Genomic DNA, 139,525 nt, shown 5'->3' on the forward strand with positions numbered 1-139,525 from the left:
ACACTGTCAGAAGAGAGCACTGGGTCCCTGGAGCTGGAGGTATGGGTGGATTTCACTTTGCAGCCCTGGAGTTCACTCTGTAGACCAGGCTGGCCTCGAACTCAGCGATCCCCCTGCCTCTGCCTCCTGAGTGCTGGGATTAAAGGCGTGAGTCACCACTGCCTGGCAAAACAGAGTTTATTTATGTAGCTTTGGCTGTCCTAGAACTATGGCTATCCTAGAACTACCTCTTGTAGACCAGGCTGGCCTCGAATTCACAGAGATTTCCCCGGCCTTTGCTTCCTGAGGGTTGGGATTAAAGGTGTGCACCACCACCGCCTGGCCCACTGCTAGACTCTCAATGGCAAAGACTTTTGCCTCACTGGCGCCCTCGTTTCCTAGGGTCTCTAAGGGCTGCTAAGGCGTTGTACTTGATCCACTAGTGTTTCAGTTTGATACTGACACCTGCTGGTCACATATGGCTCAGCAGCCTTAACCCTGGCACCTGCTTCCTGCCTGTACTGGAGGCCAGGACAGGCTGTGCCAATCTTACCTGCCCGAGCCTGAAGATACTAGTGATAACGCTGTTCTCCCGCACCACTCGATGACCACATTAAAAATCCGGACTCTGCATCGTTCTCAGTACCACAAGAATATTAGGCAGCAAGAAAGAAGCAGTTGAGGCGGAGGGTGTGCAATCGGCCCTTTCCACCTCAGAGTCCGTGCTTCCTACAGAATTCCATTCCTTCTGACCTTTGTCTTATTTCTAGGTTGCTCTCGGGACACGGGCCTTCTTGATGACAGTGATGATGAACCGGAGGTTGAGAGTAGGTGGGCGGGGCTTGGGGTGGGGCTAGACCAAAGGGCCTCTTAGGAGCTTCTCCATTCTGTTAGCTCTCAGCAACAGCGGAGGCGAGACTGGCACCCAGCACCCAGCAGGTGAGAGGGTGGCTGTGAGAGAAGGGCAGGTTTGGGGGTGGCAGTGTGAGATACTTCTACCCATTTACCCTGACCTTCCTTTCTGTATTGGGGAATCCTCGAGTCCCCACGAGAACCACTGTAGCGGATGGGGCAAGGCATATCTGGAAGAGAGACCTGGCTTGGGATGAGGGCTGAGTGCAGGCTGAGGGAATGGAGGTGCACAGTGGGGCAAGACGGAGGTTTAGAGACGTAAAGTCTCTTTGGGCATGGAAGGTCAGTGGCACAAAGCGAAAGCTTAGCTAGGCTCGAGGGTCACGGGGATGACACAGAGGCTAGAAAGAGAAGGCCAGAGACGAGAGACCTTGAGGGGACGGGGGATCTAACTGAAGATGGCATAGGGGCAATGGGGGGCCAGGAAGGCAGGAAGGCTCATATGGAGCAATCACCCCCACTGTGGAGGGCAGCCCTACCAAGCCCAGGGCAAGCCAGGAACAAATCAAGGCTCCAGGTTCCCGGTGGAGTGGTTCAGCTGGGGGAGAAAGCCCCCTGGCTAGTCTCCCTCTGCCTCTTCAGACTCCCATTTTCATTTGGGGGAGAGGGTGAGGTTGCTCCTCATTGCGGTCACAGCCACATCCTGCAGAGCAGGGGAGGGGGAAGTAAGAAGCAAAACAAGCAGAAGCACAGTGGAGGACCATGGCCTCGCCTTAGGCACCGGCTCCACCACCAGGAGGGCCTCAGCTCCAACCCCACCGCTGCCGCCCAGCCTTCCTCAGTGGGCTGACACCTCATTGGTACCACTCCTTGACAGAAGGGGCTTTGGGGGGATTATTTAACTTGTAGCCTATTTTTTTTACAATTTTTTTATTTTAAATTATGTATATGAGTTTGGCTGTGGAGGTCAAAGGTGTTGGATCCCCCTGAGGCTGGAGTTATGGGCAATGGTGAGTCGCCTCTGAGTGTGTGGGTCAAGGCACCTCTCCCACTCCTTGAAGCCGGTTTCATCATTCACTAGGACAAGTAGCTTAGTTCTTGTAGCCTTGCCAGGTGGTGGTGGCGGTGCATGCCTCTAATCCCAGCACTTGGGAGGCAGAGGCAGGCCTGCTCTACAGAGCAAGTTCAAGTTCCAGGACAGGCTGGACTGACTATACAGAGAAACCCTGTCTCAAACAAACAAACAAACAAGAAGTTCTCTTAGCCTGGAGACTGGAAAACCGAGACAGTTCATATTAAGCACTTGCACACAGTAGGCCTCTGAAAATGCCAAGTGCTTCCCGCCCCCTCCCGACAGGATTTCTCTGTTTAACAGATCTGGTTGTCCCGGAACTCACTCTGTAGACCAGCCTGGGCTTGAACTCACAGAGATCTGCCTGCCTCTGCTTCCCAGGCGCTGGGACTAAAAGTGTGCGCCGCCACCACCTGGCACCAAGAGTTCTTATTAGGATTCTAGAGGCCCGTATATTCCCACTTCTTTTAAGGTTCTATGGTACCCTACCGACATGGGCTTTTTTGATTTGAAGCCTGGAGACACGAGGGTAGTGCCTGTGTTTCTTGATGCAGGATACACACAGTTAGCATCCGAAACTGGTATCTGTTCAAATTCCCTGCCAAATGGGCACTAGGCTCTCTCTCCATCGTGGCAGTAGTTTCCTGCTCTACGAACCCAGTTATCCCCACGCCCCTCCAGCCGAGGCTCTCCCTGCTCCTCTGTGCTGTTTTGGAGAGGCACAAGTCTAAGTTTACAGAAATAAAGGAAAAAGCAGAAGCAAGGCTAACAGGATGGAGGGGCCCCAGGGGAGAAGGAGGACAAAGCAGCCAAAACAAAGAAAATGGGGAAAAGCCATTTCTTTCTCTTTCTCTAAGGACGCCTGTGGCCTCTGCTACTGACTGACCACATACCCACCCTGGTACCATGGAGTCCTTCAGCTCAAAGAGTCTGGCACTACAAGCAGAGAAGAAGCTGCTGAGTAAAATGGCTGGTCGGTCCGTGGCTCATCTCTTTATCGACGAGACCAGCAGCGAGGTGTTAGATGAGCTTTACCGCGTGTCCAAAGAGTACACGCACAGCCGGCCCAAGGCACAGCGGGTGCTCAAAGACCTCATCAAGGTGGCTGTCAAGGTGGCCGTGCTGCACCGCAGTGGCTGCTTTGGCCCTGGGGAGCTGGCTCTGGCTACACGCTTTCGCCAGAAGCTGCGGCAGGGCGCCATGACCGCGCTCAGCTTTGGTGAGGTGGACTTCACCTTCGAGGCCGCTGTGCTAGCGGGCCTGCTCAGCGAGTGCCGGGACATTCTGTTGGAGCTGGTGGAGCACCACCTCACCCCCAAGTCACATGACCGCATCAGGCACGTGTTTGATCACTACTCTGACCCTGACCTGCTGGCAGCCCTCTACGGGCCTGACTTCACTCAGCACCTGGGCAAGATCTGTGACGGGCTCCGGAAGCTGCTGGATGAGGGGAAGCTCTGAGGCCCCAGAGCCCAGCACACTGGACTTTGGCAAAAAATGACTGACCGGGCTTTCTAACCCCGCTCAAGTGCTTTTCAATCCCCTGGCTTCATTCTCCCCCAAGGCTGTTGTTGACGCCCCGGCCGCTCCCACCCCCCAACTGCTGGCAGAGCACAGCAATGGGCCAACTGGGGCGGCTCTCCCATCCCGTGCCAGCAAAGGAAACAGCTGATTGAGGAAGATGAAGTGAAACTCGGGTCTGCTTCTCCCAGGAGAACTGCCCAAAACGGGATCCTCCTCTTCCACGAACCCAAGGAAGGGGGCACGGAAGGCCAGAAGCAGGAAGGTGGCTGTCAGAGGCCTCTAGACCTCCTAGAGCTGGAGGAGCCCTTGGACACATACCAGAGGCTGGGTTCCAAAGTCTCTAGAAGGAGTTGGGGGAGGGGAGGCACAGGGGAAATAAAACCACTAAAACACGCGCAGGAGTCACTGTTTAATCTCTCTAGCTCCATACTCAGGCTGGACAGAGGCGAGGACTAGAAACGCCACTCATCTCGCCGGTTCCCACTTGCGAACAGAAGCCAGGCAGGTACTACTGAGCTGCCATGCCTATTCTTCAGCTTAAGGGACAAAAGACACACTGTACTGCAGATCGGGGCTACCGATTACAAATAGATACGAAGTGAGGAACACAGGCAGGTTGGGGTGCGCTCTGCAACTGCCTCCTGAACCCCAAGGCCTCCTCTTCCACCCCTTAGCCAAGCAGAAGAGGGGAGAAGGTGAAGGGGCAGACTGGGAGGCTGTCAGTACCCCACTCCACTGCTTCCTCTCAGAGCCAAGAACTGTCAGGAGTTAGAGGGAACTGCTCACTTAGGACTCAGCCCAGCCAGTCCACCAGTCTCTGTGGTGAGTGTCACTGACTCTCCTCAGTAGCATGCTCGCTAGGAAGGCAGGAGGCTGGAGGCCGGAGGCCGAAGGCGGGAAAGGTAAGCAGCCAACTGCCCCCTCCCACTCTGGCTTTCCCTCTCTTCAGTGATACAGAAATCACATTATTTCAGTTAAGAGGAGGAAGGAGTTAGATATAGCAAATAAATATTACTTCAATGTAGCACCAAATAAATTAGGTAACGTCATTAAAGATGGGGGTGGGGATCCTCTGCTTCCCTGCTCTAATCCGGGAAACGGTGGAAGGGACTGTAAGGCTGTAAAGGAGCCTTTGAATCTAAAGCACAACGATAGATTCAGCCCAAGAACTGGGAAGAGTTCAGTTTCCATTCCCAACTCTTGGCAAAAAGTGTCCCCAGCTGAGGAAATCTTGACAAACAGCTGGGCAAGATGGCCGGAGAGGAATGAGGCAGGCTGGGAAGCTGGGCTTTTGAGCCTCACCTCAGACTCCTGCCCCTCAGCTTCTCGCAGCAGTCCGGGGACATCAGAGTTTGAAGATCTCATCTTCCCGATTCCGCAGTGTTTGGGTCCGGGAGGTCCGGGTCAGCGGTACCGTCAGAGTTTGAAGATCTCATCCTCCTGATCCCGCAGTGTTTGGGTCCGAGAGGTCCGGGTCAGCGGTACCGGACCGAGCACTGCTCGCTGCTGCGTCCTAGGGGAGCGGAGGTGGAGCCCTGCGCCCTCCTCGGGGACCCTGCAAGTGAGGAAAGAGCAACAGAGTGAGGGAGAACCTGAGAATGGAGCCAGTGCAAGGTGTGTTGGGGGGGGGCTGCCTTCCTTTGCTTCATGAGGTGGACGGAGTCTCAATGTCACCTGGAAAACCGCTTGTCCTCACACTGCTGCACAGTTCTTACCTTAGGGAGAACTGTGAGAACACAGACGCCACAGAACCTATTTCCCACTGCCTCATCCCCTTCCAGTTGCCACCAGCTTTGTTCACGGCCTTGGAACCATATGGGGAAAGGATATCCTGATCCAGGTCATTCTGCTACTAGTTTGTGGTTCGCTAAAAGAGAGGGGTTTGTGCAGGGTCTTCGAGGGGCCAGCTGGAGACTCACCCACTTTCCCCTTTCCTCAGCTTCTGGGCAGCAGCCTTCTTTGATAGACTGATCTGTGAATCGAGCTTCTTAAGGAAATCAGAGGCAGAAAGGTCATGGATGGGTGTGGAGGTTTCCTGGTGCTGTGGGAGGGCTTCGCCATTGGCCGGGCCTGAACCTGACTCTTGATTCTTCCTCTTCCCTGAATGTGAACCAGGGCCATCCTTCTTGGGTCGTACCTCCTCCTCTCCATCATTTTCCTCCTCAGAATCTAAACCATTAAATAGGTCTCTGGGCTCTGTCAGGATGGGGATGTAGAGAGTTTTCTTCAGGAAGATGGAGTCATTAGTATAAAGGCGGTTTGTACGCTTAATCTGTTCCATCTTTAAAAAAAAAAAAAACAAACACCCAAAATGAATGACTGACAGTAAAATCTACCAATCTTATATAGCATCTCAAACTTTTTGTCTTCTTTGTTACTATGTAGGCCAAGCTAATCTCAAAACAAGCCTGGCTCAGGATCTCAGACTTTTATCCTTGGTATGTGTAGTGGGAAGGCTGCTGCACTGTTTCATGACTGTTCACCAACTGGGCCATCTTCCCAAGCCACCAACGCAAACATTTTAAGTCATTGTACAAGTCTTTGACTCCGTAACACACCAGTTCAAAGCCTGCGATCCCAGCTCTCTAGAGGCAGCCAAGAAGACCTTGACATTTCGGTTATGGGAGTCTGAAGCTAGCTTGAGTTCCCAGGAACTTTGTCTCAAAAGAAACAGAACAAGTTACTAGTATTTAAAGCTAACAATTAAATAATTAATAACAATAAATTAATTATTAATAATTAAAGCTGAGGGGTTGGAGAGATGGTTTTAATAGTTAAAAGCACTGGCTGCTCTTGCAGAGGGGGATCAATTCCCAACACTCACACAGTGGTTCACAACCATTCGTAACTCTAGTTCTTGGTGATCCAATACCCTTTTCTGACTTTGGTGGGCACCAGGCACCCCCATGGCACACAGATACACATACGAGCAAAACACTAAAAATAAACTTAAAATAAAATAATAAAGCTGAGCTAGGTATGGTAGAGTACCTTTCTTTTTCCTGGTTTTTTTTGAGACAGGGTTTCTCTGTGTAGCCCTGGCTGTTCTAGAACTTGCTATATAGACCAGACTGGCCTCAAACTCAGAGATCCCCCTGCCTCTGCCTTCTGAATGCTGGGCTCAAAGGTGTGTGCCATCACCGCTTGGTGACAGTACACATCTTTAATCTCAATACTAGGAAAGCAGAGGCAGGGGGATTTCTGAGTGTGAAGACAATCAAGCTACATAATGAAACCTGGTTAGCAATAAAATAAATAAATCTGGATGGGGCTATGTGGCTCCATGGTACAGTGTTGCCTAGCATGTGCAGAGCCCTAGGCTGGACCCCTAGCAGACCTCCAACAATTAATAAATAAACAAAACTCTCACACACGTTCTCATAGTCCGGCCCACCAGCACCACACTTACTATCTCTCATCTGGGCTAACTGTTCAGTTTAATTGCTCTTCCGCTTTCCTGTCCACATATTTTTTCCTTGCCATCTAGAAAAATGATCTGATTAACCCTCTAGCTGGCTCAGCAACTTCTATGGCTCCTCATGGGCGAAACAACAAAATCCTAGAGGGGATGCAAGGCCTTTCTCTAGCTAGCCCCACAGGACGTGTCTAGCTTTGGCTCTCATCTGCATCCTACCACTCAGCTACACCTTCAAATCACCAGTTCCCTTGGTCTTGTTATATGTGGACCTGGCCTGGAACTCTGAGTCCGTCTGCCTAGGCATCCTGACGGCTGTCAGGCTGTGTCACCAAGCCTGGCTTTCAGGCAGCTTTTCTTTTTCCTTCCAGACAGGGTTTCTCAGTGTAGTCTTGGCTGTTCCAAAACTCACTCTGTAGACCAGGCTGGCCTCAAACCCACAGAGATCCGCCTGCCTCTGCCTCCTGAGTGCTGGGACTGAAGGCGTGCGCCACCATGCGAGGCAGCTTCCAGACAGCTGTTAAACTTCCATGTAATTGAGACTAGGCCAGAATTTAGAGACGCAAGGTTGAAAGGAAACTATTTCTGCTCTTAAAGAGCTTGTGGAAGACAAAGACATAAATATCTGGGTTAAACAGACCTGTAGAAGGGAACACAGAGGGCAAGGTTTCTAAGTCTTCAAGGCCCATAGTGAGGGTACTCAGAAAACCTACGCCACAGTGTTTATCGCTCACACCCACCTCAGCCCTCACGACACAGGAACACTGTGAGTTCCAGGCCAGCTTAGGCTACACAGTGACATAATGACTAGAAAATCCACTCTCCCCGCCAAACCTAATTCCACGTCAACTGATATCCACTCCTACTTCCACACAAAAACGAATAGTTCCTGGTTTCCCACTCCTCGTGACTATTCCTTATATAACCATTGCTTCGTCTCCGTTTCTCACAGAATTTACACACGAACGCATCAGTACACATTTATGTTTTATCTCCAGGAAGGGTTACTATAATGCTTTAAGTACAGCAGGCATGGGAATTTGTCTAAATTCAACATTTGTTTGTATGTGGTAAAACAGGATACAGAGGGGAAGGCTACAACTTTAACGTTTATGCCTATCAAACTCCTCCTAGGTGTGACCAGAAATACTCGATGAATGTAGCGGGTACTTGTTTTGTGCCTCATTGGAAAGAAAGCACAGCCTGGCGCGGAAAGAACTAGAACAGGCACTTCGGGAATTCTAACTCTTCCTGACTTGCTGTAAAGGTCTAGCCACCCCCAGTGTTTCTGCGTGACTAATGGTAAGGGCCTTAAGTCAGACAGACAGACCTATCTCAAACCTTCCTCTGACACTCAAGTTATTTGACCTTCATCAAACTGGTTACCAGGGCTGCAGAGATGGCTCAGAGGTTGAGAGCATTGGCTGCTCTTCCATAGGACTTGGCTTCAATTCCCAGCACCTACATGGCAGCTCACAGCTGTCTAACACCGGTTCCAGGGGACCTGAAACCCTCATACAACAGACATACTTGCAGGCTAACTGGTTATCAGTCTTAAGTCTCAAGTTGACAGGTCCACCCCCAACTTCACCCCCGAGGCCAACCCAATCCACAGGAGCCGCTCCTCCCACTGGGAGAGTAGGGCGGATGTGATGTGTCCCAACTAGACAGTACTACACTGAGATGTGAAAACAAGTAACAAAGGCAAAGCAGACCACAATATAATTAATATAACGTCAGGGCAGACTGCTTAGCGGGCCACAACTCTTTCCTAAATGCTCATCACACCCCCAATCATTGGAAGACTCACCGTCACCCCATATTTGAGAGCTAGTCCAGCCAGGGTGTCTCCAGGCTCCAACTGATGCTCCAGACGTCTTTCCCTCACTGGGGAGCAGGACGATTGTACCAGGCTTCCATAAGAACGAGTACGGCTCCCTTGCAGCAGCCCTGATCCCCCGAGTGGGGGCTGTCTAGAGGGAGAAGCCATCTCCTCAGGATGCCAAGACCTACGGTCACAACTGAGGAAAGCCTGGCTGAGTGGCCAACAGTGAGAGTCGAACCCAAGGAATAGATATTCAGGGAATTCCTTTTCCGTTCTCTCGTCTCTCTTCAGTCTCCTCGCTCTCGAGAGACTACATCGGTCCTCCTCCTCGTTCTGCTGCTTACCGAGCGAGCTTGGGGTCACAGCCCGTATCCGAAGAAGGCTGCCAGACCGGTTACATCTCTCCTTCCTCAAGCCCCCTTACTCATAAACATCTTCCCTGAGTTGTCAGCCGCTGGCCCCCTCGACTTTCGACGCCCCCCTCTAACTCCTCGCAAGCCTGATCTCTGACCTCTGAACCCTAGACTCCCTCATCAACACTCTTCCCTCAGTGTGTCCCCACCTCCTGCAGCCAGGCCGCAGAGAGCGCCTCCATCCTCACGGCTCCAAATCAGGCCCACCCCAGGTGGGTTGTGGCTGCGGGCGACGAGCCTGAGGGCTGCGAGAGTGCGCCGTGCACAGTCCACTGAGACTGCCGAAGCCTCACTCCACATCGGGGTGTCCCACCCCGAAACACCGGCTCCGCATTCAGGCTCCTGGTCTCCAAACACCTGGATCCTTAGAGATGTGCGGGCCTGTATTCAGGTGAACGGTAAGCTCTTCGAAAAATAGAAAAAAATAATAACTAAAAGACTTCATTTCCCAAGAGGCAAAGCGTCCTCAGGGCGTCAGAGGAAATGCAGGCCCCCTCAGGGCGCTGGAGGCGGGTCTTCCGGCTCGCGCGGTGCATGCGTGGAAATGCATCCTCGGAAGTACAGGCTCAACCTGAAAAAGACAGGAAGCAGAGAAAGCGATAACCTACTCTTCCTACGGTGGCCTGAAGGAGAAGCGAAGTCGGCGTAGAAGAATTTGTTATTTCTGGGACTCACAGTTGCGATGTCTTTCAAGAGAGAAGGGGACGACTGGAGTCAGCTCAATGTGCTAAAAGTAAGAAGCCCTAGTGTGAGTCAGACCACGGTCAATGGTGGCGCACGCCTTTAATCCCAGCATTTGGGAAGCAAAAGCAGAGTTTGAGGTTCGAGGCAAGCCTATTCTACACAACTAGTTCTACGACAGCCAAGGCCCTATTCCACACAACTAGTTCTACGACAGCCAAGGCTACCCAAAGAAATCCTGTCGCGAAAAACCAAAAAGAGAGGGAGGGAGAAAGAAAGAGAGACTGAAAGACTGCTCAGTTTAAGCTGCATTGTTAGGGGACCAGAACTGAGTGATGCCTTCTTCTTACCCTATGGTCTGCATGGCCCCGTTCCATTTGACTCTTTATCCATTTTCTTTCCCTTTCACCCGTCCCACTTCCTCATTTCTCCTGTCCTGCTCTCTGCAGAAACGACGAGTTGGAGACTTATTGGCCAGTTACATCCCAGAGGATGAGGCGCTGATGCTGCGGGATGGACGGTGAGCGTGAAGAGTGGATCAAGCCTGGGGTTTTGCGATCAGAGGCTCAACAAACTTTTGTTACTGAGTAGTTCAGGAGTATGGTAGGATTCTTTGGTGGGAAGTGACGATTGGAAGAGGTGGCGAGCAGGAGACCTGGGTGTTGGTGGAGTGCTTTGACAGGCGTAGCCTCTGCCCCAGCAGGAACAGCCCCACCACCTGCTCTGGAACTCACACGGGTTTATCATTCACTTCGCTTCTCCTTTCTGTAGCTTTGCGTGTGCCATCTGCCCCCATCGCCCAGTACTGGACACCCTGGCCATGCTGACTGCCCACCGTGCAGGCAAGAAGCATCTGTCCAGTAAGTATAGGGGAAGGAGGGGAGGGAAGACTGGTGGAGAATAAACTCTTGATGTTTAGCAAACCCCCTGCTGTTGTGCTTTGCATCCCCTTTGCTTTTCAGGTCTGAAACTCTTCTATGGCAAAAAGCAGGCAGGCAAGGAAACAGGGCAAAATCCAAGACAGCAGAATGACCTGAAGACAGAAAACAAAGCTGAGGTATGAGAGCGGGTCAGGTCAGGTGTTCAGGCAGGACTACTGCATGCAGCAGGTCTGAAGGGACCTTTGCTCTCGCAGTTCTGATCTGTCCCTTTCCTCCATAAACAGGCGCCTTTGCTAACCCAGACTCGACTGATCACGCAGAGTGCTCTGCACAGAGCTCCCCACTATAACAGCTGCTGCCGGAGGAAACACAGGTCTGGACTTGGAAACCCGAGTGGGAAAAGGTAGAAGGAAGTAGATGGCTCTAAAGTTATTGCTCTCCAAAGTGTATTCTGAGCAATGCTAATATTGTATTGTGGAGCTGTTTAAAGAAAAATGATAGTTTATGACTTTTAAGATAAATTTTAGAAAGTGGAGACTATTAACATTGAGCTGGGCAGTGGTGGCACACACCTTTAATCCCAGCACTCGGGAGGCAGAGGCAAGTGGATCTCTGTGAGTTCAAGGCCAGCCTGGTCTACAGAGTGAATTCCATGTCAGCCCTGGGTGCATAGTGAGACCCTGTCCCGTCTCAGTCCAGGAGCTCAGCTCAGGAAGCACTGCTGAGGGCTTGGGAGGCATGGCGAGCTGCTGCTTTCCTTCAGTGCTTTGCAAGGCTTGGGTTCTTCTCTACACAGACCGGAAGCCCCTGCTCCCTCTGTCTCCAGTTCTCCTTTGCCAGCCCCAGAGGTTGGACTCCAGAGTGCAAAGATCAGTAGGGAACCCGAGCCTAAGGCAGGATCACATGCCAAAGAGTCATCTGCTCCCATGAGCCCCACAAAACGACGAATCCTGAACCATTACCTTACCCTCCGAAGGTTAGTCTACCAATCACGATCTTCGGGTTTCCTTCATTTTTCCCTGACACGCCCTTTTCAAACCAATCCAGCTGCTTTTTTTTTTAATCACCAGTAACTTTTTATTTAAATTACATTTATTTATTTATGTTGGGGTACACTTGTGTAAGTCAGAGGGCAACTTATAGGGGTTGGTCCTTTCATTCTACCCTGTGGGTCCTGGGGTTAGAAATCAGCACCATGAACCTTATTCATAAAACTCTTCCCTGCTGGGCAGTGGTGACACACACCTTTAATCCCAGCACTTGGGAGGCAGAATGATGTAGGATTCTCCTCTGTATGCTGTGAATATGTTTGATTACCATTGGTTAATGAATAAAGCTGTTTCGGTCAGTGGCTTAGCAGAGCAAAGCCAGGTGCGAAATCTGAACAGAGAGAGTGAGAGAGAGAGTATGCAGAGTCAGGAAGACACCATGTAACTGCTGAAGGAGAAAGATGCCTACCGCCTACCAGTAGTCCACAGCCTTGTGATATATAGATTGATAGAAATGGGTCAATTTAAGATGTAAGAGCTAGCTAGAAATACACCTGAGACATTGGCTACACAGTGCTGTAATTAATATAGTTTCTTTGTGATTATTCGGGTCTGGGTGGCCAAGAAACGAATGAGCAGTCTCTGCCTACAGAGGCAGGTGAATCTCTGAGTTCGAGGCCAGCCTGGCCTACAGAAGCGAGTGAGTGCCAGGACAGACTCCAAAGCTACACTGAGAAACCCTGTCTTGAAAAACAAACAAACAAAAAGACCTCTTTTTTGACCCATTGTCTTTTCTCTGATGTTTCCAGCTCGGGATGGGTCCCAGATGGACAAGGCCGATGGATAAAAGATGAGAATGTTGAATTTGACTCGGATGAGGAAGAGCCCCCTGATCTCCCTGTGGACTAACAACCCCGCTCCCCATTTGTTCCACGATAAACTGTAGTGGGTCCTGGGAGCCCAATGGTCCTCGAGTCGGGTTCCTTGTTCGACCTTAGGATTTCAGATCTCCTGCAGTGTCCATGGCTCGCCACACTCTGACCCCTCCCCCACTCTCTACCAAAGCCTTGCCAAGCGTCAGCTGCATTCAGCCCGGTGCCCTATTAATAAGTCTGTCAGGAGGAGGTCCCTGCCCTTCGTGTAGTCTGACTCCCTCCCCACCTCCACCCTCAGTCCCTTTCCTTCAGCTCACATGTGGACGGCCAATGGGCACAGGGGCTCTGGCCACCTCTGTCTGCAGAGAGCACTGTGGCCAAGTGCCCTGTGAAGAGACTGAAGCCTTTGGCAGATTTATGGGGAACACAAGGGACAGAGCTCCCCCTCTTCCTAGTAACCTGAACCTCCCTGCCTGCTGATCCCCAGAGTATAAATAATCCCTTGATGAACTGGCAGTAACCCTTGAGGGGTAGCGCCAAGATTCCCACCCCAACCCAAGGAAGAAGACAGGCGGCGTGAACAAAAGGGATTTTATTTACAGGAAAGGGAAGAGAGATGAGGATTTATGTGTCCAGGGCTCTCATCTCTTGTTAGCAAAAGGAAGGGTGACGCTATCTCTTCTTTTGCTGGCGACCTGTAAAGGGAGAATGGTGAGCACAGCTTCATCTCTTGTTTTGGCAAGGGCGTGTTTCTCTTTCCCTTTCCTTAGACTTATAAACTGCTGCCCCAGGCCACCTGAGGGGCCTGTCCCATGTTAACAGCAAATCAAGAACACACACTGAGAAATAAAAGGACGTGTTTCTGGGCGGTACTGTCATGCCGAGCTCCCACCCACTTCTCTCCAGATGTGTGCTGGGGGAAGACGGACTTTGTATCTGTTTCCCGCTCATTCCTCTCCGCGTGTGTGCCAGCTACCCAAGCCTTCGTCACTAAGTCTGTTTTCGGGACCGCCCATCTCGGCACTTGCCCTCGTCTCTACACGGGGGCTCCACAGCTACTCACGCAGCTCATTGTTCCGGGTCATGGCCTGGGCCGCCCGAGCTCGTGGTCCTTGTTGTGTAAAGTGGTACCCGAAGCGCACAATAGAGGGACACTGCTCTAACACAGTGGCCATTTCCATCTCCACGGCATCACCAGGCCATTGGCGCTGAGGAGAGAGAGGCAAAAGCTATCAGATACCTATGGTTGTTCATCCCAGCCCACGGGCCTCCAGGAAGTTAAGAGTCTTGTTTCTCTGGAGGAGGTGAAGGGAGTGCTGGCCCCCTTGCTACCCAATAAGCTGCCCAGGGAGGAACTCAATGAATGACCCTGGGGAAAGGAATGCCGACCTGGTTATCTACACGGAGCTCGGTAAGAGTGGCATTCTCCCGAACAGCCTTCAGCACAGCCATGAGCCCTGTGCTGCTGATGAAGTTGGATTCAATGTTCAGGCTCTGGAGACTACGGTTCTCACGCAACATGTCAGCTACCGCCTAGGTGGTAGGGGCTTGTGTTAGGGTTGGGGACAGTTTCATAGGTGACTGAGGAGAGGCAGAAGGGGAGCAGGAGGGACACAGCCCTGAGGAGCCTGGGTTGGGAAGTTGGTGAAAGCATGAAGATTAAGATCACTGGCGGGATCGAGGCTACTAGAGGAGGTTGGAACTTCAGAGTTGTGAGCCAGAGAGGTAAGGGTACAGGATCTCTGAGGGCTGCCCTATAACTCATGATGGGAACAGCACCCCCTAGTGTGACCCAGAAAGACAGCCCTTGCCAGGAGTGCATGACAGGGTATGGGAAGAGGACCGGGGACAGCAGCCAGCCTTACATTGGCGATGGGGTCACCACTCTTTGTGGCCACCAGACTGAAGCTCCGGACATAGGTGTTCGTCTTCATTGCTTCGCATAACTCACTGAGCACGGGTATCGGGATGTCCTAAGGGACACAGGATGGGGACTAAAGATCCTCACGCCTCAACAGTATTCCTGCTACGATTTGGGGATGGGAGTCAAATACCTGTATGTTATTAAGGTTCACTTCCTCCAGCTCTTTGTCATTACTTCGTACTCTCTTTAGCATTTCCTCAATGTTTGTGGGATTTGGCGGTTCATCTGGTACTGGCTTATACTTGTCAGGCTGTACCACACCTGGTGGGGATAAGAGCAGAAAGGGAACCCCAACATATCCCTCACCACATCTCCCCATTGGCCCTCTAAACCTTCGTGCACCATGTCTCACACTGGAGCCTCCTCAGCCCCCGGAGCTCAAGGGGTCGGGATGGCATGCTCCCCCAGCACACTCACTGCTAATGCCTTCGGTGTTACAGATCTCCCCACTGCAGATGGCATCGTAGTATTGCTTGTTGCTCATCAGTGTGTACATGCCCAGGATGGCTGGTGAAGGTAAGCAGAGAGACATGGCAGTTAAGGTACCTGCCACAGGCCTGCCTCCTGCCTCTCTCCTAAAGCAGTTCTACAGCCTGACCGTCCACTCTTGGCGGAGTTTCTCACCCTCCCTCAGCTCCAGGAGTCTCTTCCATGCACCTGCCTTGGAGTGATTTCTAGAACCTGAGAGGGCCCAGGGAGTCCCTTGAGGAGCTGCTAGAGGGTGAGACCCATCTGCAGAGAAGATCCTCTGCTGCTTTCAGCCAGAAGAGTTCCACCCTCATCTGCCTTCACAACCTCTGGAAGGTTGCTCTTGGGATGTTAACTTATTAAATTAAAAAAAAAAAGAATGAACCAGTGTACAAGCAAACAAATAAAAGCTAAAAACCATTGCCTTAGGCTTTCTCGGATGTCCATGTTCTGGCTTGGGCCTTTCCCTCTAGTTCTATATCAAGATAAAGATGCCACAAGCCCTATCCTCCACCTTCCTCAACTTCCCAGCTGCCCACCTGCAATGTCACACATTTCAGCATCTGTAGCATGGGACAGTGCCTCCTCCAGCTCGGGCTCCAGCGTAATCTGTTCCTCTGCTGGGATTTCTCTCTTGGGCTGAATATAGGGTTTCCCTGATAGAAGGATGAAGGACAGTTCAGAAAGAGGTAATTTCTTCCAAGATGACAGCATCCACCTTCCTTTCCTTCTCCAGGTAGGGTCAGACTGAAGCCTGAATTCTCTACAAGCACAGGACCCTTGAGTCCTGTCCTCTCCACTCTCAGAAAAACTGAAGAGTATGTGCCAGTGAGGCAGTGTGTGTCCATAATCCCAGCATTTGGTAAGCTGGCTAGCAGGACTGGTAGCTTAGGGCCAACCTGTGCTACACAGTGAGATCCTACCTCAAAAAAAATATTGAAAATAATAACAAAAATAGAAGAGAACAAACTAACATGCAGGTGTCCAGCACCGGAGTCCCTGACAGATGGCTGCCAGAAGGGGGAGGGGAGCGAACGGAAAGGTGCGAGGGACAACCGTTTGCTTTCTGTAGGGCATAGATGTTAGGGTGCCCATACCCTTCTTCTCGCCAGTGAAGGGCACCAAGTCATCACGCTCCTTGACTTCTAGTGCCTGTTGCTCCAGGTACTGCAATAGGGCATCTCGGTCTAGTGGCCCTGTTGGACTCTTCTTTGTCTGGTCACGTTGTCTCAGTCCAGCTGGCAGGAGCATATTCTTAGGGATGAGTTTTGGGGAACAAATCAGGAGCTCTCCAGACATCTTTTCCCTGGCCCTTCTAGGATTCCAGGTCCTATTGGTAGCCCTGGTCTCAGCCACCACCCAGCATCCACTATCCTTCCCGCATGTGCGGGTGTCCTGACCCCTGTGCTGGTTCCCTGGTCTCACCCACCCAGCACCCACTATCCTTCTGCATGTGCGGGTGCCCTGACCCCTGTGCTGGTGCCCTTACCTCGGGGTCCATTTCTTGTAGCTCACAGTCCAGCTGTTCCAGCTCCTCGGGGCTCAGGGTCCTTAGGATCTCATCTTCATCTATGTCTCTGTATTTCTCCAACTCCTTCTGATATGATGACATGGTGGCCCCTACCCCCTCCCCACCGTGTGACACTCACAGCCTGGAGGGATATGGGAAAAGGTGTTGAACATGGACACTGAGGACACAGAAGTCCAGCCATGGTTAGAACACTGAACTAGACACCTTGGAGAGCAGGGTCTACTGGGGATGGAAAGATTAGACCGTCATTGTTACCGTTTCCTTCTGCACTTTGCAGCCATTCTGTCTGGGGAGTCTAAGCTCCAGGCCGGGTCTGTGCACCCACTGTGTGATGGGGAAATACTGGCAGCACCTTCCCCTACTTTACCCGACAGTGTCTCCTGCCCTGACACAGCTGCTGGAGGCCCTGCCAGCACAGCTGGCTGCATGCCCAGTTCCTACTGAAAGGTGGGAGGGGGTGACTGAGCTCCAGGGAAATTCCTCCTCTCTTCCCCAATACCCAGGCCTTTTTCAAGACTGGGTGAGTGAGGAAGAATGGCTGGGTTGGACTGGCGGCCTCGTATGCCATCCTCATTTCCTCCTTTATTGTAAAGGACCAAGATCTTACTTTTTATATTTGCTAAAATTCTAAATCGTGAGGGAAAGTAAGGCTTAGAAGCTGGGGCACTTCCAGATTGGGAGAAGGGCAAAATGGCCTCAGAAGGCATTCGGTTCCCATAATCTGTCACCAGAAAGGTGACACCAGAACTCTGGACAAAAAAAAAAAAAAAAAAAAAAAAAAAAAAAAAAAAAGCCTTCTAAATGGGGTGGTGGGATGAGGAAGCTTGCAGTCTTTTACAGTGTGAAAAACGCTCCCGAGCTCTACATACACATCATGCTTAACATGGAAGATGATCCTGAAAGGGAGACATTAACAACATAAGCCGTACAGAGTCAAGACAGGGAAGTGGCAGAAACACAGAGTGACAGAGGCAAGGACACACAGCTCACTTCTCCTAGGCACTCCTCCTATCACCCACCAGGCCCTCACCCACAAGACCCCTCTTTCCCACCCACCAGTTCTAATTGCCACCTCTCACCTCCCCTTGTCAGTTGGTCCGTCTGTTCTACTATGGCACCGTCCCGGTCAGCAGGAGGAGCCTGGTGCCGGGGGAGAGAGTGGGGGAACAGTGAGCTCAGCATTTTATTATTTTAGCTCTGGCCAGGTGGGGAGTGGTGGGAGATCACATATACACAGACCCCATACCTTGCCCAGCCCTGAGAGCCTCTAGTGGCCAGTACCAGCCATGACACCTTTCCCTACAAGCAGAGTCCTCCAGGGGAGAACCAGATGACTCCCACTGCGCTGAGCCTGCTCCGTTCAAAGCACTGAACATGAGGTGGTATGTCAGTGAAGCCAGACAGGGCCTCACACCCATATTCCCGCCACAGGGGAGGCCGAGGCAGGGCTGCTACAAGATGGAGAACAGCATGAACTATAGCAAAACTTTTTGTTTTGTTTTTTATTTTTTGAGACAGGGTTTCTCTGTGTTGCCCTGGCTGTCCTGGAACTTGTTCTGTAGACTAGGCTGGCCTCGAACTCACAGAGAGCCACTTGCCACTGCCTTCCAAATGCTGGAATTAAAGGCATTCGCTACTACTGCCTGACTAAAAAACATTTTTTTAAAGGGGTGTGGGAGCTAGAGATGGCCCAAGTGGTTATTTGCTGTGCAATTGTGAGGACTGGAGTTGACATTCCTGCACCCACGTAACAAGCTGGTCATTTCACACATGCTTGTAACCCACGTCCCTCTGTGGACGGCAGAGACAGAGGATCACTGGAGGCTGCTGGCTTCTGATAGCCTAGAAAGCATGACCCCAGGCTCAGGAGACCCTGCTCAAAGGAATAGAAAGAATTACAGAAGACACTGGTGGCCTCTGCAAGTGCACATGCACCCACAAACATACACACTCTCAACATAAGGATTTTGATTTGGTATCTAACTTTAATTGAAAGAACAAATACTTTAGAATTAATTATGGACAACCCATGTAATGATATGTAGTGTGAGATGGGATCGTGGATCACATGGCAGGGGACAAACATGCCATCAAACAGAGCTTAAATGGGAAGGAAGTTTACTGGGAAAGGGGAGAGAGAGAAAGAGAGAGGAAGAGAAAGAAAGGGACAGAGACCTGCCTTCTCAGAGACACAGCAGAAAGAGAGCGGGAGTGGGTGGAGCCTGTCTCTTAAAGGAACCTTTACATCTAAGTAGAGTTGGTACTGCGCGCCTCTGTCAGGTCCCCAAGGGACGGGATCAAGTTTACATTTGCCTGGATAACAACCCAGGTAAGTATAATAAAAATATGTGAGAGGATCGAACAAAAGTATCTTTATGAAGCCAATTACTTTGTATAATAAATATGTACTAATAAAGGACAAAGCAGGGACCGCGATTTTGCCTCTAGGCCTAGCACTTGGAAGGCTGAGGCTGAAGGACTGCTTGAGCCCAGGAGTCTGAAACTAACCAGGACAATTTAGTAAGAACTTCTGTTTTAAAAATAAGAAAACAAGGCCGGGTGGTGGTGGCACAGGTCTTTAATCCCAATACGCAGGAGGCAGAGGCAGGTGGATCTCTATGAGTTCGAGACCAGCCTGGTCTACAGAGCAAGTTCCAGGACAGCCAGGGCTACACAGAGAAACCCTGTGTGGAGGTTTGAAAAAAAAGATGATTTGAAAGTTCATAACAAGTGCTATAAAACAATAAAAAAGATATAGGGACGTGTGTGACAGCCAAGACAATTCTAGCACTTGGAGATCTTACCTGAGGCCAGCTTAGACTAGGTAGAGACCCCTGTCTTAAAAAAGAGAGAAAAAGAAGAGGAAAGGAAAGAAGGAGAAAACATACAAGGCTGAGGGGGTATCTCAGTGGCAAACCATTTGTCCAGCATGAACAAGGCTGTTCAATGCTAGCACAAACAAAACTAAACAACCCAAATATACCAATACACTAACACATTCATATCTTGCCTCCAACCCTACACACCACACAAAAGGGATTTCACCATTTTATTAGAATTAAAAAAACAACAAAACAAAACCAGAATGAACTAGGGAAGGAAATGATTTAAAACAAAACAAAACCCAGAGCAAAGGTGCCCGAGGACAAAGGGAACGACGGACCTGTGAGCCCAGGTCAGCAGAAGAAAGACGTTTCTAAGGAGCAAGCGTCTATTTGATGACAATTTTCTGCCGCAAGGCCCGGGGCCCAGAGCCAGGAAGTGGCTCAGGGGGCGGGGGACCGGGGCCAAGGGCCGAGGCAGTGGGTGGCAGTCCGTGGGCAGTGATGTACTTCTTGTAGGCCTCCCGAATGATCTTGAAGGCTCGAGCAGTGGCATAGGGTATGTCTGTTACAGGGTCGCGGTACAAAGCCGGACGGTGGGTTACTGGGCAGACCTCCCGCACAGGGACCTTCGGGGGTCGCCCTTGGGGGAACCACTCTTCAAATGTTGCATCATCACTAAATGTGATGAAGGTGCGTGAGCAGTGAGCAGGAGTGCCAGCAGCTCCAGTCCCAGTGTGCGGGGTCAATGCAGAAGCTGCAGGAGCAGGATCAAGTCTGAGGGCAAAAGACAGAAAATACAAAATGCTGAGAAGACAAGAGGCAGAGAGAGGAAGAAGTCAGGCTGGGTGTGGTGGTTCATGCCTGTAACATCAGTATTCAAGAGACAGAGGGAAGATGATTCCCTGAGTTTCAAGTCACTGCAGAGACAACAAACAAAAACAACAAAAAAACTGGGCACGGGGCTGGAAAGATGATTCAGTATTTAAGAGCACTGGCTACTGGGCTAGAGAGATGGCTCAGAGGTTAAGAGCACTAACTGCTCTTCCAGAGGTCCTGAGTTCAATTCCCAGCAACTACATCTGATGCCCTCTTCTGGCGTGCAGGCAGGACACTGTATACATAATAAATAAATTAAAAAAAAAAAGAGCATTGGCTACTCTCCCGAGGACATGGGAGCCCAAAGAGTGGCTCACACAATTTTCCACTCCAGCTACAAGGTTATCTGTCCCCTTCTTCTGGCCTCAGTGGGCACATACTTGCAAGCAAAACACTGACACACATTTAACATGAAATAAGTAAAATAAAAATGCTGGGTGGGGAGCACACCTCTAACCCCACAGGCGGATCTCTGTGAGTTTGAGGCCAGCTCTGGTCTACAGAGCAAGTTCAAGGACAGCCAGGGCTGCAGACAGAAACCTTGTTTCAGGAAACAAACAAACAAATAAAAACTGGGCATGGGATTCACATTTGTGATCCCAGTACTAAGTACTAAGGTAGATCATGAGTTTGGGACTAGCCTGGGCTACATAGTGAGTTCAGGCCAGCCAGAGCTACAGGCAAGGGATGAGCAGCGTGAAAGATGAGATCCGAGATGTGCGGTGAGGAGTGTGATGGGGGAGAAGCCAGGGACACGGGAGCCACTCACCCTTCCACGTCCACATTCTCCTCCTTGGGACCGGGCTCCCCAACAAGCGGCACTGTCATTGAATGGTAGGTGATGATTGGCCCAGGGCACTTCCGCTTCTTGTGAACCTGCTTCTTTTTGTCAGCCTCAAGCCTTTCATAGGTCTCTTCCGGAGCAAAGGAGAAATGAGGAAATGATCAGTTTTCCTTTTCCCCACATTCTTGCTCTGGCCCATGGTCTATTTAAATTACATTTATGTATTTATGAATGTTTGTGTATGTGTGTACACACACATACAGAGGTCAGAGGGAACTTTATGGAGTCAGTTCCCTGCGTATATCACGCGGATTCCAAGGATCAAACGCAGGTCAATGGGGCTGCTGGCAAGTGCCTTTACTGGCTGAGCCATCATAGATCTCATGGGCCCTGTCCTACGATCTGAATTATCAATCTAACCACTGCCACTCTGGCAGAAGTCCTTCCTTTCTCGAATACACAGGGTCCTTACTCACTCACTATGGGAAGAATCTCAGGTAGGCAGAGGCTTGGTGATAGGAACCCCTTCATTTCTCATATTCCTTCCAACCCCACAGCCCGGCAACCTGCTCCTCACCCTGACATCACGACCAGACAGAGTTTGTCCAGTTCCCAGCTAAGATACAATTCCTGAGGACAGTTCCCCTTGTTTGTCTGTGAGGGAGGCATGCTCTCATTAAGTGGCTCTTGCTGGCCTTGAATTCACAGAGATGACTGTCTTCGCCTCCCAAGTGCTGGATTAAAGGCGTGCACCGCCACCACCCGGCAAGCTGGGACTATTAAATGTGAACTTTCTAATTATTGTGCCTCAAATCTCCATTCCTCTGGTCCTGCAGGTGTCAGCTTTTCTCCTGTGGCCTCAGTGTCTCCACCTCCTCTCCTAAAACCACAACTGACCTAGTGATCGTAAGTTCAGCTCCTCTGTGATCTTGGCCTCCCTGAGCAGCTCCTCCTGGGTGAGTGGTCGATCACAGTGGGGACCCTTCCGCCTCCGCGACTGTCCCTGCCTCTCTTGAACCCGAAGGAAAGTCTGCCGTGTGTGCTCGGCTGTAGACTGCCGCATAGACTTCCGACCTGCAGGAAGTGAGATGGGAAGAAATCTTTTAATTCATTTCTGTAGTCTCTCTCTTTTTTCTTTTTCCTTTCTTTCTTTCCTTTTTTTTTTTTTTCCTTCTTGTTAGACAGGCTTCCAACAATGTAGCCCTGACTGTCCTGGAACTCACTACACAGGCGAGTTTGACCTTGAATTCAGAGTTGTCCCGCCTCTGCCTCTGGAGCACTGGGAGGAAACACATGTGCCATCATGCCCAGCTAAAAATTAAACAAAACCAAAAACCAAACAAACAAACTCAACAATTTAAATTTACAAAAAATATGTAGGTAAAAATTTAAAAAATAATTTAAGCTTATAAAAATGTTAGCAAGCGTAATAAAAATAATGTCTACAGCCTTTAGTCACATCATCTATTGTAAACATCATACCCTGTTTCATTCTGTGGATTACTATTTTTTTAATGACTTAAGAATTAAGTTGTATACAGATTTTCTTAAATATTTTAGTCTTTTTATTTTTTGTGGTATTGGGGATTAAGTATGCTATCACTGGTTACATCTCCACACCTTTTCATAGTTATATTAGTACCTTAACCTTTTTTATTACATTCATCTATGGGGGGCAGCTCATGTGGAAATCAGAGAATTTTCAGGGCTTGGTTCTCTCTTTCCACCATGTGGTCCTAGGGTCAGAACTCAGGTATTAGGCTTGGCAACAAACACCTTTACCTATCGAGACATATTTTTTATTTTGAGACATTCTCACTCAACTGTTGGGTGGCCTTGAACTTGCGATTCTCCTGCTGCAGTCTCTTGAGAGTTCTGATTACAGGCCTGCACCATCAGACCCCGGTCCACTTCTATGAATAAGGATTTCCTGAGCAGAAGAGCCGGCTCAGTCGCTAAAGTGCTTGCTGAGCAATCATGCTCACTGCAGCTCAGACACTGGCACACATATAACAACCTCCCCGCAGATAATGGTAACTCTAGCTCATCTGTTTCTGCATGCAGCATCTGTGCACACAAGCAGGCACATGTATACACATCGACAGGATTCTCCTTACATACAATAGTTATTACCTTAGTAAACATTAACACAGAACATTTTAACTCACTGTCAGAGCCGTCATCCTGTACCTCCAGGGGCAGCAGTGCCTTCTCCTCTCTGGCCTTCTGAGAGCTACTTGCTGGGGTGCTGACCTTTCGAGGTCTCAAGCTTTTTAGAGGCTCCTGGGGACAAATTAGAATCAGACACAAGAAAACATAAGAGATAAGGGTAAAGGTGAGGACTTTATCAGAGAAAACCAGTAAGAGGAGAATACAATTAAGGTAGTCCAAAGAGCACAACACACCTTTAACCCCAGCACATGGAGGCAGAGGCAGGCAAACATCCTTGAGTCTGAGGCCAGACAGGGTTACACAGCAATAAACAAAAAACAAAACAAACCCCACCCGAATCCTACACCCCCCTACCCTGTACACACAAAGGTTCACCTTTGTGTTCACCCTGTACACCAAGGTTCCTTTGTACCTTATAGGCTTTGGTGACAACTCTGCGCTTCCTTCTTGGCTCTTCTGCTTCTCCGTCACTGGATGGTTCATCTCCTTCATCAATGTCAAAGTCAGAGTCTACCTCATCCTCCGTATCAGACTGGTCTCCCTGATACTCATCATCTCCAGATTCCTGAGGACAAAGGGAGATGAGAACTGGCAGGCACCGTTAACGTTCTTGGGGAGGAAGTGGATTAATTCACTCCCCTGACAGGGACTCTTAGAGTCTTTCCTACTTAGCTTTTCACCCCCAGAGACAAAGCCTTTCCAGACGATGGCTCCTAGCTGAGAACCACTGCCTCCCAGAGTTACAGACAACTGGTCTTATCAACTGTAATACCTTATTAGTTGCTGGGGATCTAAAAGATGTGCTTTGGCCTCATTTACTGAAGGACAGGACACAGCTGTGAAAAGCTGAAGCTGAGCCATGAGTCATGGCGGTTCATGACTATAACCCCACACTCAGGAAGCCTAGGCAAGAAGACTGCTGTGGGTTTGAAGGGAACCTGTTTACACAGTGAAGTTTGGACAGCATAAGCTACAGAGTGAGACTTGGAACAAAAACACAAATAAATAAGTACGTTCTAACACAAGGAAACATAAAATTCCTTGGCTAATTAGTGGCTCAGATCAAGCCTAGACTAGAAGAGATGATATTCTCAAAACAGCTAAATGGGGGCTGAGGACATAGTTCGGTTAGTAGAATGCTTGTCTAGCATGAATGAGCCTTGGATTCAATCCCCAACACTGCATTGTCTGGGTGTAGGGTTGCGCAACTGCAATCCCAGGCTAAGTAGGTGGATGCAGGAGGATTACAAGTTCAAAATCACTGTGGGTTGGAGAGATGGCTCAGCGGTTAAGGGCACTGGCTGCTCTACCAGAGGACCCAAGTTCAATTCCCAGCACCCACACGGCAGCTACAACTGTCTGTAGCCTTAGTTCAGGGGCTCTGACACCCTCATACAGGCACAAATGAAGGCAAAACACCAATGTACATAAAAATAAAAACTTAAAAACAACAATAACAAAAACAAATTCAAAGCCATCTTTGGCCATGTTGCTAGTCTGAGGCCAGCCTGAGGAACATGAAACCTTGTCTCGAAAACACAGACAGCGGGGCTAGAGAGACAGCACTAATGCACTCTTGGAAGACCTGAGTTCAGGTCTAGGCACCCACACAGCAGCTGACTACCACCTGTAACTCCAGTTCCAAGGGATCCTATCTCTTCTAACATCACGAGCAGTACATACATTGTGTAAAAATAATCACATAAGCAAAACATCCACCACATACAGAAAATAAAAATAAATTGGCATACACTTTTAATAAATAAATAAAAATAAAATAAAATGGCATACACTTTTAATCCCAGCACTCAGGAGGCAGAGGTAGGAGGATTTCTGTGAGTTTGAGACCAGCCTGGTCTACAAAGTTCCAGGATAAGCAGTGTTTTTATATAGAAAAGTTCTGTCTCAAAAAACCAAAAATAAACAAAAATTTAAAAAAATAATACATGAAATAAAAATAAGAACCCCTACACAAATAAGAACAAAAACAGCCAAATGTGGTGACACATACCAGGAAGGATCATGAGTTTGAGGACAGTCTGGGCTTCGCTTTTGGCTGGAACTACAGCTCAATGGTAGAGTGCTTTCTTAGTATGTGATAGACCCTGGGTTCAATCCCTACTGGTGGTTTTTTTTTGTTTTGTTTTTTTAAAAAAACAAAACAAAACTGCAAACTGGGCATTAGTGGCACAGGCCTTTAATCCCAGCACTCGGGAGGCAGAGGCAGGCGGATCTCTGTGAAACCATCCTGTTCCACACAGTGAGTTCTAGAACAGCTAGACCTACTTAGAGAATCCCTGACTCAAAACAACAGTAACCTTTTGTGGCTATTGCTGATTACAGCCGCCAAAATGAAATTCAATCCTTTTGAATTCAGTCAGACTTCTGACTGAAGAACCTCAAATGGCATTTCGGTGCACCTTCTCACATTCGGAGAAGGATCATGTCTTCCCCTCTTCTTTTTGATTTTTCAAGACAAGGTTTCTGTGTGTAGCTTTGGCTGTCCTGGAGTTCACTCTATAGACCAGGTTGGCCTCGAACTCACAGAGATCTGCCTGCTTCTGCCTCCCGAGTGCTGGGATTAAGTGTGTGCTACTACAGCCCGGCTTCGTCTTCCCCTCTTTATAAGAGCTGAGGCAGAGGTACAATGTTCAATCTCTTCCCATTCAATAGGAAGATGAAGTTCAGGTTGTCCAAATACAAAGGCCAGCAGGTTGGCAAAGTGGTCCAAGAGTACAGTGAAAAATACGCCATCTACACTGAGTGAGTGCAGTGAGGAAAAGCTAATGGCATACCTGTCCACGTGGGCATCCACCCCAGCAAGGTGGTTAGCACCAAGCTAAAGCTGGACAAAGACCACAAAAGATCATGAAAGGGAAGCCACGTCTCGACAGTAGGAAAGGAGAAGGACAAACACAGGAAGAAACGATTGAGAAGAGGCAGGAGTAGAAGTGTCTCATATACAACTTCCATTAAAGATGCTTAAGCTAAAAAAAAAGTTGCAAGTCAGAACAGCTTGGCGGTCCAAGAGCCTAAACTTTAGACTTTACTCCTTTACAAAAAGCCAGAGGCTGTGAAAGTTTTCATCTCTTTCTTCAGGATTTTATTTATGTGTGGGTCTGCTGGGTGAGCAAAGGCCCCTACAGAGTTCAGAAGACAGCGCACTGAGCACTGAGCGCAGGAAAAGTGTCAGTGCATTCTCTTCAGCACTGAGCCATCTCTCCAGGACCTGGCTTTGTTTTTCTAAAGACAGTCTCACGGTAGTGAGCCAGATGTGAGCTAACTGAAGCTTGCTGAACCTGTACTACCCTGAAGGACAAAAAGGACATGAGTCTTGATTTAATACATGGTAGTGTTTAAAACAGCCAAGAGGGAAGAATGAATCACAGGTAGGTGGGAAGGCAGACACACACAGCTCTTTATGGGATAAGGATTTAGACCCAAGCACAGAGTTTTCCCCTGCCACAAAACTGTATTAAAGCCAGTGAGATGGCTCAGCAGGTAAAGAAGCTTGCCACCAAGCCCAAAGACCTGATCCCAGGACCCACCTGGTAGACAGAACCAACGCCTAGCCAAGTTGTCCTTTGGCTTTCACGAATAGGGGTGGCACATGACCCTCCCCCACAAATAAATGGCAAAAATGAAAAGGAAAAGAGGAGCATGTTAGCTGACTGCTCTAGTTCCAACAATGACTGTTCTCTAGGTTCAAAAGAAGCCTACCATTTTCCCAGTGGAGAAACATATTTATTGTACGTGGATACATATTTTGCTTGCATGTGTGTATGTGCATGTGTGGGTGTGTACCTAGTGCTCAAGGAGGCCAGAAGGGGAATCAGGTCCTTTAAAATTAAGAGTTATGAATGAGCCGGGCGGTGGCAGCGCACGCCTTTACTACCAGCATTTGGGAGGCAGAGGCAGGCAGATCTCTGTGATCTTAAGGCCATCCTGGTCTACAGAGCGAGTTCCAGGAAGGCAGAGCTACACAGAGAAACCCTGTTTCAAAATATCAAAGAAAATAAAAAAGTTATGATGGCCGTGAACCATCATGAAGGTGCTGGGAACCAAATCCAGGTCCTCTGCAAAAGCAGCAACTGCTCTTATCTCAACTCCAGCCCCTTGGGAAAATTTAAATGTCAAAGTAATAAACTTATAACTTAATCTGATGGCCGGTAGCTCTCAACCCCCTCATCTCCTGACCTATCCCATTGCTGATCATCAGTGCTGAGGTAGTTACTGAGTGAAATGTGTTCTTCATCTGTGTTGGGACAGAAAACCATTTGAATACTACTATAGATAATGGAAGCTGCTGAGGATTTGGGGTACGTACATGGAATATCTGAGAGCTGTGGGTGTGAGAAGGACTAGAGTACAGAACCTGAGGTAGTACAGGTTAAGATTTGAATGGCAGCTACACTGGAAAGGGGGGAAGTCAGCTGTACCGGGTACCTCAAGCAGTGCTCTCTCTTCAATCAGTGATTCAACTAGCGGATTAACTGTGGTACACATGTTGCCAAAGCAAGCAAATAACAAATGGTTGAAACCCCAAGCCAGCCAGAGTTCAGTCCAGCACAAATGACCACCATTTTTCCGGGCTGCTGTGTGAAAGACTCAGAACACATTAACTCCCTCAGCCCTACTCTGCTTTAAGCCACAGCACCAGAGTGGTGGATCAAGTCCCGAGTGCACCCAATCTGAATGTCTCTACTACACTATGGATTTATTGTCGCAGCACTGGGCTCCTTTCCAGAATGCTCTCCATCCACCAAATCCATGATTACTTTAGTTGAACCTCATGTAAGGAAATAATAAGAAATTCTCCCAAGAATTTAATGCTAAATAAGTTTGTCTTTCTTAATACACTGTACACTTCAGTGTTACAAAAGGGCAAATTCAGTCTGGCTGCTAGGAAGCTCACAGCGATCAAATGCCATTTCCATCTTAGCATAGATTCTTGGCACAATTACTTCTGATTTTTGAAAAAAAATTAATATTTTTACTTAGTCTGAAAATTTCATACATTAATACAACGTATTTCGTTTTGCTCATTTTCTATTTTTATTGCTCTTAATTTTCTACTTTAACCTTTCTTAAATCCTTCTTGGAAGCATGAAGTGTACCTATTAAGTAACATCTCATAAAATGACAGGAAGAGGAAAACGAGTATTGGAGGACAGATGAAGAGAGATCTATTTTAAACTAGTTTACTAAAGCTGTATACACAGAAGCTCCTAGTTAGTCATAAAGTCTTGTCTACTCTTTTTTTCAAAGAACTTCCTTCAACCCTACAACACTGTCCCATACCCTCCCTTCTTCCCATAGTGCTGGGAATGGAACCCAGGTCTTCAGGCACGCTAAGCAAATTAGCCCTGAACAACAGTGACATCCTCAGCTAGCCCTTGTCCATGTTTCTTTTCTGTCCCTGCCCTCTTTACGCTTATCTCATTAGTTTTACACACACACGAGTCAGGTCGGGACTGGTAACACAGTCCAGGTGGCCTGGAACTGGAGATGACCCGGCTGTCCACCTCCCTGAGATTACCAGCTCTAGAGTAATCTTTTTTCCGTTTTATTTTTAATGATGGAACTTTGATGCCTCATCTCAGACCTCGAGATGAGAAGTCAACCTGCTTAATGCTGCCTCCCTGTCCCATGGTATCTGATGGGAGATGGGAGGGGGACACCGAGGGCAGTAACAAGTGCCTGCAATTCCAGGACTCAGGAGTCTGAGGCAAAAGGCAGCCACAACTTTGAGGTTGGCTAAGTAAACCCATTAAAAAAAAAAAACGACATAAGGCCAGGCATAGTGGCGCACGCCTTGAACCCCAGCACTCAGAGTGAAACGCAGGTGAATTTCTGACTTCCAGGACAGTCTGGTGTACAAAGCGAGCTCCAGGGCTACATGGAAGGTGGTATTCCTGGGAGGGGGCACCTAAGCTGGGCATGGAAGCATGGAAGGGGGGAGAATGCCTGTGAGGCCAGGGTGGTCTACATAGTGAGCTCCAAGACAGGGCCATGTAGAAAGTGAGTTCCAGGACAGCCAGGACTGTTACAAAGAGAAACCCTGTCTCTAAGAAACAAAACAAAACAAAACAAAACAAAAACCAAAACAAATTCAGCTGAGGTCTACACCCTCTAGCCATACCAATCTTTGTTCTCCCAGAGAACAAAAGCAGCCACCTTGGTCTCAGGCCAGGACTCCAGTGCCTCCACACACTCTATTTCATCTTCTTCTCCCCCACTCTTCCTCCAACCAAGGTCTGCTTTTTATAACGTCCTCTGTTTAAATTTCCCCGTGAGTGCTTATCCTTACCCACTCTGGGGCCTTCATATGGCTCAGTGGGTGAAGCAATCTGCTGTACAACCCTGACCACCCCGGTTGATGCCTGGGGCTCTTAGGATGGACTGAGAGACCGAATTCCTGCTGCCCTCGGATCTTCATTTGCATGCACACAAATAAAATGTAATTAAAAAAAAAAAAACAAAATGCAAACCTCTCACCTGTTACCATAGCATCTCACATTTCCCTGACTTTAAGTCTTTATCATAAAGTATTAAGATACTTGAGTCAAAAAAAAAAAAAAACCTACAAAAAAAAAGTATTAATTGACTGAGAATCCAGACAATTCCCCTGCAAGATGGAGCTGGTAACACAGGATTTAGGGCTTACTAGGCAAGTGGTCTATCACTAACCCACAAACTATAGTTCCAACTCCGGGGCAGTTTTTAATGTTTCCAAGGGGCCATCACAACCTATCACATATGGTACGCTGACCTGGGTGCTCAACATATATTCAATCAATGAATAGTTTCTGTTAATAAAAATTTAGCCAAGAGTCAGCCCCGGACGTAAAAAAACTGAACTCTAATGTTACAGACCTTACAAACCAACCAGATAATGAAAAGAAGCCAAATTTAACTAGACCAAAATTTTGTTTCTATGATGAAAATAAATAGGGATTCTGTTAGAACAGCCAATAAAAGGGTCATCTAAGAATACTGTACAGGGGTTTGAAAGCTGCAAACGGAGTATGCTAATTAAGCTTCTGTTTCTGAAGTGGTTTCTTCTTGTAAATAACCCGACAGCAGAACAAGAAAACTGCAAAGCCGACACACAGACACAAAGACAGAGAGACACACAGTGTTCCTCCCGACTCCGCCGTGCAGTCAGGAGCATTAGCTCTCAGAACACCTCTCTACTCCCCGCCCCCTTCTTCTTTGTCCAGGGTTTTTCCCTTCGAGCCTCCGCTTCCTCCCCTCCCTCTTCCTGGGCCCGGCTCTTGCCTCTGTGAAACCCCCGTAAGTCGTCTGGTAGAACTCATCTTCCTCCTCGGCTTCCAGGAGCCCGGAAAGCCGGTTCCCAGCGGTCTTCCGAGGGGCCCGGCCCCCCGCCAAACTCATGCTGCCCACGGAGAGAGGGCTGCCATCCGCAGCCCCTAGCTCAGCGCCGGTTCGCGGAGATCGGCGCTCCACACTAGTTCCTATGCGCGGCAGCCAATGGCGGAAGTCCGGCGTCTACAGGCAAAAGCAGCCGAGTGTCGAGCGGTTCTAAATCCAGCCTCTAAATCCTCTCCTCAAGGCTGTCCTGGCCACTCTTAGGCAGAGCCTAGGAATAATATCAGGAATTCCCCTCTACGCCACCCACTTTTTTGTTTGTTTGTTTGTTTCAGACAGGGTCTCACTGTATAGTCCTGACCGGCCTGGAACTGTATGCAGAGCAGGCTGGCCTCCAACTCATACAGAGTCTGCTACCTCTGCCTCCTGAGTGCTGGAATTAAAGGCTCCTCACCAAGCTCCTTTCCCCCATCAGATTTTAATACCAGGAGCCTTTCTAAAAATTCTGGCTTTTTCACTTCCTCTAAAACTGCAATGACAGTTACTCCTATACTCTCCGCAACTATAGGGTAGAAGAATCACAAATTCAACGCATGCCTAGTTAGCACAGTAGAATTGTTTCAAAATTTAAAAATATGAAAAGAAGGCTGGGTGGAAGTGTGCTTGTTTAGCATATATGCTCCCTGGATTTTATCGCTAGCATGTTCAAAACCAATGTTATTGTCATTAAGAACAGAACTTGAAGCCTGCTGGTGGTGGAACACACCTTTAATTCCAGCACTAGCGAAGCAGAGGCAGGTGGATCTCTGAGTCCCAGGCCAGTCAGGGCTACAGAAGGAATTCTGGGACAGACAAAGCTACACAAAGAGGTCCTTATCTTGAAGCAAACAAACAAACAAACAGAACAGAACCTTAAAAACAGAGGTGGTGGCGGGCATCTGTAACCTCTAGGATTTGAATGTCTGAGGCAGGAAGATCACAATTTGTGGCCAGCCTAGACAACCATAGGAGGTTCCAGGCCAGCCTCAGTCACATAGGAAGCTTTTGTTGCCAGGTGGTGGTGGCGCAGGCCTTTAATCCCAGCACTGGGGAGGCAGAGTCAGATGGATCTTTGTGAATTCAAGGCCAGCCTGGTCTATAGAGCTAGTTCCAGGACAGCCAGGACTGTCACACAGAGAAACCCTGTCTTGAAAAACCAAAAAGCAAAAGCAAGCTTTTGTCTAAAGAAAGAAAAACAGCATCAACCCACAAGCAACTAAGTCCCTGGCCTGCACACCTTTTTAATTCCAACACACAGGAAGCAGAAGCTAGGGATCTCTATGAGTTGGAGATCTATGCTTGTTCTACAAAACAAGTTCTAGGTCAGCCAGGGCTACAAAATGTGACTCTGCCTCAAAACAACAATAAGAAAAACAAACAGCGGCAGCACCAACAAAAGCCCAGTGTGGTATTTGAGACTTGTAATCTCAGCGCTTGGCAGGAAGACTGAATTGGGAGATCTGGACGAAACAAAATAAATCCATAGACTTAGCGTGACTCACACTACTCTCCGGAAAGGCGGCTGTCCATTTCTGAACGTCACATTTTTCACCTGTAAAGTGAGGCGTGACTGTTAAGGTGAAAGGCTACAACTCTTGGGAGCTGTTCAGCACAGCTTTAGTAAGTTTATAGTAAACCTTAGCAGGAAGCTACCCTTAGCATAAATGTCTAGGTCAGTGATTCTCAACCTGTGGGTCGCGACCCTCTCTCAGAGGTTGCCTGAGGCCATTAGAAAACATAGATGCTTACATTACAACTCATAACAGTTATGAAGTAGCAATGGAAATAATTTTAGGGTGGGCTATCAGCACATGGGGAACTGTATCAAGGGTCACAGCATTAGGAAGGCTGAGAGCCACTGATCTAGGTCCCTCACATTTGTCTTCTTATCTCTGCAGATCTAACTCTGGCTCCGTTGTCCGGTTTTGGTGTCACTCTCCTACCACGCAGCTCTCTGTCACTCCAGGGTTCCCTTTGCTTTAGCATTTCTTCCCTCTCTATCATAGGACGGTGAGGAGTTCCCAAACACCCATTCTTCTCTTTCTAGACACAGCTTCCACAATCATGGAAAGGGTGTTTCCTAGAGTCTCGGAAATAGTTCCAAATTCAAATAGTCTGTGTTGTCAAGACTGTGTCAACTTTTGTTTTCATGGTTTGTTCTGAAAATACAGTTAAGAAATACACTACTCAATGGGCTGGGGAGATGGCTTAGTGGTTAAGAGCACTGGCTGCTCTTCCAGAGGACCTGGGTTCAATACCCAACACCCACATGGCAGCTCACAAATGTCTGTAACTCTAATTCCAGGGGCTCTAACACCCTCACACAGACATACGTGCAGGCAAGACACCAATGCACATGAAATAAAAATAAATAAAAAATTAAAACAAAAGAAATATAGCACTCAGACAATTCCATGCTAATACTTATTAATTTTATTCCAGTGATTTATGGTCCTGTCCCTATTTGTTTGTAAACTTTTATTTTCTTTGTTTGTTTGCTTTGTTGTTGTCTTTGAAACAGGGTATCACTATGTAGTTCTGGCTGTCTTAGAACTCTCTCTCTTGATCAGGCTGGCTTTGAACTCATAGAGGTCTGCCTGCCTCGGCCTCCCAAGTGCTAGAGTTAAAAGCATACACCACTATAACTGGCATTTTTTTTTTTTTTGGTTTTTCAAGACAGGGTCTCTCTCTGTAGCTTTGGAGCCTGTCCTGTAGACCAGGCTGGCCTTGAACTCACAGAGATCCACCTACCTCTGCCTCCCAAGTGCTGGGATTAAAGGCAAGAACCACCACTGTCAGGCCCATTTTAAAGAATATATTTAAAAATTTTATTACATTTTTAAACTGTGTGTCTGTGTTCACATGTCAGGTCAAAAGGCAACTTCAGGAATTGGCTCTCCCTTCTTACTATGTGGACCCTGGGACACAAAGTCAAGTCAACAGGCTGGATGGCAAATACCTCTACCCACAGAGTTTTGTTTTATGAGATAGGGTCTTATTGTGTAACCCAAGCTACCTTGGAACGCAGTAGTAACAAGGCCAGTCTTGAACTGGTCTGCCTTGGTATTTTGACTGTTTCATGGTACTAGGTTGAAGGAAAATTTTTTTTTTCCATTTGGGTGTTTTTTTTTTTTTTCTTCATTGCTGGGAATTGAACCCAAGGTTCCAGGAATGCTAGGGCTCAACTACTGAGGTACATCCCACGTGAGGAGAGAGGTTGAATCTGTCTGTATTAGGAATTCTGAGTACCTGGGATAAAGCTGGGGCTAGGTAATTAATGAAAGACTAACTAAATGAAATAAGGTACTCATTCTTTTACTGTTTCTTTCATTGTTGTTTGTTTTTTTTTTCAGGGCCAGGAATTAAATCGAGGACCTTGTACAAAGCAGGGAAGAGGTGCTTTGATAAAACCTACTCACAGGAACTCGAGAGGGAACGGGTGGCCCCACTTTGAGCTCACCAAATGCCTGCTTCCCGAAAGTATGTACCAATGAACACCCTTTTCCATTTCCTCAGGAGAACCAAGCCCACGCATTCTGCTCTGCCCCGTTCCACACCTTGCCACATCACCCCAGTCCTGCTATGCCAGGAATGTTGCTGGGGAAGAGAAGAGCCCTGACTCAGAGGACACCTCGAGCACTGGGGAGTTTGGGCAGAGAGACTTACGATAAAATGCTTCTTCAACATTCCTATCTTTCCTTTTTGTTGTATTTATCCTTGAGACAAAGATATGCTATTTTGCCTAATGCTTAGGCTGTTCTGGAAATGAAAAAATTTCCCTAACCTTCTGAGTAACTGGGACCTCAGGCATGTACCACCACCACACCTAAATCTTTAAACAATAATTTTATTATTGTTATTATTATTTTAAGACAAGGTTTCACCATGTAACTCTGGCTGTTCTGGAACTGGCTATGTTATCCAGGCTAGCTTTGGACTCACAGACATCAGCCTGATTTTTGCCTTCAAAGTGCTGGGATTGAATGCATGTGCTATCATGCCTGGCTCCACTATATCGTAATTCCAATTCTTAATTCCACTTTTTGAATTTCACCTTCCCCCATTTATATATTTAGAAAATATATTTTGGGAACTTAGTGAGTGCCAGGCATAGTCTACATTCTTCAGCTGTAAAAACGAAAAGCATCACTTTGCTCTAAAAAGTTCACACTTTTTAATCCCAGCACTCAGGAAGCAGAAGCAGGTGGATCTCTGTGAGTTTGAGGCCAGCCTGGTCTACAGAGTGAGTTCCAAGACAGGTTCCAAAGCTACAGAGAAACCCTGTCTCGAAAAACCAAAAAAAAAAAAAAAAAAAAAAAAGAATAATCTTATGAGGGAGACACACTTGAAGGAAGAGCACAAGGTAGGCGGGTTACAGCAGCATTAGGTGGGCAGGTTACAGTGACATTAGGTGGGCAGGTTGCAGCAGCCATTTTGTGGTACTCAAGGTAGAAACAAAGTTGACTAGGAAGCTGTAAAATGGATTTTTTTCCTTCAGGCCTGAAACAAGGATTATAGGAAGAAAATTCTGTTCCTAACTGTCTTAGTCATTCAGGTTTTAATGGTCTATTTGCAATTTCAAAATCAGAAATAGCTTTAATGTCTCCCTCAGCTGATTTTTAGAGCAATTTGGGAAATGTTATCAATTAAGTGAATTTACACTTAATTAATTTAGTGTGTGCACTCATGTATGTGGAGGTCAGAGGAAAACTTGAGTGGATCAATTCTCTCCTGTACCACCTCTTTTCTTGAATTTTTTTGGTTTTCCCGAGACAAGGTTTCTCTACATACTAGTCCTAGCTGTCCTGGAACTAGCTCTTGTAGACCAGGTTGGTCTCAAACTCACAGAGATCTGCCTGCCTCTGCCTCCCTAGTGCTGGGATTAAAGGCATGTGCCACCAGTGCCTGACTGGATCAATTCTCTTATCCCACCATAGTGAACCAGGGATAGAACTTGGATCATCAAACTGATGAGTCGTCTTGACAGTCCCCAGGCAACTGAAAGCCTGTTCTGGAAATATGAACAATTTATTCAACAGTATTTACTGAGGACCTGTGAGACAGATCCTATGTTTCACCCTAATTCCAGTGCTGTTCAGTTGGGTGCAGGTTTTAGGGATAGCATAACAAACAATATTTCTTTACCTATTCACAATGCTGTTTGTCTGCTTTCAGTAGCTAAGGGAACACAAAGAAGCCAGCAGATGGCAGTAAGAAAACAACGATTCTAGGTTGTGAAGGAAGAGAAAAAAATCTGAGAGGTTAGTGAATGGGCGATTTTTGATAGAAGCTCTGTCCTGGGTTCCCTTCCAAAAAAAAAAAAAAAATCTGGATAGGCATTCAGGTCACTTTAGGTTGTTTTTTTCCATGCCTTTTTAAGAATTCATTTCTCAAATAATTATTGAGTGCCTCTCTTGTACAAAGACGTGACAGGAGATGACATCCAAGAACGAAGCAGGCTTTGCTCTTCAGAAGCTCAGGTTGTTGGAGAGGTCTTCACTAGGGTTCCCACGATATGCACAGCCACCACGGTTCTTTGCTAAAACTGGGCAGAGTTCATACGAAGGTTAGGCTAGAAGGGAATTCCTCTGTGATTCTGTGCCCTTTGGAGTACAGATAATTAGCAACTGGACACTAAGGACTTTGGATGGGAGGAAGATTGTGTGATGCAGTCTGATCGAGTTCTGTAGTCTTTTTCACAGGTCTTTTAAACTTTGTTTTTATGTATTTTTCTTACTTTTCTTGTTGTTATATTGTTGACAAATCCCCATTGACTTATTTATCAAACATTTTTACATTTACTGAACTCTGTCACCGTGTCTAGCATTGTTTGAAGCAAACAAAACAGATTTAGTCTCATATCTTAAGAAGGAAGGTCCCACAAGCCCGCACCTTAAGCAGTAAAGGCTGGAAGAATTCTTGGTGGTTGTGATGTGTTTATAGTACACAAGTGCTTAGCATCTCGAACTTGACACCAGAGCTGCGTCCTGGGTTCTTTCCAGGGTTGTCATTCGAGGCGCCCAGTCCTTTCCAGTCCAGTTGATTCTCGACCAGAATTCACAGCAAACCGAGCGCAACACGGTCAAAAACACGAACCTATATGGGCCTACCGGGCCACCGTAGGCACAAGTCTTCCGCCGGAGGCGTCCTCAGGGTGTGACGTAATGTACACGTGACCCACGGCCCCCTCCGGATTGGCTCTGCTCCCCCTCAGGCTTGACGGAGGGAGCCGTAGGAAGGCGGCGCGCACGCGCAGTGCTGGGATTTCCTTGGCCGCCCACCCTGAGCGGAGCAGTGGATCTGGCGATAAACAGGCTGTGTCGGGGAGGAGCAGGAGGGCGCTCGCTCGTTCGCTCTTCGGCCTTCCGCCGCCTCTGTCTCCTTTCGGCTCGCCCGGGCACAGACGCCCGGCGGCCGGCAACCGGCTTGAGTGTGCCCGCTGGCGAGAGAGGGGCGCTTTGGCGGAGAGCTGTTGGAGTTGCTCGGAGGGCGAGAGACGGGCGCTCTCCCCCATGCCGGACAGGTGGTGCGGTCCTGAGCGGGTCCTGGAGCCTGAACGACGCCCCTGAGAAGCCCGCAGAACGCGGGTTCTGTGAAGAGACGTGGGGAAGATTCGATTCCGAGAAAAGAAAGAGCCGGATTGAAAGGGAGCGAGGCCGCTGAGGGGGAGGGGGCTGCCAAGATGGCGTCCGCCTCCTCTGGGCCAGCGGCTGCCGGGTTTTCCTCCCTTGATGCCGGGGTCCCCGCCGGATCCGCGGGTGAGTCTGGGGGGCCGCGGGTAGCCGGCCGGGAAGGCTGGGGCGGGAGCAGGAGCGACGCTTGGGAAGGGGCCCGGAGCCGGGGTGTCCGAGTGGTTGTCCCTAACAGACTGGACAACTGGGGGGCCCTGGAGGAGTTTGGGGGAAAGGATGGGTGCCGCTAGGAAAGAGAAGCCGACAGACCGGCGCTGTCGTTGAGGGCTTTGAGGAGGAGGGATGGAAACTGGAGGGGTGGAGGGGGCACAGCCGGGTGGCGGAGGGCTTGGCCGGCGTGCGTCAGGCGCGGGTTCGAGCCCAGGATCTTACTCAGAGGGTACAGCGTCAACGGAGTGTTGGCGGACGGGGTCCCCGTGTGGGGCGGAGCCTCTGTTGATTGCAGTGTCGATAGATCCCACGTTGAGGGCTTCTGGCTGCTGAGGAGTGAGGGGACTGTGGATTTTCTGGGGAGTGGCAGTTCCCCGCAGCCTCCCCCATGCGTCATTCCTCCTCCCCTGAGCTCTTGCCCGCAGCAGCGCGGCCACAGACGTGTTTTCTCAGATTAACTCTCTCGGTGACTCCTGCCTTCGGAAAGGAGCGGGGAGTTTGTTGTCTGTATTCTGAGACAGGCACTGCCCGTGTCTTCCCGACTGGGATTGCAGGAGTGTCCACAGCCAGCTCACAAGGAGAACTTTGAAGTGTTTGAAAGGAGGGGGGGCGGGGGTAAAGGTCAGAAGACCCTGAAGCGGGGAGGGTGAAGGAAATGGAGGCTTGAATTGTACAAGAGCCCGAGTTGGGCCTGCAGTTAGGCCGGGATGATGGGGAGGGTGTGTGACTCCTAGTGCCGGGGGGAATATTGCATAATAGGATCCGACTGGAGGAACGCCGCGATGATGGACTGAGAGATCCTGAGGGAACTGGGCAGTGGAGACTAATGGAGATGGGGCTGAAAGGCCCAGCAGGAAGAGCCCCAGATTGTGTGTAGGAGGGAAATGTGTATGGGAGGTGAATCAGAAGCTGTCAGAAATGGCGGTGTTTCTCAGTAACTGTTGCCTGAGAAGCTGCCTGCCTGTTAGATGCTTTTCTTGAGAGCTGATTTTTTTCTTAGGCCTGGGATTTTTGTCCTTATCATTTTGGATTGACTTGAGTTAAATCCTAAACATTTCTTCTTAGACAGAGGAAACATAGTCATAGACAGTTACAGCTTTGTGGAGAGGTAGCTTTTGCCTTTCCTCTTAAAGCACTAGAGAGCCATAACAATTTTTTTTTTCCAAACAAGGGTTTTTCTGTCATAACAGCCCTAGGTGTCCTGAAACTAGCTCTGTAGACCAGGCTGGCCTTCTGCCTCTGCTGGGATTAAAGGTTTGCGCCACCACCCCCATCTTACTTGATTATTTTTATTTTTTTTTTTAGACAAGGTTTCTCAGTAGCTATGGAGCCAGTCCTGGAACTTGCTCTGTAGACCAGGCCAGCCTTGAACTCACAGAAATCCACTGCTTCTGCTTCCTGATGCTGGTATCAAAGGTGTGCCTCAAATCTACCGTATGGCAGATGGCGTTGAGCTTTTTAGTCTGTCTTGTAAGTGCTAGAATTATAGGCCTGTTCCAGTATGCCTACTTAGATTATTTTTAACATTCTTTTTCTACTTGTTTTATTTTTGAGACAGGGTCTCTCATTGTAGTCTTGGCTACTCACTATATAGAACAGGCTAGCCTCAAACTCATGAGCTCTTCTGGTTCTGCCTCTCAAGTGCTGGGATTACAGGTGTACCTCACTACATTGGGTAAACCACAAGCTCTTAAATGATATTTACCATTTTTTTCCATTGGAGTAGTTACCATGTTTGAGTCTGGAGGAGGCACTTGTGAATGAATTTCATCTTAAGGTAACTATCATCATACGCTTGTTCTTAGGCATTGATTGGTAGTAAGTGTGTAGTTTGCCACCTGGGTTCTGCTGTTTGATCTATAAAGAAAACATATTCCTTCCCTTTGTTTTTTCCCTGTCTTCATTATTCGGATAATGACACCCACTTTATAAAATCAGCCCTGATGAAGTATTGTTGACTGACAGTCTGTCCAGGGGTCCGAGGTCCTGGTTTCCTGTTCTTTTCAGTCAGTCAGTAACTCAGAATTCAAGTTGCCAAGTTCAGCTTTTGCTGGAAATGAGAGCCAAGAGTTTCTGTTTTGGATCTTGTTGTTGTTTTGAGACAGTCTGAAGATGCTACCTTAGTTGGTCTAGAACTCTCCGTGTAGACCATGCTGTTTTGGAAGGAACTCAGCGGAGTCATCACCCCAGGTGTTTGGAGTCTGGATTTGAGGTTATAGTAGAAGTTAAAAAGGGAGGTCAATGCCCAGATGTGTATTGCTACCCTGAAGTGAGAACTGTGTGTTTAAGTCACATTTGACTCCCCAAAAGAAAAAAAAAAACATTTGAAACCTTAGATGATTGTGAGCTCTAGTTCTGCTTCACCCAAGAACAGTTGTGAAATAGTCACTCCTTGCTCATCTGTTGTGTTTTATCAAAACCGTAAGTGATTTGGGAATACCCCACACTCCTGTCCTGATTCTCTACTTAGCTATTTGTTTTGTTTGTTTTGGTTCGTAGACCAGCCTGGCCTGGAACTTAAAAATCTGCCTGCCTCTGCCTTCCAGGTGCTGGGGTAAAGTTGTGTGTCACCACACCAGGCAGGCTGGTTGTTTTTGAGGCAGGGTTTGCTGTGTAACTCTGGCTTGTCAGGTAGGGTTATGGCCTAGTCTGGTCACATGGAGTTTTTCTGGGTACTTGTTTGCTGTTTTTGTTTGTTTTAATCAGCGTGAGCTCCCACATGTGTTTTATCAGACCTTCTGTTTTTAAAACTACATTTTTTATTTTGAGAGTGTATGTGTGCGTGTGTGTGTGTGTGTGTACTCATGAGTGAAAACTAAAGAACACCTTACCCTTCCATCTGAATCTTCCATCATATGGGTCCTCAGACTTCCTGTGCACTTGGTGACAAATGCCCTTACCCACTGAGCCACCCTGCGAGCCTGATCTCCCTACTACTTCTTAAACCACAACAAAGAACATCAGGTCTTTACTGGGCTTGCCCTGGACTTCAGGGCCTTCAGTCAAACCTTCTGCTTTAGACTACTGTAGTTGCTATAGTAGCTGATATACATGTAAATTCAGTCACACTTGGCTTCTCAGAGTGTCATTGTTTTTGTTTAAATATTTTTTCTGCCATGACTTTAGGCTCAGTGTCAGGTATAATTGTATTTTGTTTTATAGATGTCTAGTATCTGAGATTAGTTGGTATGTATACTTGAAGGTTAGCTTTGAGTGTCAAAATAGTATGTTTTACTTGTTGCTGTCTGTGCACTCCAGGGTTGATGCTAACTCTTCTGATTAATACCTTCGCTGAAATATGTGCTACCTGAAAGCTATTAAATATTTTATTAGCTTGTTTTTCTTTGATCATATAGGAAACTATGACTTGTGGTATGAACAGAGATAACGAGAACCAGAATAAGAATCCAGATAAGGGGGAGAAGGGTATTTTCTTTCTGTTTGTTTGCTTTTTTATTAGCCTAGCTTTCATTAAGGTTTTGTGATCTTGATGTGATCCTCCTGCAATAATCTTCCTATAGTTGAGATAAGGGAGTGAGCCACCAACAACCTTTCTTTCTTTCTTTCTTTCTTTCTTTCTTTCTTTCTTTCTTTCTGCCTACCTACCTACCTACCTACCTACCTACCTATCTATCTATCTATCTGTTTCTGAGATGAGTCTTCCTGTGCTACCCAGGTTGGTCTCTTAATTTATAATTTTCCTGCTTCAGCCTCCTGAGCTGAGAGTACAGGTGGATGACACTGCCTAGTGTTATTTTTATTCTTTTAAGTTAAACTCTTTCCTCTTTTTTTTTTTTTCCCCTCACTGTGTAGCCCTGACTGTCCTGGAACTCATTCTGTAGAGCAGGCTGGCCTTGAACTCACCTCCACCTGACGTTTAACCTTTTTCTCTTTGAAGTTTTTTCCTTTGAGACAGAATCTCACTATGTAGCCATAGTTGTCTTGGAGCTTGGTATGTAGACCAGGCTTACTTTTGGTAAGTAAGTAGGCCTGTTTCTGCCTTCAAATGTCTTAAAATTTTTGAGTATCCTTCCTTACCTTACATGGCATGAAGAAGATAACAAGGGCATGTACATGGTGCATATAAAGTAAATAAATGAATACAGAAGATAGCAAGGAAGGCCCGGTGTGGTGGTACAGAAAGCAGGGTAGAGAGTTCAAGGCCAGCTTGGGTAACATGAGACCCTGTCCTAAAACAAAAGGAAAGGGGACTGGAGACATGACTCAGAGGTTAAGAGCACTGACTGTTCTTCCGGAGGTCCTGAGTTCAATTCCCAGCAACCACATGGTGGCTCACAACCACCTATAATGAGATCTGGTGCCCTCTTCTGGCTTGCAGGCATGGAGGCTGAATACTGTATACATAAATAATAAATACATCTTTAAAAAAAAGAAAAGAAAAGAAAAGGCAAGAAGATTAAAATTACAATTTTGTTTTCTTTCTCTTTTGTGTGTGTGTGTGTGTGTTTTGTTTTGTTTTGTTTTTTTGCCAAAGATAAAAACATATTGGTGAAGTGCACTGTTTTCTCTGTAGTCACCCAGGTGGAGGGGCTCTCTTTATTCCAAACTAAGCCCAACATTCTTTTCCAGAAATGGTATTAGGATAGATGAAGTAGCTAAGCGGAGTTATGAGGGAAGGAGAAGAGGACTTTCTTAGAATATATGACTAACTAGACTGTATCAGCTCATCTCTGCTTAGTGTAGGTTAACAAATCTCTTGGCTGGGCTCACGCCTTTAATCCTAGCCCTTGAGAGGCAGAGGCAGGTGATCTCTGTGGTGCTCTACAAGGACAGGCTCAAAAGTTACAGAGAAACCCTGTCTTTAAAAATCAAAACAAAACAAAAACCCAAACAACAAACAAATCTCTTAAACTGTAAAGTTCTCATTGATAAGAACCTGTATAAAAGGGGTTATATTTTTATTTATTTATTTGACCTATAGGGACCATTTTGTTAGAGTTTGAGAGAAAACAACAGATCAGGCAAGCTGAAAATCCTAGTATTTGCTAGGTAAAAGATGGAGAGCAACTCAAATTTTTATTTGTCTGTGTTAGTGTATGCCACCTTACCAGAGGTCAGGAGATGGTGTAGGATCTTGGAACAGAAATTACAGGTGGTTCTGAACAATCAGTTTAGGTGTTAGAAACTGAATTCCCCTCCCTGAAGAACATCCAGTAACTGTTGAGCCCCCAAAGTAATGCCTTTGAAGTTAGCCACGGAGGTCAGAAAAACTAAGCAAGTTCGGTGTTTCAGAGGAAGCGTCACTCAGTTTTGGGCCAGCATCTGAACAAAAGAAAGAAAGAAAAGGCAGAGTTATAATTATTATTTTTTTAATTCTGTCTCAGGCAGACTTCCTGAAGGAAGCTCCATTATCATCTGCTTATATTTTTATTTTGCTGGTTCAGAAAAGTGCCGTTTGCAGTTGATACTTGATTTGAAATCGTAAAAGCTAAACTTTTTCTGTTGAACCTTGCGTGCATTTTGTTCACATACACCCCCTCGCCCAAGTTCCGGGATGGAATGCAAGCATAATCTAGTCAAGCCCTACCACCCTGGAATATGTGTATATTAATCCTGCAAAACTCCAGATAGCTAGAACCAGAGTGAAGGGTGATGACATATGCCTGAGTTGCAGATTCCCAGGACTCAGGAGAAGCAAGAGTATTGGCACAACTTTGAGGCCAGTCTGATTTGCAAAGTTTCATGCTAGCTAGGACTATAGAGCAAAAGAGACTCTCCATCACAAAAGAAAAGCCCAAATTTGGACATAGGATTGGGAGGTGGCAATCTGTCAAAAAAAAAAAATCTTAAATGCCTCTTGACTATGGCTGACTAATTCAAAAGGCTCAGATCTTTTAAGACTTGGCAGCTGGCAGCCAGCAGCGGTGGCACATGCCTTTAATCCCAGCATTCAGAAGGCAGAAGCAGGAGGATTTCTGTGAGTTCAAGGCTAGCCTGGTCTGCAGAGCAAGTTCCAGCACAGCCAGGGCTATGCAGAGAAACCCTGTCTCAAAAGAAGAGAAAAAGAAAAAAGACTTGAGTGGTTGTGATGACACCAGCCATTAATCCCATCACTCCTGGGAGGCAGAGGTAGGCCAATCTCAAAATTCAAGACCCTCCTATTTTACAGAGTGAGTTGCAGGACAGCCAGAACTACATAGTGAGACCCTGTCTTGGGGAAAAAAAGAAAAGACAGATTTTTTTTTTCATTATTTTGAGCAAAATATTGGTGCCAAGGAATATGGTGAAATTTGCTTTTGTGGTACTGAAAGTAAAAGTTCATTAGAAGTAAATTTTAATTTCACCTCCTCATTTCCTAAATTGGGCAGTTGAGGTTTAAATAGAGAATTTTACTAGAGACAAGGGTGATTGAATGCTATTCAAAAGGATCTTAGTAAACTTATGGCTCGTTCCTGGCAATATATTGGCTATTAGGTGACAGAATTGGTAGATGAAACTGAAACAAATGTTTTCTGCGTTTCTTTGGATCTGTGGTAGTGGAGCTTGCCAGGGCGTGCATGTGTATTCAGAAAAACGGCTGTGGGCCACAGAGGAGTTGGTACTCTCCTTCTACCGTGGGAATTCTGCGAATTGAATTTAGGTCATTGGGCTTGATAGTAAGTGCCTTTACCTGATGCACCATTTTGCTGTCTCAGTTCAAAGTTGTTGTGGGTTTTTTTTTTTGTTAGTGTGTGTGTGTTTGTGTGTGTGTGTGTGTGTGTGTGTTTCGAGACAGGGTTTCTTTGTGTAACAGTTCTAGATGTCTGGGGTCTTGATTTGTAGACCAGGCTGGCCTCGAACTCACAGAGATCTGATTGCCTCTGCATCCTGAGTGCTGGGATTAAAGGTGTGTGCCACTACTACCTGGCTCAAACTATATTTTGAGCTTTTATTTTTAGGCCCTTCCTTGACTTTTCTGACTTTTTCTGTTCCGTGAAAGGAAAATTGATACTTGCTGGGAAACAAAAATTGAGCTTTTCTTTGCCATGTGGCTTGGTTTTAATTGCTTTGATTCAGTTACTGTTATGGAGGTAGTTGTGGTCCAGTCCCTGTTCCCTCAACTTTCTTTTGAGAAAGTATGATATATCTAAACTGGCCTCAAATTCACTTTGTACTAAGGCAGATCTTGAACTCCTGGTCCCCTGGGTGCAAGAGTTAAAAGTGCATTGTCCAGGTGTTTTTGTTTGTTTGTTTCACGGGGTGGAGGGTGGTCGGTAGTGGTGTTTCAAGACAAAGTTTCTCTGTGAAACTCTGGCTGGTCTGGAACTCACTCTGTAGAACAGGCTGGCCTCCAATACAGAGATCCTCCAGTCTCTCTGCCTCCCAAGGGCTGGGACTAAAGGTGTGCAACACCATGCCTGCCAGTTCTAAATCTGAATTATTGTTTAACCTCTTGAAGCACAGTCTTCCTATTTAGCCTCTGTTGGCCTTGGGCTTGAGATCCTCTTGTCTTAGATTTCTGAGGTCTTGGCAGTATCATTGTCTTTCTTCTTTTAACATTCATTGTCACTTAGAGCTGACTATGATCTGCAGCTCTTCACTGAAGCATGCTGATATTTCTGAGTGTTCTTTGGGGAACATACTGTGCCTCCCGCCTGAAGGGTATAGATATGATCTTCAGTATTCCAGATTAGGGGAGCAAAGAAGTGTTCTGGATATTTCAGCAAACAAACTACTTTTTTTTTTAAAATTATTGTTGAAGAGAGATTTTTTAGTTTTTTAATTTGCTGATTTTTGTTTGTTTTTTAATCTTAGGGTCTTTTTTGTTTGTTTGTTTGTTTGTTTTTTCCCAAACTAGCTTTTAAGAGTTAGTATTTTACTTTGTGAAACATTTAAATTGTGTTATTGGTAAGCATTGAATTGAGTCTCTGAAATACCTTGTCTATGACCTGTTCAGGCAAAACTAGTTGTCTGAAGAATGCACGTCCGGCTAGCCTCAAGCATCCACAAATTATATGTGTGCTTCAAACACTGAAGTCAGTTCCACAGTGTCTTTTAGATTCTCGACTGGTGGATGATGTCATCTCATCTCCAAAGGAAATGCTTCTCCTCTGAAAGTGCTGGGAGAGGCTTTGCTATTGAGGCCAACCCTGTTTTGTTCCACATACTAAAGAGAGCCCAGCTCATTTCAGAACTACATACTATATGAAGATGTCTTTGTTTAAATTATAACCTCTTTATTTTTAGAGATTCACTTTTATTAAATTTATGTGTATCTGTGTGTGTATCTGTGAGTGAATGTCGTGTCCAAGGAGGCCAGAAATGGACATTTGAATCTCTTGGAACTAGAGTTGCAAGCTGCCCCCTGTTGTAGATTCTAGGAATAGAACTCAGGTCCTCTGGAAGTATAGTGAGTGCCCTTAATTAACCCTTGAGTTTCTTTTTTGTTGTTGTTTTGTTGTTTCGAGACGGGATTTCTCTATGTAACAGTCCTGGTTGTCCTGGAACTTGCTTTGTAGACCAGGTTTGCCTCGAACTCACCAAGAGCTACCTCTGCCTCCTGAGCACGGATTAAAGGTGTGCGTCACCACTACCTGGTTCTCCTCTTTCTTTTCTGATATTTTTTCTTTTATAAATTTAATATTATTTTTAGTGTTATGGGTGTTTTTGCCTTCATATACCACATATGAAAGTGACCACAGAGGCCAGAGAGGGTATTGGATTCCCTGAAACTGGAGTTACAGACAATTGTGATCTACCATATTGGTAGCAGGGTCCCCTGGAACAGCAGCCAGTTCTCTTTAACTGCTGAGCCATCCATTCTCGATCCCCCATTTTATTATTATTATTATTATTATTTTAAAGATTTATTTATTCATTATATATACAGTGTTCTGCAGGCCAGGAGAGGGCACCAGATCTTGCCACCGATGGTTGTGAGCCATCATGTGGTTGTTGGGAATTGAACTCAGGATCTCTGGAACAGCAGGCACTGCTCTTAACTGCTGAGCTAACTCTCCAACCCCTGTTATTGTTTTTTAAGTCTTCTAATCGTCTTAATCTGATAAAGTTTCCGATTGCCTGGTATTACCAAGCAAGTTTGTAGAGACTAAGAATGGTGATTGGCAAAGTGACTGGAAGCAGTCCTTCAAGTATCTTTTCCTCCACAAACACAAGACAGGGTGCTACAAAGGACTAAACTGGTAGAGAGTTACACAGAAGTTTTAAACAGCTAGGTGTTGTAGTACATACCTGCAATTTTAGCAACTTGAGAGACTGAGGTGGGACTACTGTGAGTTCAAAACCAGATTGGGCTACTTAGTGAGTTCCAGGCCACCTAGGTAATAAGACCCTGTTTGTTTGTATGTTTGTTTGTTTTAAAGGTCGGAAGGAGAGGTAACTCAGCAGTTAAAACTACTGGCTGCTCTTCCAGAGAACCTAGGTTCAGAACCCAGCACCCATAATGGCGGATCATAACTTCCTGTAACTCCAGTTCCAGGGAACTTGAAACCCCCTTCTGGCCTCCACAGATACCAAATATGCACATGGTGCACAGATATACAGATAGGCAGAATAATCATGCATGTATAAGTTAAAAATAAATAGCTGGGCGGTGGTGGCACACATCTTTAATCCCAGCACTCGGGAGGCAGAGGCAGGCAGATCTCTGTGAGTTCGAGGCCAGCCTGGTCTACAGAGCAAGTTCCAGGACAGACTCCAAAGCCACAGAGAAACCCTGTCTCAAAAAAGCCAACCAACCAAATAAATAAATAAATAAATCTAGGAGAGAAACAGACAAAATTGTGTAGTGGTATGTGCTTGTAATCCTAGCACTTGGGAGGCAGAGGCTGGAGGAGTTTGAGGCCAGACTGAGTCACCAAAACAAGACTTTGCTCAAAAACTGTAAAGGTAGGGAAGGGAGAAAGAATTGATTGTCTGTACTTTGGTATTTGATGTGGCTGCTTCAATTGTTCTGAAATTATTTTTAGTAACAATGATTTTTCAGCCTGTTGTTGTTCTTGTTTTTGTTTTTGTATTTTGAGACAGGGATTCTCTGTGTAACAGTCCTAGTTGTCCTGGAACTTGCTTTGTAGACCAGACTGGCCTTGAATTTGCAAGGCCTTTTTCTGAGTGCCAGGATTAAAGGCATGTGTCAACACTGCCTGACTTTCTCACCTTATTTTCCTTTCTAACTTATTTTTGTAGCATGGGACAGTGATTTTGTTAAGAACCTTAGTTTATATGTGTTTGGGTGGTGGTGGTAGTGGTTTGTTGGGTAGCTGGTGAATACTGGAATGTTGGAACTAAAGGTTTTTTTTTAAAAAATTTATTTATTTATTTATTTATTTATTATGTAGACAATATTCTGTCTGTGTGTATGTCTGCAGGCCAGAAGAGGGCACCAGACCTCATTACAGATGGTTGTGAGTCACCATGTGGTTGCTAGGAATTGAACTCAGGACCTTTGGAAGAGCAGACAATGCTCTTAACCACTGAGCCATCTCTCCAGCCCCCGGAACTAAAGGTTTTTAAACAAAGAGAATGACACTGAAGCTTACTCTTTGTGTCTCTTTAGTTTGCAGTATACAGATTAGCATACTTCTTGGGCTGGAGAGATGGCTCAGTGGTTAAGGACACTGACTGCTTTTCCAGAGGACCCATCCTCAATTCCCAGCACCCACATGTCAGCTCACAGCTGTCTGTAACTCTGGTTCCAGGGGATCTAACACCCTCTGGTGTACAAAGGCAAAATACCCATACATATAAAATAAAAATAAATCAGTCTTAAACTAGGTAGTGGTGGTGCATGCCTTTTAGTCCCAGCAGTCGGATCTCTGTGAGTTGCAGGCCACCTGGTCTACAGAGTCAGTTCCTGGACAGCCAAGGATACACAGAGAAACCCTGTAATTGAAAAACAACAAAAATATCAACCTTTAAAAAACAACATGCTGAGCCAGACGTTGGTGGCGTCTTTAATCCCAGCCCTTGGGAGGCAGAGGCAGGTGGATCTCTGAGTTTGAGGGGAGTTCCAGGACAGTCTCCAAAGCGACAGAGTAATCCTGCCTCGAAAAAACAAAAAAAATAACAAACAACAACAACAACAAAAGAGTCAACATGCTGTTTATAAAAGGTTAATTTATGGTTCATGAAAAATAGAAACTAATCAAATTAAGCTGATACCAGCATGTATTCATTGTCATTTGAGGGTCTTTTACATATGGATAAGTATATGTATAGTTGTTTTCAAGTTTATCATACTCTTTTTCCCATTTTGTTCTTATGCATATGGGTGTTTTGCCTACGTGTATGTCTGTGTACCACATGTGTGCAATGCCTCCAGAGTCCAAACGAGGCCATCTGTTCCCTGGACTGGAGTTGCAAACAGCAGTGAGCTGTGGGTGCTGGGTAGAGGCAGTCACCATCAGCTCTTACCGTACTTTCTTTTACAGCAACTCTTTTCTGGGTATAGTGGTTCACACCTGTAATTCCAGATTTTGGAAAGCTGAGGCAGAAGGTTCTGAGTTCAAGGCTAGGCTGGACTTGTAAGACCCTGACTGAAGTTTTTTGTTTTTATTATGACACGCTATCTAAGTTATCAATAAACATACATTCAAAATAATGGTTATTTGATATAAAGTAATGGTTATATAGTCCTGTTTTAAACTACCTTGTGATTTATTCTTCTTTACGTATGTTCTTTCCTATACAGTACCTGTACATTTATACTTCTTATATACACTTATGTACAATAACTATCTTTATATATGCGCTCTATATAGAATAGCTTTAGATCTGAAAAGTTCATCCAGTTGGAATTTACTGGAGAGTTAAATGATTTGGAATAAAAGTTTTGTGGTTACTGGAATTTTTAAATTTTATTTATCTATTTATTTTACTTTTTTCAAAACCGGCATTCTCTGTATAATAGCCCTGGCACTAGCTTTGTAGACCAGGCTGGCTTTGAACTCACAGAGATCTGCCTGCCTCTTCCACGTGAGTGCTGGTATTAAAGGTGTGCGCCACTACCACCTGGCGGCTACTGGAATTTTTGTGCCAGGACTATGTCTCTTGGATAGGAGCAATTTAACCTAGAATGACAAAAACAGTCAGTTTACAGTGTGGTGCTGGAAACTGAATGCCATTATGTACGAATGGGTTTTTATTAACTAATGTGAATATATTTAGTCTATTGTAAGCAAATGGTACTCCAGAATAAGTGATAACTTTCTGTTTTCCCTTATCAGGTTTCAGCTTTCTCTGCTGTGGGGTCCACCGTAAGAGAGGTAGATCCAATGTGTGTCTGTGCTGAAGAAGCATGAGCTCCTTGTAGTAGCTAGCAGCCAGCTCTTCCCTAACAGTTATAGTATGTGGTGTTCCTCTGCCAGAACGATGCTGTCTTAACATGGATACGTACCCTTCTCGATTTTGTTTCACTGCATTAGTCCCAGATTTTTCCTTGTGAATTTTTTTTATTAGTTCAGTTCTTCTATTTATGTTACACTTATTCCTCTTGAGTTTTCCAATCCTGTAGATGGTTTTCAAAATGTTTGCTTACACCTAAGCAGAGTCTCATGGCTTTAATCCCAGTACTCAGGAAGGAGAACTGCCAACCAGTGAGTTGTAGATGGAGATGGGCTACACAGTGAGACCTTATCTTGGGAAAAAAAAGACCAAACAAGTAGTTATAATCATTCACAATGATAACTGATAGTGTTTCTTGACAATTACTATAAGTCTATGGGGTTTGATTCTTTTTTTTTAAATATTTATTTTTTTATTATGTATACAATATTCTGATATTCTGTCTACATGCATGCCTAAAGAGGGCACCAGACCCCATTACAGATGGTTGTGAGCCACTATGTGGTTGCTGGGAATTGAACTCAGGACCTTTGGAAGAACAGGCAATGCTCTTAACCATTGAACCATCTCTCCAGCCCCTGGGGTTTGATTCTTACAGCAACTCTGTGGAGGTACTTGATGCTATTCCTGTGGTTTCTTTTTCTTTTTTCCCCCTGTTCTTGTTTTGGTAGTGGATGGGGTGAACTTGCAGGAGATTGACCCTATAGATTTGAGTATACTCTAGCAAAGATAGTTTGTATTGCCGGGTTGTGATGGTGCATGCCTTAATCCCAGCACTTGGGAGGCAGACAGGTAAATCTTGTGAGTTTGAGGCCAGCCTGGTCTCAGGACAGTAATATAGAGAAACTCTATCTCAAAAACCAAACAAACAACAGAAAAGTTTGTATTATCTCCAGGCCTTATTTTTACATTTTATGAAGGAAGTAACCAGGGCCTAGAGAGCTTTAACCAAACTGCCCAATTTACCTACTTAGTAAATGTTGAATCCTGTGTTAAGACCTAGCAAATCTAAATGCCTGAATTGTAAAACTCTTATTCTTTTCTCTCTCTCTCTATCTCTCTTTTCTGGAGCCCATATTCTTACCCACTATGTTGTTATTGCTCCTGCTAGTCTTATTTTTCTGGTGCTGGGAATCAAACCCAGTGCCTTGATCATAGAAGAAGAGCAACACTCTGCTAGATTGCCTCCTCTCCCCTTGCTAATTTGTGTGAACTAACTTGGCTGTAAACTAGGTGTTTCTTGCTGAATGTATTCTCTTTGAACCAGAAGTCCTCCAAGGAGAGACTAGCACAGAAAAGAACTTTAATCTTTCTGATCTCTTTTAGAAGCATCAAAATTCTGAACTCTCGCAAGCGTACTTAGTGTGTGAATTATTAGTCACTCCTTCAGAAACTCTTTTGATAGTTAACATGCAGTTTTGAAAAATGATTTATTTTATTTTATTATTTTGTGTGTATGGGTGTTTTCTTGCATGTATTTCTGTGTACCTGCTGTGTGCCTAATGCCTGTAGAGGCAAGAAGTATGGAATCCCTTGAAGCTGCAATTGCAGATGGTTGTGAGCTGCCATGTGAGTGCTGGGAATTGAACCAGGTCCTCTGGAAAAGCAGTCAGTGATTAGTTGATAACCCATTTCTCTAGCCCTGTTAACATATGTTTTTGTCAAGAATTAATAACTGATCTTGTAGATAAGTATAAGATATCTAAAAGAAACTCTTGTGTTTATCTATTGGAAGTCTTCTTTTCATCTAATATAACATAGCAGTGAAAAGTCATGCTGTTTTGTTTTAAATTTTTTATTGTTTTATTAGTAAAATTTATTGTGTACATGTGTGAGAGGGAGAGATTTGTGTGGCGACATGCATTTGTGGAGGGCAAAGGACACCCGTAGACTCAATTCTCTCACTTGTACCTGTGTTCAGAAGATGAACTGAGATAGGCAGACTTACATAACTAGTACTCACTGAGCCATCCTGCCAGCCATGCTTTTGTTCTTTTGAGACAAGGTCTCTTGTAACTCAGGCTGACCTTGTGCTCAGAGATCTGACTGCCTCTGCCTTCTGAGTGCTGGCATGTTTAATCCTGGCTGACTTACTTTTTGTTTTTTCTTTTTGAGAGAAGAGTCTCTTTATGTAGTCCTGGCTGTCATGTAACACTCTGTTTAGACCAGGCTGACTTCAAACTTGGAGTCAGCCATCTGCCTGTGTCTGCCTTCCAAGTGCTACCACGTCTGGTCCCACTAATATCTTAAGCAAAAACAACAAAAAAAAAGTTCCTTCTAAAATGTGTTTGGTAGTCTGTTCATGTAATCCTAGCACTTGAAGGACTAGTGCAGAAGAATTGCTATATGTTAGTGAGGGCAGCCTGAGTAGAGAACACCAAAACCATAAAGAATACCTGTACTCTCTGAGCCAGGTGTGTATGCTGGAAGCTCCTTAGAAGGCTAAGGTGAGAGGATCATTTGAGCAACATAGCAAGACTCCATCGCAAAATAAAATGCTATTTTTTTTTGTTTTGTTTTTGAGCTAGGGTTTCTCTCCATAGTGCTGACTGTCATGGAACTCAATTTGTAGACCAGGCTGGCCTTGAACTCACAGAGATCCACTTGCCTCTGTTCCCCCAAGTGCTGTGGGTAAAGGCATGTACCACCACACACCCAGGTTTCTTTTTCTTTTGTAAAAAGTGCCAGGCAGTGGTGGTGTAAGCCTTTAATCCCAACACTTGGGAGATGGAGGCAGGCGGGTGGATCTCTGTAAGTTTGAGGCCAGCCTGGTCTACAACATTCCAGGGCAGCCAGGGCCACATAGAGAAACCCTTTCAAAGTCATATCTGGCTGGGCAGTGAGTGACAGCACATGCCTTTAGTCCCAGCACTGGGGAGCCAAAAATAGGCAGATCTCTGAGTTCAGGGCCAGCCTGGTCTACAGATTGAGTTCTGGGACAGCCAGGGCTTCATGGAGAAACTCTATCTTTAATGTTTATTGTATATTGGCTTGAAGGTGGACAGATAGCTTTCATTTGTGACAAGAGGGGAGCTAAGTTCTCAAATTCCACTTAATTAATTCCTTTTTATTTTATTTCATGTTTTATTCTTTTAAGATGGAATCTCTTTGTGGCCCTGTTTGTCCTGGGTCTTTCTGTGTGTAGACCAGGCTGACCTTGAACTCAAGCCCACCTGCCCCTCTGCCTGCAGAGTACTGAGATCAAAGATACACACCACCGCACTGGACTCTTGCTTATTTTTGTGTAAAAGTCTTGCTATTTAGTCCTTTGCTGGCCTAGAACCATGTATCCCAAGCTGGCCAGGACCTCACTGTAATCTTGCTTTACCCTTCCAAGTGCTGGGATTGCTAGTACACAACAGCGACTCAACTTTTTTCTTGTTACTCTTGTCTTTTTTTTTTAAAGATCTATTTGTTTATTATATGTTCAGTGCTCTGCCTGCATGTGTGCCTGCACATCTGAAGAGGGCGCCAGATCTCACTATAGATGGTTGTCAGCCACCTTGCGTGTGCTGGGAATTGAACTCATGACCTCTGGAAGAGCAGCCAGTGCTCTTAACCTATGAGCCACCTCTCCAGCCTTTTGTTATTCTTTTAGTTTTGAGACAAGGTCTCTTTATTTAGTCCTGACTGTCCTGGAACTTGGTATGTGCTGTAAGGAGACAGCCCCTTGTTTGTCCCAGCTGCCCGGCTGGCTTACACCCAAAATAACCACACAGAAACTGTATTAATTAAAACACTGCTTGGCCATTAGCTCTAACTTCTTATTGGCTAACTCTTACATATTGGTTTAACCCATCTCCATTAATCTGAGTATCGCCATGTGGCAGTGGCTTACCGGAGATTCTAACTAGCATCCATCTCAGGCAGAGGATCCATGACTTTCTCTGACTCTGCCCTTCTTCCTCCCAGCTTTCAGTTCTGTTTTCTCTGCCTATCTAAGTTCCGCCCTATCAACTAGGCCATGGCAGTTTCTTTATTCATTAACAATGAAAGCAACACACAAACAGAAAGAACTCCTGCACGAGGTATGAAGACCAGGCTGGCATTGAAAGCAGAGATCCTCCTTCGTCTGTCTCCCCAGTGTTGAAATTAAAGACACATGTGCCTTGCCTAAGTGCCCCCCCCCATTTTTCTTTTAGGCAGGTCTTACTATGTAGCCCAGGCTGTCCTGGAACTTGCTATGTAGACCATTCTGCCCTTGAATTCGTGGAGATCAACCTGCCTCTCCCCTGCACCTCCCCAAGCTGGGATAAAGGCATGGACTACTAAGCCCGGCTAGGCCCAGCTGTGTTGTTTGTGAAGCAAAGGTTTTGGTGTTCTTTTGATGTGCTCTTGCTCTCTTTTCATTTCCCTCCCCCCAAACCTCCCTCTTCCCTACCTTGGAATGACTTAAATAAGTTCAGTTCTTTTATAATTTCACCAACAAACACTTCAGATCATATTTCTGCAGACCTGGGCATGGTGGTGCAAGGCTGCAGTTCCATCATGTGGGAGGTGGATACAAGAGGATCTGGAGCTCAAGGTCATTATTACCCACGCATCAAATTGAAGACCTGTAGAAAGGAGCTATGGGCAGGCCTGCTTTTCATCCTGCCCGGCTCCCGCACAGCTAGCTTAGCCCCAGAAATAATAACACACAAGTTATATTCATTTAAACACTGCCTGGCCCATTATCTCTAGAGAGTTAGTTACTGACTAACTCTCATATCTTGATATTAACCCATTTCTAATAATCTCGTGGTAGCACCACGAGGTAGTGGCTTACCGGAAAAGATTCAGCATGTCTGACCTGGTGGCTGGCTCCATGGCGTCTGCCTCATTGCCCTCTTCCCAGCATTCTATTCTGTTTACTCCGCCTACCTAATTTTCTGTCCTATCAAAGGGCCAAGGCAGTCTCTTTATTGACCAATGAAACTAACAAAATAGACAGATAACCCTCCTCCATCAAAGACCAGTCTGGCTGCAGAAGACACTGCCTCTAAAACCAAAATGGGGGAGAAAGTATTTTTATAGATAAATAGTCTTCTTTCTGGGGAGTAGAATGTTGTAACAATCACAGTATTATTGTATCTACAAACTTAAAAATAATTGTGGCCAGACATGCAATTCAGTGGTAAAACATTTATTTGTTTATTGTGGCTGCATGTGTGTTAGGGTGTGTATGCCACAGTGCATATATGGGCGGTCAAAGGGCAACTTGTGAAAGTTGATTCCTTTTTTTTTTGCCATTTTGGGACTAAGTGACATTCCTAGCCTTATTCCCTGGTGCTGCAAAAGAACAAACAAGTTAATAAACACTCAATAATAAGAATTATTATTGAAATTTTCTCTTAAGGCTTCTATTTACATTTTAAAATGATTATTATTACATTTATTTGTGTGTGGGAGGTTGTGGGGTGCTATGACACGCTTATGGAGGTCAGAGGAAAAATTGCAGGTGCTTGTTCTCTCCTTCCACCATGTGCCCTGGGATCAGACTTAGATGGCAGGCACCTTCACCCACTGACCCATCTTGCTGGTTCAGCATCTAAACAAGTTTAGGTAAATGTATCTCAAAATCCTAATTTCAATAGCCTCCACTCCTTGTAGTAAGAGTCAGATGAGACATATTTGTAAGCTTTAATAAGTTGTATATTACCAGGTAGGTGTGATGGTATGTACTTGTAGTCTCAGTCCGTACTCAGAAAGTGGAGGCAGGGTGGTCAGGTGTTTAAGACTAGTTTTGGTATGTGTTTGATCAGGAGTTAGAGGCTAGCCTTGACTATGTGAGACCCTGTCTTTTTGTTTGTTTTCCCAAGTCCTGGCTGTTCTGAAACTCACTTTATAAATCAGGTTGACTTTGAACTGAGATCCCCCTGCCTCTGCTTCCCAAGAGCTGGGATTAAAGGCGTGCACCATCATTCCTCAGTTTCCTGAAGATATTTTAAATAAATACTAGGAAAAATTTATGATGGACGTAGTCTACTCTATTATTTGTATGAGACAGTCACATGATTCAGATTCTCCTTGAATTCACTGTGTAACCTAGTATGACCTTGCCTCCATTTTCCAAGTGCTGGAATTACAGGCTAGTACTGTTAGGTCTCCCAGGCATACCCCCCCCCCCCCCAGTACTAGGAAATAGATTCAGATCTTAACATGTTCTAGGCAAGTATTTGTTCAGGTCTTATCTATGGAGGTAAATCTTTTTATTGTTTTGTTTGGCCTTGGAGTTTACTATGTAGCATACTCTGGCCTTGAGCTAGCAGGCTTTCTACTTTGGTAATCCTACTTCGGCCTCTGAAGTGCTAGAACTATAGACAGTGCTACTTGACCGAGCTCCTTGGGTATCTGTCTCTTGGACCTTCTCTCTTTCTGCCATGTATCACTGACATTTTCTCTGATGATTAAATGTATTAAGAACAGTTGCTTGTTGTAGTGGTCTTTAATTTCAGCTCTTGAGAGGCAGAAGCTGGTGGATATCTGAGTTGGAGGCCATCCTGGTCTAGAGTAAGTTTCAGGACAGCCAGAGTTACACAGAGAAACCCTGTCTCTAACTCCTTCCCCCTCCCCATCCTCCAAAAAGAAAAAAAGAACAGAAATGTTTCCAATTGAAAATAGTAACGGTGGGTTGGTGAGATGGTTCAGTGGGTAAAGCTTTTGATAACCTGAGCTTGATCCATAGCATTCACATAAAGGTGAAAGAGAACTCACTCCACCACATGTATGTCATGGCTCACATGACACACATACCAAACACATAATGATAAATTATAAAAAGAGAATATTGTTAAGTCTGGAGTGTAGCCCCAGGTGTCCCCCCCCGGGGGGGGGCTGGGAGTTGCATTAGTCTGGACTCCAAATCCCAGCGTGCCTGGTCCTGCCTGACCCCTCCCTGGAGTCAGGACCACTCCCACAGTGTATTTAAGTGGGCTCCCAGAGGAGGAACACATGGTTCTGGGTTTGCATGTGCTCACCACTGCCCTGTCTCTCCACCATGCACTTGGCCACCTGAGAGCGCTGTATTTAATAAAACGATGAAAATTTTAATTTGGTTTGATCTGACCTAATTGAATTTCTTTGCGCCGACGGAGATGCCCCTTTTATTTTTTCTTAACAAATATGACCATGTGAGTTAGAAAGGGGGGATAGAATAAGAATGGAATATACAATATGCGACCTTTAACCTCAGGCAGAGGTAGGCAGACCGCTGAGCTTGAGGCCAACATGGTCTACAAAGTTTGTTTTAGGACAGCCAAAACTACGCAGAGCAGAAAAACCTTGTCTTGAACAGAAAAGAACGGGATATGTATAAGGCCCTTGCAAGTATAGAAGAGGAAGAAAGAACATTTTAAAATGCTGTTGACTCAGCTGGTAAAATAGTCATGCAAACCTAAGTACTCAAGTTTAACCCTGGAAGCTGGTGCCTCACTTTTGTAATTATAGCAGGAAGGCTCAGGAACCAGGAAGTAAACATCATCGAGGCAGAAAGGAGACTGCCTCCAGAGCAAACAAACACAAGGTGGAATCACTAGCTTTCCAGAGTTGTCTTTGCTGTCTACACGGATGATCAAGGCTATACACACAATAGATAGGTCAGTAGATTTGATTTTAAATGAGGCTGTTTTTTTAAAAATGCTATTCAGCCAGGCAGTTGGGGATGCATGCACACCTTTAATCCCAGCACTTTAATCTCAGCAGAGGCAGGCGGATTTCTTGAGTTGAAGGCCACCCTGGTCTACAGTTTCAGGACTGGCTCCAAAGCTACACACAGAAACCCTGACTTCCCCCCCCAAAAAAAAACCCCAAAAACCAAAAAAACAAAGTGCTATCTAAAAGGATTTGGTATTAGTGCAAGAGGCAGTGAATAGTTCATGACCATGTTTAGTTTTGTTTGACTTAAACCGTGGTCTCCAAAGTGAGTTTGGTAGGGGTTTCGCGACTGTGTTTATATGTACTTAACATTTTTCTTTTCTTTTTTCTTTTTTCTTTTTCTTTTCTTGAAGCAGCAGCATCTGGAATGAAGAGAGCCACAGGTCCTGAGGTGAGGTTTTGTTTGTTTTTTTATAATTGATTCTTGGTTTGCTAAAAGCATAATTCTGGCATAGAAGGATTGCTGTCCAGGTATGGCCAAACTTCTGACCCCACGACACACTGCTGTCACCTGCAGAGTTCATACTTGAGAACCATGTAGTTGAGTTACAAAAAATGAAAAAGAAGGCCTGGAGAGATGGCTCAGTGGTTACAAGCACTGGCTGTTCCTTTAGAGGCCCTGAATTCAATTCCCAGCAACCATATGGTGGCTCACAACCATCTATTGAGGAGTCTGATGTCCTCTTCTGGCATAAAGGTATGCATACAGGTAGAGCCCCCACACAAAGAAAATAAACAAGCAAACAAATAAATCTTTAAAAAAAGAAAATGAAAAAATATCTTAAGTAAGTTTATGGTTTTGTATTGGGTCATATTTGAAGTTGTCTTGAGCTGTATGTAGACCATGGGTTAGACATGGCTATGATTTTCTCTTTGCTTATGTCTTGGAGAATTAGATAGGATCCTCGTGTGGGGGCGGGGAGAAACATTTATTTGACTTGTTAATTTAATTTATTCAAGGAAAAACATGCAATTTCTTAAAAAGAATCATAATCTCATATTTCTAAACACAACAGTTGTCAAAAATAATGACTGGGCGGTGGTGGCATATGACTTTAATCCCGGCACTCGGGAGGCAGAGGCAGATGGACCTCTGTGAGTTTGAGGCCAGCCTGCTCTACAGAGTGAGTTCCAGGACACGCTGCAGTGCTACAGAGAAACCGTCTGAAAAAGCAAAACAAGGCAAAAGTACAAATAATTTTAGACTAGGGTACAAGATTTAGTGCAAAAACCACACTACAGAAAAGTCTGGCATTAAAGGTGCATGCCACCACCCCCAGCTATAATATCTTATATTGATTGAGTATATCTTTTGTTTTTGAGTTTTACTGGAATATTATTTGTTTACTTAATTTTGAGGCAGGGTCTCAATTAACCAAGTCTGGCCTTCCACTGTTCTTTGTTTAAGGCCTCTGAGGCTGGCTTTAAACTCCAGAGCCTCTGCCTCCCCCACCTGAGTGTTGGTATTACAGGCATGTACCATCACACCAGACTGCTCACAGATTGAGCAGGCACTCTTGAAGAGGAGCCATATGCCTGATCATTGTTTCTTTTCTGGAGACAGTCTCCCTCTGTACTTGGGCAGGCTAGTCTGGTATTGACTGTATAGCATGAGCTAACTTATAACATTTGGTAGTCCCCTGCCTCAGCCTCCTATATATTGAGATTGTGGCTATATTTATACCTGTCTTTCCTATGCAGAGTATTTTCAATTTGCTATCCTTTCCCCACATGGAGATTTCCTAGGCCCTCCCACCCTAGTTTTGTTTCACTCCTGTACTTGTGTCAGGGTTCAGAATCTTGAACTGGCATTTTTTTTCTTAGATTTTAGGGTTTTCTTTTTCTTTTTCTTTTTTTTTTTAGACTTTCTTTCAAGTCTTTGAAAGATATACTATATATACATCTTATTGTTTTAGATATTATTTTAGACCTCATATAGCTTCAAACTCGCTATGTGACCAAGATTGGACTTGAACTTCTGGTCATCCCACCTCTATCCTCCCAAGAACTGACTGGGTTTTTCACTACCATGATCTCTTACCCTGCCCTTGCATTAAGGGCCTTGATTATTAGGTTTTGAGATTGTGGCATACTGTTTTCACTAGTCTTGTCCTCTGGTTTTCTAACTTGATGGATATTAATGACTTGAAATTTAACTTGGTGATTGCTGTACCAGCATATAGACCCCTGGGAGTATAGTTAGAGTCTGCTCTGGTGGCTTTATTCCTGTCTGGTTCTGGAGCTGTCATACAAAGTCTCATATACTTGACAGCCTCTTCAAGGCTGATAGACGGCCTCCTGTAAAGCTTTTGTTTCCTTGTTTGTGTTGTGTTTGAGGCAGGGTTTCTCTTTGTAGCGCTTGCTGTCCTGAAACTTACTTTGTAGACTAGGCTGACCTCGAATTCAGAGATCTGCTTGCATTTACTTCCCAAGTGCTGGTGTTAGTCTTGTGCCTATTTTTTTTTATTACTCTTTTTACGTTTTTTTAGATTTATGGATTTTACTTTAATTTGTATGAATGTTTTCTCTACTTATGTGCACCATATGTGTGCCTGGTACCCATGGAGGACCAAAGAAAGTGTTGGGTTCCTCTGGACTGGAGTTACAAGTGGTTTTGAGTGGCCAGGTGGGTGCTGGGATTGAACCCAGGTGTCCTCCCGAAGAGCAGCAGATATTCTTAACCTTGAACGTATCCCAACTTTCTGATTTGTTTGGGGGACAGAAAGTGGGATGGCTGTTTATTTTACTTGTGTAAATGTTTTCTAGCAGTTATGTATATGCTCTTGTGCTTGCCTGGTGCCCAAATTGGTCAGAAGAGGTCTTCAGATCCCCTGGAGCAGGAGTTAAGGGGCTTGTAAGCCTGGGACTTCTCTAAGAGCAACAAGTGTCCTTAACTACTGAGCTATGTTTCCAGACTCGATTATTTTTATATACTATCACTATAGCTGTTTATCGTATTATGTGGGAATGAGAAACTATTATCTTTTGGGGCTTTTGAGACTGCCACAACTATGTACCACAGGTTAACATTTAGCTCACTGTGTAGCCTAAGATAGTCTTGCACTAACAAGTTAACTCATCCTCCCAAATGCTGGGGTTATAATGCTGGGGCCACTACTTGGCCATATGGTAATTTTAATTCTTTCTGTTTAGGGACCTTATGCCTCTGTCATGCCTGTCAAGAAAATAGGCCACCGAGGTGTTGATTCCTCTGGAGAGACTACATATAAAAAGGTAAGTCTGGACAGATTAGATGCAATGCCTTACTTTGGTAACACACCAGGGGCATGTTACCATGTTGGTTTTTGTTATAGTTTGCTTTTTTTGAGATGGTGTCTCATTCTAACACAGGGTGGTCTGGAACTCACTTTGTAGTTGAGGTTGACCTTGAACTCCTGGTAGTCTTCTTAGCCTCTCAAGTGCTTAGATTATAGGTGAGAGCCACCAGGCCTGGCCAGTACTGTTCTTTTTTGTTTGTTTGTTTTTGGTTTTTCAAGACAGGGTTTCCTGGAACTCACTCTGTAGACCAGGCTGGCCTCAAACTCAGAGATCTGCCTGCCTCTGCTTCCCAAGTGCAGAGGTATGCACTGCCTTGCATGGCTAGTACTATTCTTGATACTGCTCTCTACAAACTATTCCATTTGGTTTTCCTTGTTATTTATTTATTTATTTGGTTTGTGGTTTGGTTTTGTTTTATTTGAGACAAGGTCTCTCTATTTAGCCTTGACTGGCCTGGAATTCACTGTGTAAACCAGGCTGTCCTGGAATTTACTCTGTAAACCAGACTGACCTTCCCCTGCCTCCTGAATGCTGGGACTTAAGGAATGCACCACCACTGCCTGACTGAATTTATTATTATTTTTAGTATTATGCATGTTTTGTCTTCATGTATGTCTGTGTACCACCACATGCCTGGTGCCCAAAGAGGCCAGAGAGGTTGTTGGATCCCCTCAAACTGGAGTTATATTCAGTTAGAGTTATGAGTCACTATGTGGTTGCTTGTGCCCTCTGGAAGAGCAGCAAGTGCTCTTAACTGCTGAGCTATTGCTTTTCTGATTCTTCTTAATTTGAGATTTTAGTCTCAAGTTGCCTGGGAGTACCAAGCAAGTTTGTGCATTCTTTCTTTTAGGTTTTTTGAGACAGGGTTTCTCTGTAACTTTGGAGCCTGTCCTGGAACTAGCTCTTGTAGACCAGGCTGGCCTCGAACTCACAGAAATCCACCTACCTGTGCCTCTGAGTGCTGGGATTAAAAGCGTGCACCACCACCTCCTGGCTCCGCAAATTCATACATTCTAACAATGGTGATTTGCGAAGTGACTAGAAAGTTTCCAGTATCCTCAGTCCCGCAGTATTGGATTTCTTCTGACCAGGATGCTGCTGGTATGTGGTGCATAGACATACATTCAGGCAAAACACCCATACACAAGTTAAATTTTTTATGTGTGATGGTTTGTGTGTGTGTGTGTGTGTGTGTGTCTGTCTGTCTGTCTGTCTTTGTAGTCCTGGCTGACCTGAAACTCCATGTAGACCACCCTGGCCTTCAAATGCCCAGAGATCCATCTGCTTCTGCCTCTCAAGTGTTGGAATTAAAAATACACACCACTATTCCTGGCTGTGTTTTCTTTTTTAATAAGAGGATTTTCATGGCTGTCTTTAATCCCAGCACTCAGGAGGCAGAGGCAGGCGGATTTCTGTGAGTTTGAGGGCAACCTGGGCTATAGAGTGCGTTCCAGTAGTCAGGGCTACACAGAGAAACCCTGTTTCACAAAACAAAGCAAAAGGGTTTTTTTTGTGTGTGTTTTCACTACTTTAGTGTTCTTGTCCTTCTTTCAGAGGACCAAAGCTTCTATAAGTATGCAGTCAAATCAGAATCTCTGTTAATTTTTGTTATATTGTTTATCAGATGACTCAAACGTTTGGAGGGGCCCAATACAAAATAAAAAGGCAGATAGTAGTAATATGGAGCTTTTCCCTAACTGAGGCCAGCACAGATGGTCCTCCCTGGCTACTCTGACTCTTTACTGTTTCCTAATTATTTCTAGGTTTAACTGCAAAGTGAAGGACTGGGATAGTCTAAATTCTATCTAAACTATTGGAAGGTCATTTGCTTTCAAGTGTTTCTTCTTACATTTCCATCATGAGTTTTGTGGGTTTGGTTGATTGGTTTAGTTTCTTAAGACCGGGTATAACTCAAGCTGATCTAAATTTGTTACTTTCTTGTCTTAATCACTTAAGTGGTCGAATTCCAGGTATGCTCCTCCATGCCCAGATGTTTCCTTGGTCATTTTTGGTATGCTTAGGCTTTTGTTTGTTTGTTTTTCTTTTAGGGGATTCAGAGTTGAAATACAGGGTCTTCGGCCTTGAATTTAAGATAGTCCTTCTTCTCTGTTCTGGGATTATAGGCATGTGCCACCATGCCCAGACTTTGGGTATACTTGATATGACAACATTTTCTGTAATTTCTTTACTGTTTGTTAGACAACTTCATCAGCCTTGAAAGGTGCCATCCAGTTAGGCATCACCCACACTGTGGGCAGCCTGAGTACCAAGCCAGAGCGAGATGTCCTCATGCAAGACTTCTACGTGGTGGAGAGTATCTTCTTTCCCAGGTACAGAGGTCAATACACAGTAGGACTTTCTTCAAATCAACCTTGGCAATTTTAAGGGGTCTAGTCTAATTTAAGTTTGTTAGTCCTTAACCTTGTTATAAATAGGGTAAATGGGACCAGACAGTTTAGAGAGCAGACTTTGCTGTACACCTCTGGTCAATGGAATGTCTTACATAAAAAAAACATTTGAGAGATGGCTCAGAGGTTAAGAGCACTGGCTGCTCTTCCAGTGGTCTTGAGTTCAATTTCCCAGCACCACATGGTGGCTCACAACCATCTATAATGGAATTTGATGCCCTCTTCTTGTGTTAAGGCATATATGCCAGAACATTGTATACATAATAAATAAATCTTTAACAAAATAAAACCATAGTTAGGCTAGTGAGGTGGCTCAGCAGGTAAAGCCTAATGGCCTGAGTTTGCTTCCCAGGTCTCACATGATGGGGATAATTGAATCCTGCAGGTTTACTCTGACTTAACACATGTACCGAGGCATATATGCACGCACACACACACACTCTCTGAATAAATGTAATCTAATAAGTTTTCAGAGCTGGATAGATGACTCAGTGATTTAGAACACTTGCTGCTTTTTCAGAAGACCTAGGTTCATTTCCTGGCACCCACATTTTGGCTCACAAATCATTTGTAACTCCACTTCCAAAGGATCTGACACTCTGGCATCCAAAACCACCAGGCAGGTTTATGATACACAAGCGTGCATGTAGGCAAAACATTCATACACACAGAATTAGTTGTGTTTGGTGGTCCCATTTGTGAGGCAGAAACAAACTGATCTCTGTTAGTTTGAGGCCAGCCACGGATACATAGTGAGATCCTGTCTCAACAACAATAAAAACAAAACAAAACAAACCCAAATAATGTAAATCCTATGACTTATTCTCCTTTTTACCTTATCCCATAAATTAATTCATCTTCATCCCCGTTGTGTCTCTGAGAAGTATTTTTGGGCATCCCTTTCAGCGTCTGCCCAGGGTGAGTTCCATGGGTATTGGTGTCTGGCAAGTTAAGATTTCTTTATGTTCAACCTCACAGTGAAGGGAGCAACTTGACACCGGCTCATCATTACAATGACTTTCGTTTCAAGACCTATGCACCTGTTGCCTTCCGTTACTTTAGAGAGCTGTTTGGCATCCGACCTGATGATTACTTGGTAAGTTTCTAGTCACAAAACCTGTGATTCTAAGATCCAGGGAATATGGCTAGAGGAATTGACCTCGTCCACCATCTTGCTTTAGTGTTCTTTTGAATGAATGTTTCTCTGTACCTAAGTTCTGTGATGGGCAGGCCCTGGCATATCTGGCTCTTAATGTCTTCTCTTATTTTCAGTACTCCCTTTGCAGTGAGCCATTGATTGAACTCTCCAACTCTGGGGCTAGTGGTTCCCTTTTCTATGTGTCCAGTGATGATGAGTTCATCATTAAGACAGTCCAGCATAAAGAAGCAGAATTTCTGCAGAAGTTGCTTCCTGGATACTATATGGTGAGTGGGAGCACTGGCAGAGGCCATCCTCAGCAGTACCACTGCTTGTGTCTGATCTTACTTAGAGATAAAAGTCAAGACAGACTTTTTTCCCCTTGGGTGCTTTTGTTTTTTTGAGATAGTATCTTTCATGCTGGCCATGATCATCCAGCTTCTGCTTCCCAAGTACTTAAATTGTGTGTGTGCTGCCACCAGCTGGGTTTAAGTGGTGCTGAGCATTGAACCCTAGGCTTTGTGAATGCTAAGATAGCAAGCACTCTGTTTGGTGTTTTTGTTTGTTTTGAGACTGAATCTTCTTGTGTAGCCCAAAGCCATTTTGGGTTCCTGAATCTCTTGCTGCCGTCTCTGTGGTATCAGGATTATAGGTGACCACCACCTTGCCTGGCTTAATACTGTTCTCTCTTTAAACTCCCTTAGATGCCAGGAGAGATTCTGAAGAAATATGTAGGTCTGCACATTTTACCTAAATTCCTTGCAGAGCAAAGGAGCAGTAGGTAGCAGCTTTTGCCTTGAATTTCATGAGAATTGAACTTGCTCTACTGTTTTTTTCCTTTTTTGCCTTAGAATCTTAACCAAAACCCTCGAACTTTGCTGCCTAAATTCTATGGACTATACTGTGTGCAAGCAGGTGGCAAGAACATACGAATTGTAGTGATGAACAATCTCTTACCTCGGTCAGTCAAAATGCATATGAAATATGACCTGAAGGGTTCAACTTATAAACGGCGGGCTTCTCAGAAAGAACGAGAGAAGCTTCTTCCCACCTTTAAAGACCTGGACTTCCTACAAGATATCCCTGACGGTCTTTTTTTAGATGCTGACATGTACAGTGCTCTGTGTAAGACTCTGCAGCGTGACTGTTTGGTAAGTTACTATATTTTTCTCTTTTTCAGACACAGAAATCATTGAAAGACCTTGCTGGGTGACAGTGTAGTACGCTTTTAATCCCAGCACTTGGGAGACAGAGGCAGGTGCAGGCGGATCTCTTGTGAGTCAGTTTGAGGCCAGCCTGGTCTACAAAGGAATTTCCAGGATAGCCAGGACTATTACACAGAGAAACCTTGTCTTGAAAAACTGGGGAAAAACAGAAACACAAACACATGCAGGCGCACGCGTGTGCACACACACACACACACACACACACACACACACACACACACAAAAAACCCCAAAGAAAAACCTCAGTGATTCTCTGGCATTTAGTGTATGGGAGGTGGAACTCTGATCATTTTCTCTGTGGTCCTGGGCTGCTTTTATTATTTTGTTTTTTATTCTGGAGAATGTATATATGTGTGTGAGAGGTGTAGTTGTACTTTGCCTTGTGAAGCACAGGTGAGAACAGGTGCTGTCACTTATGTAAGAGTATATGCTTGCTTGTGTGTGGACATGTAGAGGCCAGAGGTCAGCAGTGGGTGTCTTCCTTGATGTCACTTTCTTTCTCTGACTGAACCTGGAACTTACCCCAGATGGCATTTTAGATTACTTATACAGCTCAGTGCTGGTCCTTTACATTACCTTTGTCATTTACCCTCTCCACCTGGGCTGTGTATATATATGGTTCCTTGTTGAGAAAGCCTAGCATTCATAGGAAAACTTTTAACTTAGTTGTACTGCGGAGCCATTATTCCTTAAATTTTGGTCTTGCCTGCCAAATCCAAATTTATATCTTAGAAATTTGAATGCTGTCGTCACTACACAGTTGTGCTGATTTGTAATGTTCTTCTAAATCAGTGGTTCTCAACCTTCCTAATGCTTTGAACTTTCAGTACATTTCCTCATGTGGTAACTGCAACTATAAAATTATTTTTTATTCATAACTGTAATTTTGCTACTGTTTATGAATCATAATGTAAATCTCTGTTTTCCCATGGTCTTAGGCGACCCTCATGAGGGCTGTTCAACCTCCTGAAGGGTCGTGACCCACAGGTTGAGAACCACTTGTCTAGCCTATCAGCGTTGCTCATTCTGTCTCCTGTTCTTCCCAGCAGGCATTTCATTGCCTCTAACCTCCAACTGATCCTCCTGACTCTGTTTCCCTAGTTTGGGGATTAAAAGTAAAAGACATTATGCCTAGCTGTCTAAACCTCTCCCTCTCTCGGTTTTTTTTTTTTGAGACAGGGCTTTTCCATGTATCCCTGACTGTCCTGGAACTCACTGTGTACACCGGGGTAGCCTCAAACTCAGACCTGTTGGTGCTGGGACTAAGTATGTGTGCCACTCTCGCCTGTCCCTAAACCATATCTTAGCCTCATCTCTCCGGCTTGTTTCTCAGCAGATGACTGGAGCGGTCCATCCTGCTGCACCTCTGTATGGTGCCACATCCTTGCCCTTATTTGCTCGCTCTGTGCTACTTCCTCTGTGATGCTCATTTTAGTTTGTTTCCTTCAGTTTCAAAGACTAGAGACCTCTCAACTAAATGAGTCAATAGTGGTTTTAACTTTTACTCAGGCAATTGTAGCCCACCACTCCTCATCCATCTTTTTTTCTTCTTATCAATGGCACTCTTGGTTGAACAGCACTGTTGGAATAAGCCACGGGAGCTAATGTCAGCCTGTGCTAGGGAACAGAACAGGCTAACAGACTGTCAGATGCCATCCAGTCCTTGGTGTGATGCATCATTCCTGTCATTGTCAGCCTCTTTCATTGGCCACACCTGCGTGTGTATTTTGTCTCAGTGGTATCAGGTTGTACCTCCTTGTGCAGGAGGTGTACTTCTTACTCTAGGCTTTTATAATGGTCTTTTCTCACTTTATTTATTTGGTCTTGTTTTTGAGACAGGATTTCTCTGTAGCTCTGTGTAGCTCGGCTGTCCTGGAACTTGCTATATAGACCAGCCTGGCCTCGAACTTACTCAGATCCGTCCACCTCTGCCTCCCAAGTGCTGGGATAAAAGATGTGTGCCGCCACCACCTGGCTCAGTGATCTTTGTTTAACCTCCTGTGTGGTCTTCTATCATGTAAACATTTGTACTGTGTTGCTGTATTGCACTTATTTTTAATTTTTATATTCAGTAAATGTTGAGCTGAATTGAAGTCCCTCTACAGATCTGCTCTGACCAAGTCTGTCATGCAGTGTACTTTTTCCCCCTTGGTTTGTTTATGTATGTATGTATGTATTTATTATGTATACAATATTCTGTCTATGTTTATGCCTGAAGACCAGAAGAGGGCACTAGACCTCATTACAGATGGTTGTGAGCCACCATGTGGTTGCTGGGAATTGAACTCAGGACCTTAGGAAGAGCAGGCAATGCTCTTAACCGCTGAGCCATCTCTCCAGCTCCCCCATTTGGTTTTTTTGAGATTGGGTCTTAGGTAGCCCAAGCTATCTTTGTCTTCCCTATGTAGCTGTGGATGACCTTGAATTCCTTGTCCTATCTTCATCTCCCAAGTTCTGAGGTTGCAGGTTTAGGCAGTGCTAGGAGCCGGACTTAGATAAGATGCCTGCCGTTTGTTACAAATTCCTTACAGTAAAGATACATAGTCTTTGTTCATGGAAAAAGAGAATGTTCTTTTCATAAATGACAAAATGAACTAAAAAAAAAAGTTGCACTAGGTACTCTCTCTGGTGGCTCAGACCTGTAATTCCAATTATGGGGAACTTGGTGAGACCATAATTCAAAATTTAAAGGGTAAAGGGAGGCTGGGAATATAGTTTAATGATATATGCCAGAGACATGTAATCAATTTCTAGTACTGAAAAAAATTGTTATTACTATGCAGTAGTTAATATTACTTAAATAGGAGAAAGGTAAGAAAAGGGGTAACTAAAGATCTACCAGAGTGATACATCCTTTTTTTTTTAAAGATTTATTTATTATGTATACAACATTTTGCCTCCATATATCCCTGCACACCAGAAGAGGGCACCAGATCTCACTATAGATGGTTGTGAGCCACCATGTGGTTGCTGGGAATTGAACTCAGGTCCTCTGGAAGAGCAGTCAGTGCTCTTAACTGCTGAGCCATCTCTCCAGCCCCGAGTGATACATTCTCTAAGAGCAAAGACTGAGTCTATGGTTATCCAGAACTCCCTTGTCAAGTTTAGTTAGGTTTTAAAAGTGGTGAGAACTTTGAAGAGTTCTGATACCTCCCAGATTTTGATCATGCTGTCCTCTCTCGCCATTAGGTGCTACAGAGCTTCAAGATAATGGACTATAGCCTCCTGATGTCAATCCACAATATGGATCATGCACAGCGAGAGCCCATAAATAATGAAGCACAACACTCAGTTGACACTCGCAGGCCAGCCCCACAGAAGGCTCTCTATTCCACAGCTATGGAATCCATCCAGGGCGAGGCTCGACGGGGTGGCACTGTGGAGACTGAGGACCAGTGAGTAGGCTTGGGAGAAGCACCTTTCATACATATTCTCACAGTACTTTTTCTTGAAGGCACCTTGCTTCTGGAAAAAAGTAGCTTTGATCTTGTAGTGAGGTCGACAGCATTAATGCTCATGGGGCCATTGACCGTTCTTTTATAAGGATATAAGAGGGGTAAAATAAAATATAAGAGGAAAGGAAAATATCTGAATTTGCAGTTCATATGAGAAAGAGTTGCCTAAGAAGTCGAGGTGCACATTTGTAAATCACATTAGAATTTTGTTTTGTTTGTTTTGTTCGTTTTTGTTATTTGAGACAGGGTTTCTGTATAGCTCTGGCTGTCCTGGAATTACCTCTGTAGACCAGTCTGACCCAAACTCAGAGATCCCCTTACCTCTTCTGGATTTAAAGGCATTCCCTACTACCACCCAGATCACATTAGAACTTTGATTTTTTTTTGTGTGTGTGTATGTTTTTTTTGTTTGTTTGCTTGCTTTTTTTTTTTTAAGGCATTTTCTCTGTGTAACAGACTGGCTATCCTGGAACACACAGAGCTCTGCCTCCTTGAGTGCTGGGATTAAAGGCGTGCACCACCACAGCCTGGCTCACATTAGAACTTTTATCACAGCTTCCTGTAGGCTTCTTTGCTGAAGGCCTGGTACTGCCTTTGGTTTATACTATGGTTATGAAAATTTTCAGATGTTTCATTTTTTTAGGTGTCTTACAACATGACTGCCAAGAAAAGTGTCCTAGTGGGAGTAACTTAAAATACAAAAGGACCAGCATGTTTGTTTTTATTTGGGGACTAGTTCCAAAATTGCTGAGTAGTCATAGTTTCCGTCTCTTTGGAGCTATGTGAAAGAAATGGAAGGAGATAATCACACATGATTGAGAGGGGCTAGTCTGGAGGTGTGTCAGTTATATTTAGCTCCTAGTTCCATGTCCAGGTTTGTCTGGAGGTTAGGAGAAGCCTCTAGCTGCTAGTGAACAGAGTTTTCTAACTCTTATCCTTTTGCTTTCCCCAGCATGGGTGGCATCCCTGCCCGGAATAACAAAGGGGAAAGGCTCCTGCTTTATATTGGCATCATTGATATTCTGCAGTCGTACAGGTAAGGGGCATGTGTATCACAGACTGAGGAGAAGGCACATTGAGATGTGGCCACTCAAGGTTCTTTATTTACTTATTTTCCTTTGGTTATTTTAAGACAAGGCTGGCCTTGAACTCAGAGAGATCCACCTGTCTCTGCCTCCTGAGTGCTGAGATTGGAAGTGTACACCCTGCCACCCCACCTTCCATTTTTTTAAAAAAAATTTTCCCCTTTCCCATTTTATAAATGTGTTTTACCTTGGTCTATGTATGTGCACCACTTGAATGTCTGGTACCCATGGAGGTCAGAGGAGGGTAAGTCACCATGTAGGTGTTGGGAACTGAACCCAGATCCTCTGCAAAAGCAACAGGTGCTTTTACCTGCTGAGCCATCTGTCTACTCCCCAACATACTTTTAGATTTTTTTTTTTTCCTCTCTCTCAAGACTGTTTCTCTGTGTAGCCTGGGCTGTCCTGGAATTCCCTCTTTAGACCAGCTGGCCTCAGACTCAGATCTGCCTGCCTTTGCCTCCCAAGTGTTGGAATTAAAGGCCTGCGCCACTTCTGCCTGCTTTAGATATGTTCTTTCTGATGCAAGAACAGTGAGTCACAGTCCGGTTACCTTTAGGTTTTAGGTGCTTTATTCCCTGGCTTTTCTGGCTTACCGCCTCTTCAACATGATACATACTTTCTGTGGATACCGAGTCAGTCCTCAGACGCATGGGCCTCCATCTGCCTGACTCTCCATGAGAAACCTGGGGGTTGAGTCATCCTTCATACAAGGAGACAGCTGGGAGCCGGTTCTCATTTCCACAGGGGAAATAGGGTTTCTGTATTAGGTAAAAATGACAAGCCTGTGACAGTGGAGTGGTGATGAGGGAGGAGCTGCAAACGCTCCTGACATTGCAGGTACTAAAGTAGACTGACTGTTCAGTATTTGATTTACCCATTATTATCACTAAAATTTTGTTACACCTATTTATCTGTTATGTGTGTTTGTGTATGTTTATGCCACAGAGGACAATTTGTGGGAGTAGGTTCTCTCCATTTTGTGGATTCTGGGGATTAAACTCAGGTTATCAGACGTGGTAGCAAGCAAGCTCCTTCACCCCTTGAGCCATCTCACCGGCCCTCTTACACAAGTGTAGCTATACTCTCTCAGCTTTACCCTTCTATTCCTTTAGCTTTCTTTTCTTTTTTTCTCTTCTGGTTCGTTAGTTGTTCTGAGTTTTGTTTTTGTTTTGTCAGACAGGGTCTCACATGTAGCCCAGGCAGACATGTAGCCCAGGCAGACCTGGAGCTCATGACAATCCTCTAGACCCAGTCTCCCAAGTGCTTGGTTACAGGCATATGCTATTACCTAATCCTGCCTTTTCTTTACAATTAATTAATTTTGTTTGACTTTGCTTTTTCAGCAATTGAACCCAGGGCCTCATACATGTTGGCAAGTGTTTCATTAGTGAACTGTCCTGCTCATTTAATTGGCTCAGCTAGAAATAGCATTGGTCTCCGTGTGGAATAAGTGCTACCATGGAAGTTCTTCGGAAAGCCAGTATACCACAATGGGTGTACTTGCCCTGTGTTTATCTTTTTAAGGTTTTCTGATATCGTGGTCTCTTAGCACTTTAAAATAAGTAATTATAATGGTCTTTCATTTAAAGACAATGTGTAATACACATTTTTCTTGGCAGGTTTGTTAAGAAGTTAGAGCACTCTTGGAAAGCACTGGTACATGATGGGGTGAGTATAGCAGTTAGCTAAAGGCCTCCTCCCCACCTCTCGATTTCTTTTGTCCCCTCAAATGTATATGTGTAGTCTATGTATTATTCATTTCTTATCTGTATTATTCATCTCATTTCTGGTAGGGTTTCAGTATAAGGGAACAAGGCTCTTGGATGACACAGCCTCTTTCTGGGCCTTTCTGTTTAACTCTGTAGTCATCTCTTCTATTCAACAGGACACAGTATCAGTGCATCGTCCAGGCTTCTATGCTGAGCGGTTCCAGCGCTTCATGTGCAACACAGTGTTCAAGAAGATTCCCTGTAAGTGGCTTCTACCAGATGACCCCCCAGTGGCTCCCTTACCCCAAGAGATGGTGGGCAGGACACCTCTGTCAGGGAGCTGCCAAGGCCAGAGGCCTCTCCTGCTCTGCCTACATCCTGTGAGCGCTGCTTCTCGTCTTTGTGTCAGTCACTGTCTGTCCCAGTCGTTTCCGAGTTGCTGCTCCCCCCTGGCTCTCCCTACATGTATCGCTGAGGTGAGGGCCATTTCTGGGGATTGTGGGACTGGAAAAAAATGTGTAGCTCTCACTGTAGACTTTGTGACACAGGCTCGGGTGTCTAAAAATAGACTTTTGTGTAGAAAAGAACAGGCAATGATGTTAGCAATGTTCTTAACTTTCCATGTCCAGGGCTCAGGAATTATCTGGTTAGTTCAAGTGATTGAAGCCTTGTTGGTGACTGTTGAAGGAGTTTTTAGTCTTTCCCCTCCACTTTCTTGATATACAAGTACCAATGATTTTTTTTTTCAAACTTTGTGTTCTGACACTGGCAGATTCAAGTCTTCCTCCTTTGCTGTCATCATAGGCATCAGTTGTCCCTTAGTGAGGTGAAGAAGGCATAGACATCAGACAGGCTGTGAAGCCTAGTAATCAAAGTGAGCACCAGTGTAAATTACAGTGCTGTGTGCATCAGGACTAAGAAGGGGTGGAGCTGTGTTGTCTGTAGTTTTATTGGGTGATGTTAATAAAGAACAAGTACACTCCAGCAGTGAAGCCGAGCAGAAAGCTGTGTTCGTGTCACTTCGTCTTCAGTTTTCTGTTTCTTTCCAGTGTGAGGTGACTGTCTCTCTTATTCTCTGAGCAGTAGTACTCTGTAGGCCACCTTTTCTGACATTAACCTGTTTTCTGCCTTTGCTTGAGAACTACTTTGTGTATGTGTTGGGGATACTAGCAGTGTGTCTTGTCTGTCTTGGTGATGGTTTCTGAGGTGGGTGCTAAGTAGGCTCTTTCTTTCCCTTTTGAAGTGAAGCCTTCTCCTTCCAAAAAGTTTCGGTCTGGCTCGTCTTTCTCTCGGCGATCAGGCCCCAGCGGCAACTCCTGCATTACTTACCAGCCACCGGTCTCTGGGGAACACAAAGCACAAGTGACTACAAAAGCGGAAGTGGAGCCAGGTCAGCGCCAGGGCTGGGGTCCCCTTGCATTCGGACACTCCCTCCCTTCATCTGACATCTCCTGTTCTCTAGCCAGGACTCTACTCCCCGTTTCTATGCAATAGAAACTAACTTGCTAACTTGTCTTGGGTTATATTTTCTCTCTCCCCAGACAGGGTTTTCTGCATAGCCCTGGCTGTTCTGGAATTCACTCCATAGACCAGGCCGGTCTCAAACTCAGATCCTCCTGCCTCTGCTTCCCAAGTGCTGGGACTAAAGACATGTGCCACCATGCCCAGCTGTTTGTAGACAGGTTCTCACTGCGAAGCTCAGGCTCTCATGGAATTCACTATGTCTGTAGCCAAGCTGACCTCAACCTCGTAACCCTCCTTTCTCAGACTCCCAAGTACTGGAATTACAGGAATGCATCACTACGCCCTTCTAAATCACTACACGTTTTCCCTGTATTTCCCTGACTGTACTATCCTTTATTGTTGATTAATTTCTTAATTATCGATTTTCTTTTTTCTCCAGATGTACACCATGGGCGTCCTGATGTCTTACCTCAGACTCCACCTTTGGAAGAAATCAGTGAGGGTTCACCTGTTCCCGGTCCCAGTTTCTCACCTGTAGTTGGAGAGCCTTTGCAAATACTAAATTTGAGGTTGGTTTCTTGGCTTCTTTCAGGTCCTCAGAAATCTTCATTTTGATGATTTTCAAGAGTCTGTGCTGGATGTTGTAGTGTGCTGGGGAGGCAGAGGCAGGTGGATCTCAGAGTTCAAAGCCAGCCAACCTAGTGAGCCAACAAAGGCTACAGAGAAGCCCTATCTTAAAACAAACAAATAGAAAGGAGAGACAGACAGACAGACAGAAGTTTATTGTTTGCTTGGTTGTTTTGAGACAGTCTCACTGAATAGCCCACGCTTGTCTCAGATGGGCAGTCTTTCTGTATCAGTCTCCTGTGTCCTGGGATTGCAGTCAAGCATTCAAGAGGCTAGTATAGTAATCATGACTTAATTTTGTCACCTAGTTTGTTATCTATTACATCATAATAAATTATTCCCATACTTTATGACTTAAAATAAGAAACATAACTGGGTATTCTGGGGCAGAAAGCTTTCTGAGTTCAAGGCCAGCTAGCATTATAGAGTGAGATCCTACCCCACCAAAACCCCACAACTTTTGTAAGAAATTTTTAACTCTGTGTGCGTCCATGCATGTTTGGGTAGCAGCCTCTAGTGATCTCTTGGTGTTGTTCTGTCTCAGGCCCTCTTGGTAAGTTAGCTCTGTTTCTGCTGGCAGAATTCTAGGAAAGAGTCATTCCTTCGTGTGACTCTTACTAGGTTTACTCCATTAGATAAAAGCCTCGCTCACAAATATCTTTTTTTCCTTCTCTTTTTTTCTAATTATTTTTCCCTTTATTTTATGTGTATGAGTATTTTTTTCTCCATGTATGTCTGTGTACCATGTGCCAGGTGCCACAGGGACTAGCATTGGATCGCTTGGAACTGGAGTTCCAGGTGGTTGTAAGTTGGATGCATGCTGGGAACTGAACTCAGGTCCTATGCCAGAGCAGTAAGTTAGCCATTTCTCCAGTCCACAGCTGCCTTCCTCATATGCCCTATGCTTTTAGGGTTAAGAGTATTTGAGACAATACTGCAGTTTCTGTTTGTTTTTCTTACTGGTACTTGAGGATAGAACCCAAGACTTTATATATGCTAGTTACATCTGTATCTCACTCTTTGTTTTGTTGTTTTAGAAAAACTCTCAACGTATGTAACTTTGACTAGCCTGGAATTTGCTGTGTAGACAGGGTGTTATGGGATTGCCCTGTTATTGGCTGAATGAATCCCCACAACACAGTTCCACCTGACCTAGTCTCAGTGTTAAGGTTAAAGACATATACTACCTTGCCAGACTTAGGCCTTTATTTTTGAATTTTAAATTTTTTTCACATGTTTTTTTTTTTTTTTTTGTGGTGTAGAGGGCACACATATGTCATATTGTGTATATTGGAGAACAGCCTTCTATGTAGGTTCCAGGGATCAGACTCGGATTATCAGGCTTGGTGGCAAGCACTTTAACTGAGCGTGTAACCAGCCTTATTTATTGGCTTTTGAGATGTCTGACTCTGTAACCTAAGCCGGGCTTGTGCTTACAGCAGCCTTCCCAGTACCAGTATTGCAGTGTGAGGCAGGGTAGACAAGGGGGACAAGCATCTATGCCTCTGGGCTCCATTATTACCCATTGCATTGCTACATTAGAGGTTTCTGTTAAGGAAACACTACATAGGAATTTGCATTATGTCTTAATACAATTTATGTATTAACGTGATAAATTACTCCAAAACCTAGCAGTTAGAAATGTTGGGGCTGGAGAGATTTCTCAGAGGTTTAGAGCACTGGCTTCTCTTCCAGAAGTCCCGAGTTCAATTCCCAGCACCCACATGGTGGCTCACAGCCATCTGTAATGAGATCTGGTGCCCTCTTCTGGCATGCAGGCATACATGCAGACAGACCACTGTATACATAAAAATAAATGATATGAAAAAAGAAATAACAAACATTGTTGACTCATTTTCTGTGGGTCAGGAGTTTAGATGTAAGGTAGCTGAATGCCTTTGGCTCAGGAGCTCTTTAGTGGTTACTGTGAAACTCTGAGACTGGGCAATTGTCTTAACTAAGCCTTTCCCTCAGTTCTGGGGGATGAAGCTTAGTAACAGAACATTTAACATGCACTTGAGATCCTGTGCTCATCTCTAGCACCACATAAAAAGAAAGTTTGAGCCAGGCATGGTAGCTCACACGGCTGAGGTAGGGGGACTATCATGAGGTCAGCCTGGACTGACTACATTTTGAGTTACAGATTGCCAACGTAATCCTGCCTCAAAAAACCAAAAGTTTGATCAGGTGTTGGTGCAAACCTTTACTTACAGCATTCGGGAGATAGAGGCAGGCGGTTCTCTGAGTTTGAGGCCAGCATGGTCTACAAGGTAGACCCCATTGGCTCCAAAAAAAAAACTATACAAACAAACCCTGTCTTGAAACCCACCCCCCCAAACAAAAACAAAAAAGTTTGGCAAGGGATGGGGGTGGTGGGGCAAGGATCATCTTCCAAGCTCAGTTAATATGGCTGTTGTTATGATCTAATTCTTTCAAGGCTATTGATCCGAGTGCTCAATTCATTGCAGACTGTTGGCCAGTGGTACTTACTCCTTATTTGAATGTCATTTTCTTTCTATAGCTAGCTTTCTTCAGAGCAAACAAAGAAAACCTTCATTCAAGAAGAGCCACTTAGCTGGTCAATGTTGGTGCATACCTTTAATCCCAGCACTAGGGAGGCAGAGGCAAGTGGATCTCTGAGTTCAAGGTTGGCCTAGTCTACAGAGAGAGTTCTGGGACAGCCAGAGAAACCCTGTCTCAAAAGAACAAGCCGCCACATTCTTTTTAAAGTTAGCCTCAGAACTGACATTTTAGTACCTTTGCTGCATCATATTATAGAAGAAAGTCACTGAGTGCAGCCCACAGTGGAGACAGGAGACAGGTCAGGAAGCAGATAGTACTGGGAGTAGTTTTGGAGATTACCTTACACCATGTGGACAGAAGGGAAAATGGGGTCAGAGGAAGTGCGTGCTTTAGAGTAGTACTACTGTACCCAGGCCAGTGGCACATGCCTGTAATTGTAGCATGTGGGAAAGGGAAGCAGGAGAATCAGGAATTTAAATCACCCTCAGCTACATAGAGACCCATCCTAGTTACATGAGACCCTATCTGAAAAAAAAAATTGGAAGAAAAAAACTAATTAAAACAATAATACTTGTAAATCTTTTAGCTTCAGGCCAGTGGAATGGCTTAGCCTTTAAAGGTGCTTGCCCTCAAGCCTGATGAGTTTGACCTTCAAAACCCATATGGTATAAAGAGAACTGATTTTGTGGTTTGTCCTCTGACCCCCGCAGGCATGCTGTGGCGTGTGCTCTCACACGCTCACCCCAAATGCAAACAGTTTTAAATCTCATAACTTCTTTTTTGTTTGTCATTTTGTAGTTCTGGTGATTGAATTTAGAGCTTGTTTATGTTCGGCACTAAGCATTATATCACCATGCTCTACCAAAGCTCTCTTTACTTGTTTGAGTTGTTAATTAATAACTAGACTGCTAAGATTCATTTACCTCTGCCTCCTACATGCTGGGGTTGACTTTGAATCTTGAAACAATATTTCATAAGATTGCCCAGAATAGCCTTGAAGTCACTCTGTAGCCACACAGACCTTGAGCTAGCAATCCTCCAAGTAACTGGGATTATGTGCATGCACCACTGTGCCTGGCTTAAATTTAGTAGCTTCTTAGGTCTTCTTTTCTGTGGCAATAGTCAATCCTTCCACCGTGGTGTGGGTTCCAGGAATCAAACTCAGTGCTGCGGGGCTTGAGCAGCAGGTTCCTTTTATGCACTGAGCCATCTCTTCAATCCAGTTGTGTTTTGTGAATCTTAAAAGAAATATGAAGAGGCAATATAATTGACATTGGATGTGCTGAGGGTGGAAGCCAGGGTTATACATGCTGTGCACGTTCTGCTACTTGAGCTACCCACAACCCCCTCTGTCTTCTAATTCTCTGCCTTTTCTCTTTTTCTCCTCTTGTAGTTCAACCTTGGAAAAGCTTGAAGTTGCAGAGTCAGAGTTCACCCATGTGAGTATCTGGGGTCGAGGGAAGGCGATTGCATGCAGGGTGTAAAGTGCTCTGATGGGACAGTGCAAAAAGTTGATTGGGAAATATTGGTATACCCTTGAGCCTTGCTTTCAAAAAGTTTTGTGATCAGGCATGATGGCACATACCTTTAATTCCAGTACTTGGAAGACAGAATTTAGGACAAGCCTGGTCTTTCCAGGCCAGCCAAGGCTATATAGTGAGATTTTTGTCTCCCCGAAATAAAAAGGTTTGTGGTTTTAAAACCTCATACTTTGAGCAGGGCCTGGTGACTCACACCTTTAATCCTAGCACTCAGGAGACTGAGGCAGAGGCAGGTGGGTCTCTGTGAGTTCAAGGATAGCCTGATTTACAGAGTGAGTTCTAGGAAGGTCAGAGCTACACAGAGAAACACTGTGTCAAAAAAACCAAAAACAAAACAAATAAACAAAGGAACTTCATACTTTGGAAGTGGAAACTAAACAAAAGAAAAAAGAAAAAAGTCAGTTTTGCTAGCTAAGATGAAACAAACTTGATTCCGTTCCTGCCTCCTTGTCTCATGTTTCATGGTCAACTTCACATTCTTTCTCTTTTCAGTGAGCAGTGAGCCTGAGAAGACCTGACGGGACTCTACTGTCACTTGATCCCAAGATGTCAGCCCTTGCCCCAGGAATGCTGAGTCGTCTTCTTGGTCATCAAAAGGGGAGAGAAGTGTGGAGCTAGCAAGGCTCTCCAACACAGTTCTTCTCTTCCTCTGGGCATTAGTGCCTTTGACAGTTGAGGACAGCAGTGTCCCCACCGCTCCAGAATTGGGTGGCATGAATTTTCCCCGGGCCAGCAATGGCCTATGTAACTGAATATTTTTCACACCCCATTCTTTGTGTGGAGGTGGGGCTGCTGGACAAGGTGGTTTTCTTCTCTTCACCTTTCTCCTGGAGCTGGACTCTTCCTCAGGACAGACTAGCTGGACATGGTTCCACCTTCACTCTTCCCTCTGGTCTTTGAGAAGACCCCAGTGATTTTTTAAAGGCTTTTTGGGGGAGAGTAAGGATGATCCTACTCCCAGCCTTCTTTCTTCCTCACAAAAGGAAAAGAACAAACAGCACATGTTGTAAATTCAAGTCAGTCTCAGATAAAAGTTGTAGAAGTGTTGAGAAGAGCCCTAGTGTTTGAAGCAGAAAAGCTGTGCCCCGCCAGCAGCTGCTCTCCTCCCACACTTAGGGCCGAGGGAGCGGTGAGGGGCATGCCCCCTGCACCCTTTGTTAAACAAGGGGCAGCCTTGTTAGAGTAGACCTTCTCAGCAGGGCTCTACTCACTGCCAGGTCATACAGTTATTACTATTTTGCAATTTGGAATGTATTCTAATAGTTTTTCTAAATATAAAGAATTATCAAATGATTTTAGACCATTCTCCAAAGGAGATTTCTTTGTCCTTCCCTTATTTCCAACAGTATTCTGCTCTTTGTGGAGCTCTGGTGGAGGGGGACATTTGTGTCTGTGTAACAGGCAGTCCGTATCTATGAGGTTAGAGAATATTTTCTTAAACTCCTGGGGAGCCTCAGACTTCCCTCAGTAGGGTGATTGCCACGTCACCTGGCCTACCCCCTTTCTTTGTTAGAGAGCTAGCAGTGGGGTCTCACAAACCCTCTCCTCTCTCAGGGTTGTGGTCCCTCCGGTCTGGCCTGTGGGGCGGTGCATGGTGTTTCAGGCAGGCTGTTGAAATCTCACGTTGTTACTTTTCCAGTCCGTCCCACCTTGATATCAAGTTAGCCTACCCCTAAGTAACTGTCTATATTAGACACCCCCAGCCAGTTTCTGGCTGCCTGTCTTTGCTGCCATGTTCTTTTTTACAAGAAGGAAAGAAACAATTCTTGCTATTTTTTTTCATAATTTACTATTTATGATGTATTTAAGTGTTGTATTCAGGACAAAGTTCTGTAAGGGGTGGGAGGGAATATTTGAGGGAGGTCTTGGATTAGGAAAAGGACATGGGGAGTCAACATTTTTATGGAGTGTTACTATTTGTCTCTTTGTATTGTTGAAAATGACAAATATGATATAAAGGAATAAATATCTGGTTTTCATGTATTAAAATTCTATCAAATACTTGACCCATTTTTAAATATTCTGATTACCCTTATAGTGATGGTTTTATTACATTTTCATGCATGTACATAGTGTACATGATCATTCTCACCTCCTTGTTGCCCTTTCTTTAGAGCTGTTTGTTAGGGGCTTAGTTGTTGGTGGTAGGGCTAAACTCAGGGAGAAAGATCTTGTGCCTGATTGCTGAGCTGCACCCCCTCTGCTGCAGCTCTCTCCTCCACCCAGGCTCAGTTTGTGTTAGCCTGAACAAAGTCTTCCTTCACCCAGCCTTCCCATCCTTCAACAGAAGTGTGATTCAAGCTGAGAGCAGTGGCTTCAGTTCCCAACTGCAGTCCTTCAGCATCGGGACAGTTTAAACTTGAACTCAAGGATTTGAGAATCCAAAGCTGAGTTCACTCGGCTTGAACAGAAGAGGAAGAGTAAAGAGAGCAAGATGTCGTTTGGCCCTAGAAAATCCTCCTGACTAACCTAAAATGTGCTTCTCTTGGAAAAATACAGAGGTGCCTTTTTTTTTTTTAAATAAGATATAATTTTTGATTCTTTGTTTTGTTTTGTATTTTGAGACGGTTTCTCTGTGTAATTTTGTAGCCTGTCCTGGCTCTTGCTCTGTAGACCAGGCTGGCTGTGAATTCATAGATCCTCCTGCCTCTGCCTCCCAAGTGCTGGGTTTAAAAGTATGCACCACCGCTGTCTGGCTGAAGGTTCCCTTCTGTTTTTTCTGGGGACAGAAAGAGGACTCTGGTTAAGAGCACTTGCTGGTTTAGTTCCTAGCACAGACAAGGAGCCTCACAACCCTCTGTAACTCCAGTCCCAAAGGATCTGATACCCTCTTAGCTCTGTAGATACCAAACACATATATGATGCACATATATGCATGCAGGCAAACACTTAAACTTTTTTTTTAAAAGATTTATTGTGTATACAATGTTCTGTACTGCATGTGTCCTTGCAGGCCAGAAGAGGACACCATATCTCATTACGGATGGATGTGAGCCACCATGTGGTTGCTGGGAATTGAACTCAGGACCTCTAAATGAGCAACCAGTGCTCTATAGTGCTGAGCCATCTCTCCAGCCACCCCCACCCCCTTGCAAGATAATTGTATAAATATTTATTATGCTCTTCAGTAGAAAACTAGACTGGTGATCTGGGCTCATTTTAATGCCCAGAGATAGGGACGCTTTAGAGTCAGATTTCGTGTGTGTGTGTTTGCATGTTTGTACAATGTACAGGTTGCATGTGTGTGGAAGCCAGAGTATGATCTTGAGTGTCCTTTCCCAGAAGTGCTTCCCACTTTGTTTTGTAAGATATGGTCTCTCATTGACCTAGAGGTCACCAGAGTAGGCAGTCTTGCTGGCCAGTGGGCCCCAGGAATCCCCATCTCAGTCTCTTACCAGTGCTGGGCTTAATTACAAGTGTGCCTTAACTACACTGTGCCTGCCTTCTGTATATCAAGTTCTTGTGCTTGTATGTCAAGTACTTCCTGACTGCGTTGTCTTGCCAGCCTAGAGAAGCAAGTCAACTAAACATTGTTCTTTTCCATACCAGTGTTCCCTGTTCTGTGAAGATTATTTAGAATCATGTCTGTACAAGGTTTAGGAAGCATTGGTTGAGAGGAGTGCAGCAGAGACTAGGCAAAGGTGGTAGCATGCGTCCAGGAAAGTTGCAAGCAGCAGCAGTAACTGTGAGATGAGGTGGCAAAGGAAACGGTGGAGAGGTCCAACCAGTTAGTGTGAAAGCTAGAGATATCTCAGAGTGTGGAGGCACCAGTGTGGTTCTAGGTGACAAGGACATTCTTGGAGAATGTGGGGACTGAAATCACTGTTGAAATAGTATCACATGAAGCTGCTCATCCTGCCATTCTGAACTATATCATCATGTAAATAATTTCCATTAATGACACCTAAAGTAATGATTTAAAAAAAGGTTATTACAAACACTTGTAGCAGCTCCTGAGCAACTAATGAGATAGAGAGATCAAAAGAAGTAAACTGGCCGTCAAGAGTTAAAGTATCCAGGAGTAAAACACACACAAAATCATTAGCTGTGATACAGCAAGGGGCATAAGTACTGTGAGTGGTAGTCAGCAAATAGTGGGTGTTGGAGGGCCTGAAAATACAGCTCTCCAGTGAGTGTCAAGCATGCATGAAGCCCTGGTTTAGTTTCCCAGCACAACATAATGGCTATGGTTACACACCCATATCCCATCATTCAGGACATGGAAGGAGGAGGATCAGAAGTTCTTGGTCCTCTGGCTGTATAGCAAGTTTGTGGTCAGCCTGTGCTAATTTTTTAGGAGAGATTAATAGCAATTATCCCAAAAGCAATAGAATTAACCTTATAAAGAGAACTACTTGGATTCTTCCCCGAATTGAGCATGATGTGCAGATAACTGAAGCCCTTACGTTTTATACTGATGCAAATAAATCGGGAAAGGCAGGTTGGTTACAAATCAGAAGATTTAAGTAAGGTGGATCAAAGCCCTTATAATTCTGTCCAAAAGGCAGAATTTTATGCTATTCTCAACGGTACTAAGAGATTTTAAATAACCTCTTGATATAGTTACTAATTTGCAATGTGCAGAAAGAGTTGTCTTGCATATTGAAACCACTGCATACCAGGTGATATAGAATTGACTTCATTATTCATTCAAGTTCAAGATATAATCAGGAATAGGCTTTGTCCCATATACGTAACACACATCCCATCCCGTATGGGTCTGCCAGGTTCTCTAGCGCAAGGTAATGCAGAAATTGACCAACTATTGATTGGTGTTGAAGGAGGTCGCTAGTTCCCGGCCACTTTGCCCCAAAATAATCACACAGAAACTATTAATTAAGTCGCTGCTTGGTTCATTAGCTCTAGCTTCTTCTTAGCTAAATATTACATACTAATTTAACCCATTTTTATTAATCTGTGTGTTGCCACGTGACTGTGTCTTACCTGCTGAAGTTCCAGCATCTGTCTCCAGCAGGGCTACATGGCTTTCCCCTCACTCCTACTTCTTTTTCCCAGCATTCCATTTAGTTTTCCTCACCTAGCTCTGTTCTCCTATAGCTCTGCTATAGGCCCAAAGCAGTTTCTTTATTCATTAATGGTAATCACAACATATCACCTCCTCTTTTCTGTTTAAATAAAAAAGGTTTTAACTTTAACATAGTAAAATTACATATAATAAAACATATCAAGCAAGAATTACAGTTATACTATTTATATCTAACTTGTCTTTTATCATAACTAAGGAAAACTATAAATTCTTCAACTACATCAAAGACTCCAGAAGGATATAATATTACCTAAGTAAGCAGAAAGTACATTGTAAGCAACTTTCAAAACTCTAAAATTGACAGAGAAATCTTGCTGCCTGGACAGTCACCCAAAGTTCTGTACTGTTGGGGCATCCATCTTCAGCCTACAGGCCCATAGTATCCAGCAGACTTTTCCAGAGTTAAGCATGGCTTCTTGGTAGCCAGCATTTTGCTGGCTCCATTAAGAGATGTTTTCCTGATTCACCAGTAGCAGGAAAAAAGTGTTTTTAAAATGCCAGCTTTCTGGGCCATGCTGCCAGTGCGAACTCTTGACTCTGGAGGTCCGGCTACAGAGCATTTGAGTGGGGTCTGTGAGCAGACTGGTACAACTTTCTTAATGGCAACATAGTCCAACTGTGTGCCTAGAGGTGGGGCACTGCGCATGGCTCTCGGAGGCAGCAAGCAGCTCCACCATGCTGAACTGGGCAAGACAAGCAGGAAGTACCATATTTCCCCAAGCAATGGCACCGTTTAAGTTTTTAAGAAGCACTCCAGGACAGTAAAGGATTACAGATACACAACAGGACAAATTCAGATATAAAAGACCTCTAAATGGGTCACAGAGTTGGATAAATGTACATAGGTTTGGGAGAGAGAAGAAAAAGAATATAGAGAGTTATAAAAATAAATAAATGGTTTAAAAACAAAGCAAAGTCTTTAAAGAGACAGTGCATACAGTCACAGATTAAAAAAAGCAAATTAAAAAGTAATAGAGTAAAAATAAATAAGCCACGTAAAGATGGAATATACATGTAGAGTCTGGATTAAGTGTATTATTGTGTCTTTGAATTTTTTGACTGTGAAAGAGCGAAGTACAGAGAGACATTTCATTGTATGGGCTGCTAAGCTAAACCAGAATATATATTATAAAGGTATCTTGTTTTTAAAATTTGAGCCTAAGGATATGTTGCTTTGGAAAAGAGGTTTTTCTTTTGTTTCCACAGAGGATGAGAACCTGTGAAATCCTCCCAGACTAATGTGGTTTGGTGGACCAAGATCCCCTGAAAGGTTACCTTGAACACCCCTTAAAAAATTACTTCACCCAATAAAAAGCAAGAAGCAGTTTAGAGGGGCTGGAGAGATGGCTCAGTGGTTAAGAGCATTGCCTGCTCTTCCAAAGGTCCTGAGTTCAATTCCCAGCAATCACATGGTGACTCACAACCATCTGTAATGAGGTCTGGTGCCCTCTTCTGACCTGCAGACATACACACAGACAGAATGTTGTATACATAATAAAGTAAATAAATATTTTAAAAAATTGTTATACTGTGTATATATATTTCTACTCACAGGTATTGTGTTTGTGCAGTTCATTTTAAAATGTACGATTAAGAAATATAGATATGGAACTGAATAGAAGACCTTGATACCAATCCACACTTCTTTGAACATCTGATCTTTGTTTGATAAAGAAGCAAAAAATATCAAATGGAAAAAAGAAAGCACATTTAACAAGTGGTGCTGGCATAACTGGATACCAACATGTAGAAGAATGAAAATAGACACATATCTATCACCATGCACAAAATTCAAGTCCAAATGGATCAAAGACCTCAACATAAAGCTAGCCACACTGAACCTTATAGAAGAGAAAGTGGGAAGCACACTTCAACACATTGGCACAGGGAACCACTTCATAAATAAAACCCCAGCAGCACAGACACTGAGAGAAACAATTAATAAATGGGACCTCCTGAAACTGAAAAGCTTCTGTAAAGCAAAGGACATGGTCAACAAGACAAAAACGACAGCCTACAGAATGGGAAAACATCTTACTAACCCCACATCAGACAGAGGTCTGATCTCCAAAATATACAAAGAACTCAAGAAATTGGACACCAAAAGATCACATAATTCAATTTTTCAAAAAATGGAGTACAGACCTAAACAAAGAACTCTCAACAGAGGAATCTAATATGGCTGAAAGACACTTAAGGCAATTTTCAACATCCTTAGTCATCAGAGAAATGCAAATCAAAACAACTCTGAGATTCCATCTTACACCTATACGAATGGCCAAGATCAAAAACACTGATGACAACTTATGCTGGAGAGGTTGTGGGGAAAAAGGAACACTTCTACATTGCTGGTGGGAATGCAAGCTGGTACAACCCCTTTGGATGTCAGTGTGGCAATTTCTCAGCAAATTAGAAAACAACCTTCCTCAAGACTCAGTAATACCACTTTTGGGTATATATACAAAGGATGCTCAATCATGCCACAAGGACATGTGCTTAACTATGTTCATAGCAACTTTGTTTGTCATAGTCAGAACCCGGAAACAACCTAAATGTCCCTCGACTAAAGAATGGATAAGGAAAATGTGGTACACTTACCCAATGAAGTACTACACAGCAGAAAAAAATAATGACAGCTTGAATTTTGCAGGAAAATGGATGGAGCTAGAAAACATTATTTTGAGTGAGGTAACCCAGACACAGAAAGACAATTATCATATGTACTCACTCATAGGTGGTTTTTAAACATAAAGCAAAGAAAGTCAGCCTACAAACCACAATCCCAGAGAACTTAGACAACAATGTGGACACTAAGAGAGACTTATGTAGATCTAATCTACATGGGAAGTAGAAAGTAGAAAAAGACAAGATCTCCTGAGCAAATTGGGAGCATGGGGACCTTGGGGAAGGGTTGAAAGGGGTGGGGGGAAAGGCAGGGAGGGGAGCAGAGAAAAATGTAGAGCTCAATAAATATCAATAAAAATGTATAAAATAAAAGGAATATAGATAAATAATCATCTATAATAGTCAAGCTTGTAGTCATGTTAGTTAGGTTTTCTAGATATATAAATATTTATTTCAGTTAGATTGATATTCTTCAAATCTTTCAGAGACCTCCAGAGTATGACATTTGAAATGTTTAATAACTTAGGGCTTTTCATGCCAGTGAGACACAGCTGCTCCTGGAAGCACCAATTACTTCAAGAGGAAGATGGGCATTGAAGAGGCTCATTATGGAGTTGGTTAGCCATTTGGGAAAAAAAGCTGCTCTTGCCTGGACTGCTTGATAAACTGGACATACAGAACCCATAGAAAAATGGCTGCTGAACTTGCCTAAAGGTGAGATGATCCTTTGGGGTTCCTGCTTCATTAAAGAGTCTGCTAGACATTCATCAGGATATAAGAAAAAGGACTATCAAATCTTGCCAAAACAGGTTAAGATGGTTTTGAAAAATGTCCTGCCTTTGAAAATGGTCTGTCAGTTACTTAGAGTTGCTCCAACATTGCAAATGAGACTTTGGGTGATTGCCCAAGTAGCCAGTTGTCTCTGTTATTTGTTTCACATTTTTGGAAGTTGCTTGATTGCATTTCCTGCTAACTCAAGTAATATTATTTCCCTTCTTGGATCTTTGATGGGGTTGAAGACTAGATAGTTGTAGTTACTTTCCTCTCATGACTTGGCCAAGTTATTTATTATACAAGACTTAAACTCATTAAGATAGGATAATTATTGAAACATTTGTCACGTTTCTTGCTTGATATATTTGTTCTTATTGTATATAACTTTGTATTCAGCTTAGAACTTTTTTATTTCAACAAAAGGAGGAGGGAGCTGGAGAGATGGCTCAGTGGTTAAGAGCATTGCCTGCTCTTCCAAAGATCCTGAGTTCAATTCTCAGCAACCACATGGTGGCTCACAACCATCTGCAATGAGGTCTGGTGCCCTCTTCTGGCCTGCAGACACACAGACAAAATATTGTATACATAAATAAAATAAATATTTAAAACAAAACAAAAGGAGGAGATGCCGTAGGAATTCCTACCACCATTAGCCTGTAAGTTAATCCCCCGCTTGGGCGTGACCTCTTATAATGTATATGCCGCTGTAAAGCGCGAGTCTGGTCTCCCTGCTTCTCGCTGCTAGTCTCTGTTCCTGTTTCCCATTTGTGCAGAGGACTGTTATGTAGCACACTGATCTGTAAGTCTCCCTTAAATAAATAACCCTTTATTATTTATAATTCTGAATCGTGTGGAATTATTTTCTGACTTCTACCAACAGATTGGCCTCAAAATTTCATAAAAAAATCCTGTCAATAGTAAAGGTTTAAAGAAAGTTTTCTATTATATGGCAACAAGCTAAGGAGATTATAAATAAATGTCCTACTTGCTCTTTCTATAACCAAATACCATTACCTGCAGGGAATAATCCAAAGGATACTCAAAGGAATGACATTTGGCAGATGGACAAGTTCCAGTTTACAGAATTTGGAAAATTAAAATATGTACACTACACCATTGACACTTATTCAGGTTTTTAATGGGCAACTGCTTTGAGCTTAGAAAAGGTTGATTCAGTAATCACACATTTATTAAAAGTTATGGTCATCACGGGTATACCTGCACAAACAGAGACAGATAATGGTCCAACATATATATGTCTGTAAGAAAATAAAAGGTTTTTGGTTTTGTTTTTGCCGGGTGGTGGTGGCACACGCCTTTAATCCCAGCACTCAGGAGGCAGAGGCGGGCGGATCTCTGTGAGTTTGAGGCCAGCCTGGTCTACAAGAGCTCGTTCCAGGACAGACCCCAAAGCTACAGAGAAACCCTGTCTTGAAAAACAAAACCAACCAACCAAACACAAAAAGAATCAGCCCACATACATCTTCTTCTCATTGTGTCTCTTTTTTATTGTTCCATCCTCCAAAGTTTCCAGTTTATATACACATACAGGCACAATCAGCAATTCTCTGGTAATAGCAAGGTTACAGAAGTTGCATTTTTCAGGGTCATAAATGAAGATAAGGGTTACACAAAGCGGGTAACTGTCAGCTTATGTTATGGCTAAGGGGAGGCATGACTTGTGAGCCGCCTGGGCCTGTCTGACGGGCAGAAGGGTCAATTGAGGAGAGGGCTATAATTTCTAAGATTTTGTGTATGGAACAATATTCCTAATTGTGGCTAGTTAGACTAGAAGTCTGCAATTGATACATGTGGGAAAAACAGGTGGAGGATCTCAGCAACGCTGGCTTTCTTTAAGCACTTCCTTTGCCCCCTCCTTCCTGTCCACAGGGTAGCCATGGTAACTGGCGTAAACTGCGGAAGGAAGCCTGCAGAGTTTATTCTGCTTTAGTATTTTCGCCAAATGTTAGCTGGCTAAAAGTGGCGGGGGAGTCTCTCAAATCTAAAAATCACATTTTACACCCTTAGTGGTTAGAACAAAGGGAAATCTATGGTTATGTAGTGTAAAATCGGAGACCTGAAGATATCCAGCCGCCTGACTGAAGTGGAGTGTCACACCAACTCCATTGTCGTCTGTATGACATGACCTACGTCATTATACCTGACGGGAGCTATGTGTCCTATGGGACTAGGCTCCTTGGAGGTCAATGGCAGACGGACCGGTATTAGCCACCACTGAGGCATAGACGGGTTTCTCGATTAGCTGGCTATGCGGGATATGGGCTTTGCACAATCTCTTTTAATAATGATATTCTATATATCTACAAGACAAGGATTATCTCCTTAGGAACAGCTCTAGGATAGGGAAGCACAGTATGGGAATGTATAAGACTACAGCAGAATCTTTGTCATACACGGGGTGTATGATGAGCAAGGGAATAGATGGGTTAATGTTGATGGACAAAGAGTAGTATAATATACTTTGAACTTCATGGATAGGCTTGCTAGATCCCAACCCCCATGGTGTCTGCTGCATTAGAAGGTACTAAAAAGAATATTTCAGCAGGTGCAGAGAACTGATTAGGCATATTTGGTCACTAGATGAGATAAGAAAGGGTTAGAAAGAGGAAGGGCCATGATAGCGATAATGAGACAGAAACTTTCTATTCATAAGATGAATCCACTTGTCTGAGGTTTACGTTCCCAAGGACAAGATTTCCTCTTCTAAGGATGCTTTATGTCTAACACCTGTTCCTGATAATATGCTTTTCTTAAATGTTGCTGATGAGACTAAAAGAAGCTTTCATACTGTGCCAACTGATGATACATGCATGACCTTCTGATTTGTTCTTTGTTTGAATATTATATAATGAAAAGATGAATTCAGTAAAATCGCAGCAGATTCCAACCACTCTCTTGTGTGTTGTGTCTGTCTGTCATTTGCCGAATCTGTGCCTTCCTGTGTACCAAGCCTGCTTCTCCCACGATCTGAGTGGCTCCCCTGAGCTGGTCCGTGGCAGTGGAGGGGCCTGTTCCCCTTGAGGCCAGTGTGAGAAGGATTACCTTCCTCCTGAGCTAGTGAAGTAATCAATAGCCTTGTTACCTCTCAGGGTTAAGGTATAAATAAACAGTTAATTTCCTAGACTAAGATCTTGTATCAATAAAACCGAGGTGACGGTAAGTGCACAGTATTCTAGCTTGTTAAAGTAGATCGGGGTCAGTTGAAGATGCTCTCTCCTCTCGGCTGTGGGTGAATTCAGGGCACCCAAGTCGTCCTCATCCTGAGAGCAATGAATCAACCAGCTGCGACATGCTGTACCCTGCTCTCAGTGCCTATCTCTGAAGGTCTCAAATGTGCTCTTCTGGCCAGATGTCCTGCCATAATAGATAATTGTGGGGACCCAGCTTCCAAAATTCTATCAGGGAATGGAGCAAAGTTTGACTGTGAGAACAAAGGTTTTTTTGACTGTGTGAATGTTTTCACGTCGGAACCCCAGGGAGTGGGGAAAGACCATCTGATATGCCAGTATGTGAGGAAGATTGTGCCCATTAAATGATTAATACACTGCTGGGCATTTTGGGACGAATCCCACCATAGAAAGGGAGCACTATGGCTTCCCAGGGAATTTACAGTAAGGAGAGCGACTATTCAAAAAGCAAATACTCCCAATGCCTTGCTATGGGGCCCCTCCATCAGGGTGCCAGATCTCAGTGGGTTAGCCTTGTGACTTGTCCACCGAGTTCTCACTGCCTAATGCTATGGACCACAGCAGTCGGGGCAGGATCTCAGATGGGGCTGGAACCTGGAGCAGGAGCAGAGGCCATGGAGGGGTGCTGCTTGGTAGCATGCTCCACGTGGCTTGCTTAGTCTCGTTATAGATCCCGAGACCACCAGCCCAGGGTTGCACCACCCACAATGGGCTGTCACTCCCTATCAATCACTAATTAAGAAAATGCCCCCACAGGCTTGCTTGCAGCCTGATTATTAGGGAGGCATTCCTCAACAGAGGTTCCATTCTCTCTGATGACTCAGCTTTAGGGTCCAGGAGAAGTCCCAGAAAGACCATCAGACATGCATGACAACAAGAAGAGTGTTTATTTGAGAGCAAAAGGAACCAGCATGCTGGGGCTGCGCATCCAACACAAAAGCAAAAAGGCAACCCGAGAGAAGCTTGCACGCTCCTTTTAGAATTCCATAGCTGAAGGAATTCTAAAGGAACTGAGGTCATCCTATCCAGGACTGGCTTACATAAGTGGCAATCATCACATTTCTGATTGGCTTCTACTTGCAGGGAATGACTAAGGCTGTGGTTTTTCTGTCTTCTGTCCTTACTTGATCATTGCCTTGGGATACTGTGGGGGTGGGCTCATGCCTGGTGTGAGCAGTTCCCCTTGTCCCTACCATCAGGGGCATTTTCCTCAGAAACTACCTGTCCAGTTTCTAGAGGCAGGAACCGAGGCCTAGTTTTTAACTGAGTTATTAGGAGCTTGTCATGGCTTTTGCCAGGCCCTCTCAATGTCACATACCTCAAAGCCCAGCACCCAGCCGGTTAAACTCTATGAGGAAGGAGAGAAATACACCTCTTTGCTACAATAACCCTGTTGTAAGGAGGCCACATGTTTGTTACCGACTGCCTAGAACTGAAATAATCACACAGAAACTGTATTAATTAAATCACTGCTTGGCTCCTTAGCTCTAGCTTCTTATTGGCTACCTCTTACATCTTAATTTAACCCTTTTCTATTAATCTGTGTATTGCCATGTGGCTGTGGCTTACTTACCGGCAAGGTTCCGGCATGTCTGTTCCTGACAGCGGCTACATGGCATCTCTCTTACTCTGCCTTCTTTCTCCCAGCATTCAGTTTAGTTGTCCCCACCTAGCTAAGTTCTGCCTTGCTATAGACTAAAGCAGTTTTTTTATTCATTAACCAATAAAAACAACACAAAGACAACCACAACCTTTTGTACACTGTGAAGATTTGTCGCTGTGATTGGCTTAATAAACAAGCTGACTGGTCAATAGCTGAACAGGATAAAGTTAGGCAGGAAAGCTAAACTAAGACTGATGGGATGAAGAAGGGTGGAGTCAGAAATTGCCAGCAGAGATACAAAGAGAAGTAAGATGGCATGCCATGCTGAGAAAAGATACCAATTCACATGGCAAAGCATAGCTAAGAAATATGGGTTAGGAGCTAGAGAGATAGCTTAGAGGTTAAGAGCATTGTCTGCTTGCTCTTCTAGAGGTCCTGGGTTCAAATCCTAGCACCCACATGTCAGCTCACAACTTCTGTAACTCCATTCTAAGGACTCTGACTCCTTAACATGGACAAACCTGCAGGAAAAGCGCCAATGTACATAAAATGATAATAAATAATTACAAAAAATTTTAAAAATGGATTAATTTAAATATAAGAGTTAGCTAGTAATAAGCCTGAGCTATTGGCTAATCATTTAAAATTAATATTAAGCCTCTGTATGTTTATTTGGGAGCTTCTGACAGGACAGAAAACTTCTGCCTACACTTATGGGTTCCGATATTTTAATAACTCACCACATAAACAGGTCACTGATCAATCAGGGCTGTAGGACAAGGACTCAAGAACCTTTTTCCTCCTGACAGCCCTGAGCAGGAGCAGAAATGTGGTTTATAAACACAAAAATCACACACATTTGTTGCCAAGTTACAGTTACAATTTTACCAATAGAAGTTAAAGATTAGGGCTTTCCTTGTGTGTTCCATCTTTGTCAACTGATTTACAATTCCGGCCTTTCAGTCCAACCACTCAGATTCATTTGTTCCTTCTGTTGTTGGGAACAGCCAGAATGTTTCTAGAGAACTAAAGATGCATAACAACTATCTCTATGGTTTAGGGAGGAGGTTGGTTAGCCATTGGAGGTTCGCAGCTCCCCTAGGGCTTGGGAGCCTGGACTTCATTTCACCCTACAGGTAACAGAGTCCAAAGTCAGAATGGCAGTGCTCAGGCCAAGGTGCTTTTTGCCCAGTCCCTTCAGGGAAGCAGAAGCAGGCGGATCTGAGTTTGAGGCCGATCTGATCTACAGAGTGAGTTCCAGGACAGCCAGGGCTATATGGGAGAAAGCCCGTCTCAAAAACAAATAAAAATAAAATTATTTTAAAAAGATGTTTATGTGGTGTGTATGTGTGTTTGTGGTGTGTGTGTGTGATCTGTGGCTATGTGCATGTGTTTGTCGTGTGTGTATGTTCTGTGGCTGTGTGTATGTGTGTGTGTTCTGTGGGTATGTGTATGTGTGTTCTGTGTGTGTGTTCTGTGTGTATATGTATATGTGTGTCATGTGTGTGTCCTGTGGATATGTGTATGTGTGTGTCATCTGTGGGTATGTGTATGTGAATGCACATGCTTACAGAAGCCAGAGGCATTAGATCTCCCTAGAGCTAGAGCTGCAGATGGTTGTGAACTGCCTGACATGAATGTTTGCCGTTGAGCTCAGGTGCTCTGAAATAGCAGTAAGTACTCCTAACCATCCAACTTGTCACTCTTCTATTGCTGGGAAACACACCATGACCTCAGCAGCTCTTATGAGAGAAAGTTGTTGTGGAATGTGGAATGTTAGTTGAAGATGTGTTCATTCATTTATGCTGTGGAATGTCTAATGATGCAAAGATGCGTTGCAGTCTTTTATCTTTCTGAAGCTGTGCTACTTTGCCTGTCTAAAATATCTAATTGGTCTAATAAAGAGATGAATGGCCAATAGCTAGGAGGAGAGGGATAGGCAGAGCTGCCAGGCAGAGAGAATAAATAGGAGAAGAGGGAGCAAGAAAAGGAGACAAGGAGGCCAGGGGCCAGCCACCCAGCCAGCACAGAGTAAGAGTAAAGGTCTATAGAATATAGAAAGATAAAAACTCAGAGGCAAAAGGTAAATGGGATAATTTTGTTTGTTTGTTTTGTTTTCCAAGACAGAGTTTCTTTGTGTAGCCCTGGCTGTCCTAGAACTCACTCCATCGACCAGGCTGGCCTTGAACTCACAGAGATCTTCCTGACTGCCTCCTGAGTGCTGGGATTAAAGGTGTGTGGCACTGCCACTCGGCATATTCCTCAATTTTGTTTTAAACTTTTATTATCCCACCTACTTCTCCTTCCCTCTCTCCCTCTCTTCCTTCTTCCCTCCCTCCCTCTCCTTCTCTTCTCCCCTCCTTCTTCCTTCCTTCCTTCCTTTCATTCTTCCTCTCTCTCTTCCCATCTCTCCCTCTCTTCCCCCTCTCTCTTCCCATCTCTCCCTCTCTTCCTCCCTCTCTCTCCCTCCCTCTTTTCCTTCCCCCTCCCTCCTCCCTTTGTGTTTGTTGAGCACAGTCTACTGGACATGAGTAGAAGTCAGAGACAACTTGGGAGAGTCATTTACCTTTCCACTACTACATGAGCCCCAGGGATTAAATCTAGGTTGTCAGACTTGACAATATATATCTTTACCCACCGAACCATTTTGCCAGCCCAATCTTGCATCTCTCATCCCTTCAAAGCCAGTATCACAAAAGCCAAGCACGACTTTAACCCCAGCATTTGGGAGGCAGAGGCAGGTGGATCTCTGAGTTCAAGGCTAGCCTCGTCTAAGGAGTGAGTTCCAGAACAACCAGAGATATACAGAGAAACCCTGTTTTGAAAAGCTAAAACAAACAAACAAACAAATAAACAAAACAAATCTCACATAGAGGATGCTACCAAATTTTGTTGCCAGCTCAGAATGGAGCCTGGCCACTTTGGACCACGGTTTCACCAGCTTTTGTGTGCTAACCTCAGGGGATGAATCACTTCCTAGGCAGTTGTTTTTCAGAAGCAGAGAAGGCCTGAGCTAGGCATTCTGGGTTCAGGTTGTTTTCTTTTCAGATATATGTTCACCTGTTAGATCCTACGATGGACAAAGTTTTGCACTCAGGAACCCTTTTCTAATGCCCCAGTTCAGGGCAACAGGTTTCTCCCCAGTAGCTACAGCTTCTTTTCCAGCACTAGTTGTCGGGTGCACAGGAGTCAGACAAAGATGGGGACAGACCACCAAAGTCTAATAAACCAGAAGCAACCTTTGTTCCAGAAACCAGGTTCCAGGAAAAATAAAAATAAAAAATCTCCATGGGGCACAAAAAGCTTATCAGCTAGCTGAGACCACAGGCAGGGATGGATTCTGTAAGGCTGTGGCAAAGGCCAGTTTCTGAGTCCACTTTCTTATAGTAAGGTGAACCATGAGTTAGGTCTGAACAAAGGATCTTTCACAATCTCGAGGTAAAACTCAGATACAGATTGTCTTATTTTACAATCTCCATTAACAGAGTTTCTCAGTTAAACTAGTGTTTGCACTTAACCTGTTGTCTTTCTTGGTACTTCCAGGTGGCGTTCACTGAAGCCCTGTGCTCTCCCCTTAGATGCTGCCAGTTTCACAAAGCAGGGATAATGTGTAACCCAGAGGTCATCTATCTGTCTCCTAAAAGTTAACTCAGCTCATATCGTGTTAATCAAGGATGGCAGGGGGTGTTACGCTCTCAGTTTACAGAGAGATGCTTCAGCCTTGTAAATAGAGCTACGGGTTGTAAAGCGAAGTAACCCACTGTTAATAGTTAATCCTCAAGCTGCTGGGGAAAGCTGCTGACAGACATTCTCCTAGGCTTACAACTTTATTTTTTTTATTTCTATATTCTTATTTCTGGAATCTTCATTTTATATTCTTACTCTTGAACTCTTCGCTAGCCTTGCGTGAATTTTTGAGCTATTTTTCTCAACAAAATACAATAACTACCCTTGTCACAGATGGAATGCTGTCCTGCTGTGATGGTTCCTATCAACTAGAACACACCTAGACACCAAATTCTCACCAGCTTTTGTTTTTGTTTTTGTTTTTATTTTTTGTTTTTTCAAGACAGGGTTTTTCTGTGTAACAGCCCTGGCTGTCCTGGAACTCGCTCTGTAGACCAGGCTGAACTCAGACTTAGAGATCTGCCTGCCTCTGCCTCCCCAGTGCTGAGATTAAAGGTGTGCACCACCTAATTAGAAAGACTCCTCTTAACAATGAGCACACTAGTCCCTGGGCAAGGGGTCTTGAACTGCATAAAACATTTTTATTATGTGCGCATGTTTTCCTCCCTCTTTATCTTCTGACTGGATACCGTGTGATTAGCTGTACATTAAACAATAAAAGGGCTAAGCTGGGCAGTGCTGGGGTACACTGTTGCGGAATATTTGTTTATGCAAAGATGTGTTGCATTTGTTTAACTATATAAAGTTGTGTTGCATTTGTTTAATTATGTAAAGATGTTTGGCTGTTTACATTGTTGCCCTAAGGCATCTTATTGGTCTAATAAAAAGCTGGATGGCCAAAAGTGAGGGAGGAGGTATAGGTGGGACCTTTGGGCATGGAGAGTAAGTAGGAGGAGGGGTTTAGGCTGGAGGCGGGGAGAAAAAGATACCAGGGCCCAGCCAGACAGCTATGAATGGCTCCACAGTGAATCCCTGTCTAGAAAGGACAACAGATGACCTAAGGGAAGCCCTTCCTCAAGCTGCTGCTGGGTCTTGTCACAGCGGCCGGAAAAGAAGCTGAGATACCTGCCACGAAGTCTCTGCCAAACTGAAAAGTTTAAATTTGGTCTCGCTCAAGTTCTCAGCTGTAGCGGAAAGCAGCCAGATCCTCACATGACGGACACACAGCTGTTCAGCTTCGTTTTCCTCCGAATCCGCATGCGCCAGCTCTCGACACTCCTCTCAGTCTTCTGGTGCCCCAATTTCCTGTCAGAATGGCCCACTAAGCTCTGCCTACAGGATGCAAAAGTTCTTCTAGGGGGGCTGGAGAGATGGCTCAGAGGTTAAGAGCATTGCCTGCTCTTCCAAAGATCCTGAGTTCAATTCCCAGCAACCACATGGTAGCTCACAACCATCTGTAATGGGGTCTGGTGCCCTCTCTGGCCTGCAGGCATACACACAGACAGGATATTGTATACATAATAAATAAATAAATATTTTTTTAAAAAAAGTTCTTCTAGCCCAGAGTTCCAAATTCTTCTACCCCCCCCCCCAAAAAAAACAGTTCTGTGGTACACCAGCCACGTGACTTTTAGGTCTTTGGAATTATTATGTGGGAGAAACGTAGATGAGTTTGGAACTCTGGGCTAGGAAAGCTGTTAAGTGTAGCTACCAAAGTTTCTTCCCTTCTCTCCTGGCGATTCGCAGGGCCATGTGACCTCCTGCTTCCTGGAGACTCTGCACTAGCTCTGGCTTGAGGGGATAACCTAGCTAGAACCTGGTTCTCTTTGTTATGGTGATTCCACTTGTATTCAAGGTCTTAGCAGTGGGCCGATAGCCTGCCTCCCCTAGCTGACCCTGCCCGAGGCGCCTGGAAGGCTTTAATCTTCCCTACCGCTCCTGGTTGGGAGGAGGCCTTGCATTTTCGGTCCTTCTAGCCCACTGGTATAAATACCTGACTTGAGTTTAATAAAGTTGCCATTTACTCTTGTGAATGAGCAAAGGTTTCTTTTGTATGTGTCTCTTTTTCAGTCCTCAGGACAATCGTCCCTTCTCGTGGGCCCGAGTTCAGGAAGCACGCAACCTGGGTCGGGCGTGGGTATCCATTGGAAAGTGCAGACTCTTACAGTGTTTTAGGAAGAACATCATGGATCATTCTTTTGGGAGCTTGGAAGATAAGAATACAGACAGTGGATTCCCAGCTCGTGAAGTTGCAAAGGGGATTTAAGACTGGGGTAAGGACCATTCTTGTGCTGTTTTGGTCTGGAATCTGGCTTTATTCTGTCTGTGTTTGGAGAACCTGAGTGAAGTTGAATGGGGAGATGATGGACTAGGTTTGTCTGGCACGGGAGGTTTCAGGACAGCAGTGGGTTCATGAAGCATGGTCCTAATTAGTCTTAATAATAAAAACCAGAACCAAATATTGAAGTAAAAGCTGAAAGATCAGAGAAGCAAAGGATCATCCCACAGTCACCTCTTACCTCTCTGACTCTGACCAAAAGGGCTGAGCTCCTATCTGTACCCCACATTATCACCTCCTTTCTCCACCCACCCATATCACTTCCTGTCTCCTGTTTGTACAGATATCAGGATCTCTATGGTTAACTAGTGGCTAGCTCCTCTGATCTTCAGGCAAGCTTTGTCAGAACATAAACAATTATCGCAACATTTACCCCTCTTTTGGTCTAAGATAAAAGGAGAAGGTTATAGCTAGCATAGAAAAACTATATACAATAAGTACAATAACTATACACAATATATCCAGTCAAGAATTATGTTAACAATGTACAGTCTTGGCCAGGTAGTGGTAGTGTACACCTTTAATCCCAACAATCTGGAGGCAGAGGCAGGTTGATCTCTCTGAGTTTAAGGTCAGCTTGGTCTACAGAGCAAAGTCCAGGATAGGCTCCAATGCTACAGAGAAACCCTGTCTCAAGAAACCAAAACAACAATGTCCAATCTATTAGCACTTGACAAATTCAGAGAAAATACTCTAATCTACACTGTCTTGGTGAGTCCACAGTATTGTACCTAATTCACTTTCTATCCTAACTTGCATTACCAACTCAAAACTATCTTTTGATGACTATCTAGTCTTCAACTCCCTCAGAGACCTGAGAAGGAAATAATATTACCTGAGTAAACAGGAAGTGCAAGCAAGCAACTTCCAAAAAAATGTGAAAATGACATAAAGAACTGGATTCCTGGAGAATCACCCAAGATTGGGATAGCCATCTTCGGTTTACAGGTCTAAAATATCTGACAGACTTTTCTGTGAAACAGGTATTCTGAGGGGCTTTCCTACCTTGCCATGGCAAAGTTGGGCAGTCACTTTCCTTTTGTCCTGCTAGTCCAGTTTGGACAGCATACTGTCAGTATTTGAGGCAAGGCTACTTTCTTGTTCAGTGTCTAACTTTTGCCACAAAGAAGGTAAACTGCATATGGAGTTTCTTCGATGCCCATCATCTTCTCCAAAATAGATTGGTGGTGCCAGGAACAGACATGTCTCATTGTCATAACAAAGAACCTTACGTTATTAAAATATCTTAAATGCCATATTCTGTAGGTCTCTGAATTTTATCCTGCTGAAAATGTGATTTATTAATAGGCTTTTTCTTGGGACCTTTTTTTTTGGATGATTTGTTCTTTTTCTTCATATGGATCATTTGTCTAGTGGTCTTCAGATTCTTTGGCTGGACGTCTTCATTCGCCTGAAAGACAAAAACAAAATCGTACCTTAACCTAATTTTGGGGAGATTCCCTTTTGGCAAATTATATCTGATCAAATGAAAGACATTTGTTAGTTTAGATTGAACGGCCACATTGTTTGATGAGGTATCACCTCTTTTAATCAAGAGGTTCAAATCTAATATTTATCAATTTTGATGGTATCTATAGCTTTTCTTCCTTTGTGGAAACAAAAGCAAAACCCCTTCCCCAACATAAAACATGTCCTGGTTTCTATTCTGAGGTCAGTACATCTTTAAAATATTTTGGCCAATTTAATTCTGTAGTTTTTCTACTATCCAATGCCTCTCCACAGCTGTTGTTCCTTTCTCATTAGCATTTAAAAAATTCAAAGTTAATAAAGCATTATGCAAAAAATAAAAAATATTACAAGATAAAGTATATTACAGGTATACCACACAATCCTACAGGGCAAGTAGTTATAGAAAGATCAAATCAAATTCTAAAGGATATGCTTAATAAGCAAAAAGGAGTAATAAAGATCCCCAGAAATAGACTGTGTAATGCTTTATTTACTTCCTGCAGTCTGGGGGATGATGGGATCTTTAGGGAATTCTGAAAGGAAAATTTGGGTTAATTATTAAGTCCTGGAAGAAGAAGCTGTATCATTCAGTCTATGCATTATGGGAAAGTACAGAGCTTGTCTCAGGTCCTTGATAGAGGAGTCTGTGAAGCTGAACATCTCAGCTAGCCACCTTGAAATGTTCTGAGCAGGTTGTAGTCCAAAGCCGAACTTTAAGCGGTGCTCAGCTGAATGGCGTCATATGAACCAGATGGAGCCCCATCTTCTTCCTGGAGACATCAAAGATTACTGTAGGAATATTTATTGTTCACTGCAGAAAACTTAAACATTATTCATATCAAAACAGAAAGTTTGAATTTAAATAGACATATATTCAATGGAAGTACCATAGAGATAAAAATAGGTATGAGGAGAAGTAGAATTTTTGAAAGCAGGGTTTTGATAACCTTAGTCCCTAGGTTTTTATTTTTCTTCTGTCCCACACCAGGTGGCTCCTGATATGAGACAGAAACTCTGAGTTTTTCTTTTAACAACATGGATTTAGAGAAAGAGAGTCACCATCCACCTCCAAAGCCAGCTTTGATTTTTAAGTGAGTCGCGAGGACCACTATACTAGGAAGTAGGGAGATGTGTATGTTTAGATAGTGTAATTTTACCATGCAGAGGATATTGGTACCATAAGTCATATTTCTCTTTGCTTGGTGATTCTTTCTGGAAAGCTATCTTTTCTTCTTTAAGCATCTAGATGTCCAAAGTCTCTTGACTATTTAAAGATTGGTATTTTCTATTTTCCTGCAAAGATAAGGACAGAGCCCTGCCCCAATCCTTATGAGGTTTCCTCCCAACTTGTAGGATTGTCACCTCTGTAGATGAGCTGTCATTTCTCTTTCTCAAGAGGTTTCTTTTTCAAACCAAATCTTGACTAATTTTGATGGTACCCATGGCTTTTCTTCTCCTGTGGAAACAAGAGTGAAACTCCTTCCCCAACACAGCACATCTCCTGGTTTCCATTCTGAGGTCAACACATCCTCACTGGCAAACATGACCCAGTCCTGGCCGTTTCCAGGACCCTGCGGTCTCCATTGCAACCGACGCTCCACCCCCGCAACTTCACGTAATAACCTCTCAGGGCCTCTCCAAAGTGACTCCACCTCAGTTGCTCTCCACATCTCCATAAATCTCGCATCTTTCATGCCTTCAGAACCAGTATCAGGTGGGTACTATCCCCACATCCCGATGTCAGTTCCTGTGCCTGCCCTCTAAACTACAGCAGTGGGCTGACCTTAGGGAAATACTTTCCTATGTGTTTGCTTTCAAGGGGTAGAGAACCCCTTGGGCTTTTTAAAAAGATGTATGTGTGTGTGTGTGTGTGTGTGTGTGTGTGTGTGTGTGTGTGTCTATACACATGTGCAGGTGCCTCAGGGGTTAGAAGAGGCCATGTCTGCCAGCGAGGGCTGCGCTCTGGAGTGGAAGGCCCAGGAGAGAAACTGTGTTGCTGCAGGTGCCAAAGCTGGAATGGTGGAGCTAAGAAGATTCTGGAGTCAGCTGATCACATTACACACTCCAGATGCCTCACTTAGAGCTGAAACATTCCTTGTTTTCCCTGCTGGCGTTTCTTCTCTGTTTCAGTTTTTTGAAACAAAGTCTCTACATAGCCCTGACGGTCCTAGAACTCACTATGTAGAGTAGGCAGGTCTCGACCTTACAGACATCCCTCTGATTCTGCCTCCCTCCCTGGGATTCTCCTGGCTTGAGGCGAGGCTCTTTTATTGTAGCACTGGCTGCTGGCGCTTGTCCTGTAGACCAGGTTGACCTGGTTTCACACTCACAGAGAGCCTCCTTCCTTCGCTACCGGAGTGCTGGCCCTATAGACGTGCACCACTATGTCTGGCTTGAGAGTTTTAGCTTTCTGTTTGTTAGTTTTTCAAGACAGGGTTTCTCTGTGTAGTCCAGGCTGGCCCATAATTCAGAGAGATCTACCTGCCTCTGCCTGCCGAGCACTGGGATTAAAGGCGTGCACCAGCACCTGACTGATGCTGTGTTTAATAAACAAGCCCGAGTCATCAGCTTGTGTAAGACCTACTTGGTTCCAGCTACTGCTGTGCCTCCCTTATTTCTCACCCACTCCTCCCACTCGACATCTCGCCATTAGGGACCCTTGTTCCTGGGAGTTAGGGTCAGTGATGTTTTAATTGTCAACTTGACACAACCTAGAAGTATCTGGGAGAAGGATCTGTGAGAATGCCTATGAGTGATTATCACAATTACATCGGTTGATGTGGAGGGAAGCAACCATTGTGGGTGGTACCATTCCTCGAGCTTAGGCTTCTGGACTGTAAGGATACAAGCATGTAAGCATAGAACGGTGTGAGCAGAACGAGCATGTTGTGTCCATTCACTGCTCCTTTCTATTGGTTGTGGCTAGCTGATACAGCTTTCTACTGCGCTGACGAACTGTAACCTGCAGTTGTGAGTCAGGAAGCCCTTTCAGCTGTAAGGTCCTCCGTCAGTGTATTTTATTTCAGCAATAGGAAAGGAAACCAAGACACAATACCAATATAACCATCACAACTTTGCTAAAAGGTCAGCAAGATGACTCAGTGGGTAAAGCCCCTTGCTGTCAAGATTGACAAGCGGAGTTGATCCCCAGGGCCCACCTGGTGGAAGGAAAGATCTGGCTCCCACCCGTTGTCCTTTGACCTCAACTCCACACTGCGACACTTGGACTTCTGCCTGCAGATGGAGAACACACATATTCAGGCAAACACACATACACAACATAAATAAAATTCAGAAGTAAATGGGGGCTGGAGAAATAGGTCCGTGGTTCAGAGTACTTGCTGCTCTTGTAGAAATCTAGGTTTGGTTCCCAGCACTCCTATGGAGTCTCATACCCACCTGTAGCTCCAGCTTCAAGGGAACTGACTCCTGGCTTCTGAAGACCCCTGAACTCACATGGGCATACCCCAACTCAGACATATATCTGTAAAAAATAATAAAAAGAAATTATTAAAAAATAAATAGGGACTTAAGAGTTTGCTCAATGATTAAGAACACGGGGTTACCTTTCAGAGAACCCAGTTCTATTCCCAGCATCCACATGGTTGTTCACAACTGTCTAAGGCCAATCCCAGGGATTCTGATTCCCTCTAGACCTCTGCAGGACCGCACACATGTGGTACACATACATACATGAAGGCAAATCACTCATACATATAAAATAGTAAAATAGACCCTATAAAAAAAAAAGAAAAGCTACAGTCATAAAAGAAGCAGAACAAAGTCAGGTGTGGTGGAGCATGCCTTTAATCCTAGCCCTGGGGACTTGGAGACGGGCGGATCTAGGACAGCCAGAGTTGTGACACAGAGAAATCCTCTCTGGGGTGGGGGGCAGAACAAACAAATAAGTTTTATTAAGGGAGACTTTACTAAAATCTAAAGTGTTTGCAACAGACACCACTACCAGAATTTCCAGTTGTATTTTTTTTTTTTTTTTGGTGGGGGTAGTTTTTGGTTTGTTTATTTGTTTTTGGTGTTAGGAGTTGAAATTGGGGCTCGGTTGTTCTCACAGGCACACCGGATCACTGAGGCACTCCTGCAGTGCTCTTGTTTTTTCATTCTTAGTTTTTGGCTTTACAAGACAGAGTTTCTCCCTGACTGTCCTGGAACTCACAGAGATCCACCTGCCTCTGGAGCGCTGAGATTAAAGGCATACGCCACCACCACCCTGAGGTTGTAAGTGTTTATAGCAGTTGGATGAACAAAGTACAATGGAAGACAGGGAGTTAGAATGAAACTTGCTCTGTAGACCAGGCTGGTCTCGAACTCACAGAAATTGATCCGACACTTTAAAAAAAAAAATCATGCTTGAACTGACATATCCACAGTAGTGCGTGCGTGCATGCGAGTCTCTGTGTGTGTTTGAGACAGTCTCACTATGTAACTATGGAGCCCAGGCTGGCTCCGAAACTGCAGTTTCGATCTGGGTAGCACTTGGGAGGTGAAGGTAGGGGGACCAGGAGTTCAGCCTCAGTTCCACAGAGAATTCTCAAACGGCAACAACAAAACCTCAAATAAACAAAAAAGAGCACAGAGGAGGGGGTAAATCACAACCCTCCTGTCTCAGATTGCAGAGTGCTGACTGGCGAGTGTCACCAGGCCCAGCTATGCAGAGAACTCACAGCTGCTCCACAGCGTCCGGAAGCAGCTGGGGGACCCTGCAGAAGCTAATTCTGCAGCGAAGGTAGCTGGCACCACCAGATTACCGGCCTTTCCGCGTCTGCGGGGCCTACAAGTCCCAGAACGCATCGCGGGGCGCGAAGGCGGGGCGGCGGGGCGGCGAGGAGGTGGAGTTTTGTGATTGGCGAGGAACGCCAGGCCAATCGGAGGCGCTGTTGTTTGCCAGTCCAGGAGCCGGTCCGCAGAGGGAAGGTGGCAAGATGGTGTTGGAGAGCACTATGGTTTGGTGAGGAGCTTCGGACCTGGCCGGGGGTCTTGTCCGGGTCGTGGGTGCGCACGGCGCCGAGGCCCTAGGGCCTGGGGTGGGGACCGGGTCGCCGGGCGATGTGGCCTTGGGGCCCACGGGAGACAGGCCGGCGACTCCCTGAGTCATCCCGGCCAGGAGCGCAGGCCCCGGAACCCTGGTTTTCCACAGCAGCCTTTAGTTTGGTTCTCAGACCCTGCCCTCCATGCCGCCCTAAAGGAATGAGGAGCAGAGGCCAACCGCCCCATCCACCCGTCTCCGACTTCATTGCCTTTCCCTGTACTTTTTCTCTCGTAAACCTATACCAGCATTCAGGAAAGCTAGTCCTTCATTTCATCACGAGTCGGAAGGCCTTTAGATGATTTGCTCAGGTCACACAACTTTCAGTGGTTGTGATACGCAGGCGTCAAAAACTACGGCACAATGCTCTTCTCCAATGAATTATCCGCTGAATTAGCGCGATCAGTTTCATACTTGGCATGAGTACCTATTATGAGTTGGATTAGAAGCTGAGGAAAAGAAAAAATAAATTTTAAAAAAGTCAAGATGAGGACATATTATTTTCAGGGCTACAAGGGTTTTGTTTTTGTAGAACTGAATCCAGAGCCTTGGGAATGCTTAGGAATGAGCTACAGCCACACCCTTTCTTTACTGTATTTATTACGTGTCATCGTTAGGATCTTTTTAGATGGAGCTTTGACACCTTAGTAGCCCAGACTGACTTTTAAAGCTTTATTCGAGAAGATGCGTAGGCTGGCCTTGAACTTGCAATCCTCTGTTTGCACCTCCCAAGTGTGTAGGATTATAAGCCTGAGTCATCAGGCCCATGTTTCTCTTTGGAGATAGGCTAGCAATGCCAGCTAAAATATAAGGTGAGCCAGATTTGATATCTCAAGCTTGTATTTCCAGCACTTCAGAGGTGAGGCAGGGGAATTCCATGAGTCAGGACACCTACGAAGACTGCCTCAAAACAGCACAACCGGAATGCCCAGCTAAATTTGAATTTCAGGCAAATAGTGAGTAGTTTTTAGTATAAAACATGATTTTAATACAACCCAGATGTTGCTTTTAAAAGTTACTTGTTTGGGTTGGAGAGATACTTTGATGGTAAAAGCCCTTGGTGTTCTTGTGGAGGCCTGGGGTTCAGTTCCCAGCACTCATATTGTACTGTTCTCAGCTCCTTGTCAGGCCCCGAAAGACCCAGTGTCTTTGACCTCTGTAGGCGCACGCGTACACGCACACACATACACAATTAAAACAATAAAAATAAACCTTAAAAGTCCCTTGTTAAATGTCTGAAATTAAAATTTTATCTTAAGTCCTATATTTTTGTCTTCTAAGTTTGTGCACTTCTAGAAGAGAACATGTTAAAGACGAAAGAAGACAGGTGTGGAACCCAGCATCTGTTTTCTGGCCCCAGCCTTTCGCACACTGGGAGAATTGTAGTGACTCCTGTGTGGTATTTACTGGAGTGCCATGGCATTTGGGAGTCCTCTGAACTTGAGAGCGGTTAAGAGAGCTGCTTAAATAAAAAGCCCCGTGTTGGGGATGTTGAGCAGAGTGACTTTAACACAGAGGGTTGATTGAAGGTGGACGGGACCACTGCAGGAGGAAGTTAGGACTGAGCTCGCATTCTGTTCTGTAACTCGGGGAGTGTTGGAGGCAGACTGTTGTGCAGACTGGCATTGCTTAAAAATATTGACAGGTTTGTGGTACACACCTGTCATGGCACAGAAGAGGTTGAGACAGAAGGATCATGAGTTTTAGGCCAGCTTGGAACATAATGAGATCCTGTTTCCACCCCCTCCCCCCAAAAGAAAGTTTAGAGTGCTGTGTTAAAGGACCACAGGCATCAGCCATCCGTGTCATAGCCCAGGCACAGAATGGTGAGAGTGCCCATGCTTTCCCTGAGGGACCTGCATTTCCAGGCAACAGTCTTGTGTAGGAAGCTATTTTAAAATGATGTGATGTTTGTCTTGTCAGACCTACCTTCCTTCTTCCTTCCTCCCTCCCTCCCTCCCTCCCTCCCTCCCTCCCTCCCTCCCTCCCTTCCTTCCTTCCTTGTTTTTTGTTTATTTGTTTGTTTTGTTTTGTTTTGTTTTTGTTTTTTGAAACAGTTTCTCTGTTACAGCCATGGCTGTCCTGGAATTCACACGAGATCTGCCTGCTTCTGACTCCTGAGTGCTGGGATTAAAGGCGTGCGCCACAAACACCTGTTAGACTCCTTTCTTGTTAGTTTTTTATGCATGGTATTGCGCTTGGGCAGTGTGGAACTCACTGGAGCTCTGTTTGTGTTGTTAGGTCATCTCAAGTCAGATGTGCCGGCACATACCTGTAACCCAGCACTTAGGAGGTAGAGTTGGGAGGATCAGTTCAAAGTCATCTTCAGCGTGGAAAGCTCACCCTGTTTCTAAGGGGACTGAGGGTGAGGGAGAGAAGTGGGGAGAGGACAGGGATGGGATCTCAGTATGTTGCCCAGGCTGACTCCCAATCCTGGATTCAAGAAATCCTTTCCTTGACTTCCTAAGTAGCTGAGCCTGCAGGTGTGCTCTGTTGCCTGGCCTGTATCTGAGAAATGGATGGATAGATTTTGCAGTAGTGGGAACCAAAGCCAGGGTCTTGTTCATGCTATTATTAAATTATGCATATTAAAATTATGATCTGGAAAGTTGAGGTAATACCGTAAACCCAGTTTTGTTACACTTTTGGGGGTGAAGGAGAGAATTGCATGCTGCTGAGGGAATGCAGTTCTAAGAAATACAAATAATATTACCCCATTCGTATCAAGCTGGAGATAGGGAAAGTTGGGCAGTCGTGTGGTGTTTTGTTTGGCTTGAAACAGGATCTTGCCATATAGCCCTACCTGGAGTTTGTGGTTGTCCTGCCTCTGGAATACTGAGGCTGACGTTAACTGTGGCGTTTTAAGGGGTACATGCATGGGTGGTAGGGTGTCTGTGTTTTCCTCCGGTAGCCACTCTCCGCAGTGCAATGCCCGGCTTTGGTCACTGTAACTTTTCTCCCCCTCTCCCTTTCGCGGTCTGCCCATCCCCCCTCCTTAGCCGTTCATTGGTCTTTTCCACAGCCCTTGAACTTAGCTGTTCCATCCAAACCATGCTGAAAGCCTCTATTGTTTTTATTTTTTGGACTTGCTACTTTATTTGACCTGTTAAAGCTGTGGAACTCTGGGAGGAGAGACCCAGTTCCCAAAAGTTGTCCTGTGACTTGTGTATGCATGTTGTGGCAAGCATATGCCCACATATTTGTCTTGCCCTCCAAATAATAAATGAAACGAAAGAGTGAAGTAATTGGACCTTAGAGAAATAAGTAGCTTTCTTAGAGAAAAAAAATTAACTAGGGGCTGGAGTGACATTCAGTGGTCAGAGAGCCCTGGCTGCTCTTACATAGAATACAGCTTCAATTCCCAGCATCAGCATGTTGTTTCAAACTGCCTGTGTCTCAGCACTACCTGATATTCCTGTTTCTGCTTGTTTTCCAATAAATCATCCCCTACTATTTGTGGTTCTAGTTATTATCAGGTAAAGCTTTATAAGGTGGAAAAAGTTATCACTGAGCCAGTTTTGCTTTCGAGGAAAGTATCTTGTTCTGGGCACTGCGCTCTTCCCTGAGCACAGGTGTCAGTGGCTGGAAGAACTCTCCAAGATCTCAAGGGTCATCAAGAGTTGGTCCCGGACCAGGAATGTGGCTTAATGGTAGATTGTGTGACTGATACCCCTCACTCCAAAACCAAAAGGCAGGGAAGCTGGAGTCTCTATTTCATATTATCTAGATCCTGGTTTTTTGTTTTGTTTTTTCTGGTCTCATATAGCCCAGACCAGCCTCAAACTTATAATGTAGTTGAGGCTTGCCTTGAACCTTTGGTCCTCCTAGCTCCATCTTTGGGTTCTAGGTTACAGCTGTGTGCTGCCGCACCTGGCTTGTGTGCTCTATTAAGATAGAAAGAGTTCCAGGTGACCCTGCCTTCTAAGCCTGAAAACCACTGTTGTGCTGCAGCGCGTCTGGCAGGAGGTGTTGAGTATGTTTTAGGGGATCCTCCATTGTTGTGTCCCCTTTTCCCATCTGACAGCGTGGACAACAGTGAGTACATGCGGAATGGAGACTTCCTTCCCACCCGGCTGCAGGCCCAACAGGATGCCGTCAACATTGTGTGTCACTCAAAGACTCGAAGCAATCCTGAGAATAACGTGGGCCTCATCACCCTGGCCAAGTACGTGGGATCCAGGAGTGGGGCTGTGAAGGTGGGTGGTGTTGCTACGCTGGGTCTGTAGGTGGCTGACCTTATGTTGGTAGTACAGGCTGTTTTTACCCTTCCCCGTGCTTTCCCCTCCTCTCGTGGTCAGCACAGCTTGTTGGGTAGGGAGGATTTACTGACCACTCACCCATACACACACACACACACACACACACGGTTTTCCCTCTGCCCTGGCTGTCTTCAGACTTGCTGTGTACCTTGGGCTGCCTTGAACTTGGGTGAACCCTCCTCCCCTTGTCTCCCAGGCCTGCACCACCATGCTCAGCTTTTCACTTTTTCTTGTCATTTTTATGCTAAGGGTGAGCCCAGCCTCCTGTGTGCCAGGCAAGGGCTCTGCTGCTTAGCTCTAACCCCAACCTTTGGGATTTTCTTTTTTTCTTGTTTAAAATTTATTTATTTTGTATTTCATGTATATGACTATTTGTCCTGTATCTATGTATATGCACCACGGGCATGCATGGTGCCCACAGGGGTCAGAAAAGGGGTTCAGATTCCCTGGAACTAGAGTTACAACTGATTGTGAGCCACCATGCGGGTGCTGGGAAATGAGCTGGAGCCTCCTTAAGAGCAGTAAGTGCTCTTAACCAATGAACTATCTCACCAGCTCTCTCTTTTTTTTGAGACAGGGTCTCATATAGCCTTGGCTGGTATCAGACTCAGAGATCTGCTGCTTCTGCCTCCCCAGTGCAAATTAAAGACATGTACCATTTTGTCCTTCAGGAGACTCTACCTTAAAAATGATACAAGTTGTTTTTAAGGTCTCTAAAGAGAACATGAATAGCCAGGCGGTGGTGGCGCACACCTTTAATCTCAGTACTCAGGATGCAGAGGCTGGCAGATCTCTGAGTTTGAGTCCAGCCTGGTCTGCAGAGCAAGTTCCAGGACAGCCAGGGCTACACGGAGAAACCCTGTCTGGAAAAATCCCCCCAAAGAAAAGATGGATGGGAGTGGTTGGGAGGCTGTGTGGTCTGAGCTCACTGAAGTGCTTTGCTCTCACAGTGACTGTGAAGTGCTGACCACACTCACGCCCGACACTGGCCGCATCCTCTCCAAGCTCCATACTGTCCAGCCCAAGGGCAAGATCACCTTCTGCACTGGCATCCGCGTGGCCCATGTGAGTCCTGCGCCTCCTTGCTGTGAGGATCAGTGCTCATTTTTCCTGAGAACTGTAACCTAGAGCTACATAGATCAGACGAGAGATAGCCTAGGGCAGCGATTCTCAGCCCTCTCACACTGCGACCCTTTAGTACAGGTCTTCATGTTGTGAGGACACCAACCAGACAGTTATTTGTGTTGCTGCTTCATTGCTGTAACTGTAAATACTGTACTGTAAATACCTGTGTTTTCCAGTGGTCTTAGGTGACCCCTGTGAAAAGGTCACTCAACCCCCAACCCCTGTTGTGACCCACTGGTTGAGAAGCACTGACCTAGAGCACGCTTACTCAGTATAGACAGGGTGGGCAGGAGGACTGTGAGGGAGGCCTGAGGCTGGAGATCTGAGTGGTGGTCGACGTGACCGTGACGGAAGGAAGAGCAGGGGCAGGGGACACGGGGAAACTGATGCTCCTGTGGTTGACGGGAACCTTTTGCTTTCCAAGCTGGCCCTGAAGCACCGGCAGGGCAAGAATCACAAGATGCGCATCATCGCCTTTGTGGGGAGCCCCGTGGAGGACCAGGAGAAGGATGTGAGTCTGCAATCCTCAGGCAGAGCCTACATTTTGGAGTGTCCCCAAGTACTTAGAATCTGGGGGAAAGGTGGAAGTCTGTTTTCAATGTTGTGTTGTCCTTTGGTCGGCTGTTGAATTTCTGTTTTTCTGTGAGGCAAGTTCGGTGCTTAATATATAGAATCAATTTCTTGGTTTTTCTTACTCTCTTCTCAGCTGGTAAAACTAGCCAAACGCCTCAAGAAAGAAAAAGTAAATGTTGACATCATCAATTTTGGGGAAGAGGTAAGTCAGGGTCGTAGAGCATGGGAGCTGATCCATTTGGTTATGAACAGAGCTGTCCTAGAGTAGAGGCCTGGGCTCTGGAGACAGCTGTGAGCAGTGAGTGAAGGGGGTTCTGTCTTGTGCTCTCTGCTCCGCAGGAGGTGAACACAGAGAAGCTGACGGCCTTTGTGAACACACTGAATGGCAAGGACGGAACTGGCTCACACCTGGTGACAGTGCCCCCTGGGCCCAGCTTGGCTGATGCCCTCATCAGTTCTCCTATTCTGGCTGGTGAAGGCGGTGCCATGCTGGGGCTCGGGGCCAGTGACTTCGAGTTTGGAGTAGACCCCAGTGCTGATCCTGAGTTGGCCCTAGTAAGCAGATGCTGACCTGGTCTGTTCTCTCTGTAGATGCCCAGCTGGTAGGGCTGGGTCATCCTGAGCACTCCCAGCCATCCTTTCCTAAGACCCTTTCACCCCCTTCTCTTAGCTCTGTCTGCAGGACTCTGGCTTGATGGTTTTTCTGGTGACACCCCAGGCCTTGTCCTGCTGCTTCCATTTCCCCTTCTTATTTTTCAGCAGTTCTCTTCCTGCTGTTACGATAAACCAGAAGGTGCCCTCCTGGGTTCTCCAGCTCCAGCATTGCCCCAGTAGTTGATCTTGTCTTACTCTTTCCCAGGCTCTTCGTGTTTCTATGGAAGAGCAGCGGCAGCGGCAGGAGGAAGAGGCACGGCGGGCTGCTGCAGCCTCTGCAGCCGAGGCCGGAATTGCAACAGCTGGGACTGAAGGTGAAAGAGGTGGATTCTGAAATCCCGGGCCTGAGGGTGTAGTCATTTCAAGCTAGGCTTGGGTAGTGGCGCAGCCAGCCCTGTGGAATGTCCACTAGGTCTTCCTTGCCCTTCTGTTCTTTCCCAGACTCGGATGATGCCCTCCTGAAGATGACCATCAGCCAGCAGGAGTTTGGTCGTGCTGGGCTTCCTGACCTAAGCAGCATGACTGAGGAGGAGCAGATTGCCTACGCCATGCAGATGTCGCTGCAGGGAGCAGGTGAGTAGGGCCTGTGTGCAAGGGCCTGGGCAGGGCCGAAGTTGGGATGAGGAGAAGGCACTAAGCAGAGACTGCTGTTTTTCCCTCAGAGTTCGGCCAAGCAGAGTCAGCTGATATCGATGCCAGCTCAGCCATGGACACCTCTGAGCCTGTGAAGGTGAGGGCCAGCAGTGACCCTCGGATCCTGTCATGTTTGAGATCCTCTTGTATTTAGATCCACAGCCTTTTAGGGCTGAAGCTTCCTCCCTAGCATTTCACAGACAAGTTCTCTGAGGAACAGAAGGAAACATATAGATGTGTGTTTTCTTCTGTGTAAACTTTGCCAGGGGAACAGTGAGTTGGAGAAGCATTCTATTGTCCTGGAATTTTCTAGTGGGATTGATCTGGATTGAATTCTATGGAGTCCTCCCAAGAGGGTCTGGGGGGCAGGAGTGTTGGGTATTTCCCAGCAAGAAAGCTGCGTGTGGTGGTGGTTTTACCCTCTGAGCTCAGTTAGCAGAGTTCTCCGGCTTCTGTGTTGTCCGTTAATACCCATGCCATTATGGACACGGATCTTGCTTACCTCGTGCATTTCCTTCCCTTGGTGGTACACCCGACCCCCGCCGTCAGCATCATGTTCCCGTCCCTTCACTGCGCTCTGCTGCCCGTGTGCCCCCGCTCATGTGCCTTTTTCAGGAGGAGGACGACTACGATGTGATGCAGGACCCAGAGTTCCTTCAGAGTGTCCTGGAGAACCTTCCCGGTGTGGATCCCAACAACGAAGCCATTCGGAATGCAATGGGCTCTCTAGCCTCCCAGGCCACCAAGGATGGCAAGAAGGACAAGAAAGAGGAAGACAAGAAGTGAGATTGGAGGGAGGGCTAGCTGAGGCTGCCCAGGGAACTGTAAAGACGGGGTTGGCTATAGACTTAGATGTGCTATCTTCAGCCTTTACAACCTGAATAAAGCTTGGCAAGTTTTTCCCTTTTGCTTCAAATAGTGCACGTAAGGAGTTGACTGGAAGGAGTGCCTCCACTTCTGCGCTGCAGACGGCTCCTTCTCATCCCCAACCCTGACAGCTCCTCAGGCTCTTTTCCTTTGTCTCTAGGAGAAGCATTGCTGTGGCTCCACCATTAGATCCCAGGGCCACTGAGGTGAATAGAGAATAACACCATGGTGGCAGTCTAGGGACAAGCTGATTTGTAGTGAACAGTCCGTGTCTGATAGGTCAAAGAACTATTTATTTATTTATTTATTTATTTATTTATTATGCATACAATATCTGCCTACATGTGTGCCTGCAGGCCATAGAGGGCACCAGACCTCATTACAGATGGTTGTGAGCCACCATATGGTTGCTGGGAATTGAACTCAGGACCTTTGGAAGAGCAGGCAATGCTCTTAACCACTGAGCCATCTCTCCAGCCCCATATTTATTTATTTTTGAGACAAGGTCTCACTATGTATTCATTAAGTATACTGAATTGACCTCAGACTCACAGAGCTCCATCAGCCTCTGCCTCCCATTTTGTTGGGATTAAGGGTATGAACAACCATGTTTGGCTCAAAAGAGAATTATGAAGGGTCTGGAAAGATGGCTCAGCAGGTAAAGGCACTTACCATGAAAACCTAATGAGAATTTGTATATGGGCCAGGTGGTGGTGGCACATACCTTTAATCCTGGCAGGTGGATCTCTGAGTTTGAGGAGAGTTTGGTGTACAGAGCAAGTTCCAGGACAACCAGGACTACACAGAGAAACCCTGTCACATGCCTGCCTGGTACCTATGGAGACCAGAAGATGGTATTGGATCCCCAGAAACTGGAGTTTAAAATGGTTGTGAGCTGCCATGTTGGTGTTGAGACTCAAGCCCAGGTCTTCTGGAGGAGCAGCCAGGTGACTGATGAGTCATCTCTAGCCCCCGATGACAAGAATTTGGTCCCCAGAGTCCACAGAGAGCTGTCCTCTCATCTCCATCCAAATGCCATGGTACATATGTGCTCCCCCAATAGTAACATACAGTATCACACAAAAGAGAACTATAGACCAGCTATTTGTTACAGGACAGTGAGAAGGAGGATCTAGACTCCAGTGACCTCAAGCATGCTCTTGAGGGACATTTGAGTTCTCTGAAAAAGCCAGTAAGGAAGAGATGGGTGTGTACAGTGTGTGCAGGCAGGTGGAGACACAGTTGAAGACCTGAGCAGTGGTCCAGGACACCGGGGACCAGGAGTCTTTTAAGCCTGGCTTTCTATGAAGGCACAAAAGCTGGCGTGTCTTCACAGAGTGCCAATTCCGAGGTAGCTTTCTGTTAAGTTACAGAATAGAATACAGAATTCACCTTTCTCTTGAATTTTTGAGTCTATGTACCCCAGACTGGTCTCAAACTAGTGATGATTCTTCTGCCTCAACCTCTCTAGTATGCTGACACATGTAGTTTCTCTTTGTTTATTGAAAGTATTGATTATTAACGGATAAATAGGAAATACTGGCCAGGTGGTGGTGATGCACACCTTTAATCTCAACACTTCAGAGGCAGAGGCAGGTGAATCTCTTTAAGTTTGAGACCAGCCTGGTCTACAGAACAAGTTCTAGGACAGGCTCCAAAGCTACACAGGGAAACCCTGTCTCGAAAAAACCAAACCAAAGCAAAACAATTACAAAAAAAATGGAAATACTGAACCCGTGTTTGTCATAAAATTTAAGACAAACACATAAAACCACTTGGGAACCGGAATGCTTGCTTGACTCCTTATTGTGTGTACAGGCAGCTGCTTTGTACTGTTCTTTGCCTCTTGAGGTGTTCTCAGTCAAGCCCAAGCTAAGCTGTACCTCATTAAATATACCAACTTGACCTCGATCTCTTAGAGATCCATCAACCTCCCAAGAGCGAGTACTATAGACTGTGCTTCCATGTTCAGTTCATGTGTGCCTTCTCAACCCAGGAAACCACTTAACCTGCTTTGGCGCTTTCTTTTGTGTGTATGTGTAGTGGGGGTGTTCATTCAGAAACACGAATGTGAAGGTTGGGACAGTTTGAAGGAGTCTCTTCCCTTTTCTCCCTTGTGAATTCTAGGAATTGAATTTAGGTTGTTAGGGTAGCAAGTGCTTTTGCCTACTGAGCCATCTTATCAGCCCTTTTATGTACTTGTTTTTATTTGAATAGTTTGTTTTTATGTGCACGGGTGTTTGCTGCAATGTGTCTATTACCACTTGTGTGCTTGGTGCCTGTGGAGGCCAGCAGAGGGCACCAGGTCCCTTGAGATTGGAGTTACAGGCATTTGTGGGCTACTGGGAACTACATTTGTGGGTACTGGGAACTAAACCCAGGTCCTCTGCAAGAACAGTCAGTGCTCTTAACTACTGAGCTATCTTTCCAACCCAAAGATTTTTTATTTTTTTTTAGTTGTATGAGTGTTTTGTCTGCATGTAAGTCTGTACCATTTGCCTGTTTGATGCTCAAGGAGGCCAGAGAAGGCATCAGATTCCCTGGAACTGGCATTACACATGGTCCATATGGGTGCTGGGAACCAAACCCAAGTCCTCTGCAAAAGCAGTAAGTGCTCTTAAACTGTTAAGCCATCTTCCAGCTCCTATCAGCCCTTTTTAAAACCAGTTTTCTCATACATGTATATAAATAGGATACTTACTATTAAACTATTAGAATCTTGTATATCAGAATGTGTTTAATTGCTTTGTGTGTATGTGTATGTGTGCATGTTCAGGTTCACACAGTCAAGTTTGCTTATGTGGCAACAAGAGTGGACACCAGGTATCTTCCTCAGTCCCTTTCTCTGTAGTTTTTGAGATAAGTATATCTCACAGAATCTGGACCTTGCCGGTTTGGTTAGCCTGGCTGGACATCAGGCCCTAGAGGTAGATCCTCCTGTCTGTCACCCTGGTGCCCGGATTACAGGCACAGTGTCTTATCGTTATTTCTCGTGGGTGTGAGGTAGTGATCAGACTCGGTCTTCTTGCTTGCAGGACAAGAACTTCACCAACCTGAGTCCTCAGCTAGAGCAGCTGGTGGTCGGCACTCCCCCATGCCTCCTGCCCCTCTTGGTTAGTTTTCAGACAGGGTTTCCCTTTGCAGCCCTTGTACCTGGGATTTGTACAGAACCGGCTGACCTCCAGTTTAAAGAGGTAATTTCTGTACCTCTAACAGTCACTGGGGTTAATGATTTTCCTTCCATATCACAGGAAATGTTTATTAAGGGAAGGTTATACAATGATCTACTAAGAAATGAGTAAACCATAAAGCCAGCCTCAAGTTCACTGCAAGTTTTGAACTCCGTTTCTATTGTTAGCTTCCCAAAGAATCACAGGACGTGACCTAGGAGGAGATGATCTCTTACGCACGTTGTGGCTGTGAATGTTAGACTCGCAAGGCAGCAGGCAGCGGTGCAAGTGGGCTCAGAGAACAGCTTGTGAATGGTGGTTCTCTCCTGCTGTGTGGATCCCTGGAAATGAGCTCAGGTTGGGCTTGGTAGCAGGCACCTTTACCATCTGCCTCATTTCATCACCCGAGTTGTAGGAGGCCGCTTGTTCATTTCCCAGCTACCCAGACTCCCAAAATAACCACACAGAAACTGTATTCATTAAGTCACTACTTGCCCAATCACTATAGCATATTCTTAGCAAGCTCTTACATATTAAATTAACCCATTTCTATTATTTTATATTTTACCACAAGGCTTGTGGCCTACCAGCAAGGTTCTAGCTGGCAGGTCACAGCTTTCCCCTCTGGTGGCTACATGGCATCTCACTGACTCCGCCTTCTTTCTCCCAGCATTCAGTTTAGTTATCCCTGCCTATTTCTATTCTGCTAAGCCACTAGCCGAAATAGCTTCTTTATTAGCCAGTGGTATTCACAGTATACAGAGGGGAGTCCCACATCACACTTGGCCCTGTAAAGATTTAATCGCTATAGCTGAGTTTTTTGTTCGGGATTAGGTCTCAGTAGCCCAGGCAGGCCTTAAACTTACTGCACCTGTTTTAGCCTTCCAAGGCTGGGATGATGAGCTTGAAATCCTAGAAGTAACCCTTTTTATGCACCTGAGAGCTACGAGGGAGACTTCTTGTCCTGAAAGAACAAATTCAGTGTAGGATAAGTTATTATAATTGAAAACAATAAACCAGCATTTATTTTCAAATATATTTCATTAATATGCTAAGAATTTCGTATGGAATCACTGTTCTTTGTGCATCCTGGTTTGGGTACATCAGGGTATGGTTATGAAGATGCACACCACAGGAATGGATGCCTGGTGGCCACAGAGGCCAGAGGAAGGGACTGAGTACCTTGGAACTGGATTCACAGTAGCCTCCTTGTGTGGGTGCTGGGACTGGAACTCAGGTGTGCTGTGATGCTGAACCACTCCTAGCCCCCAAGTAGCTTCTTAAGTACTGCATTCAAGCTGGCGTGGTGGCACACACCTTTAGTCGCAGCACTTGGGAGGCAAAGGTAGGCAATCTCAGTTCAAGGCTAGCCTTGTCTACAGAGGGAGTTCCAAGATAGCCAGGACTATACAGAGAAATCACCTTGAAAAAAAAAAACAAAGCAAAACAAAACAAACAAAAAACCCACTAGAAAACTACATTTAAGGGAGCTGGAGAGATGGCTCAGAGGTTAAGAGCATTGCCTACTGTTCCAGAGGTCCTGAGTTCAATTCCCAGCAACCACATGGTGGCTCTCAACCATCTGTAATGAGGTCTGGTGCCCACTTCTGACCTTCAGGCATACACACAGACAGAATATTGTATACATAATAAATAAGTATTTTAAAAAAACAAAAAAAACCCTACATTTAAGCAGGGAGTAGTGACATTGGAGTCAGAGTCAGGTAGATCTCTAAGTCCAAGGCCAGCCTGTTCTGTGACTTGTGTTCCAGGCCAGCTAGGGCCACACAGTGATACCCTGCCTTTTTTTTTTTTTTTTTTTTTTTGAAATAGGCCTTGAACTGAAATCTGCCTGCCTCGACCTCCCAAGTGCTAGGTTTAAAGACGTGCTACAACACTCGACTGGTGCGGGAGAATTGTCTGTATTCTGTGAATCACGTTTTAAATAAACGCTGATTGGCCAGGCAGGAAGTATAGGTGGGTAAACTAGATAGGAAGTAGAACAGGAGAATGCTGGGACGGAGGAAGCCCATTCCTCGCAGTCCTGCCCAGACGACTGAAGAAGCAACATGTGAGCTGCCACGCTGAGAAAGGTACTGAGCCTTGTGGCTGACATAGATGGGCTAACATAAGTTATAAGAGCTAATAAGTAGCCTGAGCTAATGGACCAATCAGTTTTATAACTTATGGAAGTTTCTGTGTGATTTTCTTTGGGGCTTGCCGGTTGTGGGGTACTGGGCGGGACAGAAACCCCAACAAGCAGTCCCCTTCATGTTACACTCGATGACATCCTATCTTTGAGAAAAAATCTGTTTGACTGGAGAGATGGCTCAGTGAAAGTGTTGTGAGATAGCTACCATCGAACACGACTTGGACACGGTGTAAGCGAACAGAAAGTCTTTGATAGCAAGCTGGTGACCACACTGGGTGTTTGGAGTCCCAGTATAACCCCGAGCCTTCCTCAGGGAGAGCTTTGAAGAGCAAACACCGTGTCTTGGGTTGACACACTTTACTCAACAAGATCAATAAATAACAGAATAAAATAAAATAAATAAAAAATTTAAGCCCTAATTAAAAAAAAAGAATGTCTCAGTCTAATTGAAGAAAACAAAAGGCCAAATATGAATCCTAGTGCCAGGGCAGGGTAGTCCCAAGTTATATATCAAGGAGCTAGCATAGCTTTAGAGGGATAGAGGCAGACAAAGAGAGAAACTAGCAGACAGAATTGTAGTGCAAGGTATGAAGTAATGTGTCAGGACTGGGGTTCAACCAAGCACCCCTGTACTGTACAGGATGCTGGGAGTAAGGCTAACACACTGGGCTCATAGGGCATCTAGCATGACTGCAGGCACCTGCAGAGGAGGAAGAGCATTAAACTTCCAGCTTCGACTTGTTTTATAGATACGGCAGGCCAAAGTATGTGATGGAGTGGAGAAGGAATGGGATCCGGGGCTCATGGGATGGATTTGCACAAATCTAACTTCTTAGTCATAGAATAGCCTGAAAGCACCCGGCTTCCTGGTCCTTCAGGGAGGTTTTGGGCCATGGGTCTTGTCACCCTGGAGAAGAGCAAGGGACAAGGAAGAGACGACTTCTGGGTTGCTGCATGCGGTTTAGCGGTGCTGTCCTGTAAGATGTAGTTCCAGAAACAGTGAGCTTTGTTCTCGTCATGGGGCTTTAGAAGCCTCCGTAGCGTTTCCAGGTAGCACCTGGTGCTTGAATGGGAGGGCTGAGCAAAGGATGCACATGCAGTGTCCTTAGGCAAAGATGATGATTATGTGTTTGAGGTTGCCCAGTGACGGATGTGACTGAGAAGGGGGTATTGGGGTCCTGGAGTGTGGGAACTTTCCCTCTTTTCTTTTCCTCCCCCTCCTTTCTCTTTCAATCTTTCTTCCAAGGTGGTGTGTGTGTGTGTATTTTGCTGTGTTGCTCAGGCTGGCCCTGAACTCCTGACACTGAGCTAAGACCACAAGCACCAACCCAGCTCATGAAACTTGTAGTTTCTGAAGTGTTCCTGAACAGAAGTGTTGTGGAGAGGAGGAGAGAGTGTGTTGCACTCAACGAAGTTGAAAGGAGATGGAGATCTGAAGAGTGTTTAGACATCAGACATGGGGATACAGAGTGCAGAGTTTGCCCAGCTGGTTTTCAGTCTTGTTTTTTTGTATCAGGGTTTGTTTTTTTGTTTTTTTCAGTTCTTTATTCTTTATTTATTATGTATACACCATTCTGCCAGAAGAGGGCATCAGATCTCATCAGATCTCATTATAGATGGTTGTGAGCCACCATGTGGTTGCTGGGAATTGAACTCAGGACCTCTGGAAGAGCAGTTAGTGCTCTTAACCACTGAGCCATCTCTCCAGCCCTAGAATATTCTTTTCCACTGTGTGAATATATGTCACTGTGATTGGTTTAATAAAGAAGCTGAGTGGCCAATAGCTGGACAGGAAAATGTTAAGTGGAAGAGCCAAGCTAAGGAAGAAGGGTGGAGTCAGAGTTGTGAGCAGATGCAGAGAGAAGCAAGATGGGCATGCCATACTGAGCAAAGGTACCAAGTCACATGTCAAGAATAGATAAAAAAAATATGGGTTACCTGAGCTATTGGCTGGGCATTTATAGTTAATATTAAGACTTTGTGTTGGTTATTTGGGTACTGGAAGGTAGGAAAGAAAAGTCTGCCTACATATGGCATTTCAGTGTGAGGCTGGAATTTTTCACAAAAGACCTAAGAAAGTTTAAGAAAAAGATCCTAAACACACAAAACCCGGAATCAGATGCAGTTTCTTGATCACTGCCTTTTCTTGGGTAGACTTTTTGCTAGCAGTAAACAGGCATGGCTCCTTTAAGAGGCAGCTTGCTGGGTTGGTGATAGTGGCAAACGCAGGCACAGAATTTTTAAGAGGCCCTGCCCTGAACACTCAGCTGGGGTTTATGAGCAGCAGGTGGTGCACTGCTCAGTGGCAGCATGGATCCAGCCACTTCCCGGAGCGGGCGGTAAACATGGCTCCCATTGCTACATCCACCATGGTGCTGGTGCTATTCAGTAAGCTAAACTGCACAGGTGGCAGCTGACACAACAATTTAAGATTGGCCTCATGTGATCAAAGAACAGTACAGATGCTCAGTAAAGACAGATTCCGGGTTGGGGAGGGGACCTCTAAATGGGTTACAGTGTGTTTAAAAATATACATAGGTTTGGTAGAGAGAAGAGAAAGAGTATATACAGTCATAGCTTAAAAAATATAGTTTTCAAGTAATAAAGTAAAGTCCTTTAGTAGGGAATAGTGTAAGATAAAAAAAAAAGTTGTGTCAAGATGGAAAATACAAGGGGCTGGAGAGACGGCTCAGTGGTTAAGAGCACTGACTGCTCTTCCGAAGGTCATGAGTTCAATTCCCAGCACCCACATGGTGGCTCACAACCATCTGTAATGAGATCTGGTGCCCCTTTCTGGCCTGTAGGCAGACATGCAGGCAGAACACTGTATATATAATAAATAAATCTTAAAAAATGATGGAAAATGCAGAGTGTGGATCCTGTGTGTTATTGGTTGTCTTTAAATTTTTAGACTGCTGATGAAGGAGCGATAGCTGCTAGGAGATGTTGGGTTATAAAAGCCGCCAGGTCAAATCAACATATATGTATTTTAAAAATTATCTTGACTTCGAATTGGAAAACAGAAGATATGTTGTTTTGAGGGAGAGTTTATGCTTTTATTCCCACAGAGAACTAAAGGCTATGGATTCATTCAAGGTTTAAGATGATCAGACTTTATCAAGGAAGATCCCTGAAAATCCTGACTACAAACACAAAGAAATAAACCTAGAAGAACTACAAGGCATGTGACATATATTTTACCTGATCAAACATAAAACAAAAAATCATCTTTAATTGATTTGTGCACACCACACATTTCATACTTGTAATGTATGTTACCTTTACAAGTTTATGTATTTTCAGAACAAGGGGACCAGACACCAATGGAAATGGATGGTCCAGGTAATCCAGCATCTCAAAATGATGCGGTTACAGTCTCTCTACATTCTGCATCCAAAACAGCTTCAAGACTACTGGCTGAGATGATCCAGACTCACAGACTACTCCAGTCAAGACTTAATTGTTACACCAATTATCTCAAGGTTCCCCCAAATATAATAGTGCCCCCAGATAACAGGAAGTATTCTAGGGAATGACACCCACATTTCCAAAATATTGATTATAGATGGTTATTATCTTTTAAGGAGTATTGGTTACAAATTGTTATTGGTCATAGAAAAAAGCTAAGCAAAGGAATTAAATTCAAAGATCTCTTTCTGGAAGAAAAAATGTATATAATATAGAAATGATGAGGTTATATTATTGAGTCTACTTTAATTCAAGAAACAACTATTAATCTCAAAAATACTTTACATTGGTATTGATTCTGGTTTATTGGTACAAATTTAAAGTTATTTTTACTATACTATATGCATGTTTCTACTTTTTGGGATATTGTGCCTATGTAAGTCATTTAAAAACGTATAATTAAGAAATATAGATTAAGCTGGGTGGTGGTGGTGCACACCTTTAATTTCAGCACTTGGAAGACAGAAGCAGGAGGATCTCTGTGAGTTCAAGGGCAGCTTGGTCTACAAAGCAAGTTCCAGGACAGGCTTCAAAGCTACACAGAGAAACCCTTTCTCAAAAAAACAAACAAAAAAGAAAAAAAATGAAAAGAAAAAGGAAAAGAAAGAAATACAGATTAATAATCATTTATAATGGTCAAACTTACAGTCATCTGTGGTATGTTTTCTAGGTTAAACAGATAGATAGATGGTCTTCAAACACCTGATGAATATGGCGTTTAATATGTTTAGTAACCTAAGCCTTTTCCTGACAATGAGACACATCTGCTCCCGACTGCACTGATGTACTTCAGAGAAGACAATGGGCATTGAAGAAACTCTATGTATTTTGTTTTCTTTATGTCAAAAGCTAGCCATTTGGGCAAAGAAATGTCCTTGTCTCAATTGCTGACAGTATAGTGTCCAAACTAGATTAGCAGGAAGCAAAAGAGAATGACTACCAGACTGCCCAGACAAGGGATGACAGTCCTTCAGAATTCTCTGCTTCTCAAAAATGTCTGTCAGATATGTTAGGCCTGCAGGCAAAACATGGATTCTCCAATGTCACAGAAGAACCTAGGGTGACTGTCAAGGCAGCCAGAAGTCCCTGTCATTAGGTAACATTTCACCCTTCTGGGATCTTTGATGGAGTTGAAGATTAGATAGTCATAAAGTTTTCCTTAATGATCCACAGGCATTGGATGTTCACACCACAGGCATTCAGTGTCCACACCACAGGCACTCGGTGTCCACACCACAGGCATTCAGTTCACAGCAGAGGCTTTCAGTATTCACACCACAGGCATTCAATTCACACCATAGGCCTTCAGGACTCTCTGAGCTTCTAGGAGAGGCTTCAGTAACTGGAGGGCTTCAGAAACTGTAGGTACAAATTGGGCATCCTATTCCAAATATTTAAAAGATTCATTCTTGGGGGGAGAGATGGCTCAGCAGTTAAGAGTACTGTCTGCTCTTCCAGAGGTCCTGAGATCAATTCCCAGCAAACGTATGATGGCTCACAACCATCTGTAAAGAGATATGGTGCCCTCTTCTGGCCTGCAGGTAGAACACAGTGTACATAATAAATAAATAAATCTTATAAAAAAAAAGATTCATTCTTATATTTCTGTTGTTCTAGAACCACTTCTGGTGCCAAAATTTATATTTGTGAGTCAGGGTTCTCTAGAGGAACAGAACTTATAGAAAGAATACACACGCATACATGCATATAAACATGTATGTGTGTGTGTATGAAGGGGATTGGTTAGAATGCCTTTCAGGTTGTGGTCCAGCTAATCCAACAATGGCTGTCTACCAATAGGAGGTCCAAGAATCCATCAGTTATTCAGTTCATGAGCCTGGATGTCTCAGCTTGGGTCAGTAAATTCTGGATACTGTGAGACTGACCACCAAGACTCTTCCCACAGTCATATCCTGCTCAACTCTGCCCGCAGACACTTGGGCATTTAGTGAATGTCCTTATGGATGGTGGTTCAACATGGGTTTGTTTGCCTTGGGTTTGTTTAATCTCTCCCCCCCATGCATGGTGACCTTGTGGACCAGCTGCTGGGCTCACAACGCCCATTCTGAACCACCTCAGTCTCCAGCCACCAGCTCTTCCCATCCCTCTACTTACCTGAGGTTAGAAGAACTTGAGACCTGAGCTAAAATGGTCTTTGTAGACAACGGGATGCCATGTTCTTGGCTTGCTGGCTCTCCAAATTCTTTTCTTTAAAAAAAGATTTACTCTTATCGTGTGTGTGTGTGTGTGTGTGTGTGTGTGTGTATCTGTGTGTGCGTATGTCATGTGTGTGGATGCCCAGAGAGGCCAGAAGAGGGTGTGTGATCCCCTGGAGCTGCAGTTACAGGCAACTGTGAGCTGCCTGACAGGGGTGCAGACAACCAAACTCTGGTTCTCTGGAAGAGCAGGGAGTGCTCTTAACCTCTGGGCCATCTCTGCAGCCCACTCCCCCACTCCAAGCTTTCTTTCTTTTTAAATACTATGTGTCTTTGCCTACTGTATGTCTGTCACCATGTGTGTGCCCAAGCACAGCAAAGCCAGAAGAGTGTGTTGCATCCCCTGGGTTGCAGTTACAGACAGTTGTTAGTTGTCACATGTGTGCTGAGAAGCAAACCCTCGTCTCCTGGAGGAGCAGCCAGAGCTCTTAAACACTGAGCCATCTCTCCAGTCCTGCCCCAAGCTTTCTCAATAGGAGCAATGACCTTCAGGAAACAGGCAGAGTTAAAATATTCCATTTTCCGCAGGGTTTTACTGCCACTCACAGAACCACTTTAGCACTCTGAGGAGTGGGCACAGGAGGACACAGTTCTCCCATAACCATGGGGCCACCTGTCCCCTTCTGAGTCCCTCCCCTGCTAAGAAGCCAGAGTCAGTGCCCAGAGGAAAACAAACTATGTATCCATTAATTCTGACCCTGTGTTCTGCCAACATCACACCTTCAAATGTTCTTGAACCTCAGAACAGGCTTTGGAAGGGTTGGGAGAAACTCCACACCCAACCATGACAGCTTTTTCAGACCCAGGTACCTACCTGATTTGATAACATATATCCCCCTAATGCCTCCTGAATCAAACAAATCAAAGTTGAGATTAGAGATGAGAAGATTCCTGTCAAGGGTATGTGTGCCTGGGGCTAGAGAGATGGCTCGGCCGTTAAAAGTACTTGTTGCTCTTGCAGCATTGAGGAATATTCCTTTACAATGTGTGAATATATGTCACCCTGATTGATTTAATAAAGAAGCTGACTGGCCAATAGTTGAACAGAATACGTTTAGCCAGAACAGCCAAGCTGAGAATCCTGGGGGAAGAGGGGCAGAGTCTGAGGTGTCTGAGGAGATGCAAAGAGAAGCAAGATGGGCTTGCCACACTGAGAAAAGGTACCAAACCACATGGCAAAGCATACATAAGAAATATGGGTTAATTTAAATGTCAAAGGTAGGTGGTAACAAGCCTGAGGTATTGACAAAGCATTTATAATTCATACTAAGTCTCTGTGTTGGTTATTTGGGAACTGGTGGGTAGAAAAGAAATATCCATTTACATATGGTATCCCAGTGGGACTGGAATTTCCACATAAGACCTAACAAAACTTTTTTTTTTTAAGATTTATTTATATTTTTTATGTATACATTGTTCTGTCTGCATGTGTGCCTTTGGCCAGAAGAGGGCACCAGATCTCATTATAGATGCTTGTGAACCACCATGTTGTTGCTGGGAATTTAACTCAGGACCTCTAGAAGAACAGTCAGTGCTCTTAACCTCTGAGCCAGCATTCCAGCCCCCTAACAAAGCTTTTTTTAAAAAAAAATGATTTCCTGGGCAGTGGTGGTGCTGGGAGGAAGAGGCAGGTGGATCTCTGTCAGTTCAAGGTCAACCTGGTCTACAAAGAGGGTTCCAGGACAGCCAGGGCTGTTACACAGATAAACCCTGTCTCAAAACAAAAAACAAACAAACAAAAAAACCAAAAAGACCAAAAACAAACAAACAAGCAAACAAGCAAACAAACAAACAAACAAACAAAAAGACTCAGCACACAAAACCAGAATCTATCAAATTCGGCTTCTTGGATAGGCTCCGTTTGTTTGCTAGTAGCGAATAGGTGTGGATCCTTTAAGAGGCGGCTTCTTGGCTCAGTGCTAGTGGCAAAAAATGGACATAGCTCTTACAGGAAACCCTGCTACTGAACACTTCAGTGAGGTTTGTGAGCTGTGGGAGGCACACTACTTGGTGGACCCCAAAAGTCCCCAGAGTTGGGGCCTTTACCAGCTCGTACCCCCACCATGAGGCTAAGCTCTCAGACAATCAAGTGGGGTGGAGCCAGCTGCCAAAGCAGAGCAGAGGTCCTAATCACGCCCCTCAGCAGTTTAAAGGCTCATGCAGTCAGAAAAAGTTAGATATGCCGGAAAGACAGATTCGGATGGAAAAAAGCCCTCTAAATTGGTTACAGTGTGTTTATAAATGTACAAAGGCGTGGGAGAGAAAAGATAAAGGATATAATCAGATATAAAAAAGAAATATGTAGTTTTAGAATAATAAAGTTCTTAAAAAGGGAGTAAAGTGATGTAAAATAAGAATCCACATAAAGATGGAAAACAGAGCTGTAGCGATGGCTCAGAAGTTAAGAGCATTGCCTGTTCTTCCAAAGGTCCTGAGTTCAATTCCCAGCAACCACATGGTGGCTCACAACCATCTCATAATGGGGTCTGGTGCCTTCTTCTGGCCTGCAGGCATACACGCAGACAGAATATTGTATACATAATAAATAAATAAATAAATATTTTTTAAAAAAGAAGTTGATACTGATTTCTGTATTAAAAAAAGATGGAAAACACACAGAGAATCTGGATCCTATATATTTTTTTTTTCAAGACAAGGTTTCTCTGTAGATTTGGTGCCTGTCCTGGAACTAGCTCTTGTAGACAAGGCTGGCCTCGAACTCACAGAGAACTGCCTGCCTATGCCTCCCGAGTGCTGGGATTAAAGGTGTGCGCCATCACCGCTTGGCTTATCTTTGAATTTTTTTTACTGCTGAAGAAGGAGCAATAGTTGCTAAGAGACATTGGGTTATAAATGCTGCTGTATTACACCAACATATATATCTTAAAAATGTCTTGACTTCAAAATGGAAGTCAAAATAATGTTACTTTGGAGAAGAGATTATGCTTTTATTTCCACATGAAATTTGAGGCTGTGGATTTGTTGAAGGTTAAAGATGAACAGGTTTGATCAAGGAAGACCTCTGGAAATCCTGGTTATAGACATAAAGAAATAAAGCTAAAAAGCTCCTAGGCACATAATGTATATTTTACCTGCTCAAACAAAACAAAATATTACCCTTGGCCGACTTGTGTACAATGCATAGTGTATACTTGTGTTACTACAGATGTTACCTTTAAAAGTTTATGTATTTTCAGAACAAGAGATCAGACACCAATAAAAATGGATGGTCCAGGTGATCTAACATTCAGAACAGCTTCAAGGCTACTGGCTGACACGATCTAATCTCACAGACTACTCTAGCCAAGATTTAACCATTATCCTGATTTTCTCAAGGTTTCCCTAAATATCACCAGTGTCCTTAATCAGCAGAGGTGGCGTAGATAACAACAGCCACATTCCCAAAAGATGGGTTATGGATGTTCATTATCATTTAAGGGAAGTTGCTTACAATTATTATAGGTAATGGTCAGGGAAAAGGCTGAACAAAGGAGATTAGATTCTGGGATCTCATTCTGAAAAGGGAAAGAGAGATTTAGAAATGATAGGATGCAAAGGTAGATTATTAAATTTACTTTTAAATCAAAAAAGCAACAACCTATCTTAAATATTTTATATTGGTATAGATTTTTGTATGTTGATATAAATTTAAAGTTAATTCTGTTATACTGCATGTATATTTCTACCCTTGTTTGGGGTACTATGTTTATGCAGCTCCTTTTGAAGAACCGAAGTTCCTCCATTTTGTCCTCCACCTCCATCCTGTGTCATGTGTAAGCTATTTCCCATAAAACATTCCAGTCCTCAGAAAATGGCTAGGGGCAAAATTAGCAGAGCAGTCATCTGGTACATACAGATAACCACAGAACGTCCCCACCCGAAGCTCAGCCGATAAGAAAACTTGACAAGCAACAGTCAAGGTTCAAAAATAAAATCTCAGAAAAGTCCCTAGACACAAGCCAATCAGGATTGAACCCATCACCCCACACTTTGCTAATGTAACTTTTCTGGGTTTTGCCTTTAAATAATGTCCTCTAGAAGGGCAGGGTACCTGCTCTTGCTGCTGCTGCAACAGTTGCTTTGACAAGGTCCCTGCTGGCTTGTATTGTGCACACAATAAACCTTGCTTTTGCATTTTGGTTAGTTGGTCTCTATGGTGGTCTTTTGGGGTTCCCATGGACTGGGCACATCAATTTAAAAATGTAATATATAATTAAAAAATACAAATTAATAGTCATCTATAATAGTAAAACATAGTCATATCAGGTATGTTTTCAAGGTCATAGACAGAAACATTAAGATAGATAGATGGTCTTCAAACACTTCAAAGACCTATAGAATGTGGTATTAAATGTTTAATAGCCTAAGACTTTTCATGATAGTGAGACATGTCTGCTTCTGGCAGAACCAATTAACTTCAGAGAACATAATGGGCATTGAAAAAACTCTGTTATGGAAAGCCTTGTGGATACAACAGACTCACTCAACCTTTTGAATCACTTTAATAGATTTCTGTTTCTTTTCCTTTTCTTTCTTTCTTTTTTATTTTTAAGACAGGGTTTCTCTGTCTGACAGCCCTGGCTGTCCTGCAGCTAGCTCTGTAGACCAGGCTGGCCTCTAATTCACAGAGCTCTGCCTATCTCTGCCTCCTGAGTGCTGGGATTAATGGGGTGCCACCACCATCCAGGTACTTTAATAGATTTCCTGTTTTGGCAAGTGTTACTCTTGCTGGCAGTAGTAACCTTATTGGCTTTAAAATGTGTCTTGGCTTAATTACACAAGATTGTAAAACAGAAAGAAAGAAAGAGAAGAGGCTGTGTTTGCTGTGAGGCTACATAACTTTCAGCATGGACAGAAGGGAAGAACCCCGCAGAGCTGCAGCTGGCTTGGTTTTGGAGTGTTGGTGCCTAGCCTTAACCTGCCCTTTGTTTTCAACACCTTCTGTCTGAAATATGTAAGTCAAGTCTGAGAGTTTCCCAAAGGCACAAAGCCTATGCAAAACTTAGTTGAGAAAAATATGGCAAACCATGATATTCCTTAATCGAGAATTTGCATTTGGCATTGTCCCTTTGAGAGACTTAGAGAAGAAGATGTTTTAGGATATGGAAATAAACTTGCTAAAGGTATAAATTTGGTAACAATAAAAAGTCCTGGGCTAAAGGAGAGTGTCTCAGCCTGGGAGAGGCGGAGTCCCACTGGAGTTGAAAAAGCTAGATCCATCCTTGAGGTACCCTGTGTCTTCTGTGGACCTGTGTGACTCCACAGCCCCTCTACAACATTTGGCGTGCCAATGTTGTGGAGCTGGAGAAGTGCACTCTCGGGGTAAGAGGACTCCAGGATTGGCAGGGTCATGGGACACTTCCCACCTCAGGGACAGCAATATGTGCAGTTATTAAAATGCTGTTAAAAGGAAACGGAGTGAAAGGGAAGGAGAAGCAGCTACAGAGCGTTTGATGTTAATTAAACGACATTGGCATTGGTTTCAGGCAGCTCCTCATGTTCAGTTAAAACTGACGGCGTGGAAGCAAGTGCTGAGAGCTTTGAGTAGAGCTCATCAGAAAGGAGAGCCCATATGATTAAAAATCTGGTCTTTATGCAATTTAATTTCAAGTGTCTGGATCCGCTGCTGAGTGAGGAGTCACTTAGAGCTCCATCTGAGGTAGAACAGGGGAGCAAAAGGGAGCACGTGCCGGCTGGAAAGTGTCATCAGCAGAGGAGACCACTCCTTCTCAGGTAGGTCTGAGAGGGCTGCAGGGCTAACTGCGCGCTTAAGAACACAAGAAAGAACAAAAAAGGAAAAAGAAACTTCTCAGTAGAGAGAAGGGAAAGAAAGGAAATAAAAAAGGAAATCTTCCCAATAGAGAAGAGGGATGGAAAGGAAAGAAAAGGAAATTTCTTGATGGAAAAGGGAGAAATGTTTAATCAAGAAAAAAGGATTTTTCTGGTAAAAAGGGGGAAATATTTAATTACAGTCTAAATATGAAAAGGCCCAGTAAAAGAAAAATAAGGAAAGAGAAAAACCTATTCCCATTAGAAATAGAGGGAAAAAAAGAAAAGTCTCTTTCTGATATAAGAGATTTATAATAGCTAAAACTCAGGTCTCTCTCTGCCTGTGTTATGCCCAGATCTGTGAAGTTCCCCCAAAACCAGTATGGAGACTGAGTCCTGGATGTAAAAGCAAAGAGCCTTTATTTTATACAAGTTTGCAAACTCAATCTTTCCATGTGTCTAATGTATTAGAATAAATGGAGAGCCCTGAGCTTAGTTAGAGTTGGCTTTTTATAGTAGTAAAGGTGGGGGTGAGTGAAATTAACTGGTGTGAATGAGAAGGAAACACAGAACACGCAACAAACCCACTTAGGAGTTTATTAGAGGGAGCGTGCACAGGCCTGGGAAGTCAGTGTGCAGAGAGAGAGAGGAAGATGGCACACACCTAGTGCATGCTCACAGGGGGTAGACGTGGCTACATCATACGCAGATGACAGGGCTCACGCATGTGCACAAGGGCTTAGTTGAGTCATACGTGGATGATGCAACCATGCATGTGTCCAAGGGCTTAGCTGAGTCATACGTGGATCACATGGGGCCCTTTAACATTCCTGGGGGCTTCTACCTGTGGGTTTGTCTGTACCTGCATGACCCCTAGAACACGGAAGTATAAGCCTTACGTGGCTGAAATCATTACAGTCCACCCTTATGTTTATTATAAAAATTTGGGGAGTTTGGGGTCTTTAATGAGTGAGAATGGGGCATCATCTCTTGTGACTGCTTCCTGCTGATTTTGTGGACATCAGAGAGTTGAGATGCTTGACATCCTGGGGTGGCTGATCACTGTTGTGTTTTTTCCAGGCTCTGTGGAACTGGCTGGCTGGCAGCTTGGACCTCACAGAAAGGCAGAAAATTATGTATGGAAAAATTTTAAATTCTGGTGATTAAGGGAGGAGAGTCCCAAGATGGAAGATAGAGGGTTTTTTTTTGGAGGGTGGAGGAGGGAATTTCCTAGGGGTTCCCGAGACCAGGAATGATAAGGGAAGAATTAAATGATACTTATTCTGGGTGAGTCTGGTCCGTTTAGGTCGGTCCAATTAGCTCCCTGGAGCTTATGAAGAAAATGTTTGAAAAGAAATAAATTTTAGACATATTAAAAGCTTATAATTATGATGGTATAGTGTTGGAATAGAAGACAGTGGGGAGGAGGGAGGAAAAGAAGGGGTGGGTTGGGGGCCGGAGAGATGGCTCAGTGGTTAAGAGCATTGCCTGCTCTTCCAAAGGTCCTGAGTTCAATTCCCGGCAACCACATGGTGGCTCACAACCATCTCTAATGGGGTCTGGTGCCCTCTTCTGGCCTGCAGACATACACGCAGACGAAGATTGTATACATAATAAATAAATAAATAAATAAATAAATAAATAAATATTAAAAGAGAAAAAGGAAAAAAAAAGAAGAGGGGATTATTGAAAAGGGGGAATTATTAGATCCCTTAATGTTTTACTTGAAGCAAATCTTAAGGCACTTGTTCTTAACATCATGGTATTACCTTAACATCCAGGAGACACTGCTGCAGTCGGTGATAAACCTGTTATGTTAAAGTCTGTTTTGTGAGTTTTTGGAGTTTGGGGCTGTGCATTTATCCAAACTCTTTATTGTTTCTTACCACCTGGGCTTTTGACAGTCCCTGTACCTTCAGCTCTATGTTTAATGATGGTCCTTGTGATAACAGCTGAGTGGTTAACTGGAATGATGTTGGAGATACAGAAAAGTTGGTAAAGCAGATAGGAGAAGAGGAAGAGGAAGAGGATATGGAGTTTTTTGGAACAGGAGAGTTGAGTATGGTGATGAGACTTTTATTTTTCTGGAACTGGAGAAAGAGTGGCTGATCTTGGTGCCCCCTGGAACTTAAGGGAGCAAGGCCTTGTTTGAGTCACTGAGGGAGTATCGTGGGCTGGACGAGTAAAAGGTTTAAGGTGGGACAGGTGAATCCAATGAGGAAGTCCCTTGAGCTTGGTAGCTGTGGGAGTTACAAGAATTACTTTAAAGAGGCCCTGCCATTAGGGGAAAGGGGTGAGGGGCATTGTTCTGGGGGAGGGAATAGTTTCTGATCTCCTATTTTAACCGGCAGTGGGCATAAATTAGCACATGGTTGAGGTAATGAATAGTCGGTAAAATCCCATAATAGGGAGCGGAGATGGGTAACAGCAGAGTAAGCAGATGATCGGGAAGGGGAGAGGTTTTGGGTAAGAGGCCGGGGGTTAAAACCGGCCACCCATACATGAGTTCAAAGGGTGAGATGAAAAGGCGACCTTTGGGGAGAGCCCTAAGCCTGAGAAGGGCCAGAGGCAAGAGTTTTACCCAGTCGAGGTGAAGCTCCTGTGACATCTTAATAAGAACATTTAAGGAACAGTTATTTCTTTCTGCCTTTCCTGAAGACTGAGGGTGGTATGGGATATGAAAATGCCAGGGAATGTTAAGAGCCTTGGACAAAGTTTGAGAAATCTGGGAGGTAAACTCTGGGCCATTATCTGACAGAAGAAAGGTTGGATTCCAAACTGGGGGATAAATTTCTCAGAGAAAAACATGGGAAACTGTCTGGACCCTCTTGTTAGTGGTGGAAAACGCTTCAATCCACCCAGACATGGTGTCCACCAAAACCAGGAGATATTTAACTCATCTGACTGTGGGCATATGAGTAAAATCAAGCTGCCAGTCAGTTCCTGGAGGGGAGCCTCTGGCCTGGTGAGTGGGAAAAGGGAAGCTACGATATTTGGTCTTGGGATCTGACTTTTGACAGATTTTACAAGAGGCAGTGATAGCTTTTAAGAACTCTAAGTCCTCAGGGGTGGGTTGGAGGTGAGCTTTGACAAAACGAAATAGAGCTTTGCTATTAGGATGAAAGAGCTGATGTAGGTAGGACAGAATTTGCTGGGTGTCAGGGGGTGTCTGCGAGAATGTGAGCTGTACTGTATGAACCCCCTGAGGTGATTGAGGTAGGTTGGGCTCTGGAAGGCTGCTGTTCTAGCTGCTTGGTCAGCCCAGTTATTTCCCTTGGAAATAATGGAGCTGTTGGTCTGGTGAGATCAACAATGAATAATTCTTGTAGCTTTGGGGAGATGGGGGGCTTTTTAACAAGTCCATAATGGATTAAGTAAAATGCTGCAGGTCCCCAAGCAGCCGGTCCCAGGCAGGGATGGCGCAGTTCCCAAGTGGGCCATGAGGGGCAGCGAGTCCCATGAGGAGAGTCAGACAGATGGGCATGCCACAGACCATGCAGCAGGTTTCCAAAGGCAGGGAGCCATGTGGTAAGCGAGAGACAGAGACATGGATAGGCACGCCATGCAGAGTGAAGCTGGATATTTATTTAGTGGGTTATGGAAGGGAAGGGGAGGGGAGAAGGGGGAAGAGCAGAGAGAAATAGAGAGAGAGAGACAGGGAGAGGGGTAAGGGGAGAAGTGGGAAGAATGTAGCAAGGCAGGGGAGAGACGGAAAAGGGAAGGGACTCAGGCTGGAAGCTGAAGATCAGCTTGCCTGGTGGAGGGGTGGGGGTGGGGAGAAGGGAGTGGGTGTGGCTTGCCTCTTAAAGGAACAGAGCAGGCCATTACAGTGATGAATTTCTAAGGTTCAGGACCCCTGATTGGCTGACATTTGTCTAGGGGTATCCTGGTGAATGTGTGCTGACAGGTGATCCTATCTACAATGGTTGGAACGTTAGGAATTTCCTTTGGATGGTCTGTTCCTGGGTGGTGTCTGGGTGGTCTCAATCTTTCTTGGAACCAGGTATTGCCTCAGGTGAACTACTGAGACTCAGGCCTCTCTCGAGCTTGTCCTGACTGGGTCCTACACCGGCAGATGATAATGGTCGAAAGAACTTCCTTTAGGTGCTCTGTTCCTGTCAAGCTTATCATGGTTGGGTCCTACGCCTGTCAGCCCTTGCAGAGACCACCTGCACAGAGCGGCACCTGAATCACAAAGAATCACCAGGTGGACCTCGCTGCTGCAGCCTGAACAAGCACAGTAAACCCAGAGCTTGGAATTTTGTAGTCTGTTTGCTTAACTTTGATTTCAATGATTTTTATTTTTTCCCTCAGAGCAGGAATAACTCAGTATTAAAGGTCCCTTTTTGGGAAATGTCTTTTGTTTTTCCCTAATCATGAGAATAACTCATTGTTATTGTCCCTTCATAGGAGACAGAGGGAGTTTATGGATATTTTGCCTGTGTGCAAGTTGGGTCCCCTGGAACTGAGGCCACAAACGGTTATGAGTTACCATGTGGTGTAGGCAGATGTTTCTTTCCTGCCTGCCAGTTCTCAAATAGCAAACACGGAGACTTAATATGAATTAAAAATCATTAGTCAATAGCACATACTTGTTACTAGCTAACTCCTACTTTTAAACATGCCCATATGTCTTAACTATGCTTTGCCATGCGGCTTGGTACCTTTTCTCAGTATGGCACATCCATTTGCTTCTCTCTGCCCCAGAAATAGGTGCCCTTTTCACAACTGATCTCTTCTAATCTGTACCTTTTGTGGCCGAATTCTCTGTTTATTCAATTTAAAATCCTAAATAACTAAGAGAATCTCCTGTTTGTATTTTTTCAGGAGAAATTTGCAATGCCCAACAGGGTAGAATTTTCTGTACCACATTAAGTATTTTTTTCTAAGGTGTCCGTATCAGAAGCAACCAATAAAGTATCATCCACATCATGATATACAATATATTGAAGAAATTATTTACATATCAATTCCAGTGTTGATTTACAAAATATTGGCATAAGGTTGGGCTACCTAACTTTTTCTTGTGGGAGGACATTCCAGTGATATCTCCCTGGCTGGGCATTGTTTACAGCAGAAACTGTAAAAGCACATTTTTCTCTATCTTGTTCTTGTAAAGGAACAGTAAACAGCAACCCTGCAAATCAGAAACTACACTAGGCCAATCTTTAGGTAATAAAGAAGGTAAAGGAATTCCAGGCCACAAAGATCCCATAGGTTGAATTATCTTATTAATAGCTCTCAAATCAGCCAACATTCTCTATTTTCAGATCTTTTTTTTATTACAAATACAGGAGAATTCCAAGGTTAGTATTTTCCTCACTGTGCTTAGCATCTACCTATTTTAGACCAGTTGCTCAAGCACCTGTAATTTTTCTTTAGTTAAGGGCCACTGCTCCACCAATACAGGCTTTCTAGTCAGCATTTTAATCCAGCCTTGGTGTGAGGGTCTGTGCCTAGTTCTATTGGAACTCGTTGTGCCATGCTTGGTCGATATCCCTGGGAGCCTGCTCTTTTCTGAAAGGAAACAGAGGAGGAGTGGATCTGGGGGAGAGGGGAAGATGGGGGAAGGGACTGGGAGGAGAGGAGGAGGGAAAACTGTAGACAGAATGTAATATATGAAAGAAGAATAAGTAAATAAGTTTAGAGAGAGATTGCTGGCAGTGGTTGCCCGCACCTGTAATCCAGCACTCAGGACGCAGAGGCAGGTGGATCACTGTGTTTAAGGCCAGTCTGGTCTACAGAGTTCCAGGACAGCTGGGGCTACACAGAGAAACCTTGTCTTGAAAAACCAAAAGGGCTTTCCACACTGCCCCAGGACGGGTCCATACGGTTTGTTCTTGATTCCCGGTGTAACTTAAAGGGAAACTTAACACAATATCCGGAGCCCTTGATGCCCTGCAGAGGAAGGAGGAGGATGTCCTCAAATTCCACGCTGCAGGAACCTACTTAGGAGGCACCAACCTCGACTTTCATGTGGAGCAGTTCATCTACAAAAGGAAAAGCGACGGCATCTACATCATCAATCTGAAGAGGACCTGGGAGAAGCTGCGGCTTGCAGTTCGGGCTATTGTTGCCATTGAGAACCCTGCTGATGTCAGCGTCACCTCCTCCAGGAACACTGGGCAGCGAGCAGTGCTGAAGTTCGCTGCCGCCACTGGAGCCACTCCGATGATCGCTGGCCATTTCACCCCAGGGACCTTCACTAACCAGATCCAGGCAGCCTTCAGGGAGCCACGGCTTCTAGTGGTGACGATCCCGGGTCTGACCACCAGCCCCTCACAGAGGCGTCTTACGTGAACCTGCCCACCATTGCCCCGTGTAACACAGACGCACCTTTGCGCTACGTGGACATCGTCATCCCGTACAACAACAAGGGAGCTCACTCAGTGGGTCTGACGTGGTGGATGCTGGCCTGGGAAGTACTCTTCATGCGTGGCACTATCTCCCGTGCTCACCCATGGGAGGTTATGCCTGATCTTTACTTCTACAGAGACCCAGAGGAGATTGAGAAGGAAGAACAGGCTGCTGCTGAGAAGGCTGTGACTAAGGAGGAATTTCAGGGCTCCCAAGTTCACTGCTGCTCAGCCAGAGGTGGCTGACTGGTCTGAGGTGTGCAGGTGCCCTCGGTACCCACCCAGCAGTTCCCTACTGAAGACTGGAGTGCCCAGCCAGCCACTGAGGATTGGTCAGCAGCTCCCACAGAGCAGGCCACCGAGTGGGTTGGAGCCACCACTGAGTGGTCCCAAGCTCCTCTGCAGACACCTGAGCAAAGGGGAAAAGGGTGGGAGGAAAATAAAGTTCCTACAAGCTGTCAAAAAAAAAAAAAAAAAAAGGAAAAGAAAAACAAAGGGGAGAGGGAGGGAAGGGAGGGAGAGAGGAAGGGGAAGGGAACAGATTATATAATTATTTCAGCGGAAGCAGAAGTAAACTGTAATAATATTTAATAACCATTTATGAGCCGATTATTTAAAGAGTAGTGCACTGGGGGGGCTGGAGAGGCGGCCCCTTGGCTTAGAGCAGTCTTCTTGCAGGGGACTTGGGTTTGGTTCCCAACACCCACGTGGTGATGACAGTCATGTGTGACTCCAGCTCAGGAGCTGTGATCTGGTGCCCTCTGCTGGGGTGTTTGTACACCCAGGGAAGGTGTACTCTTGTGATGGGTGTAATAAAATGTTGAGCCAAGGAATAGCTAGGCAGGAGGTATAGGCAAGAATTCAGGGCAGAGAGAGGGAGGAAGGAGGAGATGATCGCAGGCCCGTGAAAGAGGCCACGGAGACAAGGAAAGGAAACAGAAGGCGGAAGACGGAAGAGAAGTAATGCCATGTGATGGAATGTAGATTAATACGAATGGGTTACTTTGAATTATAAGAGCTAGTTGGGTACAAGCCTAAGATAAAAGCCTAGCTTTCATAATTAATAAGAAGTCTCTGTCTTTATTTGGGAGATGGCTGGTGGGACAGAAAAAGACTCGTTACTGCCCCCTTGAGCACCAAGGACACAAGGGTTACATAAACATTCATATGGGCAAAATACCCATACACACAAAATAAAAATAAGCTTAAAAAATCACTTTAAGGGGCTGGAGAGATGGCTCAGTGGTTAAGAGCATTGCCTGCTCTTCCAAAGGTCCTGAGTTCAATTCCCAACAACCACATGGTGGCTCACAACCATCTGTAATGAGGTCTGTAGACCTCATGTAGACAGAATATATACAGAATGTTGTATACAAAATAAACAAATAAATATTTAAAAAAATCATTTTAATTAGTAGAACACATGCTTAGCATACACAAAACTTGGGGTTCAAGATGAGGAGTCCCCAAAATATGCATAGTTAATATGACTGCTCACAAGGAAAAATCCTAAAAGATGTCATGCGTACATTAAAACTAATGGAATAGCTAGCGTGGTGGCACCCACCTTTAATTCTAGCACCAGGGAGGCAAAGGAAAATTAGTCTTTGTGAATTCCAGCCAACCTGGTCTAGGACAGTCAGAGTTACATAATAGAGAGACTATGTCTCAAAAAAAAAAAAAGACAGTGAAATATGGAATACTATTCAGAAAAACATACAATACTGAGGAATAAAATGATTATGAGAAGTAAATACTTAAGCCTATGTTAAAATAAAAGAAATCACAAATACAGATTAGAAAACATCTTAAAACACACACACCTATGAGTTCTCCAGATAAGGGTTTTTAATCAGGTTTAAAGTACCCAGCATGAATTCACCCCTGTGGAGCAGGCCTCAAATCCAATCAAAGAGCGGCTGGTTAACCCCAGACCAGCCACATCACTATAGTGCCTGTGGGCACATCTTGACAGACAGCTTGGTACTGCAGCTATGACATTCACCACTGGACGTGTCCACCGATGAGTCTTCTCCCCCAGGAGGGACTTGCATGGCACCTTTTGACTACAAAAGTTAGCCACTAGGAAAGAAATTTCCAGGCCGGTTCCAACTTGGTTTCTCTATGTCCTGCAACGAAAGTGAGACACAACACTACAGGTCCCCCTGCCTCTACCTCCAGAGTTCTGAGGTCACAAGCATGCACCACCATACTGTTTGGGTAGTGCTGAGGATCAAAGCCAGGACTCTGGACCTGCCAGCCAAGGAGTCTATCACCTGAGCTACACCCTCCACTTGTACCCCACCCATGCTGAAGGGGTCAGAGTACTGAGTATTGAACCAAGTACTCATAATTGACTTTACTACTCAGCTATACTCCCCCCGACCCCGATATGGGGGGTCTCACTATGCAGCCCTGGCTGGCCTGGAACTCACTATGTAGAACAGGCCAGCCTCAAACTCCCAGAGATCTGCTTGCCTCTGACTTCCAGGTGCCAGGATTGCAGGCGTGTGCCACCACACCTGGGTACCATATTTTAATTAAACTTTGTTCATTGTTATAACTATAGTTGTGAGAAACAAGATAGCAGCAGGGTCCCCTTTATACGCTTCCTTAGTAGCAACACCCGCAGAGTTCTAGTACAATACTACGGCCAGGACGCAGATATTGATACCGAACATTTCCGTCACCACCGAGGTCCCCAGGTGCCAGGCTCCTGTTCTCCCCTCCACCACATCCTCTTAACTCCTGGCACCAACCAGTTAGCTTATCCCTACGAGGCTGTCAATTCAGGAATGTTCTGTACATGGTCATGCACTGTGTAACCTTTGACAATTGGCTTTTGTCACTGGGCTTGGTTTCCTGTAGACTCCCTCAGGTTGTTGTGAGCATCAAGAGTTCTGTTTGCTGCTGAGTAGTAAATGTATGGTGATGTGGATTGCTACAGCTTGTTTAACCATTCATTAGCTTCAAGGGCTTCTTTGTTTGTTTCCTTTCCAGTTTTTTCCTATTCCAAATAAAACTCATAAGCATCTCTGCACAGAATTTTGTATGCGCTGGTCTCAGTTTTACACGTGGTCCCGAGGCTAAGATGGTATTTATGGCTGCCTTTTTGTGTCTTACTCCTTCACTTTGTTAATCACCCACATTTATAGTGTTTGTTACATGCTGGGCCCTGTCCTAAGGCCTTTACGGGCACCATTTCATTCTCACAATTACTATGTCAGGTTTGCGTTACTGTCTTCCCCACAGAGCAGATGTGGGAATCGCGATGAGAGGCACGCAGCCAGCACGCATGAGCGTTCGGCTTTGAGCCGGGGTTACCACCTCACCTCTGCTACACAGCCAGATCCAGTTGGCCCAGGCTCTTTCCTATGGAGGATCCTGGAGGATCTACACTTGTAGCTGTTTGTTTCTGCGGCTGTGGCTTCTGTTAACTTTAACTACTGGACACAGTGGTCCAAGGTGCCCTGAGCGTTGCCCTGCACAGTATCCGCCCTCCGCTCTGACCCCGTTATGTAATGGCAACACTATTTCCTCAAAATCTTAAGTCCCTGAATTTAGCATCTGTTCCCCTTTCTACCTGGTAATCCAATGGCTTAAAGAGCTCACAAAGCCAGGCAGCTGTCCCACTGAGGCACTGATACGAAGCCAGTCTTTTTGGAGTGCTGGTCTAGTCTGCTTTCTATTGCTGTGATAAACACCATGGCCAGAAGCAACTTGGGAAGGTTCAAGTCAGAACGTGGTCCATCACTGAGGAAAGCCAAGGCCAGAGCTCAAGCAGGGCCAGAGTGTGGAGAGAGGAACTCAAGCAGAGCCCATGGGGGAATGCTGCTCTCCAGACTCACATTCGGCTAACCTATTCCTCCCAGGATCACTTGCCCAAGGGCGGAACTGCCCGCAGTGATCTGGGCCTTTCCACATCAGTCATTGCGAAGAAAAGGCCCACAGGCCCATATGATGAAGGCATTTCCTCAGGTGAGGCTCCCTCTTCCCCGATGACTCTAGTTTGTGCTGACTTGACCAAGAAAACTGCCCATGGCAGTTACCAGCCTGTAAGCCAGTAGGCTCCTGAGTCACGGAGCACGAACCAGGCTGTCATAAATGTAGTAATAGGAGGCTCCACTCCAGCCTCCCCTCCTCCATCTGAGGGCCTGACCTCATCACCATCCTCATAGAAGGATCGTTGGTTCAGGCCCTGTGTTCTGTTGCAGGCACTCCTCGGAAGATTTGCCATAACCGGGGTTCTACAAGGCCAGCCTCTTCTGAGTCTTGAATCCACCCTATGGATCTTCACAGAATAGTTACGATGTACCCCAGAGCCAAAACAACTGGGTTTGAAAATTGGGCATCACTATTCACTTAGCTACCATTGCCTTTGGACAGTTTACGAAAGCCTGTCTGTGACTCAAGTCCGCATCTGAAATGCAGCATATAGCTCTGACTGTGAGCACAGAAGAATCCACATTGCAGAGTGCTCTGTGCGCTGGACTTCTGTCCTGGCTGGTTTGTTTGTCAACCTGACACAAGCTAGAGTTGTCTGGGAAGAGGAACCCTAAGGGAGAAAAAGCTTCTACAGGTGATCGGAGCAGCACTGTTGATGGATGATTGATGTGGGGGGCCCACTGTGGGCGGTGTCACCCCCTTCAGCCCCTAGTGGTCCTGGGTGGCCTAAGAAAGCAGACTGAGCCGCCAGCAGTCAGCACTCCTCCGTGGCCTCTGCTTCATTCCTGTCTTCACTTGTCCTGAAGATGGACTGTAACCTGCAAGCCAACCCTTTCCTCCCCAGGCTGCTTTCAGCAATACGGTTTTACCACAGCAATAGAAAGCAAACTAAGCCAGCATCTGAACTGA

At 44.9% G+C, this 139,525-nt stretch overlaps 7 protein-coding genes, 2 long non-coding RNA genes and 1 pseudogene across 17 annotated transcripts; 5 read left to right on the plus strand and 5 right to left on the minus strand.

The window, feature by feature from the left end:
* Positions 1-830: 830 nt before the first annotated feature.
* Tipe2 (TNF alpha induced protein 8 like 2) lies at positions 831-3,821 on the plus strand. Of its 2 annotated transcripts, none has more exons than XM_048427854.3 (2): positions 831-918; positions 2,761-3,821. In XM_048427854.3, the coding sequence occupies exon 2, from the start codon at positions 2,810-2,812 to the stop codon at positions 3,362-3,364; it is 555 nt and encodes a 184-aa protein (XP_048283811.1). In that variant the 5' UTR covers positions 831-918; positions 2,761-2,809; the 3' UTR covers positions 3,365-3,821. The 2 variants fall into 2 exon arrangements, with proteins under 2 accessions (XP_048283811.1, XP_085534153.1); XM_085678027.2 differs by lacking the exon at positions 831-918 and adding an exon at positions 1,698-1,841.
* A 2-nt stretch (positions 3,822-3,823) lies between these two features.
* Positions 3,824-9,493, minus strand: Lysmd1 (LysM domain containing 1). The gene is made up of 3 exons (XM_048427853.3): positions 8,653-9,493; positions 5,347-5,708; positions 3,824-4,982 (listed from the first exon to the last, which is right to left on the minus strand). The coding sequence occupies exons 1-3, from the start codon at positions 8,830-8,832 to the stop codon at positions 4,844-4,846; spliced, it is 681 nt and encodes a 226-aa protein (XP_048283810.2). The 5' UTR covers positions 8,833-9,493; the 3' UTR covers positions 3,824-4,843.
* A 131-nt stretch (positions 9,494-9,624) lies between these two features.
* Scnm1 (sodium channel modifier 1) lies at positions 9,625-13,384 on the plus strand. 2 transcript variants are annotated; one of them, XM_048427850.3, is made up of 7 exons: positions 9,625-9,813; positions 10,211-10,281; positions 10,533-10,621; positions 10,724-10,818; positions 10,927-11,045; positions 11,439-11,618; positions 12,441-13,384. In XM_048427850.3, exons 1-7 carry the CDS (start codon positions 9,763-9,765, stop codon positions 12,538-12,540), a joined length of 705 nt encoding a protein of 234 aa, XP_048283807.1. In that variant the 5' UTR covers positions 9,625-9,762; the 3' UTR covers positions 12,541-13,384. The 2 variants fall into 2 exon arrangements, with proteins under 2 accessions (XP_048283807.1, XP_048283808.1); XM_048427851.3 differs by having other exon boundaries at positions 10,927-11,015.
* Positions 13,081-17,187, minus strand: Tmod4 (tropomodulin 4). Its single transcript, XM_048427856.2, has 8 exons — positions 16,388-17,187; positions 15,996-16,152; positions 15,438-15,554; positions 14,848-14,937; positions 14,561-14,691; positions 14,372-14,479; positions 13,896-14,039; positions 13,081-13,714 (listed from the first exon to the last, which is right to left on the minus strand). The coding sequence occupies exons 1-8, from the start codon at positions 16,508-16,510 to the stop codon at positions 13,562-13,564; spliced, it is 1,023 nt and encodes a 340-aa protein (XP_048283813.1). The 5' UTR covers positions 16,511-17,187; the 3' UTR covers positions 13,081-13,561.
* Positions 17,188-19,464: 2,277 nt separating this feature from the next.
* On the minus strand, positions 19,465-30,564 carry Vps72 (vacuolar protein sorting 72 homolog). The gene is made up of 6 exons (XM_087897782.1): positions 30,368-30,564; positions 23,499-23,651; positions 23,083-23,197; positions 21,812-21,988; positions 20,900-21,044; positions 19,465-20,028 (listed from the first exon to the last, which is right to left on the minus strand). The coding sequence occupies exons 1-6, from the start codon at positions 30,482-30,484 to the stop codon at positions 19,641-19,643; spliced, it is 1,095 nt and encodes a 364-aa protein (XP_087753908.1). The 5' UTR covers positions 30,485-30,564; the 3' UTR covers positions 19,465-19,640.
* A 6,156-nt stretch (positions 30,565-36,720) lies between these two features.
* On the plus strand, positions 36,721-79,698 carry Pip5k1a (phosphatidylinositol-4-phosphate 5-kinase type 1 alpha). 6 transcript variants are annotated; one of them, XM_048427950.3, is made up of 16 exons: positions 36,723-37,215; positions 49,485-49,523; positions 57,591-57,628; positions 60,391-60,471; positions 62,716-62,846; positions 63,903-64,020; positions 64,197-64,349; positions 64,914-65,213; positions 68,478-68,683; positions 69,696-69,779; positions 71,448-71,496; positions 71,714-71,798; positions 72,781-72,927; positions 73,441-73,570; positions 77,545-77,590; positions 78,185-79,698. In XM_048427950.3, the coding sequence occupies exons 1-16, from the start codon at positions 37,140-37,142 to the stop codon at positions 78,185-78,187; spliced, it is 1,686 nt and encodes a 561-aa protein (XP_048283907.1). In that variant the 5' UTR covers positions 36,723-37,139; the 3' UTR covers positions 78,188-79,698. The 6 variants fall into 6 exon arrangements, with proteins under 6 accessions (XP_085534151.1, XP_048283907.1, XP_085534149.1 ...); XM_085678023.2 differs by having other exon boundaries at positions 57,594-57,628; XM_085678025.2 differs by lacking the exon at positions 72,781-72,927 and having other exon boundaries at positions 36,721-37,215.
* On the minus strand, positions 47,765-54,536 carry LOC146891321 (uncharacterized). Its single transcript, XR_014997701.2, has 3 exons — positions 54,371-54,536; positions 49,655-49,894; positions 47,765-48,141 (listed from the first exon to the last, which is right to left on the minus strand). It is a non-coding gene; the product is annotated as an uncharacterized LOC146891321 (long non-coding RNA).
* Positions 79,699-97,229: 17,531 nt separating the features above from the next.
* LOC125396119 (uncharacterized) lies at positions 97,230-103,184 on the minus strand. The gene is made up of 5 exons (XR_007230717.3): positions 103,068-103,184; positions 101,785-101,869; positions 101,544-101,619; positions 99,059-99,155; positions 97,230-98,326 (listed from the first exon to the last, which is right to left on the minus strand). It is a non-coding gene; the product is annotated as an uncharacterized LOC125396119 (long non-coding RNA).
* Positions 103,185-103,198: 14 nt separating this feature from the next.
* Positions 103,199-111,573, plus strand: Psmd4 (proteasome 26S subunit ubiquitin receptor, non-ATPase 4). 2 transcript variants are annotated; one of them, XM_048427955.3, is made up of 10 exons: positions 103,199-103,351; positions 107,454-107,594; positions 108,639-108,753; positions 109,238-109,324; positions 109,520-109,588; positions 109,726-109,941; positions 110,246-110,363; positions 110,482-110,613; positions 110,703-110,770; positions 111,289-111,573. In XM_048427955.3, the coding sequence occupies exons 1-10, from the start codon at positions 103,326-103,328 to the stop codon at positions 111,457-111,459; spliced, it is 1,143 nt and encodes a 380-aa protein (XP_048283912.1). In that variant the 5' UTR covers positions 103,199-103,325; the 3' UTR covers positions 111,460-111,573. The 2 variants fall into 2 exon arrangements, with proteins under 2 accessions (XP_048283912.1, XP_048283913.1); XM_048427956.3 differs by having other exon boundaries at positions 110,246-110,354.
* Positions 111,574-131,731: 20,158 nt separating this feature from the next.
* LOC148119464 (small ribosomal subunit protein uS2-like) lies at positions 131,732-138,947 on the plus strand (annotated as a pseudogene).
* The last annotated feature ends 578 nt before the right edge of the window (positions 138,948-139,525 follow it).

This window comes from Myodes glareolus, chromosome 17, assembly GCF_982192425.1.
Source record: "Myodes glareolus chromosome 17, mMyoGla1.1, whole genome shotgun sequence".
NCBI lineage: Eukaryota > Metazoa > Chordata > Mammalia > Rodentia > Cricetidae > Myodes > Myodes glareolus.

What these genes read in the sequence shown, in the direction of transcription:
- Tipe2 (XM_048427854.3), top strand. Translation starts at nt 2,810, where the DNA reads ATGGAGTCCTTCAGCTCAAAGAGTCTGGCACTACAAGCAGAGAAGAAG.
- Lysmd1 (XM_048427853.3), bottom strand. Translation starts at nt 8,832, where the DNA reads ATGGCTTCTCCCTCTAGACAGCCCCCACTCGGGGGATCAGGGCTGCTG. An exon ending in CTCTCAAATATGGGGTGACG is followed by an intron (nt 5,709 to 8,652) that starts GTGAGTCTTCCA and finishes TTTTTTTTAAAG; the next exon opens with ATGGAACAGATTAAGCGTAC. An exon ending in CTGAGGAAAGGGGAAAGTGG is followed by an intron (nt 4,983 to 5,346) that starts GTGAGTCTCCAG and finishes CCTCACTTGCAG; the next exon opens with GGTCCCCGAGGAGGGCGCAG.
- Scnm1 (XM_048427850.3), top strand. Translation starts at nt 9,763, where the DNA reads ATGTCTTTCAAGAGAGAAGGGGACGACTGGAGTCAGCTCAATGTGCTA. An exon ending in AGGCAAGAAGCATCTGTCCA is followed by an intron (nt 10,622 to 10,723) that starts GTAAGTATAGGG and finishes TTTGCTTTTCAG; the next exon opens with GTCTGAAACTCTTCTATGGC. An exon ending in AGACAGAAAACAAAGCTGAG is followed by an intron (nt 10,819 to 10,926) that starts GTATGAGAGCGG and finishes CTCCATAAACAG; the next exon opens with GCGCCTTTGCTAACCCAGAC.
- Tmod4 (XM_048427856.2), bottom strand. Translation starts at nt 16,510, where the DNA reads ATGTCATCATATCAGAAGGAGTTGGAGAAATACAGAGACATAGATGAA. An exon ending in TAACACCGAAGGCATTAGCA is followed by an intron (nt 14,692 to 14,847) that starts GTGAGTGTGCTG and finishes TATCCCCACCAG; the next exon opens with GTGTGGTACAGCCTGACAAG. An exon ending in AGCTCCGTGTAGATAACCAG is followed by an intron (nt 13,715 to 13,895) that starts GTCGGCATTCCT and finishes CTCTCTCCTCAG; the next exon opens with CGCCAATGGCCTGGTGATGC.
- Vps72 (XM_087897782.1), bottom strand. Translation starts at nt 30,484, where the DNA reads ATGAGTTTGGCGGGGGGCCGGGCCCCTCGGAAGACCGCTGGGAACCGG. An exon ending in CTTACGGGGGTTTCACAGAG is followed by an intron (nt 23,652 to 30,367) that starts GCAAGAGCCGGG and finishes CTTTGTCCTCAG; the next exon opens with GAATCTGGAGATGATGAGTA. An exon ending in ACAGGATGACGGCTCTGACA is followed by an intron (nt 21,989 to 23,082) that starts GTGAGTTAAAAT and finishes CACTTCCTGCAG; the next exon opens with GTCGGAAGTCTATGCGGCAG.
- Pip5k1a (XM_048427950.3), top strand. Translation starts at nt 37,140, where the DNA reads ATGGCGTCCGCCTCCTCTGGGCCAGCGGCTGCCGGGTTTTCCTCCCTT. An exon ending in TGCTTCCTGGATACTATATG is followed by an intron (nt 64,350 to 64,913) that starts GTGAGTGGGAGC and finishes TTTTTGCCTTAG; the next exon opens with AATCTTAACCAAAACCCTCG. An exon ending in GATATTCTGCAGTCGTACAG is followed by an intron (nt 69,780 to 71,447) that starts GTAAGGGGCATG and finishes TTTTCTTGGCAG; the next exon opens with GTTTGTTAAGAAGTTAGAGC.
- Psmd4 (XM_048427955.3), top strand. Translation starts at nt 103,326, where the DNA reads ATGGTGTTGGAGAGCACTATGGTTTG. An exon ending in CTGGCATCCGCGTGGCCCAT is followed by an intron (nt 108,754 to 109,237) that starts GTGAGTCCTGCG and finishes TTGCTTTCCAAG; the next exon opens with CTGGCCCTGAAGCACCGGCA. An exon ending in CTGATCCTGAGTTGGCCCTA is followed by an intron (nt 109,942 to 110,245) that starts GTAAGCAGATGC and finishes ACTCTTTCCCAG; the next exon opens with GCTCTTCGTGTTTCTATGGA.